The 144,179-nt window shown below is 41.9% G+C and overlaps 7 protein-coding genes and 1 long non-coding RNA gene across 10 annotated transcripts; 5 read left to right on the top strand and 3 right to left on the bottom strand.

Moving 5' to 3' along the window:
* The first annotated feature begins 2,432 nt into the window (after positions 1–2,432).
* On the top strand, positions 2,433–4,274 carry LOC311504079 (GTPase IMAP family member 4-like). The gene is given in 2 exon segments (XM_084567033.1): positions 2,433–3,506; positions 3,508–4,274. Coding segments are annotated over 2 exon segments (810 nt in total). The 5' UTR covers positions 2,433–3,254; the 3' UTR covers positions 4,066–4,274.
* A 16,825-nt stretch (positions 4,275–21,099) lies between these two features.
* LOC311504441 (GTPase IMAP family member 8-like) lies at positions 21,100–26,679 on the bottom strand. The gene is made up of 6 exons (XM_084567536.1): positions 26,192–26,679; positions 25,125–25,154; positions 24,356–25,033; positions 23,081–23,842; positions 22,425–22,640; positions 21,100–22,322 (listed from the first exon to the last, which is right to left on the bottom strand). The coding sequence occupies exons 1-6, from the start codon at positions 26,214–26,216 to the stop codon at positions 22,189–22,191; spliced, it is 1,845 nt and encodes a 614-aa protein (XP_084423662.1). The 5' UTR covers positions 26,217–26,679; the 3' UTR covers positions 21,100–22,188.
* A 5,503-nt stretch (positions 26,680–32,182) lies between these two features.
* On the bottom strand, positions 32,183–39,848 carry LOC311504443 (GTPase IMAP family member 8-like). 3 transcript variants are annotated; one of them, XM_084567541.1, is made up of 9 exons: positions 39,758–39,848; positions 37,234–37,263; positions 36,619–36,706; positions 36,279–36,317; positions 36,068–36,097; positions 35,288–35,971; positions 34,009–34,774; positions 33,385–33,587; positions 32,183–33,282 (listed from the first exon to the last, which is right to left on the bottom strand). In XM_084567541.1, the coding sequence occupies exons 5-9, from the start codon at positions 36,090–36,092 to the stop codon at positions 33,137–33,139; spliced, it is 1,824 nt and encodes a 607-aa protein (XP_084423667.1). In that variant the 5' UTR covers positions 36,093–36,097; positions 36,279–36,317; positions 36,619–36,706; positions 37,234–37,263; positions 39,758–39,848; the 3' UTR covers positions 32,183–33,136. The 3 variants fall into 3 exon arrangements, with proteins under 3 accessions (XP_084423667.1, XP_084423666.1, XP_084423665.1); XM_084567540.1 differs by lacking the exons at positions 32,183–33,282; positions 36,279–36,317 and having other exon boundaries at positions 33,460–34,774; XM_084567539.1 differs by lacking the exons at positions 32,183–33,282; positions 39,758–39,848 and having other exon boundaries at positions 33,460–34,774; positions 36,279–36,343; positions 37,234–37,395.
* A 5,444-nt stretch (positions 39,849–45,292) lies between these two features.
* Positions 45,293–74,169, top strand: opn4b (opsin 4b; the record flags this gene model as incomplete). Its single annotated transcript, XM_084566859.1, has 11 exons — positions 45,293–45,415; positions 51,894–52,030; positions 52,189–52,322; positions 56,702–56,905; positions 59,623–59,794; positions 60,102–60,263; positions 63,450–63,557; positions 65,364–65,535; positions 65,657–65,848; positions 71,392–71,463; positions 73,810–74,169. The coding sequence occupies 11 exons, from the start codon at positions 45,293–45,295 to the stop codon at positions 74,008–74,010; spliced, it is 1,677 nt and encodes a 558-aa protein (XP_084422985.1). The 3' UTR covers positions 74,011–74,169.
* Positions 74,170–83,886: 9,717 nt separating this feature from the next.
* Positions 83,887–97,950, top strand: ldb3b (LIM domain binding 3b). Its single transcript, XM_084566869.1, has 8 exons — positions 83,887–84,182; positions 87,372–87,523; positions 87,836–87,911; positions 91,844–91,866; positions 92,977–93,174; positions 94,938–95,107; positions 95,224–95,260; positions 96,498–97,950. The coding sequence occupies exons 1-8, from the start codon at positions 84,087–84,089 to the stop codon at positions 96,592–96,594; spliced, it is 849 nt and encodes a 282-aa protein (XP_084422995.1). The 5' UTR covers positions 83,887–84,086; the 3' UTR covers positions 96,595–97,950.
* A 2,564-nt stretch (positions 97,951–100,514) lies between these two features.
* sncgb (synuclein, gamma b (breast cancer-specific protein 1)) lies at positions 100,515–108,327 on the top strand (the record flags this gene model as incomplete). Its single annotated transcript, XM_084566867.1, has 5 exons — positions 100,515–100,639; positions 104,219–104,256; positions 105,401–105,528; positions 107,205–107,222; positions 108,013–108,327. 5 exons carry the CDS (start codon positions 100,515–100,517, stop codon positions 108,073–108,075), a joined length of 372 nt encoding a protein of 123 aa, XP_084422993.1. The 3' UTR covers positions 108,076–108,327.
* Positions 108,328–114,814: 6,487 nt separating this feature from the next.
* LOC311503936 (glutamate dehydrogenase, mitochondrial-like) lies at positions 114,815–129,762 on the bottom strand. Its single transcript, XM_084566864.1, has 5 exons — positions 129,454–129,762; positions 129,099–129,236; positions 128,521–128,994; positions 126,199–126,290; positions 114,815–114,830 (listed from the first exon to the last, which is right to left on the bottom strand). Exons 1-3 carry the CDS (start codon positions 129,562–129,564, stop codon positions 128,878–128,880), a joined length of 366 nt encoding a protein of 121 aa, XP_084422990.1. The 5' UTR covers positions 129,565–129,762; the 3' UTR covers positions 114,815–114,830; positions 126,199–126,290; positions 128,521–128,877.
* Positions 126,350–128,527, top strand: LOC311503942. The gene is made up of 3 exons (XR_014699610.1): positions 126,350–126,558; positions 126,721–126,893; positions 127,561–128,527. It is a non-coding gene; the product is annotated as an uncharacterized lncRNA (long non-coding RNA).
* Positions 129,763–144,179: the final 14,417 nt, after the last annotated feature.

The following is a 144,179-nucleotide window of genomic DNA, read 5'->3' as shown; positions in this document are numbered from 1 at the left end:
AGCTGACAGCAGCAACCAACATGGTAATTCCAGACATGATTCGCTGGTGCCAAAATCCACATGGTTAAACTGGAGACAATCATAGTCAGTTGATTGGGGAAGCAGGAGGGAGGGGAAAAGGTTGTAAATGAGTGAGGATTAGGATTACCAGTCAATTTTGCTGCTGTGCCATGACGTTTTGAGCGTCATAACGACTACTGATCACGAGACAATAACAACATAGACACCTCCGAGAAGAAAGGTGAGGAAATTTGTGGGTCGTTGTAACAAACGGCAGAGGTACATTAAGTGTGTGGATATACTTCAAATCCTCTCGATAACAACTTCACCAAACGTCCTGCGGTAACAGAGAGAAGGAGGCTGCAAATCAACAATTTATCAATTTCATTGTCAAAGTTGTTAGACCCTTAGCTGCAGTACACGGAATAGGCTTTGGAGAAATATCGCATTTTTTATTCTTTTATTTTTTATCCTGGCTATATTAGCCTATCTTACAACACACTGTGAAGAAGTATTAAACGCTATTGATTGTGACAATTTATGTAGGCTAAACATATCTGCAGCGCATAGTATTGTGTTTATTTTCAGTTTTGTTGTGTTCTATTGACATTGTTGCTTTGATTGGAGAGAGAGATTTTTTGTCCTTGATGTCAGTGAATGCACCATGCGAGAGACGGAAGTTATGATAGAGCTGAGAGTTTACTTAGTGAGAGCTGCATATTAGAAGTGTCAGACTGATGGTATTTATGGGGTTGACGTGGTGGGCTACGGCCGACAGTGGCCCGTGTTCAAGCTTAAATAAACTTGCAGAAGGAAGCTTCCATTGCATGAGTTGCTACAGTATGTATTCAGGTCAAGAATATAGATTTCATTGTTGTAAATCATTGCTTTCTACTGTGTTTTGTGATAAGTGATATCATCGCCAACTAGTCGACTTCAACTCGACTTTCACCACATAATAGCTGACTTTTAAAATTCTGAAGTCGTTGAGCTCTTGTGAGGATACAAACAACTCTTATATTATTGAGCGCCATGCTTGAAAGCTATGTTGCAACTTGCATTTTATAAGTCCCACTTTGAAAGCACATCCATCCACCCGTTGTTGCTGTGTTTCCTGTTTGGAAGACGTTACTGTCAACCACCAAATAAATGCTTGCTGGGCTCAGTTTAGGGGATTTAGGCAGTCAGATTCTGCACAGCAAACGTCAACACTGCTACATTTACTCAAGTGGGGGGATTGAGCGGAGTACATTTTCAGCAGTTTAGTTAAATGCTTAACTTTACATTTACAGAATAAAGATTAACGTCAACGATAATCACTTACTACACCGGGATTCTTCATCCCTTCAGTGTCATATTTCATTCATTTGCCCTTTGCACAGTCTGCTTGTCTGGCAGCATTTTGTCATGTCCTTTTGGAGGGATTGTTTTCTGGCTAAGGCTTTCTGCTGCCCTTCCGGCAGTTTGGTGCTCTCTCTCTCTAACTATATCCACGAGTATCCATCACTGTCGGCTCTTTTAGTCCAGCACTCAGGTTGCCATTTCCTATTCCTTGAGTTACACTTATCTCTCCTCCTTCCATCTTCCATTCATCTTTGCTGACCAGCTGAATTACTCCTGGCACATAGGTAGATGAACAGCACGGCACCATCCACATTGTGTGTGCAGCATGCAAGCCACATCTGCCATGATGCCAGCATGGCACAGTGTCAATCAGCTTTAAAAGGCTCATTGTGATATTGACATTTAATCCCGAGATGATCTCATTATAGATGTACTGTAATCTCTCCAATCTTCCCTTTCTCTCTTTTCCACTGTTTAGCTAAACCCCATCTTATCTCAGAAGTCTTTGGCCGACTTCTTGCTTTAAAACACATGATGTTAGAAGTCTGACAGGCCTGCACGGAGAAACTGTGCTATAATCCTGTAACAGCACAAAAGGCATGCCACACTCAGACACTCAAAGTGTTTGACATAGTCCTGAAACGATTACTTAAAAGAAAAGTCACCATTTTGTGAAACACTTCTCGGGATTCTTGCTGAGAAGACCGATTCCACATTTGGTGGTACCTTTAATGGTAGTTTATCATAAAGATTGGGAAGCTCACTAATAAACTCATATCTTGTTTCCTAACTTTGTAGGATACTGAATTGAATGTCTATGAGACAAGAGAAGAAAAACTAAAGAAAAGACACAGGGACAAGTATGTTTTCAACTCAAAGCAAGAAGTAACTTCCGATACCTGCAAATAAGAGATTACTGTGGTAAAAGACAGTGATAGATATTCTAGTCTATAAAAAGAAGAATAGAAAAATAATTTCTAAAATCTATCAGTGAGGATTGGGGTTCCATAAAGTTAACTACTCGTGTTACTGTGGTCATAACACGTTCCATCTTTAGGACTAGCCACACAGCGATTCTTGATGTATGATGCGGTGATAAACAGTTAGCTCACCTGCACAGTTCTCCTCTCGCATCTTCTCCCGAACCCTGCCCACCAGTCCACTTTATTGACAGTTACACATTTGTAAACCTCTTCAAAGATTTCATGCCCTGTGGTTGTTCCTCCGTAACACACAGATTTGAGTCCACTCCACGGATGAAGACTGAGAGCTGGGCAGTATCAGATGTGTCACTGCTCTCATCAGCTGGTCATATAGATTGGTGGCAAGATCACATGTACGATCAGCTACTGTGTTTCTGCTCAGGCTCACATTTAAAAATGCTTGCTTTTTCTCTAGGCACACAAACTTTCATCATGCCCTTTTGCACAAACTCTCCCTCACTGAAGTGCTGGGCTGATTTTGCGATCTCTGCTGCCACAATAAATCTACCCTTTACAGCTGCCTCACTTTGTGAAATGGATTTTTGTAACATAGTCTGTCATAATTTGTAGTGGTACAAATAAGACGACGTATTTGCTACGACAAACAATGGATATTATATTACTTTCATTGCTTTCAGTCCCATCCCACAGTCTGGTAAAAGCTATTTACAGACCTGTTAACCCTTTATGGGACGAGGAACCATATATGGTAACTTCACTGAAAATTAAAAATTTAAAAAAAATGTTACAAAAGTAAAAAAGTCTTCTTATGCCCAATAATAACACTCTAGGGTTGAAATTTAGAATTCCCAAGTATTTCAATGAGTGCCCTATTAAGAGTTTACCATAGTTTACTTTGTTAGAAACTAAAATGTGGACTCAAACAATACCCAAGTTGCACTATTCACAAATTGTCATTTGTAATACATGTCTTGTTTTGCAGAGCCAAAACACGACCTGAGAATCCTGATGGTGGGCTGGGTGTTTTCCGGGAAGAGCGCCTCAGGGAACAGTGTCCTGAGATCAGATGGGTTTCGTTCTGGGGAAAAGACGGTGAAAGCTTTAAAACAATGTTGTAAAGTGGCTGGAAGAGATGTTGTCATTGTGGGCACTCCCGCATGGTGGAAGTTTTTCTCACCCGTGTTTAATCATTCGCTTTTGAAGTCTGAGATTTTAGAGAGGAGTGTCTCTCTGCTCTCCATCACCAAATGTCATTTTGCTGGCAGTGCCACTTGACACATCATTCACTGAAGAACAAAGAAGAGTCACAGAGAGCAACATGAGGCTCCTTGGACAGAGAGTGTGGAGACATGTAATTGTGCTGTTTACATTTGGGGACACTTTGGGGGACAAAACTATCGAACAGCACATTGAAGGTGAAGGAAAGCCTCTCCGATGGCTTATTGGGAAATGTGGAAACAGGTATCATGTGTTTAACAACAGGAGAGAAGATGATGATCAAGTTACCAAGCTGCTGGAGAAGATGGAGGAAATGGTGGCAGGAAACTGCTCTTTGTACCTCAGTGCTTACCCTGAAACAGATGATCCACAGCCTGAAGAAGACAGAAGTGACGAATTAACTGAAATCAAAGATGAGAACACAACCAAGGAGCTCATAGAGCAGCTTAAGATCGAATGGGATTGTAGGAACTGGAAGACACACCACATCCTCAAAGGAAACGACAGCATGAGGACACCACCAAACAGTAAGTATCCAGAGATATTTATAGAGATATAATTGATATAAACATTTTACATAGATCAGAGGTTATGAAAATTCTTTCAGAGTGAATATTTCAAGATACAATTTAATCTCCACACACATATAATTAAAAACTGATGAAAGCCTTGTGATAAAAATAGTTTTCTGAAAGGACACCTCATTCAATCAAAGATAAATCAGGTGGTTCAGGAAAAAAACAGACTGAGTGGCACTAGTTACACATTATGTTTTTCCTTCAGTGACATATGAAAATGTGTGCAGCAAGTAAGGCGTATTAAAGAGAAATTAAATTGTTCATCAAGAGTCTATTAGCTACAAGTCTACAAGAGTAATTTACATGTCATTGCTGTTGCAGCTTGTACAAATACTGTTTTCTTAGAGAAGCCCTGTACCCCAGTATATTTAATAAACTAAAGTTGTTTTAGTTTGATTCATTGTATAACACACGGGTCTCGTATTTTCTAGTGAGCGACAATGACAATTCTGAGAATTCAGAAAGTGGTGAAGAAGAAATGGTTTACCAACACAAAGACGACCAATTCAAGATAAGAGCAAAAGAAGATGAAGTAGGAGCTTACAACGTGAACCCATATATGAGACAACTGGAGAGAGAATGGATCAGACGAGAAGCAGTGATGGAACAGGCAGGTTGGACATATTTCTCCAGTGCAGGTAAATAAATCAAGCTGGCTAACTTCTATAATATTTGTCATTTTTAAGTGAGTTTTATAATGTTTTAACGCTCCAATTTTTTCCCGTAACTTTCACAATTTCCATAGCAAAATCTGAGCCAGATGCTGATCAATTGCTGAAATCAAGAGAAAAGGTGTTAGCATGGTTGAGACAACATCCAGATTCAGGCTACGCAAGATGGGATCTCCGTGTTTTATCAGAATGAACATTAATCCAGAGCTTAAGCCCCCCTATAGCTTTGTATTCACAGAGAGACAAACACTGATATATATATATAAACGCACACACACTCACATGATGTATGATGTAGTGATGGACCCCACTCAGTTTGTTACCACTTATCAGGATGAATGTTTTGCATTTAACATATGAAAAAAAATCTGTCATTTTAAAATGACAGAAAAAAAGAAGCGTGAGGATGACAAACAAAAGAAGACAGAGACAATAAAGGCATCTCTATGTATTACGTCTGTTCCTTTTGTGTTGAGTTGAGTTGAGGCATCTGTGAAATATTGACATTAGCATCGGTTGTCATGGTTTTTACTAAAAAACACAAACTATAAGTGCTGCACAAAGTGGAAGAAAAATGCTGCACCCTCCTTTTTTACATTATAGTAGGGAGATGCAAATGCAAATTAGAACATTTTTCAGATTTTATGTCTTGGCCATTCGAAAACTGTGCATGCACTTAAAGCTTTTATTCATCATTTCAAGGTTAATGTTAATCGCACTGTGTAATGCCTATAGACATAGTCTGCATTTACTATACAAGTCTTTCTACCACCCTGGAATATAAAAGTGTGATTTACGGCACAAAGGAAATGTGTTCCTAGAAGCTGTCGGGAGCTTTTCCTAAGGGAATGGTGGAACACCAATTGTGCGAATGTACCCGAGAGGGAAAAACAAGAGTCCCATTGCTTGGAAAGGCAGAGTGAAAGGAACTGAGCAAAAACAAGAGTGAATGAACTTTGGATAGGCATCTACTCAGTAGAGAGAAACCTACATTACTTACTGGCCTTATTCCTAGCACTGAGATCAGGTTTCTAGTCCTAATGAGGATTTTCTCAGTTTCTGACTTTGGACAGTAGCGCCCTATAGTGGTAGCCATGTTGCTAATGCTGCGCTAGCAACGAGAAATCTCAACCAGGAGCCACATAGAAAGTGGTACAAGTCAGAAACACACATAGATGTTGGTGTGGTGCAGTGTAGTTTATACTGCTTACGGACAAAGTAGCTGGTGGTAGCTAGGCTGCATCTCACACTCTTGCCATCTCCTTCTTCTGGTCAAAGAAACACATGTCTCAACTTGGTTTACAGGCCCCTCAAAAACAATGACGCAGAGATTTAAAAAGACAAGCTCAGCATCTTCTACTCTACTGCTGTTTGGTTATGTAACCCACATTAAAATATGATAGGAATAAAATAGGAATAAATAATTCAATAAGATGCAACAGTTAAATAAGTTAAAATATTTTCATTTAATTCAGCAACAGTAATTTAATGCCAGCAATTATCCATGGGAAGCCAGTGGAGCTGGTCCAGGAGTTCAGATATCTGGGCACCATCTTTGACAACCTCCTGAAATTCTCCTCCAACACTGAAGAGACTCTCAGAAGGTGCCAGCAACGTCTCTACCTCCTGAGGAAACTCAGCTCCTTTGGAGTCAGCAGAGACATTCTGCAGACTTTTTATTACAGTTTTATTGAGAGCATCATCACCTTCTCAATAACCTGCTGGTTCCACTCCATCAGCCTCCACAACAGAAACCGACTGCAGAGCACTGTTTCGGTCTGCTCTAAGATCATCGGCCTGCCTGTAAGAACTCTTACTCATATATTCATGACCAACAGACACTGACCCTAGCGGTAAAAATCACCAAAGACCCCTCACATGTCCTCCACTCAGTGTTTCAGAGGCTCCCCTCTGGATGACGGCTCCGCTGCCCCGCCTGCAGAACTCAGAGGAGAAAAGCCACCTTCGTCCCTAAAGCCATCCTCCTCCTCAACTCCTCCTCTCTCTCTCTCTCTCTCTCTCTCTCTCTGACTCTTCTCCAACTCACACACAGCCATAGTACAGTCAACCTCCCCCTGCCCCACACCCCAATACTCACATACCAGAGACTCTTGGCTGTTTTTATTTATTACCCATTTTATTTATTACCCATTCTACCTCGGCTATAACTTGTAAATACATATTCCCTGTAACTACTGTTTACTGTTTACATTTGCACTTTAGTCACTTTACTTACACAGTCTGTTTACATTCTCCATGGATATTTTGGATAGTCATAACATTTATGGCATGGTAACTTGTATATACTTTGTACTTTGTATCTTCTTCTGTTTCTGTTTTTTTGCACCTTAAAATGTCTGTACTTGCACGTTAAGCTGCTCACTTGTGCCTTAAATTGCACCCCCGGGGACAAATAAAGTTTTCTGAATCTGAATCTGAATTAAAAGTATGCATTTACAGTTACTGCCTCTTTCAGACACTAGGGGCGGCACCGAAGTGATGCTGCAAAGAAAAAAGACGTAAAGAAGAAAGCAGGCGAGGAAAAAGCCGAGAAGCCAAAAAGTTGATCTCGGACCTTTCAAACAACACCTAACTGGTCGGGAATTGATGAAGAGCATACTAAAAATAAGCCACAGCGGTTTTGGTGAGTTTTACCTCATTTTATTGTGCTTTTGTTTCCATTTTGAGCGCTAGCGGAGAGCTAAAGTTAATGGACATAAACTGTTAGGTAGTTAATATTTTCCGGTTAAGGAATTATTGTTGTGAATGTATATTGTGTAAGTAGAAAAGTGTGTAAAAGACGGAGCTGTAAGTTCAAAGGCACCGCTCCGTCGCCATTTTATGCCTGAAAGAATAACGCAGAGGTAACTAGTGGTGGAAAAAGATTCGGGATCCAGCTCATTGAACCGGCCACCAAAGAAGACTCAAGAATCATGAATCTGGACGTCTATTGAAGTCCTACCCAGGGCCGGTTTTTGCTATGGGCAATGTGGGCGACCGCCCAGGGCGCAATCTATGTGAGGGCGCACGAGCGCCCTACAAAAAAAACAAAAAAAACAAACACTCGCCAGTTTTCTAGACTACCGCTCATTTCCATGTCAAGTTAGTGTAGTGGGCGCTGGGGCGCCCTCATTGTCACGTCAACTTGCTCCTGAGAGTCATACAGGTGTGTGTGTCAGAAGAGGCAAAGGGGAGAGGTGCAGGGGATCAACTTGCGACAGCAGAGGTTGGCAAGGAGGAGGGGGCCGAGGGATAGACTGATCCCAGGCCACACAACACAAACTGCTTCAAATAAATTGTATTTCATTCCTAAAATTAACATAGACCCATGTAATTAATTGGGTTATGTGAAAAATGACCAAAAAAAATAAATAAAAATAAAAAAATCTGTGCAGTCATCTACGTGACTCACGTAACTCCGGTTGATTGACGGGCGAACGGACGGTGTTGGCAAAAAGTAATGCAAAAGTTAATGATGTCGAGTCTTCTTCATCATGGATCAAAGTAAAAGACCAAAGAAGCATCAGGTGCCCAGTTCAGAAAAACAAGAAAAGAAGAAGAGGAGAAACGGGCAAAAGATAAAGGTATGCAGATTTCTGAGTGACGTGAGTGACAGTACTATAGCTATTTATTAGCCTCTTGCTAATATGTTGCTATTATAAGACGACTGTAGCTATTTGGTTTTTAGTTTTGCTGAACTAGCAACTATTAGAATTGAGGCAATTGCACTTCACACCAGTTGTTAATGTTAATGCCAGTTGTAAACAGGGTGAAAAACCCAGGTTGAAAAATCTGCTACAGTCTGAGCACTGAATTCAGATTATGTTAATTATCTGCGGTTTCTCTATGTACAAAACTGGTGTGTTATCATAACTGGAACTGTTCAGATGGTATTAGGATGATGCAAATCAAAACTTGTATGTAAAATACGAAATAGTTGTATTAGTGCAGGAACCTTTTTTTATGTAGTGATTTATTTATTTGGCTTTCTTCAGGGATTTTTCAAGCATGGTTATTAGATCCTGTGATGAAGGATTTGTGCAATTTACATTGGTGTTTATATACTGTATGTCTTGTTACCTTTTTGTATTTAAGATTATATATAATAAAATAATACCAATAATATAATATATTGTTGTGCTGGTGGCGTGGTTTTTTTTTGGGGGGGGGGGGGGGGGGGGGGGGGGGGCAAGGGATGGTTTGCCCAGGGCGTAAATCTAGCCAGGACCGGCTCTGGTCCTACCAGTTGAGTCCTCTCACTCGGCAGTGAAGCAAAATGTACTACCCGACTTGACCACTAGCAAGCACCCTAATTCATTGGTTTTGGTCATGCTTGAAACTGCAAATGTATTGGTCTAATGTGTTATCTGAAATAGAAAAGATATTGGGCTTAGAACTGGAGATGGACCCTGTGTCTCTCATACTGGGCCTCCCAAGCCGACGGTTATTATCCAAACAGAATAAGAGGTTGTATTGTATTCTTACTTATGCAGCGAGGAAGAATATTTTATTGCAGTGGATTAATGAAAAAGTACCAACTGTTAAAGGCTGGCAAAGAGTGGTACCATTAGAGTACCTTACATGTGTATTACATTAAAAAACAGACCAATTCTATAAAGTGTATCAAGTATTATATATTATGTGGATCTGAGCTGGTGTTCTGTTTTTGTTTTGTTTTGTTTTGTTTACTTTTTTGTCTGTTTTGCATTTTATTTCTGTGAATCATATTATGTAACCAGTGTTTTCCTACGAAAGTGAAAAATTAATAAAAAAAAATAGACCACTAGCAAGCAGCACAAACTGCGGATTCGCTACTCATGAGTCGTCAACAGCCATTCACTCGGTTGGCAGAGAAACGAACCAACTCTGTGATCATTCTCATCTCGGAGAAAACACAAATGCTCATAATCTGTTGCCGCCTATAGCCAATCTACAGCCGGAAAAAATGACCATATTTTAAAATTTACACCGTTAATCACAGACAATAATGCCTGTTTTCTTCTAGTAACGTTATGATACTGAATCTCACTGGAGCCTATGTGGTGAATGAATTAATAACCTATTCTGCATCCACTTCACATACATTTTAGACCATAAGAAAATAAAATATTCTTTGGTAGAAGTGACCCTGACACCTCAAGTGACACAAATGACTCGCGAAACCCGGCTCATATTGAGTGACTCAGACTGATCTGGATCCCTCAAAAGATCCGGGTTTTACACTACTCTAGCGGTAACGTTATGATTCACACAGTTTGTGAAACCTTGTTGATTTAAAGTCGAGTAGCTTTATTTTTTTTTTTGCTTCAGTTGGAAGCTCGGTCAAAATGAAGATTCATCTGTGGTGTGCGGGCAACACACACACACAGGTGGGACACAGGATGGCGAGCCAGACTCAGTGACCTTTGTTTTCTCATCATACTCATCGTCATCGTGCCAGTGAAGTGATCCACTGCATACGTTGGCCTGTCGGTAACTCACTGCCAGAGAAATAGGAGTATTGAGATTATTCTGAACTCATTTGGATTTCATAACAGAACTGAACTTGACCTGGACTGAAATGTTACACAACATGTTGTATTTTATTTTCATAATTATTGATATTGTGATTTGTGATGGTTGTGTTTCACTTTAATTTGGTTTTGAAAAGTGTTCTTTCACCTGTGAAAAAGGGGGAGCAAGAAAAAAGAGTTAACCCAAGAAAAATAGTGAAACCAAAAAGGCTCAACCTACTTATTTAAAATAGGTGGTTGACAGACCAGTCAGACTTAGTTCAGATTAGTCTAGATCAATAGACCGTCTAAACTAAACTACTTTGATAAGGTGGGAAAAAATAATTAATTCTACTTACCTTTGGTACCTGCAGGATATTTGGTTTTTCGTACTATATATATTGTGTTATATCTCGTTTACCTAAAGTAATGTGGCTTTTGCATTTAAAGTGAATGGTGTTGGTCTAATTTTATATTGCTTCCCCACTCCTTTGAGTTTAGAAATGGTCCAGTAGCTAGATAGTAGTGTTGGTTGACACAAGTGCTACAGTTAGGTACATTTTTGGATACTTATTACCCTCACATACCCAGCTTCCACCCCCAGCAGAATGCAGCCTGACACAGGCACACACACAAAAACGCTTTAGGAACAACAAAAAAACAAAAACAAAACATGAAGAACAGCACAAGGTGTTGACCTGGCCTCAACATTCACTAGATCCCAAACTGATCAAGTATCTGTGGGATGATCCACAGAGACCCCTCCCTCAACCCATGTCAAGCACTGTTGCCCACTGTCACTTGTAAGCTTGAGGAGAAAATCTACTTCCCGCAGTGACATCATGATTCATGAATGGTCAGGGATCCATTTGGTCAATAACATAGTGAGGTGACTACACACCAGTTGGAAAAAGTACAGTCTGGCTCCCGTTTCCTCTAAACCTAAGCTTTGGTTAGAAGAACATGTCAAAAAAATCGCTGGTCCCAATTTCTCTGGAAGAATAAACCCTCTCGAATCAGCTTGAAAACCTTACAGAAAACTAAAGACAGGGGTGGACTAGATTTACCTAACTTCAATCACTATTTCCTAGCAAATAAGTTACTGTATATCTCAAAATGGCTTAAACCCAGTACATTAGATGAAACATGGATGGACATAGAGCAAACACTTTGTGACAATCTGGAAATTTCTAACTTACCATTTTTTAGCTCAAATATTAGGTCTCATAAGTGCTTTAAGAGCATTAACATCAGCACTTGTTTGACAGCCTGGTGGGAATTTCTAAAAAAAACTAACTCTTCAATGACACCATGTCGGCTCACCCCTATATGGAACAATCCCGATATCTTACTAAACAAAAATATGATTAATTTTACCCAGTGGATAAATAAAGGAATTAAACACTTAGAGCATTTAATTCATAATAGCAACTTTTTACCTTTACAAGCACTCTCTTCACAGTACGGGATTAGCAGTAACAGATATTTAGAATATCAACAAATCAAATCCATAATAAGTACAAAATTTCCCCTCAATCAAACCAGCCTGGAACTTCCACAAAGTTTCACAGAATTCAGTAGTATTGGTGCTCCAAAGCTATTATCAAAAATATATAGATTAATTACCAAAATAGATGACTCAATTTCCCTACCAACAGGAAAATGGGAGTCAGATCTACACATTAATCCCAATAACCAGTTCTGGTCAGAAATACTCTTAATCAACTTTAATATGACCAACAGCCTAAATCTGCAACTTATACAATACAAAATCCTCCATAGAACTCATTATACAGGTCGAAGGATGTTCAAGATGGGTCTTAACCAATCAAATATCTGCACGCAGTGCACAAGTAACTCACCAGATAACTACATACATGCTCTGTGGCTCTGTGACCCTGTTAAAAAATTCTGGATCAAGGTTTGTGAGGACTTATCAACATGGCTTAAGTGTAACATACCCACTTGCCCCAAACTATGTATCCTAGGTGATCTAAGTGACATCGATATAGAGATTAACAAGGCCCACATGGTCCTCACCACATTATCCATAGCGAAGAAAACTATCCTCTTGAACTGGAAGACTAAAAACAATCTAAGTATCAACCACTTTAAAAATCTCCTGTCGGATCATATCAGTCTGGAGTCCATGTCCGCATCTAACAAATTCCAATCGGCTGACTTCTACTCTCTCTGGGCCCCGCTGATTAACTACGTCACCTAGCAGGAGGGGGGGATATGCGTTCTGCCCTGCTGGGGGCTGTGGGGGCCTGCGGTTGGGCCCCCCTGTTGGCTGTGGCGGGCACGCTGCTGGTGGGGCCGTGATCGGGACGGTCATCGGCCTTGACTGGGGGGCCGGGCTGACCTGGGCGGGGGGGGGCCTTGGGCCCCGTGGTTCGGGGGTGGCTCCCCTTCCCTCCCTGGGCGGGGGGCTTGGCCGGCGCTTGGGGGGCGGGGGGCTTGGCCGGCGCTTGGGGGGCGGGGCTGGCCCGGACTTGCGCCGTCCGGGGTGGGCCGGCGCACGCCCGTGTGTCCGGTCGCTGCCCCGGGGCCCAGACCGCACCCAGAAGGGTGGGGATTAGAGAAGGGTGGGGTTGGGGGGGAGGAAGGCGGGTGGGGGGGGGGGGGGGGGTACATGGGGATTGGTGTGCGAGAGTTGTGTGTACGGGTGTGTGTGTGTGTGTGTGTGTTTGGGGGGGGCGGGGGGTGTATGAGGTGCATGCGGATTGGTGTGCGAAAGCTATGTGTGCGTGTGGGTGCGTGTGTGTTTGGGGGGGCTGTATGAGGTGTATGCGGATAGGTGGGCGAGAGCAAGGTGTGTGTGGGCGGGTGTGTGGGTGTGTTTGGGTGGGGGCTGTGTGAGGCGCATGGGGGGAGCGTGTGTTTAGGGAGGTATGGTGTGTGTGCTTCGGGGGGGGGGGGGGGGCGCTGCCCTGTCCCGCTGGTGCCGGTCGGGTGGGCGACGGGGGCTCCTCTGGTCCTAGCGGGGCCCCGTGCCCCGATCCTCCTCCGGGTTGGGTCTCTCGGCCGATGTGCTGCTGCTATGGGGCTGACGGGGGCAGAGGCCCACTGGGGCGGTTCAGGGCCCTCTAGCTGCAGTCGGTGTGGGCTCTGGCCGTGGGGGTGGCCGCTCCTGTCCCGTGCCGGCCTCCGGGAACGGGGGAACCCTAATGCTGGTAGCGGCTCGTCTTCTGGGGGAGGTTCATCTGACCCCAGACACACATTCCCGGGACCCCTCCCATCCTCCAGCTTAACTCACTCACACATGTAGGGCTTTGGGGGCATGCACACCATGGGGGGCACAGCGAGGGGGGGCATCTAAGTGCCCTCGTTTGCTGCGCCCTGGGATGACATGCTTCTCAGTTTTAATCACACTTAGTCATTAAACATATGGAACACTGACAGCACACAATCACTCATGGGGGGTGGGCTATGCAGTGTCTGGTGGGCGGGGCCGTTCAGGAGGATAGGACCGCTTGTGTGGCCTCGCCTCCAGCGCAGTGTGGTCACTACCTCCCAATTTTAATCGCAAACAACTCACATCTCACAAATACCCATAGGTGGGGGTGGGGGGGTGACTGGGTCGTCTTGTTCCCCTGTTCCCTGGGTGCGCCGGGGTGGCAGTGGGGGGGGCTGGCAGCTCTCCCATGGGCCTGCGGTACCTGCCGGCTGTATCGCTGGGGATCTGCCGGGGTCCCTGGGCGCGTGGCTTGGGCGTGGGGGCGGGTGCTGGCCCGTCCCGGGCGGCCGTCTGGGGCGGCCGTCTGGGGCGGCCTGGTCCTTGTGGGCGTCGGCTGGGCTGCGTGTCTGGTGGGGGTGGGGGGTGCTGCCCTCGGGCTCGTGGGGCCGTGGACCCTGCTCCGTGCCTGTCCCGGGTGGCTGGTTGCCTGGGGAGGTTGGTGGCTGCCTATCTTGGGCCGCCGGGGCCTGCTCGCCGCAGCTGGGGGGGGGGGGTTCTGGCCGGGGGCCTCCTATGCCACCGGCTGGATGGAGGCATGTCCCTCTGTGGTGTGGTGGTGGGGACACGCACCCTGGGGTTGCTGCTGGTGGTTGGGGTCCTGGGACTTCCTGTCCATTGTCTGCTCTCCTTGGGGGAACGGTTGCACCATCACAGCCATCTTTAAACACTCTTCATCCTCATTCTGCATGGTGACACAGTCACTGCATCCTCTGGTGAACATTTAAACCGTGTATACAAACCGTGAACATTAAGGACTACTGTGGTTTAGTTATCTGCTGTGTTATACAAACTTGTATGTGTAGACTTAAACACGAGTGTATGAAACTTTTGTGCCATGGTTGTTGTCTACCCCAGCGTAATCTTTCTCTTTTGTGTGCCTTTTAGGATTGTCAGCTTGCTCTCCGGCCGAGACCGGGTGATGTTCTTTGTTGTGTTTCTCAACAGGTGTAGCAGTTGCTGCTTGGTGTATCCCTCTTTTTCTCTCCATCCCCCCCCCTTTTTCTCTCAACTCCTGTCCACTCTATCTTTCCTTCTCTTTCTCTCTCCGTGTCAGGTTCAGCAATATTATGTAAAGGTCCATCCACCAACATGTATAAAAAATAAAATAAAGTTTAACTGAGATTATCAAGAGGAGCCTTATCATTCATAAAGCTCCCCTTGGCAAATCAAAATCTGCTCAGCACAATATAAAGAACAGATCATTATTCTGCTTGCTTCGATGCTGGACAGGACAAAAAGGAGAAAAAAAAAAATAAAAAAAAATCGCTGGTCCCACAGTTCGGCTTTGATTGCGCACACTTTATCTGGCAACCTGAAGACATTTGTCCTTCTCCTCTGAAGTGACAGATTGAGTTCACAGAACAAGTTGAAGATGTCACACAGGTAAGTGTGTTTTGTTGTCTGCTGCTCATCACCGAAATGTGTTGTGACTATTTCTCTGAGAGAAATCTCAGAAGCGGTTAAAAAACCCTCGCCTGTGAGACCCTTCTTGTGAAGGGGGAAGGTGCAGCACACACAGGCAACATTATTGAGCCGTTTTTTTTTTTCCTGACTCAGTTTCTAAGCTTTGCGGACTTAGCCAGGTGCTTGCGATACTATTTGGTTGGGTATCTTTCCCTGACTATGTAAACACCTGCATGATGAAACCATATATCCTGCTGTAAGAGTGAACCAAAACAATAAAGCTCTGGACCGGAGAAAACAAAATGAAAGGAACTGAAAGGGGAAACGCATGGTACAGTAATCAGTTCATCACACAGCAACATATTTCACACGTAAGTGGTCACATGATTCCCTATTAATATAAAGTATTGATTATAACTACAACCGCATATAAAATGATTTGGTAGAGTTTGGGAGCAATCACCAAGGTAAGAAAAAAATAAAAGGAAAAGCAGAATTTATTTTTTTTTTTTTTACTGAAAGATAAAAAGATAATTTCAGAAAATAATCAATGCTGCCAATTTTTAGGCAGCATACTGAGCTGTTTAAAAAAAACAACAAAAAAAACGCACTCCTTTTCAGTGTCGACAGTCTCACACTGGGTGGGAAAACTGCAGTAAACAGAATTTATCTCCAACTATTTTCAGACCAGGGCTGTTTTTTTTGTTAAGGAAATACTTTTCTGATACGTATTATTGCGTTGGTAACATGAAATGCGGCAGAGCCAATTTTAGTTAAATGATGTGGTACATTTTAACCCTGAACGCTGATCAGGCTGTTCCTTAGATGTTTGCAGATTCAAAAGCCCCCAGGTGTGCAAAAAATACAGACAGAACAGGCTTATCTTTCATTTTATCTGTCAAAATTGTCTAAGATTTGCTTAATTTAAAGGAAATTGCTGCGGATCAAATCTCATGCTTTAGTAGATGACTTGTTTGCACTGCTGAATGTAGGATTTCACATGTGAAGGGAGTAATGTAGATTCTTACATTCTCAAGGATTTCAAACTCAGTGGGGGAAAAACCAGATCGACAGACCAGAATGGGAAGAGCAGAGAATAGCTGCCATAAGACAGGAAATGGAGGACATGGAGAGGAGATTTTAGGAAAATGGGTCTGTTGACGATTACCTGCTGATATCGTGGTCTTCTGCTCTAATAGACACAACTAGGTGAGTAGAAGATTGCACAGCATTATGTTTGTTGGATAATGTTTGCATCTTTGGCAGCACACAAAACAGACGCGACTCAGTCACAACACGGCGGCCGGCATGTCTTCGTTTGATGGAGTTACCACCAAAAAAAAAAAAAAAAAGTATATATATATGTGTATATATATATATGTGTATATTATGGCATGCCGTTCAGGAAATTAATCTTTGAATATATTGAATGAACCTTTGAATATATGGAATGAAACTCAATATATTCAAAGGTTCACTCCATATATTCAAAGTTCATTCAATATATTCAAAGATTCATTCCATATATTCAAAGTTCATTCAATATATTCAAAGTTTCATTCAATATATTCAAGATTCATTCCATATATTCAAGGTTCACTCCATATATTCAAAGATTAATTTCCTGAACGGCATGCCATAATATATATATGTACACTATATTACCAAAAGTATTCGCTCACCTGCCTTTACTCATTCTATGAACTGAAGTGCCATCCCATTCCTAACTCATAGAATTCAATATGATGTCGGTCCACCTTTTGCAGCTATTACAGCTTCAACTCTTCTGGGAAGACTGTCCACAAGGTTGAGGAGAGTGTTTATAGGAATTTTTGACCATTCTTCCAAAAGCGCATTGGTGAGGTCACACACTGATGTTGGTCGAGAAGGCCTGGCTCTCAGTCTCCGCTCTAATTCATCCCAAAGGTGTTCTATCGGGTTCAGGTCAGGACTCTGTGCAGGCCAGTCAAGTTCATCCACACCAGACTCTGTCATCCACGTCTTTATGGACCTTGCTTTGTGCACTGGTGCACAGTCATGTTGGAAGAGGAAGGGGCCCGCTCCAAACTGTTCCCACAAGGTTGGGAGCATGGAATTGTCCAAAATGTTTTGGTATCCTGAAGCATTCAATGTTCCTTTCACTGGAACTAAGGGGCCAAGCCCAGCTCCTGAAAAACAACCCCATACCATAATTCCTCCTCCACCAAATTTCACAGTTGGCACAATGCAATCTGAAATGTACCGTTCTCCTGGCAACCTCCAAACCCAGACTCGTCCATCAGATTGCCAGATGGAAAAGCGTGATTCATCACTCCAGAGAACGCGTCTCCACTGCTCTAGAGGCCAGTGGCGGCGTGCTTTACACCATTGCATCCGACGCCTTGCATTGCACTTGGTGATGTGTGGCTTGGCTGCAGCTGCTCGGCCATGGAAACCCATTCCATGAAGCTCTCTGCGTACTGTACTTGGGCTAATCTGAAGGTCACATGAAGTTTGTAGCTCTGTAGCAATTGACTGCGCAGAAAGTCGGCGACCTCTTTGCACTATGCGCTTCAGCATCCGCTGACCCCTCTCCGTCACTTTACGTGGCCTACCACTTCGTGGCTGAGTTGCTGTTTTTCCCAAACGCTTCCATTTTGTTATAATAGAGCTGACAGTTGACTGTGGAATATTTAGGAGCGAGGAAATTTCACGACTGGATTTGTTGCACAAGTGGCATCCTATGACAGTTCCACGCTGGAATTCACTGAGCTCCTGAGAGCGGCCCATTCTTTCACAAATGTCTTGTTTCACAGTCTGCATGCCTGAGTGCTTGAATTTATACACCTGGGGCCAGGCCAAGTGATTAGAACACCTGATTCTGATCATTTGAATGGGTGAGCGAATACTTTTGGTAATATAGTGTATATGTATATGTATATATATATATATATATATATATATATCCTCCTCGTGTACTGCACACACAAAAGGCAAACAGATTAGATTAAAAGGCCTTCCAGATTAGAATGGCACAGTGGGGGATGAAATGAAATGAGATGAAAGAGGGCATGTCAAAACTGACAAACAGCGAGTGGGACTCTTTCCCTGCATGTGTGTATGAGAAGAAAAGGTTAGGTGAAAGTGTAAGGAAAACTAATATCACAAGGTTTTAAGAAGGAAGGGTACAACTTTAAATGTCGGATACAACTGGAAAAAGTAAACTGACTTTCTGTGGCAAAAGTGATAAAACGAACAAGAAAGTATCAAAAGAGACTGTGCCAGATAAGCCTCTCTTCCCCCCAAGTGACCCTTAAACTGAAGCATCCTGGGGTAGAAAAGATTGCGTGGTGAAGCAGAATGTCAGGATATAGACTTGGATTTGTTGGTCTGTCTCAGATGTAATTCATTGTTCTTCCATGAGCTTCGATTTTGGACTTTTGTTCAGTTTGGGTGTTTTTGTGTCTAGTTTACTTATTGTTTTTTGGGTTTTTTTGATACTTTTTATGTAGTAATTTCAATTTAAGGGAAGACAAGTTGACAACAAGCTGTCAAAAAAAAAAAAAAAAGGAACCGACAAAATACATGGGGGCTCCTCTGTTGATAAACATTTCCTTTACTCTCCCCATCCATTGGTTAAGGCTTGGAAATCAGTTTTATACCAACACTTTGTTATAGCTTTTTTGTTTTATTTTACAAGTGATCAACAGTATTTTACATAGATACCACTCTTTTAATAATCACACTCTTTTAAGACACCAAAATAAAGGAGCATCACATTGATAAGAATTGTACATCCCAGAATCTTCATACACTGAATCAGTGTTGAAGCAAAACTTGTTTAGGTCCATATGAAAAGGTTCATTGCTATATCTGGAGGAAGATTTTTTTCAATAAATATCAATGTTGACCTGCGACTTTGTCCAGGTTTTAAATGTTGGCCCACTATGTATTTGAGTTTGACATCCCTGATCTATGGGATGTGCTGGACAAACAAGTCTGGTCCGTGGAGGCCCACTTCACAACAACAACTCACAGGACTTAAAGGTTTTTCTACACTGTGGAGTATTATTAAATGCTATTGATGGTGCTGAGTTGGAGCCTGTTTTATACACGTACAATCAGTGTTTGGAATAACGCCGTTTAAAAGAACGGCGTTAGGTAACGACGTCATTTTTTCAGTAACGGGGTAATCTAACTAATTACTTTTCCCGTCGTTACAACACCGTTAACGTTACTGGACGTTAAATGCGGTGCGTTACTATGCATTGATTGAATAAACTGTGTAATCCGAACGCACCCCTGGCTCACCGCTGGTGAGGAGGTGGGTTAATAACGAGGTAAGCGATTATGATTGGCTAAGGCAGAGTCATGTTTCATGGTAGCCAATCAGAGCCAGTGGTTTTACACACATGCCAGCACACGCGCCACACACACACACACACACACACACACACACACAACAGCTAAACAGAGATTCGACGAAGCAGCAGAGAGGGCGAGTCAGGAGCAATCCGATGAAAAGTTGGCATTTTCAAGGTGGAGATATAAGCACTACTTCAGTAAATAAAAAAATTCATTGTGGTCAAAGGGAGGAACGTGCATGTAATGTGTACATTATGTCCAGGAGCGTAGACTTTCTCGACATCCGTTGTAAGCAACTCTAATTTAATGAAGCATCTCACAACGACACACGCATTTACAAAGCTAGTGGCCAAAAACACCGATACCTCCACCACAGATGACAGCTCGCCGTCTAAACCCTACCGAAATATAAATATTATAAAAATAAATTTAATATAAATATAATCATAAAATATATATATATAAATATCGAAAGTTATGTACAAACACCTGTCTGTTCTAGTCATTTCAACTGACTTGTGAAAACTGCTCAAAAAAATCCAAATTCTTTGACATATAGCAACTTTTTTTTCTTTTTAACAGTAACGCAAATAGTTACTTTCCCTGGTAACGAGTTACTTTTATTGTAGAGTAATTCAGTTACTAACTCAGTTACTTTTTGGAACAAGTAGTGAGTAACTATAATTACTTTTTTAAAGTAACGTTCAATACATATCTGCAGCACACAGTACGAGGGCATGAGCTGTCTGTTCTCAGGTCAGTGTTCAGGCCAGGAATATAGATTTCATTGTTGCAAAGCATTATTTTATTCTGTGTTTTTATTATTGACGCCACCAGCGACTAGTTGCATCAACTTGACTTTCATCACATAACAGTTGACTGTAGAAAATCTTAAGTCGTACAGCCCCTAGGAGGACCAACACAATATGTTGCTCAGCTTCTTTGGTCACCAGACTAGTGCTCTCTGGAGGATTGGGGCTGCTTTTTGGGTAAAATGTGTGCCGCATGTTGTAGTTTTTGGTTTGTAATGTCGTTCTCTGAGACTGTTACAACACATTCTGCACAATATATGTACCTCAGCCAAGTGGAAAACTTTACACGTTGAAATGCTTTAACTTCCTGTTCGACCTGTTCCTGACTGCTCTGCTCTAGTGGCTTATCAGCTGCAAATGTGTGGCATCCAAACAAGGCTGCAGAAACAGTTTGTCCACAGTTGCCAGGTTTCTACCATTTCTAGCTTGTGATTTTTTGTGACGTTTATTTTTAATATCGGTTTATGTTGTGGGAACTCGCATCTTAGAGAGGAAATTTATCACCTTGCATCCCCTTAGCATTAATGATCACTCTTTTTTCTGTCACCACTGATGTAAAGTGGACATACTTTGTTTCTCGTGATTTGTATTTTTGAAGGCACTCAAAATCACATTCTGACTATTGAACAAAATAGTGGACAAAAATCTGGTTTAAGCAGATCGTAATTCAAACCAGAGCACTTCTGGTAAACAAACATATTTACAAGGGATCCTTTAAAACAATATATTTGTACTGTAGCTTGGTGCCCCTTTCTTCAGCCATAGCCTTATAGTCAGATAGTGTTGTATAATATCCCAGAAAAACTCAACTCAGGGAGAATTGTAAATTTAGAGCTTTATTGCAGCAAAACCAAAATTGTTTCGGTTACACAAACATTTATATCTCTTGTGACGTTACATGGATTTCAGAACAACTATTCCCACATTAGAGTCAAACATTTCCATAAATGGTGGTCATCATTAGGTCACAGAGACCCTTTTCTTGTCCTGGACATGATGCTTTGTCAGCAGGAATACATATGTTTATCTCCTATGGCTTTCCTCAAACTGATAATTAAATGTACTTGGTTAAAACCTCTACCAACAGCAGTCCATAGCTACATCACATATGCAGTATTTTTATGATATACCTAAGATGACAGCACTGCAAATATTTCTTCACTCATGGTCCTTTTGTAGGAAAATCATACTTAAAGTAAATCATCCTCAAGCTTGACAATGTTTTTGCCATATTTTCTAGCCTGACTCCATTAATTTATTACAGAAGAAGTAGCCTCTTTGGCACTTTGGCGCTGGAGTTGCAATCTTAACAAATTATGTTAAAGAATTATCTTAAAGAAGTTATCATTATGCAGGAATCCAGAAAAGGCAATTAGACACTACACCTGAAAAAAAACATTTCAAGGATAGATTTTATTTTTCATTGGAGATGTCTTTATCTATGTAAATGCAACAGTACACAGTAGTCCTCTGAGATCTCACTTCCTAGTATTCAACAATCGTGCACATCACATCGTCCACCATGTCAGCATGCTTCCGAGTACACAGACTCACGAGGAAAGATATAGAAAAAAATGATTATTTCATACGTTAAAAAACAAAAAGTACTCTAAGACAAGGTTATTATTACAGAACTTAATCAGAAACATAAATAAAACTTTACAATAAATTTTAAGTTTAAGTAAGTTTTCAAATAATTTTTTTTTTGTTTATTTTGGTTAAGACACCCAAAGAAAGTTCGCTTTTTAAAAATGATATAGAGTAGATTGGTACGATACGTATAGTAGGTTACTTTCATAATTCACAGTGTAAACTAAATAATGTTCCTCTTTACTGTGTTTAAGTATTTTTTTATTTTTTTAATTATAAATGGCCTGGACGTCCCGACCATGCTGAATGACTACTGTGCAAAAAGTCAGTGTTACTGAGCTGCTTCTTTCTCTGGTCCCCCACTGGAAATAGAAGCTCCGTAGCCTGAATCTGGAAGTCGTTTCAACCATGCTGACACGTTTTCTCTCAATTTCAGCAACTGATCAGCATCTGGCTCGGATCGTGCTATGGAAATTGTGAAAGTTACGGGAAAGAACTGGAATGTTAAAGCATTATAAAACTGAAAATGACAGATATTATAGAAGTTAGCCAGCTTGATTTATTTACCTGCACTGGAGAAATATGTCCAACCTGCCTGTTCCATCGCCGCTTCTCGTCTGCTCCATTCTCTCTCCATCTGTCTTATATATGAGTTCACATTGTTAGCTCCCACTTCATCTTCATCTGCTCTTGTCTTGAATTGGTCGTTTTTGTGTTGGTAATCCATTTCTTCTTCTTCTTCATCATCTCTTTCTGAATTCTCAGAATTGTCATTGTCACTCACTAGAAAATACAAAAATCGTGTGTTATACAATGAATCAAACTAAAAAATATACTACAGTACAGGGCTTCTCTGAGAAAACAGTATTTGTGTAAGCAGCAACAGCAATGGCATGTAAATGACTCAAGAAAAGACTTGATGAACAATTTAACTGCTGTTTCTCTTTGATATGCCTTACTTGCTGCACACATTTTAATATGTCGCTGAAGGAAAAACAATGTGTAACTAGTGCCACTAAGTCTGTTCTCCCTGAACTACCTGATTTATTTTGATTGAATGAGGTTTCCTTACAGAAAACTATTTTTTATCAGTTTTCAGTTATATATGTGTGGAGATGAAATAGTATCCTTAAATATTCACTAAAAAAGAATTTTCATAAATTTTGATCTATGTAAAATGTTTATATCAATAAATCTCTCTCTAAATATCTCTGGATACTTACTGTTCGGTGGTATTTCCATGCTGTCATTTCCTTTGAGGATGTGGTGTTTCTCACAGTTCCTACGATCCCATTCGATGATAAGTTGCTCTATGACCTCCTTAGCTGTGTTCTCATCTTTGGGTTCAGTTAATTCTTCACTTCCATCTTCTTCAGGCTGTGGATCTTCTGTTTCAGGGTAGGCACTGAGGTAAAAAGAGCTGTTTCCTGCCACCATCTCCTCCATCTTCTCCAGCAGCTTGGTAACCTGATCATCATCTTTTCTCGTATTGTTAATCACATGATACCTGTTTCCACATTTCCCAATAAGCCATCGGAGAGGCTTTCCTTCACCTTCAATGTGCTGCTCGATAGTTTTGTCCCCCAAAGTGTCCCCAAATGTAAACAGCACAATTACATGTCTCCATACTCTCTGTCCAAGTAGCCTCATGTTCCTCTCTGTAGCTCTTCTTTGTTCTTCAGTAAATGATGTGTCAAGTGGCACTGCCAGCAAAATGACATTTGGTGATGGAGAGCAGAGAGACACTCCTTCTAAAATCTCAGACCTCAAAAACGCAGGGTTAAATGTGGATGGGAAAATCTTCCACCACCCGGGAGTGTCTACAATGACAACATCTCTTCCAGCCACCTCACAACATTGTTTTAAAGCTTTCAATGTCTTTTTCCTAGAACAAAACCCATCTGATCTCAGGATACTGTTCCCTGAGGCGCTCTTCCCAGAAAACACCCAGCCTACCATCAGGATTCTCAGGTTGGGTTTTGGCTCTGCAAAACAAGACATGTATTACAAATGACAATTTGTAAATGTTGCAACTTGGGTATTGTTTGAGTCTACATTTTAGTTTCTAACAAAGTAAACTATGATAAACTCTTTATAGGGCACTCATTGAAATACTTGGGAATTCTAAATGTCAACCCTAGAGTGTTATTATAGGGGATAAGATGACTTTTTCACTTTTGTAATATTTTTTTAAATTTTTAATTTTCATGTTGAAAATCAAGATCAATGAAATTACCATATATGGTTCCTTGTCCCATAAAGGGTTAACAGGTCTGTAAATAGCTTTTACCAGACTGTGGGACGGGACTGAAAGCTCTGAAAGTAATGTAATATCTATTGTTTGTTGTATTCTTTTAAAACAGGAGTTGAAAAGGCGTTGGGGAGTCCTAAAATACGTCATCTTGTTTGTACCACTACAAATTATGGCCAAAATAGGACTCAAAACTCTATATATTTAACATACTACATAGTTATGAAAGCAAACAAACTTAGCTGACCTGTCAGGAGAGCTCTAAGTGTTTCTCTTTGTTGATGTGACTGCAGACGCAGGTCCTCTGCTTTTTTGTTCACGTCCTTCCTCCTTGCCTCGGCACTTTGGACCAGCGTGCTGTCCATTTCATAGTAGCTGTTTTCTGCCACCATGGCGTCAATCTTCTCAAACAGTTCTTTGACCCTCATGTCATTGCCTGTGCCTTCATCACAAAGACTGTGATATCTGTTTCCACATGCCTCCAGAACTGACTGGAGTGGTGCACCTTCCCCCTTGATGTAATTCTCAATAGTCTGGTCCAGATGGCGTCTGTGGACGAAGACCACTATGGTGTGATCCCACACTGACTCACCAAAAAAATGCTGCATGTGTTCCATTGTTGCCTTCTTTTCAGCATCTTTGAATCTCATTTCTGCATTTATCACCAGGATAAAACCATGCCGCTGCCGTGGACACAGGGTGACGCTGAGGATTGCTTCTGTCTTAAAAAGTTCTGATGTATCACAGAGGCAAAATCCTCGCAGCCACCCGGGCGCTTTGATCAACGAGACTCTTCTGTATATTTCTGCTTCTCCCTTCTCACAACAACATGTTTCTTCAGGATTAAATGTCTCTTTTCCCAGGATCAAGTTTCCAACATAATATTTCTGAGCACTTCTTGATCCCACAAGTACTGCATTCAGCTCTGACAGAAAGAAAGAGGTATAGCTAGTAGCACTCGAGAACAGAGACTGTAGTCTATCATTCACAGTGTGAGATTTGATTTAAAGACTCACCTCTGGAAGACGCAGCTTTCTTCATGTTTTCTGAAAAACAAATAACAGATATTTTCTAAAGGCTTCCAATGTGTTCTTCATGTTATACTTTTGACTACACTGACCTCTAAATACCAAGTCTTACTGTTTTTACTTTCTATTTGTAGCATTCTCAACAACGTATTTTAATGTGCGCCAAATCTCTTTTCACTATCAAACTAAAAAGAGAAGTAATGTCAATGAATTAAAAAAAATATATGACATAAAATAAGTGATTGCTTACAAATTCAATCTGTCTAGAGCAGACTGGACTGGACCTTTCCTACCCGGGTGTCTCCATTTGATTATGAGTCTTCTAGCACCAACTGGCTTAATCTGGACCCATGCAATTACTTATTTTACATAATTTTAATTGGTTGGCACTACTTTACAGAAATCAGTTTTCACTTTGAAAAGCCAGAATATATTGACTTCCATTTATAAAAGTAACAAAAAGGAAAATCCAAGGGGGTAAATACCTTTTATAGACACTGAACTAGTATATCATCGATAGGAGACTAAAGAAAAGGAAAACACTGAGACTCTAAGAACATTGTGATTAGACCATGGCCGTGGAAAACATTGTGGCTCAGAGTACTGACTGTCCAGAAAGTAAATCTCACCAAGAGATCTCTCAGACAGAAGGCTTTAGGCTTGTGTGCATACAGACGTTAATATAATTCTATTATTACTGGCTGTTGTGTCTTGGTATCACATAAACCTTATCTCCGGTATGTTGTTGAACTGGTTCTGGTGGGTGAGTTGACAGATGACGGCAGCTTACCAGTGCCAGCCTCTACCTGCTGCCTCTGCCAACTCCAATTTAATAAAACAAATTAATGATACAACAATAGGTAATGTCTCAGATCATAAGTATTTTGTTGCCCTCTGGAAGAGACTGAAAGCCCAGATTCAAGAACAAAATTCCTTTTGCTCCGTAAACTGCGTAGACGTGCAATAACTGAGAAATTCCTTCAAACTTCCTGGAAGCTTGAAGACAGAGACTGTAATCTGTCATTCACAGTGTGAGATTTGGTTTAAGGACTCACCTCTGGCAGACACAGCTTTCTTCATGATTTCTAAAAAACAAATTACAGATATTTTTTAATGGCTTCCAGTGTGTTCTTCATGTCATACTTTTGACTTCGTTGAGCTCTAAATACCAAGTCATACTCTTTTTGCTTTCTATTTGTAGCATTCTCCTCCCACTGTGAACCTGACCAACAACATATTTTCATTCAGATGAGCGCCAAGTCTCTTTTCACCATTAAAGTGATAGGTCGCTATCAGGCTTGCACATCAGGACACTGCAATTTTACTCCATTCGTCTTTGCAAAATTGCTCAGGCACTGTCAGGTTGTATGAGGATTGGGTGTGAATCTTCTCGAAAGTCGGACATGTCCCCTGCACTTTTTCAAAAGGCTGTTTTGGTCCCCTGCACTTTTTACCATCCAAAAACAATGTTATGCTATAGCAAACAGAGACACGTCAAGCACTAGGACCAAGCGGAAAACGGCCGCTCAAGCTGAAGCCTGTTTCCCTTAGTTTAGACCCACCCACAAGCTCCTCGATTGGCTCTGCCGTTTCTTGTGTGATTGGCCGTCCCTGCTGTCACTCCACCTTGCTTGCACACCGGTCTGCTAGTCTGCAGTCAGGAGTCCTTGTTAATCTGCTACTGTAAATTGGCCATTTGTTCTGCCTGGGTCACGTCAGCTAGAAGGGTTGTAATATCAGAGGTTTCATTTACATTAACGTTTGAATCATGTGCGTGCGTGTGTGTGTGTAAAATTGGTGGTACTGAGTTGGAGTGAAGTTGACTAACAAGGTGAAACACAGAATTGGGTGATAGTGTTTTGCTACATGCCTTACAACCAGTCAAACCAAAACAGGGAACATTAAACTTAAAAGTAGCAATGGAAAACTAGAAGAACTACTAGAAAACACAGTCAACTGAAAGATTAGAGTTTTATCAAAATTTTGTCCAAGCTTCAACCTGCCTTTTAACTCCTTTAGAGTGGCCATAGGTGTCTTGGTATCCTCGTGTTAGTCTCTTCCTTGCACAGTTGCTCAGTTTGTGAGGATGACCTGCTCTAGGCAGATTTAAACATGTTCCTTCTATTTCATAATGATGGACATGATTATACTCTGCTTCAGCAATATTTTCTCTGACTTGCAGTTTTCTTTTGTCTTCTTGGTGTAATTGTAGTCAGGAAAACTGATTAACCAGAGACTGGACCTTCCATACACAGGTGTCCTTATACAACGGCCACACAAGACACTCAGGTCATCTCCATTTGACTAATTATGAGTCTACTAGCACCACCTTGCTTGATCTGGACCCATGCAATCAGTTATTTTACATTACGTACTTTTAATTGATTGACATTACTTTACAGAAATCAATTTTCCCTTTGACATTGTCAAAAAAAAAAACACTTTAATTTATTGACATTGTGGCTCAGAGTACTGACTGTCCAGAAAGTAAATCTCACCAAGACATTTCTTAGACAGAAAGTTTTTGGCTTGTGTGCAGTGCCCTTTGTTTTTTCTCAAAATCACTTATTTCTATCTGGGATGCATCGAATATTCGGCCACCGAAAATTTTCGGCTGAAAATGGCCCAAAAGTGCATTTTTGACCGAAAGACTTTTATCCCCGAAACAACACAGCTGAAACAGGATGTTGTAATGATGCGAGCAAAAACTGTGGCCAGCACGGGCTTGCCTGGAAGGACCAATATGTCTGTGGTGTGGATGTATTCAGTATATCTGAGAAAGACCCATGGATAGCGATTTGCAAATTGGGTACTGCTGACATTCCAAGAGGGGGTGCATCTGCAAGAAATTTCTCCACGTTGGGTTTGTGGCGGACAATTTTGAAAGGGCAAGGAAGTTTCTCAGTGATGGTGCCAAGGCAAAGGGCATTACACAAAAGATTATGGAATTCATTGCTTCAGATCAACGGTTCACACACGTTTTTGGCTGCGCACCCCTTTTCTATTTTCAGCCGCGTTAAACAAAACTACAGCAACTTTAAATGACCGTGGAGCTAACACAACCCCGTCATCATAACACAGCGGTTATGGAAATAAAATTAGGACGCCAGTCATTTGAATTAAATTGCAATAAAGTTACACACGACACACAACATAAATTACAAAGAGCATAGGCTCTGGAACAGATACAAAAAAATAAGAAATCCATCTGAGTATTTTCAAGAGCAGCGCAGGTGGCTCAGCTAGGTGCGCATATACAGTACGTAGAGGAAGATAACTTCTTCTCCGCCATTACATTTTTCATCTCGCCCACCCTCTAGACAGGATGTGCTGGACAAACAAGTCTGATCCATGGCGACCCCACTTCACAACAACAACTCACAGGACTTAGAGGTTCTTCTGCAAACGTCTTGATGCCAGATACCACATCACACCTTCAGATGTTTAGAGGACAACAACGTGGACACCTCCAAGAAGACAAGTGAGGAGCACAGTGTGTCACTGCATCAAGCTAGCAGCAGTTCATCAAGTGTGTGGAAATAAGTCACTAATCATGAAGCCCATACTACCGTGACATGCTCAATATGTGAGTTGATACTGAAATGCACACTCATCTGAAAAGGCATCCGCTATACCAGGGGTCGGCAAGTAAGTTTGGCCTGGGGCCAATTTTTTTCCGAGCAACTGAATGGCGTGCCAAAACATCACATCAATCAGAAACATTGTGAAATGGATGACCCTTGAGCGGCTGGATGATGCCGAGAAAAGTAGCAGACTCCGGTTTCTCAGTTTCCGTTACATTTATTTAAACCCAAACGCAACATAGCAGCAACAAACAAGCATGGCATATATCCAGTGAGATCAGACCTGCAATCCGGACAGATTGTAAATGGCGCCTTATGTACTGTGTCTCCGGCTCTAATCATTGGACTCATCCATTCAGAGATAAGTTAAAATATTATCAATTTGCTGTCTTACCAATGACAAAATATTCCCCCTGTCAATAATCCATAATATTTACAATCAGTAATATTTGCTGCCATTCTGACCCAAATACACATATATAAATATAAATACAAAATATAGAAATAAACACCAAAATTAGAAATCCCCCACTTCCTGTCCTGCCGCTTGGTCTCTCCCGGAACGTATATGACCGTGCCTGTGCGCCCGGTGGAATCTTTTGGCCGCGCACCCTGGAGAGGACACGGACTGGACAGGTAAGTGTTAACACAAACAACTCGCTTATTTCGCTATTGCACCTGATTGCACCTGATTGCACCTTTACCACTTAACAATATGCACCACAAGTCTTTAAAATTACATCTGCACGCTTATCGTTTACTATTTCCAATAAATATATATATATGCACAATTTTGTCAGAGCTTAACTTCCCTCTCTTACAGGCGGAGCCGAGTGTGCCCCCCCGCACCCGCCCGACCGCACGTAACCACCCGTGGCCACGAGGTTACTTAAAAATTCTTTAAACATTCAATAAAGTAATTTACGTATCTGTACCAAAATGTGCAAATAAGCAATGTGCAAAATGTACTGTGCAAATTTAGCAAATAAAATGCTATCGTGACTAAAATGCAATGTGCAGTTATTTCAAAAACTCAAGTTATTGTTGTGCAAATTACCCATGTGCAATATTTACGGGTAGCGAACTGTGCTTCGTTACAAACATGCTGTTTTTTTTCTCCTTAACAAAACGTTTCCCCCCCCATCTATAGGCTATTATATCTTGAACAAAAAAGTAATTAAAGTCATTCGTTTAAAATAAAGTAACTTCAATTTGCTACAGACTGGTGTTACTGCTTTAGCTCCACTCTATGGCTGCGTTATGAAAAAGTTTATATTTATTCATTAATTTTTGTGTACATTTCGCATTTTGGCCTGTCCCGGCATATTTGTAAGTAAACAAATATACGCGCAAGAAAAATCCGAACGCGACTGGCTTGACTCGCTTTCTGTGAACGACCGCACTTGACCGCAGTTCGTGAGGCCGTATTTCAGCTGGAGCTTATTGATTTCAATCAGTGGATGACTTTTGGATGACATGCTCAGATGAATACAGATGGGTCAAGAAACTGGCCTTTTATGTGCTGACGATGTTTCCCTCCACCTACAAGTCACCTTTTCTACTATGAATGCCATAAAGACGCACGAGAGGGATCGCCTGACGCACAAAAATCTGGAATAACTGCTTTCGGGTGAAAGTCACATCCATATCGCCTGACATCCAAAAGATCGTGACTGAAGGGAGATGCCAGTTGTCCCATTAAGTGAGTAATCTTTTAAGCTTGTCATTACCGTTTTTATTAGTCATATTCATTGTTGCTTTATTTTATTTAAACAGTAATTTCTTTTTTCGCTTTTTCCTTTTTTGCTCTGTAATTTCAAGAGCGCATATGTCCCACGTTCCCACCACAAGCCGGTGTGCGTCCGGAATCAAGAAAATTCCGCTTTTATTTTATTTTTATCTTTTCTAAATAAAAGGTCTGAATTCTCTGTGGAACTGTCGTTTTTGTGATAGTAAATAATTTTAAAACTTTTTTCTTTCAAATCAGATTTTCAATGTCATCTGGCGGGCCAGATATTACTGGAAGCGGGCCAATTTTGGCCCGCGGGCCGCCAGTTGCCGACTACTGCGCTATACCTTTAGCTGCAGTACACGGAGAAGGCTTTGGAGGAATACGACTTGTTTTTTTTTTTTATTTTTTTTTTTTAAGCCAGCTATCCCATCTTACAACACACTTTGTGGAGTGTTATTAAATGCTATTGATGTTGTTGATACAGGCTATACATATCTGCAGCACACAGTATGAAGTGCGTTAGCTGTCTGTTCTCAGTTTAGTGTTCAGGCCAGGAATATAGATTTCATTGCTGCAAAGCATTACTTTATTCTGTGTTTTTATTATTGACACCACCAGCGACTAGTTGCGTCGACTTGACATTAATCACATAACAGTAGACTGTAGAAAATCTTAAGTCGTACAGCCCCTAGGAGGACCAACACAATATGTTGCTCACATTCTTTGGTCACCAGACTAGTGATCTCTGGAGGATTGGGGCTGCTTTTTCGGTAAAATGTGTGCCACATGTTGTAGTTTTTGGTTTGTATATGTTGTACTCTGAGATTGTTATGACACCACATTCTGCACAATATATGTACCTCAGCCAAGTAGACAATCTTACACGCTGAAATGCGATAACTTCCTGTTCGACCTGTTCCCGACTGCTCTGCTAGTGGCTTATCAGCTGCAAATGTGTGGCATCCAAACAATGCTGCAGAAACACAGTTTGTCCACATTTGCCAGGTTTCTACCATTTCTAGCTTGTGATTTTTTGTGACGTTTATTTTTAATATCGGTTTATGTTGGGGAACTCACATCTTAAAGAGGAAATTTATCACCTTGCATCCCCTTAGCATTAATGATCACTCTTTTTTCTGTCACCACTGATGTAAAATGGATATACTTTGTTTCTCGTAATTTGTATTTTTGAAGGTACTCAAAATCACATTCTGACCATTGAACAAAATAGTGGACAATAATCTGGTTTAAGCAGATCGTAATTCAAACCAGAGCACTTCTGGTAAACAAACATATTTACAAGGGATCCTTTAAAACAATATATTTGTACTGTAGCTTGGTGCCCCTTTCTTCAGCCATAGTCTTTTAGTCAGATAGTTCATTCATTCATCTTCTATACCCGTTTAGTCCTGTTAAGGGTCACAGGGGTCTGCTGGAGCCTATCCCAGCTGTCATCGGGCGAGAGGCAGGGGTACACCCTGGACAGGTCGCCAGTCCATCGCAGGGCCAACACAGAGACAGACAACCATTCACACTCACACGCACACCTACGGGAAATTTAGAATCACCAATTAACCTAATGAGCATGTCTTTGGATGGTGGGAGGAAGCCAGAGTACCCGGAGAGAACCCACGCAGACACAGGGAGAACATGCAAACTCCACACAGAGAGGCTAGTCAGATAGTGTTGTAGAATATCCCAGAAAAACTCAGCTCAGGGAGAATTGTGAATTTAGAGCTTTATTGCAACAAAAACAAAATGATTTCAGTTACACAAACATTTATATCTCTTGTGACGTTACATGGATTTCAAAAGAACTATTCCTACATTAACATTTCCATAAATGGTGGTCATCACTAGGTCAGAGAGATCATTTCTCCAGGACATGATGCTTTGTCAGCAGGAATGCTTAAGTTTATATGCTATGTCTTTTCTCAAACTGATAATTAAATGCACTTGGTTAAAACCTCTACCAACAACAGTCCATAGCTGAAAAACATATACAGTATTTTTATGATATGCTTAAGATGACAGCATTACAGATATTTCTTCACTCATGCTCCATTTGTAGGAAAATCGTACTTAAAGTGAATCATCCCCAAGCTTGAAAAGGTTTTTGGCATATTTTCTAGCCCGACTATTACAGAAAAAGTAGCCTCTTTGGCACTTTAGCACTGGAGTTGCAATCTTGACAAATGATTTTAAAGAATTATCTTAAAGAAGTTAACATTATGCATGAATCCAGGAAAGGCAATTAGACACTACACCTGAAAATTGTATAACAGCATTTTAAGGATAGACTTCATTATTCAGTGGAGATGTATTTATCTCTGTAAATGCAATATAAAAATGATTCTTTAATGTTTTAAAAAAAAATAAAAACTACTCTAAGACAGGGTTATTATTACAGCACTTAAATTGAAAAAAAAAAATAATTAAAACTTTACAAAAAATAACTTTTCAACTAAAAAGCAACTTTCTGTTAAGACACACAACGAAAGTTCAGATTTTTTTAAAATCATATATAGAGTAGATTGGTACGATAAGTATAGTAGGTTACTTTAATAATTCACAATGCAAACTAACTACTAAGAACTACTATATATATATATATATATATATATATATATATACACACACATATAAAAAATGGCCTGGATGTCCTGACCATGCTGAGTAAATTTTCATGTTTCACGCTTCTTCCTCTGGTCCCCCACTGGAAATAGAAGCTCCGTAGCCTCATCTGCATGTTGTTGTGGAAGTTGTTTCAACCATGCTGACACCTTTGCTCTTGATTTCAGCAACTGATCATCATCTGGCTCGGATTTTGCTATGGAAATTGTGAAAGTTACAAGATAAAATTGGAGCGTTAAAGCATTGTAAAACTAAAAATGACAAATATTATAGACATTAGCCAGCTTGATTTATTTACCTGCACTGGAGAAATATGTCCAACCTGCCTGTTCCATCACCACTTCTCGTCTGCTCCATTCTCTCTCCAGTTGTCTCATTAATAGTTTCACAATGTTAGCTCCCACTTCATCTTCATTTGCGCTTATCTTGAATTGGTCGTCTTTGTGTTGGTAATCCATGTCTTCTTCACCACTTTCCGAATTCTCAGACTTCACACTGTCACTCACTAGAAATACCACAATTGTGTGTTATACAAGGCATCAAACTAAAAAAATATATACAATATACTAGAGTATAGGGCTTCTCTGAGGAAACTATTTGTACAAGTAGCAACAACAATGGCATCGGCTCAAGAAAACACTCTTTATGAACAATTTAACCTGTTTCTCTTTAATACACATTTCCTGTGTAACTAGTGCCACTAAGTCTGTTTTTTTTTTCCTGAACCACCTGATTTATTTTGATTGAATGAGGTTTCCCTACAGATAACTACTTTTTATCACAAGGCTTTCATCAGTTTTTAATTATGTGTGTGTAGATTAAATAGTATCTTTAAATATTCACTGGGAAAGACTTTTCTTAACTTCTAATCTATGTAAAATGTTTATATCAATAATTTCTCTCTCTAAATATCTCTGGATACTTGCTGTATGGTGGTGTGTCCATGCTGAGGTTTCCTTTGAGGATGTGGTGTTTCTCCCAGTTCCTACGATCCCATTCAATGTTAAGTTGCTCTGCGACCTCCTTAGCTGTGTTCTCATCTTTGATTTCAGTTAATTCGTCACTTCTGTCTTCTTCAGGTTGTGGATCACCCGTTTCAGGGTAAGCACTGAGGTAAAAAGAGCTGTTTCCTGCCACCATCTCCTCCATCTTCTCCAGCAGCTTGGTAACCTGATCATCATCTTTTCTCGTATTGTTAATCACATGATACCTGTTTCCACATTTCCCAATAAGCCATCGGAGTGGCTTTCCTTCACCTTGAATGTGCTGTTCGATAGTTTTGTCCCCCAAAGTGTCCCCTAATGTAAACAGCACAATTACATGTCTCCACACTCTCTGTCCAAGTAGCCTCATGTTCCTCTCTGTAACTCTTCTTTGTTCTTCAGTAAATGATGTGTCAAGTGGCACTGCCAGCAAAATGACATTTGGTGATGGAGAGCAGAGAGACACTCCTTTTAAAATCTCAGACTTCAAAAACGAAGGATTAAACATGGGTGGGAAAAACTTCCACCATCCGGGAGTGTCCACAATGACAACATCTCTTCCAGCCACCTCACAACATTGTTTTAAAGCTTTCACCGTCCTTTCCCCACAACCAAACCCATCTGATCTCAGGATACTGTTCCCCGTGGCGCTCTTTCCAGAAAACACCCAGCCCACCATCAGGATTCTCAGGTTGGGTTTTGGCTCTGCAAAACAAAACATGTATTACAAATGACAATTTGGGAATATTGTAACTTGGGTATTGTTTGAGTCAACATTTTAGTTTCTAACAAAGTAAACTATGATAAACTCATTCTGGTGCACTCATCGATATAATTGTGAATTCTAAATTTCAACCCTGGAGTGTTACTACAGGGCACAAGAAGACTTTTTTTAAGTTTTGTAACATTTTTAAATTTCTAGTTTTCATGTTGAAAATCAAGATCAATAAAATTACCATATATGGTTCCTCGTCCTATAAAGGGTTAACAGGTCTGTATATATTTTTTTTTACCAGACTATGGGACGGGACTGAAAGCTCTGAAAGTAATATAATATCTATTGTTTGTCGTAGCATTGTTTTAAAACAGGAGCTGAAAAGGTTGAGTCCTCAAATATGTCGTCTTATTTGTACCACTACAAATTATGGACAAAATAGGACTCAACCTCTATATATTTAACACACTAAATACTTATAAAAGTAACCAAACTGAGCTGACCTGTCACGAGAGCTCTCAACGTTTCTTTTTGTTGACGTGACTGCAGACGCAGGTCCTCTGCTTTTTTTTCCACTTCAGTCTTCTTCGCTTCAGCACTTTGGACCAGCTTGCTGTTCATTTCATAGTAGCTGTTTGCTGCCACCATGGCGTCAATCTTCTTAAACAGCTCTTTGACCCTCATGTCACTGTCTGTGTCTTCATCACAAAGACTGTGATATCTGTTTCCACATGCCTCCAGAAGTGACTGGAGTGGTGCACCTTCATTCTTGATGTAATGCTCAATAGTCTGGTCCAGACGGCCTCTGTGACTGAAAACCACTATGGTGTGATCCCACACTGTCTCACCAAAAAAATGCTGCATGTGTTCCATTGTTGCCTTCTTTTCAGCATCTTTGAATTTCATTTCTGCATTTATCACCAGGATAAAACCATGCAGCTGCCGTGGACAAAGGGTGACACTGAGGATCGCTTCTGTCTTGAAAATTTCTGGTGTATCACAGAGGCTATATCCTCGCAACCACCCAGGAGCTTTGACCAACGATACTCTTCTCCTGTATACATCTGCCTCTCCCTTCTCACAACAAGATGTTTCTTCTCCAGGATTAAACGTCTCTTTCCCTAGGATCACATTTCCAGCATGATATTTCTGGGCACTTTTTGATCCCACAAGTACTGCATTCAGCTCTGACAGAAAGAAAGAGGTACAGTTAATAGCAGGAAGAAAAGGTACTTGTAAACAGAGACTGTAATCTATCATTCACATTTGATTTAAAGACTCACCTCTGGCAGACGTAGCTTTCTTCATGTTTTCTGAAAAACAAATAACATATTTGTTAATGGCTTCCAGTGTGTTCTTCTTGTCATGCTTTTGACTACACTGAGCTCTAAATACCAAGTCATACTGTTTAATCAGTTTTCATTTTGAAAAGCCAGAATATACTGACTTCCATTTATAAAAGTAACAAAAAGGAAAATCCAAGGGGGTAAATACCTTTTATAGACACTGAACTAGTATATCACCGACAGGAGACTAAAGAAAAGGAAAACATTGAGACTCTAAGAACATTGTGAGACCATGGCCACGGAAAACATTGTGGCTCAGAGTTCTGACTGCCCAGAAAGTAAATCTCACCAAGACAGAAGAAATATTTCAGACAGAAAGTTTTAGGCTTGTGTGTAGTGCCCTTTGTTTTCTCTCAAAATCACTTATTTCCACAAAGAAAACATATCTTAATTTGCACTTGAGAAATAAAATAGAAAGACTACGTAGAAAGTGTTAATATAGTTCTCTTACTACTGGCTGTTGTGTCTTTGTATCTCATAAACGTTACCTCTGTTGTTGAACTGGTTGGTCTGGTCGGTGAGTCAACAGATGAGAGCAGCTTACCAGTCCCAGCCTCTACCTGCTGCCTCTACCAACTGCAGTTATGTAAACACAGACACGTTAACCAAATACAGTTTAGTTTCGATGGAAACGCTCTAATTGTTTCAAAAGTGTGTGTGAACAGACCACACTGGATAGTCTTTTCTGATAGCTGCTACAACTAGACCAGCATGCTAGAAGCAGGCCTGTAAGGCTCTTTTAATCATGGATTTTAATCCAGCGGCCTCAGGTTAAACACATACTCTGGACATTCACAATCCAAACATTAAACACTTACAGCATATTCATCTGACTCAAATCAAAATTGTGCCCTAAATTAAACACTTCAGAAGTTCAGGAGACTTTGTGGTCTTCACTTATAGCTTCTTTGTGCAACTTCCATTTGTGTTAATTACTTGCAATTGCTCTACGTGTGTACAATTAAATGTCAAGACTGTTAATAAAACAAATTAATGATAAAACAATATGACAATATGTAATGTCTCAAAGTATTTTGTTGCCCCCTGGAAGAGACTGAAAGCCCAGTGTGATTTACAGTTTGAGATCTGATTTAAAGACTCACCTCTGGCCGCTGTAGCTTTCTTAATGTTTTCTGAAAAACAAATTACAGATATTTTCTAATGGCTTCTAGTGTGTTCTTCATGTCATGCCTTTGACTACACTGAGCTCTAAATACCAAGTAATACTGTTTTTACTTTCTATTTGTAGCATTCTCCTCCCACTGCTAACCTGACCAACAACATATTGTCATTCAGATGAGCGCCAAGTCTCTTTTCAACATCAAAGTGAATGTTGAAAAAGAAGTAATGTACATATTCAATCTGCCCAGTGCAGACTGGACTGGACCTTCGATACACAGGTGATTATGAGTCTTTTAGCACTAACTGGCTTGATCTGGACCCATGCAATCACTTATTTTACATTATATACTTTTAACTGATTGGCATTACTTTTCAGAAATCAATTTTTACTTTGAAAGTGTCAAGAAAAACCCTGAATATATTGACTTCCATTTATAAAAGTAATACAAAGGAAAACCCAAGGAGGTAAATGCCTTTTATAGACACTGAACAAGTATTTAGAAGACTAAAAGAAAAGGAAAATATCGAGACTTTAAGAACATTGTGAGACCATGGCCGTGGAAAACAGTGTGGCTCAGAGTACTGACTGTCTCGACAGCAAATCTCACCAAGACATATCTCAGACAGAAAGATTTAGGCTTGTGTGCATACAGATGTTAGTATAATTCTAACTGTACTGGCTGCTGTGTCTTTGTATCTCATAAACATTACCTCTGGTATGTTGTTGAACTGGTTCTGGTGGGGCAGCTTACCAGTGCCAGCCTCTATCTACTGCCTCTACCAACTCCAGTTATGTAAACACACACACACACACACACACACACACATTAACCAAATACAGTTTAGTTTCAGTGAAAACGCTCTTACGAATTCAAAAGTGTGTGTGAACAGACCACACAGGATACTCTTTATCTGTTGTAAAGCACCTTGGTTCACCTAACGGTCGATGTAAGGTGCTATATATAAGTACATTTACATTTACTCTTTTCTGATAGCTGGTACATCTCGACCAGCATGCTGGAAGTGGGGCTATAAGACTCTCATAATTACACATTTTAATCCAGCTCCCTCAGGTCAAACACAGCCTGGCATACTCTGGACATTCACAACCCACAATGGATGCTTTATGAAAATCCTCCCAAATGCTGGGTTGGAAATGAGCAGACTTACACATTAGCATAATTTGTACAATATTGAAATCAGATAAATAACAAGCCTCTCTGGAGGTCAAATATTGACAAATGCGGGATGTTTTGTGTAATCAGATCAGGCAGGGCGTTTGTAATTTCTTCTGACCTGGATGATGTCATCTCTGAGCACCGTGCGCACCTGCAATGGTTGGCTTGTTTACCTGTAATTTGCTATTGGTGAAATTAATGAGTTTTGCGGCAGATAATGCGTTATTTAGAGGCTGCGTTTTGGTGCCCCAGTCATTCCCACTATATGGATATATATATTTATAGCGAATATAAGCTTATCAGCATATTTATTTGACTCAAATCAAAATTTTACCCTAAATTAATTAAACACTTTGAGTTCAGAAGACATTGTGGTCTTCACTTACATCTTCTTTGTGCAACTACCGTTTGCATCAATCACTTGCAATTGAGCTGTCAAGACAGTTTATTAAACAGATTAACGATATAACAATATTTAATGTCTCAAATCACAAGTATTTTGTTGCCCTCTGGAAGAGACTGAAAGCTCAGATTTGACAACAAAATTCCTTTTGCTCCATAAAACTGTGTAGACGTGCAATAACTGAGAAATTACTTAAAACTTCCTGGAAGCTAAATAGGTAGTTTCCTCTGACACAGAAGCTGCTGTGTTTTCATTTTGTTTTGCTGTTGGGGAAACATTGCATATGTGGGTGTGCGTTCACATAGACTTCATGTGCCTTTATGTTAGTTTCAGATGCATATGGATCTATGAGTGTGTTTGTTTGTTCTGCGTGACACATTGAAAGTGTTCCAGCTAATACTGGAGCTTGTGACTGAGCACCAGTATGATGTTGGGATAATATGTTGACATATTTGCAATGAAATGCCAATTTAAAGCAAAAGCTAACAGCTTTTTGGCCAAGATTGGAAACCAGGGAATGAACTTTCAACTTTGTAAAGCTTTGTAAACCTGTAAAGGGTTACGGGGGGGGGGGGCTGAAGCTTATCCCAGCTGTCATTGGGTGAGAGGTGGGGTACACCCTGGACAGATCTATCTCAAGGCTAACGCAGACAACCATTCACACTCACACCTACTGCCAATCAATCAATAGAATCACCAGTTAACATATTGAGCTTGTCTTTGGATGGTGGGTGAAAGCCGGAGTACCCAGAGAGAACCAAAGTAGACAAAGGGAGAACATGCAAACTCCACATAGAAAGGCCCCACTCGGCCGATGAATTCAAACCCAGAACGATCTTGCTGTGAGGCATCAGCGCTAACCACCACACCACTAAAGATAAGAAACAGAGTGTATCAAATTAGTTAAATAGCTCAGCTACTTACATTAACCTGTAGCACCTCCGTTCAACTGCGCAGTGGATGTTAGCAGACAAAACCTCCCAGCCCTCTTACAGGTATATGTGTAAGGCGGAAGCGAAAGCAAAAGTGATGCAAAGAGAGATATGGAAATTAGCTTTGTACAAGCCCTGACATGACATCCACAATATCACGTGAACAGCACTGAAAGGATCAAGTGTTCACAAACCGGTCTGCCAGTGTGTGAGAATGAATTGAACTATTTTTGAGCTAGTTATTAATCACGTCTGTACTTTCCTTTCTAAGCCACACCAGTGTTTGATAGATGGGACAGTAGGAAAACTGAGGTGGTCGACACCTGCTTTCTTCTGTATGTTTTCCATTACTCTCTCAAGCCTCCTTGCTTTCTACCCTGACTGATGTATTTAAATCCAGTCATTTCAGTGATATTAAGACTGTACTGACCCCATGTGTTTTTTCTGGGAAATTTGTGATATTAGTTCCATAGTCTGAACTGATGTCAAAACACCCAGACAGATTTTCTAAATGTCAGTCATCTTATGGTCTCTTGTCGGAAGATACACTACCTTGGGGTCTTTCAACACGCCAGACTGAAGTCTTATATTAGTCTTCTTCTGAGTTTGAAAACAAGATAAGCAATTTCAGAGCTGTCTCCAGTTCACCGTTTTCCTTCTAATATAAGAACAGCATTCTGTTCTCGTGAGGACAAGATTGTTGCTCTATTCCTGTTATTTCCTGGAAAAAAAGGCATGGCTCCGAGTATTGCCTGTATGACCTTTTGCACTCAAAAAGCTGATGTCGCTAGGTGACTGGTCTACCATAGCTGATTTGAAGGACAAGGATTCAGTTTTTCATTTGAATTCTAGCATCTCTTAAGTGGACACAAGTGTATTGGTGAGAACCCAAATAGTCTGATTTTAAAACAGCAGTCAAAGGTTTAAGTGGGTTTTGCCAGCCAGATTTTGGTCCTGCTATATCTGACAGTGGCTCATTACCCTAAACAAAGTACTGGCTCCAACCTGGCAAGATGGTGTCGCCTGTATCCCTGAAATCCCTAGTCCGTTTTTTTTCCCCTAAAGTCTATGTTTCATACCAACATGGGGCAGTAGTATTAGCTGGAAGGCTAGGAAGCTAGGAAGAGCTACAAACCATTGTACAGAGCTAGCCTCTGATTCAACGGGTTACTTAGTCTACAGTTCAGATGATCACCTCTTTGTGTGGATATTAGTCAATGTTGCTGTGTTTACTTTCACCACTTCCATTTCTTGTGATTAACCAATGGATTCAATTCAGGCAATTTGACAAACTGCGGGCAACCTGAGATATTATTTGTGTTATTAGATGATGTTTTTCAATTCATCCACAGACCATTGCTCTCCACAGGAGTGAGTGGACACATACTGTAGACCAGGGGGTACCCAATACTTTCATCGCGATCGACCGGTAGATCACAAAGGTAGTGCAGGTAGATTGTGTGCCAAAATGTGAAAAAATATTTAAGATGTTAGTATATCATCTGTTGCACCCTCAGAACGAACAGCAAGACAAACTTTTACCTTTTTTGTTCTAGTTTTTATTGCAGTATGACCTCAACCGCAGCCATGCACAACATCAACAACAACAATTCAATAGTACCGTCTTTCTTAAAGGGACAGCGCTATTTTTCTAAAGGTGCTGTGCAACATTTTTTCTTCTCAGAAAAATTGTAAAAGTAGCCCACAAGCCAAAAACGTGTGGGTGCCCCTGTTGTAGACAGTTAGAGTAATGTGTCTGTGCTCACAGAACCAGGGTAACCATTAATAACCTTTAACATCCATAGTTACTATTGAATGAAACAACTCAGCAATCAACAGAGTCATTGCTTTGACTTACTGGTGTACCAGCATTAGTTGAAATATTTGTATACGTAAATGTTACTTAATAGGCTCGTTTATCTGTTTATGTTGAGTCCATGTTTATTGACACGTACAACAACAAGCAGACATGGTGTATCCTGGACGCAGTGACTTGCCTGACCTGAAACTGGGACATTGGATAATTATTATTATTCAACTCTGAGCTGCAGAGATGACGTGGGACCACAAGAGGAAAAATAACCTGAACAGGAATCAGGATTGGAAGGAGGAAGGAAGCACAAGGAAGGGGAGGGGGTTGGGGGTTGGGGGGGTCTTGCCGCACAGAGTGGCATTGTTTTGGTCTGTGTTAGCTGTGTTGTTTGTATAATGCTACTGTTGTGTAAGTCCAAACCCAGATTCTGATCCTCTTAATATCAGCCAGAACTCTGCATCACAGGACCAGTTATTTTGTGGGTCTTGCAAGTGCCAGAGGGTTAAGCTGGATACACACCCAGTGCGCATTAAAATCAAAATACACAACACTCCTGCAGGAAGGATGTTGTTTGAGAGTTCAATAACGAGGGAAGAGGATAGAAGTTAAATGTTTAAATATGTGTGTGCGGATATTTGGAGGCAGAAGAAACACTAAATGAATCATTTAGGTATTATGAGAGAGGCAGGCATGCATTAGGTAGAGCACAGGGGTCAAGCCCGGAAAGGTGGTAGATACTCTTTACACACAAGATCCCGTCAGTCACATTTTAGTTTTTACCAACCGCAAAAAAAAAAAAAAAAGGAAATTCCTATAGGGTTAAATTGGATCTGCTGTCTCCCAGACGTTTCTTATAGCAACACTTCCAGAGATGAAGTTACCTGACTGAGTTTAAGGGAGTTCAAGAGGGAGTTACGCTGTATTATGGGGCGTTAAACGGCATTAGAGAGCATTAGCAGCATATTATCGTTGAAAACAGAAGTTCTACAGAATAAGGTGTTATGTAAAGGGAAAAATAGGTTACAGAGCGTTAATGTGCAAGAACCCATGTACAAGCCCAGGGCAGAGTGAAGGAATAACGACAACAGAAGGAGGCCGAGGAAGTAAGGTTGTTATATCATCAGCAGGAGAGTCATCATAAGACCTCGCATGTCCATCCAGAATGAGCAAAATCTGGAAGAGGGTCATGCTCAAATTCTTCGACATCCCTCTTTCGCTGTCATCAATTGGCTATTATTCTCAGTATCTACCCTTTCTCCATCCACAGGGTAGAGTGCTCTCAGCTAAATGTCATCTGGGATCTGTAGAGATGAAAGGAATGCTTTATTGTTCACCCGAGAGCAGCTAGAGTCACACACGCGCACACAAAAACAACATATTTCTGGTAAGGGTCTCAATCTCCCTCTGCAGTAACTCAGCTGACCTGTTGTACCTTCACGGAATCATAAGACAGAGAAATCAGACACCCCTCTTCTGTCAGACTGTCCTCCCGCCGTTACGACCCACTGTTACAACAGGGTTTAAGCAAAGGATTTTTTTAATTTATGCTTCTGGGTTTCAGGCACACATACATAAAAAATGGATCGCACAACTGCTTTTCCACGAAAGCGATTACTCATGCTCTCAGTGAATTATCAAACCACAGTTACCGCAGATCTGCAGAGCTTCATGGTGTCTTTTAGCCTGTTGTCTTGCTTTTTCAACTAACACTGGCTCATTGTCACGGCTCTTCTTTCTTGTAGTGGGCTGATATTTTCAAAAAACATCTCATGCCCATCAACAAACTGTCAACAGACAAAATGTAGTGAATGAAGATGTACGTAAAAGACAAATATTACTCTGTTTAAAACAAAACCACAGCTAAAAGAAACTATACAGATGTTATTCAGGTGGACAGGAACTGCTGGGAAACTGTTGGACCTGTCATGTGGATGTTACTTAGACATGTAGCACCCACCTAGACCAGACCAGGCACCCCCACCCCATAGCAATGACACTCCTTGATGGCAGCAGCCATCCCCAGCAGGATGCAGCCTGACACAGACACATACACAAAAACGCTTTAGGAACAACTACAAAAAACATGAAGAACAGCACATGGTGTTGACCTGACCTCCAAATTCACTAGATCCCAAACTGATCAAGTATCTGAGGGATGATCCACAGAGACCCCTACCCTCAACCCATAGGACCCAGAGGCCCCCACTAACAACATCCTGTTGCCAGACACCACAGGACACCCTCAGAAGGCCCATGTCCATTCTCTGATGAGTCACAACTGTTTTGGAGGCACAAAAGAAACCTACACAATGGTCATAATGTTATGCCTGATCGGTGTAGTTCCCATACTAAAGGTGTGTCTCTGTTTGTCTCACGATGCCTCTCTTTTATTTTACTCATTATCCTCGTCCTGGGTTTCTCCAGACCTGAACATCATCTCCAGTATTTGCATTCTCGTCCCTCTGTCCCTTGTATCCCATCAGGTAATTAGCATCTTTGCATCAGCTAAACTGTTTTTTTTTTGGTTTTGTTTTTTTTGGTCAGGGAAATGGATGTCAGTGTTGCTCTGTATCTGATGGGTATGAAACCGTTTGGTTACAGGTTCATCTGATCAGGCAGCGCGTCAGGAAAAGCCCTCCTACTAAAATGAAAGAGCTGTTGTTTGCACGTCTAACATCATCATCATCTGCACATCTAGGTATGTTTTTAGCCATGTTTGCGTGTTCATTTGTTTGAGCAGTCACTGGTGCTGCATTCATGTACATCAATCAATCAAGCTTCCCCTTGGTTTAAGAAAGACATTGGGCCATTAGAAGACTTGAAAACTAACACAGTTTGACTTTTTATTCATGTTCCTGTTAATACCCACTTTCATTCTTTTGTCTTACTCTCCTGTTAGACTCACCTTCTGTCCATCCTTATCTGCTGTCAGGATTAAAACGTTGCACTCAATATCTGGCTAAAAACAAATACATGTTAATCCTTCCATTGTCTATCCATTCCTCCAGTCCCTCTTTAGTCTTAGCAGCAGCAGCAGCCTGCTCCACTCTGAATCTGACATGTCCACACACATGAATATCTGAAAATTGAACCTGAAAATCTTATCTCAGTTTTAATGGGTCTCATTTCAGCAACAGTAAAATTTTAGGTTTTATTTGGAAAATGCAAAAGATGTCATGAGGACGTCAGCAGCATCAGTCTGAACTGGGTTCTCTGCAAGAGGAAAAAAAATGAGTTAATGCAGGCGGCAAATAATCCGTGAATAACTCATTTGTTACCCCACATTAATCTGCTGGCACAAGACTGGGTGTAGAAAATCTGCACCAAGGGAAGGAAGGGGAGAACAAGACGTGTAGGCTGGTGTTGACAGAAGGAAAACCAGCTCAATTGACTCCTTGAAGTAAAACAAATAAACAGAACAAAGGCCATTTCTATCTATGGGCACAGGCGCAAACCTACTGACACACTCTGAGGCATCCCCGGAGCAGGGATTGGACGAGAAACACACACAGAGAGAGAGGGAGAGAGGGAGAAGTCTTTCCCACCCCTCCGTAGTTGCTCCAGTACCAGTGTCTCCGTCGTAGTGAGATACGAGAGCAGGGCTGCGATGATTACTGGCCACCTGGACTCTTAGACCCCCCCCATAGAATCAACATCTCCCAACTCCACTTCTGTCACGCACATCTTAGTTTCATTAACCACAGTGGACCTTGAATGGATTCTAGGCTACTGATTGGACCGGGGATCCCCACACCGGACCCGACCGCCCGTGCGCCCTGGAATATCAGCTCCATCAACCCTCACCGGCTCATGGAGCTGTCTCCGGTAGCTACAACTGTAAGTGACCTGTTCCAACTCTTGTTTTGTTTTTTTGGTTGCGTGAATGACTACCCATCAGTGTGACTGGAGCGTTTCTGTGCGCTGCAGCGATGCGTAACCGCTGCAAAATCGCATCCAGAGCGGCCAGACGCCAACTCACCAGAGCAGAGGGAAAACGGGAAAACAAACGCACATATTTCGGTTTGTGTCTTCTACGTTTTCATTCCTCCAGCAGATCATTCACAAGATCTGTGAAAAACACATAAGGGAGGTGTGAGTGTGTGAATCAAACCATCCTCCCCTGCGCATCTGCGCTCCGTTCATTCAGCGCTGGACCTCAATGAGGGCTGGAGCGCAAATCCCGCTCTCTCTGCTGGTTCTTCAGCTTGTTTGGTTGTGGTTATACAAAGCTGTGCATTCTTTTTATTTTTGAGTGCCACCATCTGAGTGCGTGAAATTTAGCTTTCCATCCTTGCAGTTTTCATCACGTTTGAAGCTTGTTGGACATAAGTCACTCAATTTATGGATTGCCTCGGTCATTAATTCAGTCAGCAATAATCCTGGAAATAAAAAATTCTCTTTTGTGTCCCTGTCTTCCACCAAAGCACTGATCTAAATCGATTTTGCCCCAGTCTGTGCCTTAACAACCTCAAATGAACCCAATTATAGTCTAATTTATGTCCTAATCTGAGTTTATCAGACAGGAGAGGACGTTCAATTTGCAAGAAGGCAGGATAAAAACTTGTTTGCTTGGAAATTTCCTTTTAAATTAAAGATGTAATCATGCCTGTCATTCACATCCTCCTGCCACCTAATTTACAAACGTTAACCCTTGAGTAGTCAAAGACATGTAGCTGCCGTTTTGTGTGGTTCTTATTTTCCCTCATGCATGAATCAGACTTCATTTCTCTCTGTCTCCCTCTCTGTCCAAGAGTAGGATTAGTTTACGCACCGCCTTCAGGGAAATGCTTTTATAAAGATGTGCAGTGATGCATTCGCCTCTGTACTGTACGTAGAATACAAAGCATGAAAAGAGAGCTTTAACTTTGCCCCGTGGGAGCCCAGACGGACACTGAGCGGGAGTGATATGAGAGAGAAACAGCTGTTTGGAAGACAAACTGAGAAACACATGGGCGCACCGCTACGGTAAATGTGGTTCAACAAGTGTGAACGTTTCAGTTTTGGGCTCTGACTTTGAAGCTCAGACCTGCAGGCTTCAGTCACTAGCCTTTGCGGTCTGGTGTTCATGGTGGGAGTGCTGCGAAAGCTGATACTGGAGCGGCGCCTTAGGGCAGCTTCTGCAGAGACAGATGGGATCTTCTACTCCACTAAGTGTGGCTTTCATTTAAAAACTCTCCAGATTCTCTGCGTTTCTCTCTAGAGCTTTCCTTTTCTTTTCAGCCCTTTCTCTAATCACCCATCTAATCTGTAATCTCTGCACAATTAATAAAATATGAAGGCAATTCTTGAGTGCTCGTGTGTGTGTCTGTGTATAAACATGCAAACACATATGTGAAGAGGTGGGGGAGCTTTTGGAACAGAAATGATGTGTCTGTTAGTGGTGATGTGATCGTGTGCATTTCGAGGAGACCGATTGTGTGTCAGTGATTGCTCTGCAGCTGATTAGAGCGTGTTGGCTCGTATACGCAAGAGTTTGCCCTCTGAAGTTGCAGACAACCTGATAGGCTGATTAAGGACTTGCTCGTGAGCAGTGGCGGATTCAGTGAGTGGAAAGAATCAGTGGTGCATTATTTAATGACGTTTAGTATCTGAACAACTGAACGAAACAGGCTTTGTTTGTCTACATTATACAGCGGACGCGAGAGTGGCGGAACATGATTAAAGTCTGTGAATATTGAAAGAATGAAGAACGTGAGGTTAATAAATATTCTAAAGTTTAGCAAATAAATTGATCTTGTCAAATATGCATCCTGTTAAAATTTACCACCTGTTGAAATGAGTTTGAGGGTGGACTAAATAAGCAGCGTTTGCCATAGCAAGGCATCCCCCATCGTGTTGTATATGGCTCCCCACTGCTCAGAGCGTGCTCACTACTTTTCGTTTCTCTGTACGAATGGATGGGTGCAGTGCAGAGAACATTTCCCACAGTATAGATCAATGTAGTATCTTTTTCTTTTTGCAGTGAATCCTCAATTTGTCCATGCTCAAAGTTGAGCTTCACAGAGCAATAGTGGAGCTCAACACTTGATGATTTTTGGCTGCGTTTCTGCACAAAGTTGCCTCGCTTTCTCCATCTGTAATCCTCCTTCGCGCAAGATAAAGGAATCCAATAAGATCCACAAACATCTGGCTTTGGTCTTCAGAGGGCCAGGGTACAAACAGAGTTCATGCCGTGGTCAAACGGCTCAGCGGTTTTGGCGGTTATTTAGCGGGTCTACCTCCAAACAGAAGTGATGTTAATATCAGGTCAACATTCATAATATTCACCTGCAGCCCGGATCAGAGGAGCGAGCACAGCCCCGACTGACTGAAGGCCGTCTCACACGGTGGTTCTGACACAGAAAAGGAATGCCAACCCTCACATGTGATTTGATCAGTTTACATAGGGCCTAGTATCTCACACCATAGACTGTATATAAATATGGACAATGTGCCCCTACTTCCTTGCATTCGCCAAACTGACGTTATTTTGCCTGGGATACGGGCCGTGGCATCTTGCAACTTTGGAGTCTGGAGTCAAAGAAATGTTGGATTATACACTGAAGTTATTTATTTAGTTTTTCCTACTCTCAAGGTCCTACAGGATCACTTCACAGAGTGGTTGGCATGGCAACTTGTAGTCATTATGTCACATTCTGTTTCTATAGCGTCAAATAACCGAAACTTCTCAAAGAAAAAATGGACACTTGAACATGCATTAGTATAATATTAACTACCTAAAATGACAGAAACCATCCTTGAAAAAAACTTATTTGGTGTGTATTCTAGTGTTTTAGTTTTACCCAAATCCCATCCACTAACATTGAGGAGGCGGAGCCTATGACCTATACTGCAGCCAGCCACCAGGGGGAGCTCTACTTGCTTTGGCTTCACTTTTGAGGAGCAGTTCCGCCGTCCATCTTTATTTACAGTCTATGTCTCACACTCATAGAAAGAGCAATAACTGCTCCAGATGTTGGAGTTTCAGTCCAACACAGAACTATGGTTCTATTGCGCTATGGCAGCGTGTTGTCAACATAACATTTGAACATGGGCTTTCCATTGATCGTTGTCTCCTTGCAATGGGAAAGGAGTCAATTGACATGTTTTTATTTTTACCTGCATGTAGTTCTTAATTTTAGTATAAAGGGGGTATTACACACACAACCCTCAACTGTTGAACCAAAACAAAGAAGAGCCACTTTGTTACTGGAGGAACATGTGAGGAAAACCCAAGATGGCTCCTACATATGTAGAAGGAACTTACAGTATGACACTACATCAGCCTACCTGTGTGGTTTTTCCGTTATACCGTATAGTTACCAGAAATTAACAAACGCCTTCCAGCCAATCAGGATGAAGACATTTTGTTACCTTATTTAGTCGCAATTATTTGCAAATGATGTGCAGACTCAGACAAAGACGTTTTTAATGAAAATACACAGCTATAAATGCAGAGCCTAACGTGAAACTCCCCAGAAATGTAACTACGCGTTGCGGCGACGCAGATTGCAAGAGCTGTGATTGGTCTGCTTGGTAGTAGCGTGTTTTCGCTTTAGTATTTACGACTGCTTCTCCGCCATTTTCAAATTGATTGTTTTGGATCAGTAAAGATGGAACACATCGAGGAAATGTTAACTGAGAGGTTTGGAGACACAAACCTTTTTCACGACTCGTCTGTGGCGAAATTCCAGCGAAAGTTTTAGTCGCCATTGTTGAAAGAGAAGCAGGAAGTATAAATGGCTCGCACCGGCATAGGTTACGGCGTCTGTGTCCCGCAGTACCCTAAATGATCCTTTAGCCTGTATAGAACAACCGTTCGTTCAAACATAGGTGGGAATAGCTGTTAAGTTTACATGCATGTATGCGTCCTCTTCATTTCTAATTTATACAGTATCTTTTATCGCCAGTCTTCATTTTCTCTCCATTTATTTGTCTTTGTCTGTTTTACAAAGCTGTGCGTTAGACTGCCTCCTGACCATTTTCATTTATATTACTCGCTCTCCACTGATGAGGAAAAAACCCATAAATGAGAAAGATATCAGCACCCTCTATTTCCATTTTTTTTTAACCCCACAAAACACGTAGCGGAGTCTTCCATGCCATGCTGCCCAGTGTGCCTTTGCTTCCTCCTTGCAGTGGGATTGGCAGTAATCTGGCGCTGAGCTGCTTGAGCAGGGAGAGAGGCAACATCGCAGGAAGCGGGAAGAAGGCAAAGAGTGATCGACAGATTTAGAGAACAGAACAGATGTGAGGAAGGTCATTATCAACTGTGATAATGGAGGAGAAAGAGATCCAGCAGGGAGAGCGGCAGGGACGTGGAAAGGAGGAGAAATTAAATTTTAAATTAAAATAAAATAAATCATTCTTATAGCACTCGCATTAGAATTAAAATGATACTAGCATATGGTAAATGGTAAATGGCTTTGTTTTTGTATAGAGCCTTTCTACCTATTGGTACTGCACTTTACAGTCACAGATGTTAGCACTTCTACTGTTAGCAACTGGAAAAAGAGCACATGCTTTTATAATAAAAAACACATTTCAAGCAGTAAAACTGTCCAGGAATGTATTGACTCAATGTGTGGCCATCGCTTGGCGTGCGCACTTTCAAGTGTTACGTGTAAATGTATCTTCTAGCATGAGTGAGAGAAGGTCAAGTTTTCCTGAAGCTCAGTCATGCACAAAACATTCGATGCCAAGAAATAATGATTTGATAGGATTTCAAACACCTTCCAAAGTCAGCAGTTGTATATACGGGTTTTTAAATCTGGTCTCTGTTGCGTCATTCCTGTGCTGGTGCAGTGTTCGAGCAACCATCGAGCAACTAACTAAACTTTTAGGCAAAGCGATTAGTGCAACGAGAGGCAAACCGCTGATTCCTTAAACATTTACCGCTTTGGTTTCTGCCACTAAACTCATCTTGCTGATGGCGGGCCGGAAGCATCAGGTGAACCCAGATGGAACTGCAAAGCCAGCTCTTGTATAGATATGGACAATGCATCCCCACTTCACTTGCATTGGCCAAACTGACGCTATTTTGCTATCGGGGATAGTTCTTGGCTATCAACAATTTAAAATTTCTGCTTTTTTTTCACTCTGGAACATTTGGGGTGGGAAATATATAAGGGTTACCAAGGCAACCAGAGCCCAGGATGTCCACCGTAGCAGCCAACCGTCAGCTACATTGCGATAAATTAACAAATCGGTTATTTGCGGCCTTAGATTCTGTGAATTCACCGTCTCACTGGTGCTCAGGAAGAACAAATTAACACCTAGATTACCTCCAAGTAATGTTTCTGATCCTGCAGTTAAAAAAAAAAAGAAACTCAGCGTTCAGGGGAAGAATGACAGTCTAAGCGACTGATGGAAAGCATAATGGCGTGAGAAGAAGAAAAAGAAGAAGAGAATTAGTAATTAATTGTAATGTATCTCACTGCAAGAAGAGGGGAGATAAAGGTACTACACTGCAGCTTTTAAATACTCCATTATTACAAGTAACAGCCTTCCATTGACAAAGGTGGGGCACGTTTTTACCCTTATCCGTTATCACGTTTTAAGATAATATGGTGACCAACAGTTTTAGTCTCTTTTTTTTGGTGTCCTCTGATCTCTCATGCGTTTATTGTTACACTTCAGTTATGTGCACCTAAGTTATACTGAACTGAGAAGAAGTTTTCTTTTCAAGAAAATAGCTTGGAAAGGACATAATGCTACCACATTCCTTCCACCATTTAAAAACAAGGTTCCTTCTTTTTGAAACTATAAAGACAGCATATTTTTGATTTTGAGTTTTCATGTGACAGAAACACATTTCTTCTGAAAATCTGCTCCACCTGAGAGCACACGGCTCTTCTTTAGAATTCACATATCAGAAATCCTTGCACACTCCCCCTGCGTGAACTTTCAGTCTGTCTCTCATGGCGATGCACACCCACCCACGGACTGATACGCACGACCATGGTCAGCTAAATCTTCCCCGGCCACCCCTGTGCTGCTAGAACACACACATCTCCTTTCATTAATCCTCGATGCCGCATTAAAGCGTGCCTGTGAGTTTTTTTTGTGTGTGTGTGTGTGTGTGTGTTTGCGTGACATCTGCTTCAGCAGTCTCGCATTCGTTGAGGACGTTTAAATGGCACAGTGGAAAGTGATGGAGTGGTTACGTAAGCAAATGAGAGAAAAGGTCATGAGGATGTGTTTCTGGAAGAGGGGATGTGCTGGTATGCACTCCACGTCTGACTCGATGATCATGAGGTCTGCTCTGTTTTTGAATTGCAATGATAGCCTGCGATGATAATACCATAAATTAACATGTTGGTGTTGCTGCTGCTAGGTTTCCATTGTCCCAGGCCACCCGTTTCCAACAGTAGACGTCCCAGACCATGCTCACTACACCATCGGTGTCGTCATCCTTGCCGTGGGAATCACTGGCCTTCTGGGAAACTTCCTGGTCATGTACGCTTTCTGCAGGTATATTGTTTTTCCTACTGAGGCTTCGATGTTTAAATAGAGTTCATTCAATAAACATGTTCAGTTTTTACATATCTGAAAATAAAACAGCTGATTTATTCAAAGTTCACTGTCAAAACAGCATTTCAACCCCTGTGTGTTTGTGTGTTTGTGTGCAGGAGCCGGAGCTTACGAACACCATCCAACATTTTCATTATTAATCTGGCGGTTACGGACTTCCTCATGTGTCTCACCCAGACGCCCACCTTCTTCATCAACAGCATGCACAAACACTGGATCTTTGGAAAGAAAGGTAACGTGTGCACGGCATTTTAAACTAAAATTCAGTGTAAGATGAGGTATGAATTAAGAGTATGCATATGCACCATTGACTGTTTATAAAGGTGAACAAACCCTTCATTACGTGTCCCATGGGTTTACTGAAGAATGGTTTTGAAGCTCAGTGTGGTGTCTGTGGCCGTCGCCATCTTGGGAGTGCCTTACTCCCCAGGGAAAGAGGTGGAGTTTGGGTGGAGCTGCAAGAAAACTGATGGCAAAAGAAGGCATGCCCATAATTATGCAGGAGTTTTATAAAAATGCACCCCTTTGAAATTGTTAGGGACGTAGAAATTAGCTGTAGGGACCAGAACCAGGTTGTAAACATTTATTTATTTCTGCTGTAAAGTTGGATACTTTAACATGGAGGTCAATGGGGAATTTTGCAGTTTGCCTCAAGTGGTCATTTGTGGAACTGCACTTTTTGGAATTTCATTTTTTATATATATATCCACGTGCAGGCATTATTAAAATTTATGCACCCTCACTTTGAAAACAACGTGGATCTGCCTTGACCTACCTTTTAGTGTGTGACATACTGTTCAATAAATATTCCGCACACATACTGTACACACCTTTTCTACCACAAAAGGAAAATAAGCACCAAAGGCTTTCTCTCCAGTATCAAATTCCATCGATCATAAAAAGTAAACAAGAATGGATTTTGATAGCGTGTCTTACATGAGTGAATTCAGGGAGGGGGGGGGGGGTTAAATCATACATCAGCATGCAACCCATTGGGAACAGAGTAAGAGACGTGGTACACCAAGCTCCACACTCCACTGATCAAACACTGATAGCTGGAGCGTTGCGTTTTCCTCCAGGAGTTGTCCTGACCTTGATGAAGACAGCTAATCGCTATCAGATCTAGAGCTCTAGTCCTCCCCCCTAACCAACTATCCGTTTGAAAAGAAAGAAGAAGGCATATAATAATAGAGGTCAAAAAATAGAACAGGTGGATGGAAATCACAAAGCCAAAACCAACTGAGCCTTCCTTTTTATTTTTGTTTACCCATCCCTTTTTACCAGAATTGAAAGAATGCAAAATCCCCCATGCACAGTTGAATGATGGAGCTTTTCAGTAACACTCTGGCTCTTGAGACAGCAGTGCGAGGAGGTAAGCTGGATGATCTCTCAGTGTGATCATTGACTACTTTGTTGTAGCAGGGACATTCATTGTCCCCAAAGGACTGACTCCAGTGACTTGTGGTAATTCTCCTATTTGTCCTATGGTGAAACCAACAAGCCTTTTTTTTTTTGTAATTGAACGTTTCATCACTTGTAGCCAGCAAAATGTCAGATAACTTTAATGTGACGTACCAGAGCACCAGAGCAATTTGCAGTACATGTGAACAAGTTAACCCCTGCTGATTTCCTAACACACAGGTCCAGCCCGTATCACACTAGACTGAATGGTCTGCAGGTCAATTAAAAACGTGATAATCTGACAATAAGACAAGGAAGGAAACAGAAAATATAATTGGTACAGAAAAGGCAGCGCTGAGGAGGGTTCAAGACGTAGCTGTAATAGCTCCACAGGGCTGGGTTATGATGTTTCCTCTTTAGTAATCCCCTACTACATCACATGGTTTATTGATGAGATACAACGACAATTACAGGGTGACAGAAAGGTGGTTTCATCCTAACCTGGCAGGTTTTGTCAAAGCACTTTAGGAACAACTCAATAAAACGTGAAGAACAGCACAAGGTGTTGACCTGGCCTCCAAATTGGTCCTGAACTGTTCAAGTATCTGTGGGATGATCCACAAAGACCCCTCCCCTCAACCCATAGGACCCAAAGGCCCCCCACTAACAACGTCCTGTTGCCAGACACCACAGGACACCCTCAGAAGGCCCATGTCCATTCTCTGATGAGTCACAACTGTTTTGGAAGCACAAGGGAGACCTACACAATATTAGCGAGGTGGTCATAATGTTATGTATAATAGATATTATATTATTATGCTACATTCATGCATCAATCTGAGCAGTTTTACAGTCACCACTGTAATTTTTTGCCTGTCTGGTAGCGTAGAAGATTAAATTTCAATGTTATTTCTGGTGAGTCCACTTACAGGAAAATACACATATTAATCAGTAAGTGCTTCTTTGGAGCAATCAGCTCAGGACCTCATTGAGATATTTATCATTATAGTAAATACCTTGACTTGACAGCCATCTGAACTTTACAGTTACGACAGAATGCTCCGGGAATTTAAAATATTCTGCAGGGAACGTCTGCTGGATTCCATTAACTCCACTAACAATAGCTGTCAGACACATGCCGACATACAGACGTTGCGACTCACGCCACGTTTAATTGCCTGAGCTGTATGTGTTTGAGTTTCCTCACAAAGGCGACACACATCAGATTTCGTCTCGTGCTTGGCTGTGATAACTAGAGTGCTGTGATTACATGATGTGTAACCAAGTCAGTGGTAATCACATACTCAGAGCCTGGAGGGACAGCAGTTGATAAAGTGATGACTGACTGTGCGTATTTTTGTGTGTGTATGCACTTAAGTGTGTTTCAGATTTCATCATACATTTAGCAGAATGATTGACTCCTTAGGGAACAGGGCATTACATTATGGAAAAAAATTAATCTTAGAAGTCATATCAACGCTGTGGCAGCCTCGTTATGAAACCATGCACAGTGTGTTGGCACGTAATAGTTTTATGCTCAGTATCTATCAAATATTTAAACACCAGTAAATGTATTTCATTTAACTAACCCTCCATTCTCCTGTTTCCTTCAAACCTTCTCTCATTTCTCAGTCATCCATCTTTTGCGTTCCTACTAGTTCAGCTTTCACGTCTGGCTTCTTGTTTCGTTTCTGTGCCTGAAAATATAGTTTTTGTCAAGCTGTCATTGAAACTCTGAGGCTTGTCAAGCTTGAGCCGTGGAGAAAATTGTTGAAACAAAGCATTACATGTCTTGCAAACCCGAAGAATTAAAGCGGCAGTCTCAAGGACCTCCATTTTGTTCATTTTGGTGGTGTCAAGTGGACTTTTTAATATCACTTCCCAGTGGGCCAACGGGGATCATCTTTGAGACATCCTTAGTAAGCTGAACCTTTTGCCAAGATAAGTAGTCACCGTAAAGGGGAACTACTGTTTTTTACAACCTGGACCTTTTTCTGGCATATAATACGATCTTTTACTCACCCATATAACTTTTGTGTCATTTGGAGTCATTCGGAAGATTTTTAGATCCAGCGCGTATATCCATATAATGGGAGTGAATGGGGCACCGAAACACAGCCTCTAAATAACGCATTATCTGCCGCAAAACTTGTTCATTTCACCAATATTTTGTTATGATACGCTAGTGCTATTCCCCGTTGAGGTCCAGGTTGTAAAAAACAGTACTTCCCCTTTAAACTTGTTAGATAGCTAGTTTTAATAATGCTCGCTCCTAGGGATGCGAGAACAAGAAAAAAAAATTGTTTCGGCCAGCTCATTTATACTTCACGAGAAACTGAAGTGGAGTGACAACTCCGGGGATGTCCTCATAGGGCCCTCCCACTGAGACAACTTTCTTAATATTTACGAATATCAGCCATTCGTTTTGACTGACACAGACAAAAACGGTGAAGGAACAACAAAAGAAAAAAACAGACGAAGAACAGCGCAAGGTGTTGACCTGGCCTCCAAATTCACTAGATCCCAAACTGATCAAGTATCTGTGGAATGATCCACAGAGGACCCTCCCCTCAAAGATCCCCCACTAACAACATTGTTTCCAGACACCACAGGACACCCTCAGAAGGTCCATGTCCATTCTCTGATGGGTCACAACTGTTTTGGAGACACAAGGGAGACCTATACAATATTAGGAAGGTGGTCATAATGTTATGCCTGATCAGTGTATATCTGTCTATCTTCATCCCAACTCCTCACCAGTCTTTTCTTGATGAAACATCTTGAAACTCCACATGTCCATTCACCCTTGTTTTCAGATTTTTCTTTTTGGATGTACTATAATCTGGACGACCTTCACAGACACACTGTAAACAATAATGTGTTATGTAATCGTTGTATTCCTACCATACTGGCCAGTTAAACTGAACAACATTTGTAACAGATGCTTTCAAGCTAACTTAATATTTAGAAAACATAAAACAGATTTGAGACAGAGAGAGACAGCACAGATCTTGCCCCCTGTCTGTCCTTAACCATGATATGAGTTATAAAACAACGCACAGTTGTAGCATTTACAGCTTTTGTGGAAGAGCTGCAGGGTGTGCTGCCAGAAAATGTGTTCCAGAAAGCAGTAACAACCTGAACAAACATATTTATCCTTCCTCTCCCATGCTTCTTTCTCCCTCTCCTCTCCTCTCCTCTCCTCCCCAGCTTGTGAGTTGTACGCTTTCTGTGGAGCGCTATTTGGAATCTGCAGCATGATGACACTGATGGTGATTGCTGTGGACCGGTACATGGTGATCACCAGGCCGTTGGCGTCCCTGGGGGTGATGTCTCGCAAGAAGGCTCTCAGCATTGTGGCTGCTGCCTGGGTCTACTCGATGGGCTGGAGCCTGCCTCCCTTCTTTGGCTGGAGTGAGTCTAGTCTTTATTTATCACCGTGAATCTTCATGGGGTTTAGATTGTTGAGCTCTGTCTTAGTGCTTCTCTCTCACGCTTTTCACTTGTCACCATGTCTGATTCCCGGTGAAAGGTGTACTACTATGACGGATCGATATAGATCTAGCTTTGCTGTTGGTCGACATGGAAGTACATTTTATATCGGATATCAGAAGGCAGCTGAGTTCATGCTCAACAATGTTTGATGAGGTTGTGGAGTCCTGTTCTCCTACAAGCGTTTGGTTATAGTTTACTGTACATGCTCCCAAATGGAATTGCAAGTTTGTGTTAAGGAATTACATATAATTGGAATAAAATTATGGGAAGGCCAACAAATCCCATTCAACAAATGAAAAAGAAAATCCCAAATATTTGCATGTTACTATAAAATTTACAGACTCATATGAGACATTGCATGTTGTTTTAGGTTGTTACAATCAAGGAAAATCCAAGGAAAATCCAATTCCAGTTTAAAACTAACCTTGTGATACCTCCACAGTCACACGTGAGTCCATATAGAACATCAGAAACAAGTAATACAACCAAACTCATTTTCTGCCACCATTCATCTTCCGTGGTCTGTTGGATTGGCTGTTTCCGTCTAAACTCTGTGTTTTGAGTCCTCACTGACACAACAACTTAACGCAACATGTAATAAAAGTGACTTATGGCTCCCTTCCATGTCCGGAGAAAACGTGAAATAGTGTTTTTTCAAAACCTGCGCCTATATGATAAATGGTTATGGGCGTATATGCGTGTGGGTAGTGGAGGGAAGACACTGCAGTGTTGCTATTTGTGTCTCCGTGGTGGACTTTGAGCGAAATGAGGAATGTCATCCCGTATAGAAAAAGCTTGCGGTGTGCATACCAAACACTACTGTTTCCTCTGGAGGACTTTGCACTTGGGTCACTATGGTCCAATTGTAATGTATTAAAGCCTGAGTTTGACATGTGGTGTTAGAGATAAGAGAACACTGCATACATTTGTATAATACACAAGTCAGAAAGAAACAAACATCTATAGTTTATGCTGTGTTAAGTGAACACTAAAAAGGGCTACGATTCATGGAAACCGGTCACAAACTGACAGACGACACGTATGATGATGCGCTTCAACTTTTTTCAGTGCTCCAATGACTCCAAGCCAACGAGCGCTTGCGCAACACTTTGACTCGTAGCTGGCTATGTTGTAAATTTTCTCGCTAGTAATGAGAATGTAACATGAGCGGAGCTGGGGATATGGACCCAGGATGATGGCGGTCTAGTTCAAAGTGGATACATGGTTGTAAAATAAGATGCAGACAGTAATAGGAGGCTGCGATTGGTTTTCATGTAGTGCCATGACCCAGGCAATATTTCGACATGTCCACAACTTCAGGACAAAAATGGAAAGATGGAAGTTAACAGTTCTCAGGCTGGGGGGCAGTGCCCCATTGGGAGTCATTGAAACCATAGATGGGCCGCAGAACAGCTCTTCAAAAGTGAAGCCAGTAGGACTTAAATAAAAAAATAAGTGCCGTGTATAATCCAACATTTCTTTGTATCTAGCGGAGGTAGAGTGAGTAAGTCTGGCGGGAAGTGTGAGCGGGGCATCAATATCGCTGCTTCACGTGGCAAAACTTTCAGACCATACGGCACAGACTCTGGCTCCAAAGTGCAAAAAGATGCCGCCACCTTTAACTCCATGGAAAATAGCGTCAATTTGGCCAATGAGAGGAAGTGGGGACTCGTTGTCCATATTTATACAGTCTATGATTTGAAACCACTGTTGGGTGTCTTTTTCTGATCGTAATAAAGCAAATGCTGCTGTATTACTCATCTGCAAAAGGTGTAATATTAATGGAGATCTGCGTAGGTCTATATGAGCAGAAGCAAACTGATTGCAACTTGTAAATGCAATGGAAAGCAGCGCTGCCATGCTAGCCGTTAGCATCCTTAGGGAGTCTTTGTTGAGTTCTTGTCCGGAAAACAGCAGATGATAGCATGAGTCCCAAGTACTGACAACCGACCAACTATTAAACCTCTAATGTTGCCGTTGTCGCCGGTGTTAGGTCAGAAAGCCGGTGGAGCTTCAATCTTGAGATGCTTGTGCACAGTATTATGTACATAGGATACTTTCTGTTGTTTGGGTGTATAAACCACCACAGATCTGAGATTCCCAATTCTGGTTGAGATCCTGTCCATCCCAGGAGCTAAACAAACATTAAAATCTTCCTCCATAATGAGTAACACAAGACGACGAAAGAACTGGACATCATCGAAGTAAGGAGCTTAAACATTAACCAATAGTAAGATGCTTATTTTTGCTGAGTGTGCATCTGTTGTCACACTTCGAGTTTGGGATCTTTCTCTCGTTTCCCAGCATGCTTTACTGCGGGAGCTGTCATAATCTGGGATGAAAATAAACACTGTGAGGCTTTGACGAAGTGAGCTGCAACTATTGGAAAGACCAGAAGCTACCATGAAACGTCTTTGTTAAGTTTTAGAACAGATTAAACCAACACTACGTACTGTCATAAGTTTTCTATGTGCTTGTACGCAATTACTTTTAAAACACGGACACTAAGTTTAAGGATTTTGAGAGAAGTGTCAAGTTGTAGGATGCCATGCAACACAGATGGCCACATAAAAATAGGAACTGTTAGGCTTCAAGGCGTGTGAAATGACCATTAAAGAGTGTTTGTTCTCCCGCAGGCGCTTATGTCCCAGAAGGTCTGATGACGTCCTGCTCTTGGGACTACATGACGTTCACCCCTTCTGTCCGCTCCTACACCATGCTGCTCTTTACCTTCGTCTTCTTTATCCCCCTCTCCGTCATCATCTTCTGCTACTGCTGCATCTTCAGAGCCATCCGACACACAACGCGGTTGGTACACAGTCCAGCACCACCACCCTCATGCACTGATAAAGGCGCAAGTGTCGGTGTCATGCTGATAAATGATGTGTCCGCGTCCTTTTATCGATTTCCGCTAACGTTAAGCTCCGCCTGACTGATAATACTGCCTGTTCAGTCAACCCCAACAATATAAGTGCTGAGGGTACTGTGAGCAGACACAAGTAGAATACGTATGTATGTCTAACTCAGTTTACTTAGCTCAGTGAGAATAAATGTCCTACAGTATTTTTTAAAAAAGGAGCTCTCACATTATGCTGGGTGTGTCTGTGTGTGACAGAGCGATAACAAAGATCAACTGTCAGGGGACCAGAGACTCCGCAAAGAGGTTCCATAAAATGAAGAGTGAATGGAAGATGGCCAAAATCGCGCTCATCGTCATCCTCCTGTTTGTCATCTCCTGGGCCCCTTACTCTTGTGCAGCCCTCACAGCATTTGCCGGGTAAGTATGTGCCTATGTGAGACACGTTTTACAGTCTCATAACATAGGCTATTATAACAGAGGTTAGTACTTAAAGGGGAAATACCGTCTCTTACAACCTGGACCTTATTTCTGGCATAAAATACGATCGTTTACTCACCCATATAACTTTGGTGTCATTTGGAGTTGTTTGGACAATATTTAGATCAACGTATATCCGTATAGTGGGAGTGACTGGGGCACCGAAACGCAGCCTCTAAATAATGTATTATCTGCCACGAAACTCGTTCATTTCACCAATATTTTGTTATGATATGCTAGTGCTATTCCCCGTTGAGTCCTGAGTTACCTGTTATCTATTTGTGGACGTGCAGCGGTTTGTTGTTCTTTGACCAGCTGTTCCTCTCTCTGCCTCCACATCCTCTTTTCAGCGAACTCCTCATCTGTATACTCTGGCTCAAAACCGTAAGGACGTCCATCATAAACAAAGTCGTCGTCCACAACCTCAGAATCGGAAAAATATTCAGCCATGTTGCAAAAAACTAGCAGTAGAAAATTACAGGTAAACAAGCTGCGTGGGGTGAGTGTGGCGCTCAGAGATGACATCATCCAGGTCAGAGGTTAGTAGGTCAATCTACAGACCCTGGAAGATGATAATAGGTAACTCCAGACTCAACGGCGAATAGCACTAGAGTATCATAACAAAATATTGGTGAAATGAACGAGTTTCGCAGCAGATAATGCGTTATTTAGAGGCTGCGTTTCGGTGCCCCAGTCACTCCCACTACATGGATATACACGGATCTAAATATCATCCGAACGACTCCAAAGGACACCCAAGTTATATGGGTGAGTAAACGATGGAATTTTATGCCAGAAATAAGGTCCAGGCTGTAAAAAAACATAATTCCCCTTTAAAGAAATGGAATTAATGGATTACTTGTAACATGTGTCAGATTATTATTTATATCCAGCAGCAATTAGAAATGAATCCTCTGTTACTCTATTCTCTGGGGAAGGTTTGGCAGCATTTTTTTTGAGGTTTTCAGTCACAAAAAAAAAAATAAAAAAAAAATTCATGGTATAAAGTGTAGTAAATAAGCTTAGTATGACCAGAGTTTGTTGTCTTTCCTATGAGTGGGAGTTTTGTTTTTGCTCCTGCTTTGCATGACTACTTGAAGTGTATATGAAAGGAGTCATTCACAATTACAGTTCACTGAAGTCCTGTCATCTGACTCCACCGTTCCGCCGTTGGTGATGACTTACCTCATTGTTTTGGATTTACTTTCTAGAAACCTTGTTGGTTTGCACCGCTCTCATTATGTTGTTTACAGCCACTGGCAATGGCTTTTAGCTAGAAAGAAACATCAAACATCAACATGGTCATGGAACATAAATCACATACTTCCATTTAGCACGGTGTGCTTTTTGAATTTTTGTAGGGCGTGTGTCTCAAGTCAAAGGAAAGTTGTACATTGACCAGAAATTACGAGGGCAACATTTGACCCGCTTATGGAGCAACTTCCAACTGAAACATTTTGTGGTATCAAGTCATTACAGGCTGTTCATTAACTCATTAAACTTAGTGATGGCTTTTAAATGACAAAAGCATACTGCTACCATTGTAGTAAATGGAAAATACTCTGTAAGTTTGAAAACTTGTTGGTGGTCTCTCCACTTCTGCTAATGAGCCAAGATGGCGCCCACTCAGAGTATCCATTTGTTTAGACAGAAGTTTTTGATCCAAGTGCTCGCGGCGTCAGGGTGGAGGTTAACCACCGAACCCAGAAGCAGAGCTCAACAAGCAGAGATTTGAGATTCAACTGGTGTTTATTCTTTTAAAGAGCGTTGAGCCCAGTGGAGAGTGCTTCTTGTCTGTTCTTGCCAGGGGGTCCCAAAACGAACAGGCACCAAGTACGGCCAAAACAAGCAGGTGGTGGCCAAAAACCAGGATCAGAAAAGCAGGGTTAGCCACAAAAACACAAGGAATACATTAGTATTTTAACTCAGGAGAAACATAAGAATTTACAGATGATTAAACATGAGACTACCATCTGGAAATGAGATTTAGTGGAAGAAGTGGTGTTAAGTGTGAATCACTGGCACCTGATAAGCCACTCCCCACACCTGAGTCCACTCTGGTAACTAAGGACAAGACAAAGAAGGGCTTTTAGTGACTGAAGATGTAGATATTTATCTCAAGAGCTGGTAGGGACCAAATACAGAGCTAAAAGGAGTCACTGTTCAGCCAGAATGAATTACAGTGTTGCTGCTTAATGTCTGAATGTGTAAGTTGCTTGTTTAATGTAAAACCAAACCAAAACTATCTTCTGATGAGACACCAGATGCAGACAAGTAAAACGCTGGCTTTCATGGGTTTATAATTCAAAATGTGGAAACAAAATGGATGCGACAAACAAGAAGTTTTATTTTCCTCTTGGTCCAAGCGTTTGAACAAAAGGCTAATAGTTCTTTCCAGGATTAACGTCCACAATGTTTTTGTCAGTAATATGGGAAAATGTCTGCCAAAATGTTCACAGAGTAAAGACTCTGTGAACATTTTGGCAGTTCCATTTTTGAGGGTGGCGTTCCCCAATTATTCCAGTATCACATGGACAGTTGTTTCATTCTTGACATGTTTCCTTGGACTGGCAGGGTCTGTAATTGTAATGTGAACTCATTCTTTCATTCATCTTCTGTAACCGCTTGTCCTGTGAAGGGTCGCAGGGGGGCTGGAGCCTATCCCAGCTGTCATCAGGCAAGAGGCGGGGTACACCCTGGACAGGTCGGCAGTCTATTGCAGGGCTAACACAGAGAGACAGACAACCATTCACACTCACATGCACATCTACAGCCAGTTTAGAATCACCAATTAACCTAACGAGCATGTCTTTGTACGATGGGAGGCCTGGATTTGAACCCAGAACCTTCTTGCCGCGAGGCATCAGTGCTGCCTGGGATTGTTGAACTGTTAACCCTTTTTTCACATCTTAAAGCACCATAATGTCACTGAAGATGCTTATTTTATGTGATCTTTAAACAAGAATCCAACACTGACTATGAGCTTGAGCGCGTGGCCCGCTCCTGTGTCTATATTAATCCAGGGGAAGACAGCCACGATCGCTCTTAAGTCTCAGATGTGTCTCATTTCCTTCTCTCATTTTTCTTCTTGCCGCCATCTGTGTCTCGTCTCTCTCTGTCTCTCAGGTATGCTGACCTGTTGACTCCCTATATGAACTCTGTTCCTGCTGTGATCGCCAAAGCGTCTGCTATCCACAACCCCATCATATACGCCATAACACATCCGAAATACAGGTAGGACGAACGTTGAGTTTCGTAAGTCAATCAAGTCTTTCTCACTGTTATGGGACAATAGAGTGAGGTGTGTAGGCAAGACGTGAGAGAATATATTTTTATGTGCACTAAAACTTTATGCTTTTATACAGCTTAATGAAAAAAAAATATGGAAGAATATAAAGGATTAGATGAAATACTCAATATACTGATGTTAAAATTAAGTTCTGAAGTACCTCAGTGAAGTTTCACGTGTTTTTCCCAGAGGCTCTGGCACACGCTTTGACAAAACTTGCTGCTTTCACGGCAATTTCAGCTATCTCGCCAAACAAATATTGAATTTTATTTTGGTCTGAAGGCGTGTCGAATCAACTTTTTCTCAGCTGACACTGGTACAGCTGCCAGGTTTGACTGTGTCCATCATATAAATACTTGTTTGTATTTTGGCCCCATCTGCCAGACGATCTGCCCCTCATTTTACTGCAGATGTTGTTCGGCAGTTAAAGCCATTGTCTACTCTGGCTTTATTTTTGTCGGTACAGACTGTGAGGGACGATCTCAGGTTGTGTCCCGTTCAGATTAATATATTCTTGACACATGGGATTGACGACAGGCTGCATGTACACACTTCCAAGTGTCAGCTTTGACTGAGTTAAGTGTCTGATCTCACTGATTTCAAGGTGTAATGTTTAAGAACAAGCAGTATAAATTCTTAAACTATTAATTCAATAAAGGATAAATATATAGAATTATATCTATAATACCCCAGCAGATTAGTATTCGTAAGAAGCATTCACAATCATAGTTCTGGTATGATTATATTTATGAGATTGTGATCACATCAGCTTTTACTTCAGTAAAAGCATCACTAACACAGTTTAAAAATGGTGAAATCCACAAAAATATCAAAAGTAAAAGTGTCCATAATGCAAAATGATGGTTAGTCAGTCTTATCCAATTATTATACTGTGGATAATGTGAGTACTTTGACATACTGCGCTGTAGTTTGTGAATTTGTGATACATCGATCTAAATCTGGATGATGCGCAAATCATCCACCCGCCTGAGTGATAAAAATTTACTAAAAGGGAAAAAGTTTTAGGTGAAAATTTACATTTTAGAGACTTTAATTAGCTAATTTTCTTCATTATTTATGCAGGGTGTTATTCCACCTGCCCACAGAACGTCTGGTATTATTCACAATGTTAATTTGGCAGCCCGTGCATGACTATTGTGACACTATCTTTAACTAATAAATAATCCCACTTCATTTGTTGGTTTTCTATAATTAACCTAATTCAGCAAACTGAGCTAGAAACTAAATGAAGTGGAGTAAAATGCGCAATATTAGCCTCTGAGCTGTGGCAAATATTAGATTAGCGCAACCACGCTCGATTCCTATCACAGTTCGTGTCTGGTGGCACGCCATTACGGATTCCGTTATGGGGAGCGTTTCAACCGATGCAGAGAAAAAAATACCTCTGCACATCATTGGAAAGGCCTATAACCAATCAGAGCAACACATTATATGTCAAATTCTGCAAAAAGTGTTGTTGCAAACAAAATCAACTTCCAGAGTAACTCAAAATGGTACAGTATTTGTAGAAATAGTACTCTGCGTGTACAGCATCAACATGTGGAGGCTTAGCGGTTAATCCTCATTATATATCCAATTTTAGAGGAGGTGAGCCTCACAACAAACAGGCTAATGGGACTTTCCAGAATCTGTACGCTCTATTTTTGCATCCTAATTAACAGTGGACACTGACGACGGGTGCCGGGCAGCCTCACACTTCACTGCCATTCACTGTCGTCCCTTTCTCTCAGGTCAGCACTCAGCAGATACATCCCCTACCTCGGCGTGTTGCTGTGCGTCCCCCGCAGAGACCGGTTCAGCAGCAGCAGCTTCCAGTCCACCCGCCGATCAACCCTCACCAGCCAGTCAGAGTGCAAAGGCCCCAGCAAGCCCCGCAACTCCTCCCTGTCTGAGAGCGAATCAGTGAGTGTAGCTCATATCTAATATGGTATGTCTCTGTCTTACGGTTCGTTCGGTAAAAAGGCTCTGCAGTACGAGTGGTTTGATTTTGTGTCCGGGATTTCTTCTGTGCGTGTTCTCTCAGGCCCGCTTCTCAGACACAGAGGAGGACTGCTCATCCCGGACACCTGTTAGTCATCATTTGTCCGGCGATGTTAAACAAGTACGCCGTGTCAGCCAGAGGTCAAAGGTGAGATGTCACACCGCGGGAGAGTTTGAGAGAACGGTCGCCCTCAGCCCCACTGACCCGGCCTTATGTCACCTTTCGCAGATCACTGTGAGTACAAAGGCCAGACCCCTGCCAACCTACGCTTACTTCCAGACTTTAATATGCCCTCGTATTTATTAAACACAAGATTCATGTCGTTTGAAAAGCGTGCAATTCTTACTTATTTACATTAAGTGTCATAGAAATGTTATCAGACCGAGATGAAGGGTGAGTTTGAGCTCATTTCAGCATTTCTCACAATAGTTTTATGACATTTCTGAGAGGACGGCTTTGGTTCTGTTTTGTCATTGTGTCAAAGCTGATCTGGGTCTTCTCCTCCTTATTTTGAGGGTTGAGGTCATGTTGTTCTGCAGCCTGTTAAAATAAATAAATGTCATGTTTATGTTCGGCATTTTTATGGCACGCAGCTCCATGACGTCATGTCGGTTGAAGCCCTCTTAAAGTCCAGGATCCACACGGTTATGAGCTAGATTGCTCGGCGTGTAATTTAATCAGGTCGTCTTACTGTGGTAAAAATGGTTTGATTTTTGTGAGTCCAGTGTTTCTGTATCACTTGCGGAGTCTGGTTACCACTCTGAGCTCCACATTTATGTCTCTGATGTGTACTTTGTACAATTTTAAGAAATAAGGGTTCAAGAAAGACGTGACTTTCTAAATATGAGATTTGTAAACCCCTACCATCTACAACGTCAAACCTTTATGTGTGGACCTTAAATAAGATCAGAGGAACGACAAATTCATCCTGATGGCAAAAGAATATAGAACATGCCATTATAAATTTAGTAAAATAAGTAGAAATGACATAATCCCTGTAAAAAAAAATATGTGTTTCAGTGGCTATGATTACATAGACACTAGTATTCCTCAAATAATCTGAATAATAGTCAGAACAAACGTGCCTCACTCCAAACAGATTGCTCCAGACACAAGGTATTTTCAATCATTTTCAATTTTTTTCAATCATAAGTCGTGAGGGGGTGTTATAAACCTTTGATAATCTGTTCAATGGGAAAATATTAGCGGCTTCAAACCACATGAAGCTCGATCCACTCATTTCTCTGCGGCTGGAACAAATCCATTTTTTCTGCGGACATTTGACCCACGTGGGGTAAACATCAAGGGACAGACACATGGAGAAGAAAACGACCTTTTGTTCAAACAAGTGTTTGAACAAAAGGTGAACAAAGACGGAACTGATGCGGGCAGCAGTGTTGAGAACCTGGGTCTGTCTTGGTCATCATCTCTAGGTTGTTTGATATACCTGATGCTCTACAGTGGGCAGTAAACCATCTATGGGGATTGATGTTTTGGGGCATATCAAATAATCTAGTCAGGTTGATGAAATATTGTTCATTTAAAAAACACGGCCTCGGGTCTGGATCGTTTTAAGTCCCGACTAAGACAGGAGAACATGGTGTCACTGGTCATCAGGTTTTTGTTTGACTCGTAGACAGTGTAAAGACGGACAGCGGAACTGCTCCTCTAAAGTGAATCCAAAGTGAGTAGAGCTCCCCCTGGTGTCTGGCTGCAGCATAGGCCATAAGCTCCACCCCCTCCATGTTGGACTCAAAAGATGGCGCTTGCCCATGTCCTCGGGAAAATAGCGTCAGTTTGGCCAAAGCAAGGTAGTGGGGACGCATTGTCCATATTTATATACAGCCTATGGTTTGACTACAAAACGTTCAGAGCTCAACAAGATAGCTGCAAATAGATATTTACTGAAGTCACACAGGTCATGGTACATCAAAAAGTCATACGTCAAAGTCAGCTGTCTTCTTCGGCTTATCCTCTGTAAGCTTGTTTACACCTTGAGAAGGGTTCAGGTCACATGTGGATTAATCCGCCTGGTTATGCAAGGAGAGTCTCTATATTGGAGTCACACATGTCTCACTGTGTGAATGCATCTCAAAGTGCCAAGCTGGGATATCATGCAATGCAGCGAAACAAGCCCAAAAAACCCCAATACACCCCATCACCTACAGATGAAGGGGGGCATCTTCGTCAAAGTAGGACCAATGATGTCCTTTCAACATTAGATAAAGGAGATCTGTGCCAATGCATCTCTTTAAACTTCACACATGTTGAACATCTCAGATCATTGCACAGGTCAGATATTGGTGCCAAGGTGCGACAGGCCGGAAGGGCGAAGCAGGAACCAATATCTGATTATTTATTTTCTTGCACTCAAATGTGAGTGAAACACAATGACCGGCGTCTTGAGTGCTTTCATAGAGCTTTCTATCACAGGGAGCTTTTCTCTCCTTTGAATGAGGCCATACGTAACGATTTTTATTTCTAAAGCAGTCCATGCAGTGCTTTTCAGACTTCCCTTCACAGGCAACTGAAGACCCATGGTTTAAGAATAATTTATAGTAACCTCCATATGACCTCCACACTAAATGCCTGGGCCTCTCCGCTTGTCAGTCTGAGCCTTATTCCTCTCAGAGAACAGTGTGCAGTGGCAGCTTCTCATTCTTACCGTGTGTTGAGCGACACTTTCACCAGAAAATGGCAGCAAGATGAGCACCTTGAGGACAACATTCATTCATTTTCTGTAACCACTTGTCCTCTGGAGGGTCGCGGGGGAGCTGGAGCCTATCCCAGCTGTCATTAATGGAGGGGCGGGGTACACCCTGGACAGGTCTCCAATCTATCTCAGGGCTAAGACAGAGAGACAGACAGCCATTCACTCACACCTATGGCCAATTTAGAATCAAGAATTAACCTAACAAGCATGTCTTTGGACTGTGGGAGGAAGTACCCAGAGAGAACCCGCGCAGATACAGGGAGAACATGCAAACTCCACACAGAAAGGACCCTCTCCAGGTTTGGACTGGGGCCCAGCGGTTTTGGATCAAGACATTCGCATGTGTGCTACAATTTTTCTGTGCACATAAATATCAAATCTGTGTTGGTATCAGCCGAAACCTCGGTATTAAAAGATTAAGACCAAAAAAACATTATGTTTTGGGCTTAGTGCTTTGAGAAATAACAATGGAGCAAAGCATTAGTTCATGTCGAGCTCAAGTTGACTTGTCTTTTTTTTTTTTTTTTGCTTCAGCTGACAGGTATCAGCTGTTTCATTCATGCTTTACCGTTGGCCTGTGACACAACAGATGGTTGACATGAATCATCACCTCTGAACTTCCTAAAAATATTTAACACACAAATAAACCTCAGAAATACATCATTACCTCAACAAAAGAAAATCATTAAATGTATTGGAGATAAGAGTAAAGCTTAAAATATTAGTAAAAGGCTTGTGCTCATGAAAATTGGAGCTGGGATTCGAGAATAATAAGTCCAAAACCCACGGTGGATGAATCCAGGAAAATGTTTGTTGTTCTACCTTTTTCAGAATTCAGTAGGGTTTTATAACTAGCTAGGTTAGCAATCACGGGTTTATAACAGTCAATTACGCAGTATTTTGCTCATATGAATACCATAGCAATATGTCCGTACAGAATGTACAGCACTGATTTCATGAGTCACAAACAAACAGAAGTGCGAAGAAACTACATATGACTTTTACTATGGTTGTCATGGCTATGTTGATTTGGAGTTTTTTCCCCAACTTTCTGACTTTCTGGAAATCCGACTTGTGGAGACGTTACAGTTGAATTTTCCAGCTTGGAACTTTGACTCCACAGTTCAAATTGAATGGATCATTAGAAACAGCCAGAGAGCTCCCGCCTGGGCATTTGAAGTTGCACTTTGAGTCGTGAAGCAGCTGCATATTTCAGTAACACTGTTCAGAGCCGAGTCATGAAGTTCTTTGTTGGCTCAAAAATTTGTCTTTGGTCCAGTCTTACATGAAGTGATCATCATAACGTCACCATCCTATAAAACCGACAGATACAGGCCCTACTCATTTAGGATTTCATCAATCACCACCTCCTCACTTGTTCAACTGTATCTCCTGACATATTACTGATGTATTGTAAAGTACCCAGGCGGTGCGTTGTGTAAAAAGCAGCCTGTTGTCATGCCATGGAAAGTGTCAGGCATTCTATGTAGGACAACCAATATATGGAGCATTTCCGTCTTCCAGTAATCATCTTAGTTCAGGAAATAAAAAAAAAAATAAAGTAACCCACATGCATGCACATATACAAACACACAAGCGTCCTGCCATGCAGGTCAGGTTCACAGAGGACTCCATCACAGAGGGTCCAAACACTAATCCAGTAATCTGGGTCTTTCAGAATTAATCCTTCTCTTGCATGATGCCACCCCGTGTTTTAACATACTGATAGGCAAAGACGGCTGATTCTTTATTAACCCTTTGGCCTCCATCTGCTTCCATCAGACGATACACATATATATATATATAGATATATGGTGTTACTCATCATCCAAAAATACTGAAAGAAGCCCTTGTTTCTGCGTTTTTGGATATACCAAAACAAACCTTCACAGACAATATTTCGCTTAATTTGGAACTTTTATTGTTTTTTGTTAAACCGGTCTCCAGTTTAAACGGTCAAAATATTTTTGATTATTTTTTTCACTTCTAGGGTATCCCGGATAGTTTGACAAAATATGCAAATTAGCTTCCTTGCTGATGAGAATATCATTATGCCAATACCACTCTTAGATCTACATGGTATATATAAATTGTGAGCCAGAAGCTATTTAGCATAGCATAGCATAGCATAGCATTAAAACTAGAAACAAGGAGATATAGCCAGCATCGTCCTGTGTAAATATAATAAAGTCTACAATGTAACCTATTAGCTTATTGATAAATACAGTACATCCATTTAAAATGTGTTATGCTAAGCTAAGCTAACCACTGCCTGAAGCGTGCATTTAACTTTCAGTAACACAGCAAATACATGCATATCCAAAAATGCTTCTTGTTGCTGTTAGTGATTATTACGCCGGCTACTTGCATCTTATGGCAGGTTCTGTGTAGATCCATGTTGATGATTAGCTCACTGGTTTCAGACAACCAACATATTTATAAAAACAAGAAGCTGAAACTAAAAAAAAAAAGAAAATTAGAAAAACAGCTCATACCAACACACTGCAGCACACACACTGCAAAAGTTTTAACAAAGAATCGTCGCGTTAGATTACAGCCCACACTCAACACTATAATAAGTGCAAATATAGAGTGTTTTTATGCTAATGGTGTACTTACATTACATGCCAGTGCATAATAGAAATAAGGGTGGTAAACCTACTACTTTCATCCTGCACTTAACCTATAATTGCAGAGAAAAATGCGGGAACATGTTATAGTTATAGTAAAAAAATTTTTTTAAAAATGCTCTTTTTCCATTGTGGTGCATCTTGAGTGACGGTGTCTGCAGATTACAGGCAGAGCTGGATAAGCGCAAACATTATAAGAAGTAATAGACCCAAATTAATCGACTGATCTTCCCCTAGACTTCCAGCTGGGAACTTCATGAGTAAATGTCATGACATACTTTTGAATAGCGGCGCTTTTCTTCCCGAAAGTTCCGCGTTCACATTTTTAATGTGCCCTGTATTTCATAAAAGTGACGTAGGAGTAAAAATAGTACAAAGGGTTCTTTTGAGTGTAACTAACAGTAAATGTCTGTGTTTATGTGCGCACCGTTCAGACTCTGACGGAGCCTGAAGACATCTCCATGTCGGACATCGGCCTGCAGCCCACCAGCCATCTCCCTGCCAATGTAAGGCTCCACCCATCTTCCACATCTTGCTCTGTGCAGTAAATGTGACGTCTGCTTTTTTTAAAAATCTTGTTATTTGTAGAAAACCTCCTAGCCTCATCACATGTTTCTGCTCAGATTACTACAATCACATTGCTGCACTAAAGCTTTTTAATGTGGGTACACATCTTTGTTATGGTGTAGTCCACTCATCATCTAATGTCATTATCATCATGTCATATCATTATCAAAATGAAAACAGCTGAAAGAAAATACATAGTTTTATCTTATTACACCTCCTTGTTATTGCACAAATCCTATTTCATTAAAACAAATTCTCTTGTGATGAGCTGTTGTTATAACAAGGACAAGATCCACTCAGGATGTTTTCATGTGCTATGGCTTTGGGCTGCTTTTGTACTCTTATGTGCGCCCGAGCGTGATTATGTATTTAGATTAGATCAGTGACTGTCAACAAATGGAACTGCTTTCATTAGATAAGTCTGCGTGGTGTCATGACGAGGACTGCTTAAAGTTTTAGTAGAATTTGTGCGACAGGAAGAAAGGCGATGCTCTAAATTATGCCATTTCATAATTTATTAACAGCGGAGTTCAGCAGAGTGGGAATCAAAAGCTACACGGGGTCTGGGTACGTAGACAGTAAAAGACCGTGTTCACAGCAGATGTTTATGTCATCAGGAAAAAGCGCAGCTATAATTAATAACATTAATGACTGTACTCCATTTAGGTCTGCTGGGTCCGTCGCTTGTTCATAATGGCTCACTGGGGGGGAATTCAGGGGCTAGTTAATGGGACGGAGCGTCCATTAAAATTAGCAGTTCCTCTTGTTGTACCTGCTGCAAAGGGTTTGTTGTGACTGGGATGAATTTCGGACTTTCCAATGCAGTGTATTTACAAAACTATGCATCATTTCCTGTGTACTAAAAGTACATATGGACGGCGCCCTCTTGTGGTCGTCTCAATTTCGGGGAGGTCATCGCTCACAAGTTGTGAGTACATTCATTCGTTATCTATAACTGCATGTCTCACAGAGAGACAACCATTCACCCTCACACCTACGGCCAATTAAGAATCACCAATTAACCTAACCAGCATGTCTTTGGACGGTGGGGGAAAGCCGGTGTACCTGGAGAGAACCCACGCAGACATGGGGAGAACATGCAAACTCCACACAGAAAGGCCCCAGTCGGCCCATGGATTTGAACCCAGAACTTTATTGTTGTGAGGCGCCAACCACCACACCATCGCACCAACGTGATGAGAGTTGTATCATTTATTATTTATTATTATTTATTATTTTGTTATTTTTTTTACAATAGGCCAGAGGAAAATGTTTTTATTCCCAACAGCCTCAACCGGTCGCTATCTCGCTAAACTGTTATCCTTGATAGCTATTATGCTAACAGTTGCCTAGCAGCTGTATTCTCAGGATTTATGACTGATGTTACTATTTGTGTACATGACTTCCTATGAAGTTCCATTTAAAGGCAGCAATTCTCCATGTTTTTTTACTCATTTGTCGCTTTAGGGCTATTTAAAGGGATGTGCCACCCATTCTACGTCAATGCTCAATGATTATACATTTAAAAACAGCTCTGAATTCCAACAGTTTAGCTGAACAAGAGAAATCGCGGAGTAATGCAAAATGACTGACGTATCCCTAAAGTCCTTTTGTTTCTCCTGCCTGTTCTAGCTGATCCAATCAGCCGTGCTTCCCATCAAGTCCCTTTCATTTGCTCTAACATCAATATCAATCAAACCTTGGGGGAAACCAAAGGCTTAGAAGCTTTTATTTGTCGTCCTCTGCTCATACTTTCGCACCCAAACCCGGTGATTGTATTGAGTGTTTTGGACGGTTGTCAATATGGAGGTGTGAAAGTGTGATTGGCTTGACGACATCTTCTGTTCCACAAAGATTGTTACTAAATTATTGAGTCACCTGAGCCCCTTTTCAAAAACAGAGAGCTTTACTGCCACTGAACAACTGTGAAGCCTAGTTATAAAATAGCTTTTAGTCCAAATTCACCAAATTTCAAATAAAGTTAAAGCTAGTTTCGCCTCTCCAGTGCAAAGAGGTCAGAAGAGGTCAGACAGGTTATACAGTCCCACTCCATCAATGGATCTGTGAGAAAGCCATGCATCAATCCAACCAATCAATGCCTTTGATCACCTGTGACTGCTTCATGTCTCGCGCCGACAAGTTAAGTGGGAGGAAAGCTGTATTGATCCGAGTCACAGTACCTTACTTCTGTCCCTTTTTAACCTCGACCCCTCTGCATTTTTTTTTCTTCCACTCAAACCTCAGTTACAACACCTGAACTCCTCTCATTGTCTCTGCCCACACAGCTGGATAGCGTGACAAGGGAGTCGGGGCAAAGGAATGCGTGCAAGACCAAGCCCTCCGTCATCGTCACCTCCATATCCAGCCCGTCCATATTGCATAGTCCCCCGGGTTACCACGGCAACCTCAAAATGACCAAAATTTACAACGCGGTTGCCAAGGATCCCCTCGACATAGCCATGCTGGAGACGACGGCATTGCCGTGAACCGCTGGACAAAAGTGCAACAACAGTGTGTAACCGTGTGTGTGTGTGTGAGAGTGCTGCAGTATTTCCCTCCAGGGGACTTTTCTTTACCAGCATGCTGTTTCTAGTTATGGTAACTCAAAACCATAGCACTGTTTTCTTTGCATGCGGTGTACAGTATGTATGAGTATGTGAGCGTGAATGCCCAGTAAATTTAACTATGTGTGTGTGTGTGTGTGTGTTTGCAGGCATACATGTAGAAGTTTTTACCTCTTCTGACATATCACGATGGCTGGAGATGGTTTACCTCAGATGCTGAAAGCAACAAATTAGCCTTAAACACACAATGTGTAGGGTTGTGTCTCTGTTAGTTCATTTGAAAATGAAGGAACCAAAAAATGTTTTGCCATAAACAGCAATCCATTTTTCTGATCATTATTTTTAGTTTTAAAGTCAAATGCTGCTGTTGGCTGATTCTGAGGTGTTACGACCATAGACTGTATAAAGCTGATCGCCAAAACTAGTAGAGCTCCCCCTGGTGGCTGGCTGCAGTATAAATCATAAGCTCCACCCCCTCCATGTTAGTGGATGGGACTTGGGACAAACTAAAACACTAAAGTATGCGTCAAATAATTTTTTTTCAAGGATGATTTCTGTTATTTTATGTAGTTAATATAATGTTGATACATGTTCAAGCATCAAATTTTTGGATAAGTTTCATTTTAGTTATTTGACGCTATAGAAACAGGAAGTGACCTCCTGGCAACTACCAGTTGCCACACCGAGCGTTCCCGCAGGACCGTGAGAGTTGTAAAAGAAATTTAATAAATAAGTACAGTGTATAATCCAACATTTCCTTGTAACTGTGGAGGTAGAGCAGAGCGCAGTATTAATTAAATGAAAACGTGAGTGAGTCTGGCGGCAGTGTTGTCAGGTCGTCAATATCGCGGCTCCACGTGGCTTCACTCTCGGACCGTACTGCGCAAACTTTGGCTCCAAAATCGCAAGATTACCCGGGAAACTAGCGTCAGTTTGGCCAATGCGAGGAAGTGGGGACGTATTGTCCATATTTATATACAGTCTATGGTTTTGACAATGACTGGAGAGAATAAGTTTACACAATGTTTATGAGCCACGTGTGTTAATGCATATTTTAAAAGTGATGTAGACAGAAATGCGGCAGGACCATACATACTTACTTTTTTTTTTAACCATGTGTGAGTATATACTATGAATAAATTAAATATGGATTAATCAATTAATCAAATGACTCCGATATTATGTATAAAATCTGGTAACACTGCCGAACCCACTGACATCAACACACATAGCTATATGTATAGTTAAACCACTTTAAGCTTGTTGTGTTGGTTTTCAAAACTAAAACATAAATGATGCTGCATGTTACAAAACTGTGAACACCTTACAGCGCAAGGTTTAGCTCAAGCTAAAGAAGACTAACGCTGCTAATGGAAACCTACTGAACATTCATTACCAAGATAATTTTACTGCTCATCCAAATCTTTCTTGCATTAGTGGGGGGGGGGGGGGGGGGGGGGGGGGGTGAAGCTTTAAAGGTGCAGTAGGCAACTTTTATAAAACTAACTTTCTGTCATATTTGCTGAAACTGACCCTATGTTCAAGTATAATTGCATAAAGCAGGTCATTTAAAAAAAAATCGGCTCCTCTGGCCCCTCCTAGAGCCTGTAGCGCGATTTGCAAGACATCCACCGCTCCACATCCAGATGCACCAATCACGTCCAGGGGTGTATCTAACAGAGTGTCAATCACTGCTCATGGACACGCATTTCATAGCGCCCTCCCCTCCCTCCACCACCTCGCGCCACTTGGCCGCGGGCGTGTAGAAGGAGCCGGGACGTAATCCTCCTCCAAGCCCTGTGCCTCAGCTTCACTCTCAAACGTCTAACCACATCAACAGGTAGCGGTCATATATCTACCACATAGCAAATTGATAAGTCTAAACTGTGGAATAAAACGCCACAATGAATGCTTCTAACTGTTACTGATAGCAAACATCACCGATGTAGGCTACTTTCAGAAACATCCTAACCTTGGTTTTGTCCTAAAGTTGACTATTGCTAAATATTTTGACCTAAAATTATTTAGCATTAACGAAGGGTATTATAAAAACTATTTTGTTGTTGTTACGTCGGTGTGTTCCATGCTAGTTTGTTTACTCGCTCTCTCTCGGTTCTCTGCTCGTGCACAGTATTCCAGGGCCAATATGCACGCGCTCTATCGTGCACAGCTCTCCCTTGTGGGGGGAGGGGCTTGCGAGACCTTTTTGGGCTTTAGCGGAAAGTGGGGAGGGACTGAGAAGTTGTCGATGTTCAAATTTTTTGGCTAAGTCCTGGATCTTCGGAATCCTGCCTACTGCACCTTTAATACAAGGTGTTTATTTCTAAACTGGGCAATCAGGCGCACATACACATTTGATGGAGTGACGCAGTCCTGTCTTTTTTGGTCCCGCTGACGTTGCTGATTTCTCCATTACTGGTGACATTATGTACCACATATCAGACTCATCAGGACAGAAATATTTCACAACACCACAGTACACCTCTGTGCTAGTGAGTGACAGTGTCTGAGTAAAAGAATCGGACTCTGTACTGCATTTTGCATTCCTCTCGATGTCATACCTTTCTTTTAACTTACTGTAGATAACCGAGTTTAATAAATGACTTTTTTTTGTTTGTTTTTTAATCATGATCAGATTTCCAAAGCTCCTTATCTCTACTTCTGGACTTCGCAGATCCCTTTCAGACTCCCGTCAGTGCTGCGCTGTGCTGGCTAAGATTGTAAAAACAGTCTTCTTCATGCCTAAAAACTAAATCTGTTGTCGTTTTAATCGGATCTTGGTTAACGCGGCAACAGGTCCTTCTCATTGTTGCACATTTTTCCTGCAGTACTCATCAATGAATGTATAAAAATGACACATATTAAGGTTATGATTATGGCTAGATTTTTTTCATTATGACAAAACGTAAATATATATATATATTATAAATATATTAAATTAAAATTCTGCTTTAATGAGGTGTTGTTTTAATGAAGTGATGGTTCCATGTTGATTTTGTTTTCTTTGTACAAAAATGTTTTGTGTTGTTTTTATTTATTTTTCTAAATAAAAATGCTGCTAAATCATGCAGTGCCGGTGGACGTGCTCATGGTCTTCTTCCTAGGCGTGTGCTGTATTTAACTACAAACCTTTAATCAGTTGATTTGGTTTATTATTTTTATAATTGTTCTGCCTATTATTTTCTCATTTGGTCAATAAGATTCCACAAAATCATCTTAAATCCCTCTTATAGTTTCTCAAAATGAATATACTTATATTGTAAATCTAACAGTCATAACCATTATTGTCATTTTGTCATGTGTGAAAAACATAATTATCAATTCTTACATTTATTACAGCTCCTGCTGCCAATTAAGTCTTTGTTGATGGAGTAATCAGTTAAACTACTTCACCACTTTCACCACCCACTCACGCGTTATGACATACCTAGACATCTTTTTCACATGCAGTAACACGCTGATGTGCAACTCTAAATGCACAGATGTCCATCAGCGTTATATACGTCCAAACTGCCAGAGAACATGTGTGACGGACACTTCCTGTTCCTTCCTGCAGATGAGAGAGTTGGCGTGACTTGCGTAGGTAAAGCATGTAAGCGTCACCCCCATCGATCATTGTCAGAATTATGTTATTCTCAAATTAAGTTTTGTCTTACTGATACATATTGTCGTTTGGCTTATTCAGAATAGAGGTTCACTAACAAGACCACACCTCAGCATGTACAAAGAAGTTTATTTTGACCAGGTTAAGGGGAGGGAAAGGTAGGGGATGGGATGAAGGGATCAAGGGAATGGGATGAAGGGAGTTGCAGAAACCAATGGTGGTCCTCCGATGTTTGGATGAAGAACCCTGGGAGTGTGATTGAAAAGGAGAAGAAAGAACAGAGAGAGTTGTGGGGGGAGGGGTTTGAGAACTGAACCAAGCGGGGGAGGAGAGGTTAGATGCGCATATAGGCAGGTGCGGGTAATTGGATGTTTGAGGCGTGGACTTGCTCCTGAACCTAAGTTATATAACTTCATGTAATAAGGTATTCAGATGCTTTGTCAAGTAAAAGTACAACATTTCAACCACAGGCAAAGATTCTGCTGTTAAATATAGTATAAGCAGCATTTGCGGAAAGTATCAAACGCAGATCTCTGGAGATTTCTGCAGGAAATTGGACACGTACAATTATGTCGTTTCACTACAATGAGGCTCAGTCTGGGTTCAATCAGGAAGACTATCTTTATGCTTGTCATTCACAACTCTCTCTCTCTTTCTCTCTCTCCCTCTTCCCATGTCTTCCCATGATTTTGTCACAATCTCAATGACCCAAACATGTCACTGCTGTCAAAACGTAATGACGTTCTTCTTTGCTGCTGTCAGTTGTCGTTTCAGTTCAAATTTGCTAAAACGCTCCTCATTCCGCTCACTTCCAGTCTTCACGTCGGGGGCCCAGGTCGAGCTCATCAGAAGTCCGCTCCTGATCCCGCCTTCCTCTCATCATCCCCCACCGTCGAGATCCGGGGCTTTTCTATGCTTAGCACAGGCTTAACCTCCCCTCATCAAGCATGACCACGTCACCATTGGTCCTAATCTCCAAAGACTTTCACATTTTTCTTTCACACAATAACGCTATTGTCCTTGTTGTTAAATGTGATTCTTTATTTTTTCACTCAGAAGGAAGTCTCAGCTGTGACTCAGTGTGTGGGCAGCCGGTTGTCCATGAACCAGAGGGTCAGTGCAGATCGATCGTGCTAACATGGACCACACGTGTCCTTGAGCAAGACAATAAACCCTGAGTTGCTCCCAGCGCTTGATGTGAATGTGGGAACGAATGGGTTTTATGTGTCATTGTGCCTGTAAAGAGCTTTGAATACGAAACAGGGCTCGTCATATTTCTGTATCTAAAATTGCAAAGTAGGAAATCGATGACACGTTTCCATTATTTTGACTACCGCACTTTAGTCAGGCTGAATAATAGAAACACTTCTATGTGTTAAAGTTGGAATCATTTTGTTTTCAGACACATTCCCTTTTTCCATTCCTATTTATATAAATCATAGTGTCACAATTGTTTCATGAGAAGAGGTAAAAAATATTTTATTACAACTTTATGGGCAATGGTGTACATCCTCCAGAATGATCACACAGTTGAATTACTACCTTACGGACACCGTTTCAACATAAAAAAACATAGTTCTCTCCGGGTACTCCAGCTTCCTCCCACCGTCCAAAGACATGCTCGTTAGGTTAATTGGTGATTCTAAATTGGCCGTAGGTGTGAGTGTGAATGGTTGTCTGTCTCTCTGTGTTAGCCCTGTGATAGACTGGAGACCTGTCCATCCAGGGTGTTCCCTGCTGGACAGCTGGGCTTGCCCCCCTGCGACGCTCCAGAGGACAGAAAATGAATGAATGGACTCTTAAAAAGAAGATATTCATTCATCTTGTGTAACCGATTGTCCTGTAAAGGGTCGCATTGGGGGCTGGAGCCTATCCCAGCTGTCATTGGGAGGGACCATAGACTGTATAAAGATGGCAGGTGAAGCCAAAGCAAGTAGAGCTCCCCCTGGTGGCTGCTGGCAGTATAGGTCATAAGCTCCACCTCCTCCATGTTAGTGGGCGGGACTTGGGCCAAACTAAAACACTAAAATATATGTCAAATATGTTTTTTTCAAGGAGGTTTATGTCATTTAATGTAATTAATATAATGTTGAAGCATGTTCAAGTGTCATTTCTTTGTTTAAGTTTTTTTATTCTTAGTTATTTGACGCTATAGAAACAGGATGAGACCTCATGGCGACTATCATGATCCCTGGGTGAAGGAAGTGGAGACACTGTGTCCATATTTATACATATTTATTCTTACTCTATGGAAATGACCCATCTGGCCTTAAGAGTAAGAAGATAAACATACATCTGTCGTAGATACACACGTCTGACTAAAGCGTACATGTAGAATCAGGTGGTGATACAAATACAACATACAGCTGATGATGTTAGAAGAGCTTCAGTGAAATCCGTGGCATATAATCAAGGAAAGTAATTGTGTCTCCAACTGCTTCACCCCGTGTCGACCTGTAGAGAGGATAAACAACTGTGATTATGTTAGAGGGATGTTTTAATTCTGATGACTGTATTGTCCCTGTGTAGACTCGTGCATGACCCTCATCACTTTGTGTCAGCTCCAGCACAATGTCCATAGCAACCTATGCAAAAGATACGCTAAGTGCATGCACTTAGCGAGCTCATTCAGTTCGCACTCTTCCCAAACACATTCTCTGGTGTCGTTCAGTGCACGCAGCACGGCCAGCGCCACACTATTTCTCCTTTTACCTGAAAAACCCATCACCAGAAAAGTCAGCAAACGTTCAGATTTTTTTATTTCGCTTTCTTATCTTAATGAAACTTTAATGCTTAAAGGCGCACTTTTGCATTTTGAGAAATATTTTTACATTTCTTACTGGCCAATTCAAACAGGAGGGAATGCGTAGAAATAACAATCATTTCTATACACAGTAATTCCAGGGCTCACATGTAACTGGAAAAAATCAACATAATCAAGGCACCAAAACATCAGGATGAAGCACTTCTGCCTGCTGTGGAGTGTAGGACCTGACAGAAACATACGAGAAGGAGAAGTTTTTATTTACAGCATTGCACAGAATTCAGGGGGTTGCTGTGGATTATTTATCCTACAAATATAATGGGTTTAATTTTAACACAAAAGTCATGATCATAGAGTTTAGGGCTCTGTCCAGTGTCACTTCTTAGACGACCATCTGGAATATGATCGTTGACATTTTTCTTCTGTTGTTAAAACAGCATGGGATTGTTTGTCAGAAAATACACCGATCAGGCATAACATTATGACCTAATATTGTGTAGGTCTCCCTTGTGCCTCCAGAACAGTTGTGACTCATCAGAGAATGGACATGAGCCTTCTGAGGGTGTCCTGTGGTGTCTGGCAACAGGATGTTGTTGGGGAAGGGCCTCTGTGGATCATCCCACAGATACTTGATCAGTTTGGGATCTAGTGAATTTGGAGGCCAGGTCAACACCTTGTGCTGTTCTTGTTTTTTTGAGTTGTTCCTAAAGCGTTTTTGTGTGTGTGCCTGTGTCAGGCTGCATCCTGCTGGGGATGGCTGCTGCCATCAAGGAGTGTCATTGGTGGGGGTGCCTGGTCTGGTCTAGGTGGGTGCTACATGTCTAAGTAACATCATCACGAATGCCAGGTCCAGAAGTTTCCAAGCAGAACATTGAATTGTTACAAGATGGTCAATGTTATTTACTTCTCCTGTCATGGTCAGGGATAATGTTATGGCTGATCAGTGTAGTTATGTCAGTGTTTATAGGATCTCCGTCATGTTTTGGTTGCCATGGTGTTAGTGCAAACAGGATGTCAAGGGTTCTACTAGTTTATCTCATTCGAATCAACATCTTTCTGGCATCACCACAAGATTCTGAGAACAGAGTCACAAGTATCGGGAGTACAGTATAGTACAGTAGCTTAAGTATGTGGAAATGATTTACTTTGCTAGCAGAACATTAGGAGATACCCCTCAGAGGACTCAGAAACACTGCATGTACTGAGATTTTATTGCATAGCTTTAAGGTACATGCTGAACTTTGAGCACGCTCCGCTCCCAGCTGTTAAGCTTTTCTCCTGCTGATCCTTGATGCGTTGAGTTTTATTGTTACAAGTCTAGACATTGCTGTATTATATTTTACCAGGAGCTGTGCTTTATGTCATTTTAAAATGGTAACTGAGTCCAACCGTTTTTTATCTAATTTTGATTTCTATATTTCTAATGTCATGTTGCATCACTTCATTTTCTAACAAACGTAGACAGCAGTGCAGACAGAAAAAACAGACATTTAATATTTGTAGCTGTACTTTAAACACACCTCCATTTTGAATACTGCATAATTTATTGCGAATATACACTCACCGATATTAGGAACGTCTGTATACAAGCTTGTTACGCAATTATCCAGTCAGCATATCAGAGGGTAACACTGCAATGCATGCAGATGATCGAACATCCAAATCCCATGCAGATGAGAGGGTCAGGATTTGGCATCGACAGCTTGAATCCATGAGCCTGAATGTGCAGCTGACAAATCTGCAGAAATTATGTGACACTGTCATGTCTGCATAAAATATATTCTACTTAATAGTAATAGTTTTACATTTTGCATTACTTTTTTTCCCCGATTAATATCATTGCAACTTAAAGCGGCGTCCACATATAAAGTGATTTGCTCATTACCCGTCACTTTGCAGCTGACACTTGGTAGCTAGCAGACATTTAAGGCCCTGGTTGCCTTGGCAACTCTGTAGAACCGATCCATCCTTTTTCCTTTGTCACACGATGCTTCTAGTCTGCTATTAGCATGGTGAAGTAATGGAACGGTGTTTCTTTGCATTAAGCATTTGGTGTGGAACTGCATCAACCCCATGGAAAAGCTCCACATGGTCATTGGCTCTAAGTTAAATTAGTTGAACTCTGTGCCCCGCCCACTTTGGATCAATTTCTTCTACTTTTGAAAGAAGATGACCTTATCAGTTCTTCTGGTTTGAACAACGGGCGACACAGTGGTGTGGTGGTTAGCACTGATGACTCACACCAAGATGGTTCTGGGTTCTAATTCATCGGCTGACTGAGACCTTTCTGTGTGGCGGTTGCATGTTCTCCCTCCCCGTCTGCGTGGGTTCTCTCCGGGTACTCCGTCTTCATCCCACTGTCCAAAAACATCCTCGATAGGTTAACTGCTGATTCTAAATTGGCCTTAGGTGTGATGGTGATTGGTTGTCTGTCTCTCTGTGTTAGCCCTAAGATAGATTAGCGACCTCGCCTCTCGCCCGATGACAGCTGGGATAGGCTCCAGCCCCCCCGTGACCCTCCAAGAGGACAAGCATTGACTCTCCAAACAACAGTACTGTTTTGCTACCACCATGTTTCTATGAAATTGTCACGTCAACCTATTAGGTATTAATAGTTTCACATAGTTGAAGATTCTTGAAGGTATACGTTTGACCGGGTCACAAAAATGCCAGGATGCTATATAAGAAATAAATAATACAGCGTGTCCACCAACCTATTAGACAATGTACGCGGTTTGTGCAGTTGGTTGCTAATTTAACGGCTACACGTGCAGACGGAGGACCGCTAGCCCAATCAGCTCGGTGGGTGTGTTTCCCTGGAGGTAATTTGTTGTTTCCTTTCTTGAGCAGAGTGAAATAGTGCGAGACAGAAAAGCGAATGACATCAGCGCACAAAGACTGATTAGAGATAACGGAGTGCTAGCAGCGTACTGATAGCACTAGGAGAGAGAGAGAGAGAGGCAGAGAGAGAGAGAGAGAGAATGTGTTGCAGTAAGAGGGGTCTATATTGGCGATATGAATCGGCAGTGAAGCATTCTGGGGCTTCGTGTTTCAGGCCTTATACGGGCCAGGGCCCCTGTGTCTCTGCTGGTCTCTGCTATTCTTAGGCTGTCTGTCCCTCACCCTCAGCAACCCTGCAGGCAAGAAACACCTCTCCACCTTAATATTGAGTTTAATGTTGACTTTTGCGCTTTTGCACTTTCACAGACTTGAGGTTTGTTGAGCGGGTTTTGTGATTTCAGGGTGAGACAATTTACTGAGGCTCAGCTTGTCTCTTTCTGTGTGTCCGTGCGCATGAATGCATGCTTCTGTCTCTCTGTGTGTGTGTTTGTGTGTGTGTGTGTTCATTTGTGTGTCTCAGAGGTTCCACAGCACCTGACCCACCCACCCACTAGCAACACCACCACCACCACCTCCACCACCCCAGGGTGTTTGTCCTGAGAGCTGGGAGCAGACAAGGAGACACGGCTGTGAAGCCAGGGCTGACGGAGGAAGAGCGACCACCGAGGTGCCGGCCGGGACAAAAGGATAGCAGGGGAGGACGGAAGGACAAGGGCACAGCGAACAGGAGGAGAAACCACACGGCCAGCAGGAGTTGTTAGCAGGAGGAGTGTTGACATTCAACCGAAGATGACTACGTACACAGTGACTCTGAATGGCCCCGCTCCATGGGGCTTCAGACTACAAGGAGGAAAAGACTTCAATATGCCGCTCACCATCTCAAGGGTAAGGACAGAGTCACCCTCACAGGATTTGTTGTGCCCAAAGCAGCCGAAAGAAATACACAGAAACTAACAACTAACCTGACAAGAAAGATCTCAATCGATAGTGAACTGAGAATCCGAAAAAAAGTGCACTCAAACTGAAATCGCCACAGTTCAGACGGCACGGTGCACACTCAATATTGACTTATTTAGGCTGAAAGAGCTGCTCAGAAATAACACTTACGCACAGTGCATGACCACGTAAACACAGAACAGCCTTTTAAATTCACAAAGCTTCGCCTTTATCACCGTTTCCTGCTCAAATATCTGGTTCGCATCATTTTAATGACTGAAAACTTTCATAATTGGCTGCAAATCTTACAAGTAGTTGTGTTTTTCAGTGACTGTAGGTGCTGAAACTCAGTCCTTTAAACCTAAATGTGTGGAAACCTTTACTTTATCCCCCCCGAGCTGAGTCCTCGAGTCCTCCTCCCTGTAGGGTCGTGTCTATGCATGTGCATCACTATATCCTGCACGCGGGAAGTGTGATTTGTGTATACGCGAGAAGCGGCTGAGCGGCGGTTATGTAATGTTGCTGTACACGGTGATGACAGAGAGGGCCCCCGACGCAAACTCCAGAGAGGTTTCTAGAATAGAGCAGCCGTGGAGAGACAGGAATAGTTCCACGGGAGCAGCGAAGCGGCTGCACGAGTTTACTGTACATTTTCAGGAAAATGAGAAACCGAGCGAAACGTGCCCTTCGAATCTCTGAATCACACCACATGCACACTCAAAATGTCTAGTCCACCCTCGTAGTTGGACTGATTAATCATTCAGCGCCATCAAGTTTGCAGATTATTCGATTCAAGAGTCAAATTTGTATTTGAATTCCAAATATATTTACTTGACTTCATGTGAAAGCTTTACTGTTTCAATAACAAACAGATGTAGGCACTTTTAACGACAATAATCACTCGTTTATCGTATTTAAAAACTCTCAGTCATCAGTTCAGACGACGATGGCGGCTAAAATGATTCATACTTAAGAGAAAAAGTGGAAAATTATGTTCTATTTTCCAAATTCCAGCAACAGATTAATCAGCGCTGAGCAGAGATATGGGGCGCCTCTCTCCCTCTCTCCTGCTTTCTCTCTCTCTCTGGCAGGACCTCTGGTGTATTTACAGCATTTCCTTTAAATAGAAGTGGAAGAGAGGTGGACGGACGGAGGGAGAGGGATGGGAATGGGAAGAAGCGAGAGGGGACACTAATGGCTTGTGTTACCTTTAGTAAGCTTCATTCCTCCCTTGCAATCCACTTCAGTGGCAGCTTTTGGAGCTGCTCGTGTGGAGGAACTGATGAATGGAGGGTTGATTCAGGAAACGAGAGGAAGGAAAGGTCATGACGCTTACCTGAGCGGAACAATGTGGACATTAGTTCCCTGCAATGTCCAGCTCCTCATCCCTCAGTCCTGATTGATGCCCAGCTGGCGATCAGGGCTGCGTTATATTGATTCCCAGCTGCAGACGTGTGTTAGTTTATTGTCTTCTGAGCCCGGCCTCAGGCAGCCAGAGGGGAGCGCTGATATGTGCATGCTGTATAACAATGCATCATTGGATTTGAGTTCATCCTGTGGTCGTGTCGGGCCCTGACAGGTTAACATAAAGCATTGCAGGTTGACGGGACAGCTCGGGGTGACATTACAGTTTGACGTAACGCTCCTGCAGTTTGGATTTCAGCCTAGAACTAAGAAAGGACAGAGGAATGAAGGCAGTGGATTCCTTACATCTTGTTAGCCTAATCAAGGAACTGGAAATTAAACATGTGTCTCAAGTCTTAAGCAATTATTAAAATAAAACTCTTTAAGTACAGTAGCACCCCTAATCTTAACTTTAACTCCAGTCTATTTACACGCCCTCTTCTGGATAAGAAGAAATCTGAATGAATGACTTGATGGTCTGGAGTTTGGCTGGTTGCTTTATAAAAACCCCTCCTTAATGAAGACCTTCATACATTTTCAACATTCATATCCAATTTTCAGGGAGTCATTCTTCATCCCAGTCTCCCATGCGTCATCTGTAATATCTGGGTGCGTGCAAAAAAAAAAAAAAAACACGCTCCACAGATTGTTTGTTTGATTAAAACCGAAAAGCGCCCATGCAAAAATCATTTTTATCCCCGCCTGCTATCGAACTCTCCGCCTACTGGCTCTATTTTGATGACGGCAATTCAGGCACTGAAGTAAGACGTGCAAAAAGAAAAAAAAAAAGAGAGAGAGGAAGGTTGAGAGGAGGAGCATGCATGACAGTCTAAGAAAAAGCAACAAGAAAAAAATAAAAGAAAATCTGTCAGGGAAGACTTGCATGAATGTCAGTAGCAGGTGTGTGTATGTGTGTGTGTTTTGGGCATTGAGGGGGGCTCGGAGGGGTCAATCACAGAGAACTCGCAGGCATCAACAGCATTGCTTATTTTTAACTCCTTAACGAGTTGACTGTAAGCCTAGACTCAATACTGTATGCCCCGGGCTTCTGAGCTCTCCTAAGCCTCCTCGCTGTGTAGTCCGGCTTTGTGGCGGAGCTGAAGAGGCTGAATATTGAGCTGATCGTCGCCATTATGAATACTAGTATAAAGAACTGTAAGAAAAACGTTCATGTCTTCAGTTTAACCCTTTCGTTCAGTCTGCAGGGACTCGTCTCTAAAGCTCCAGTCTTGTTTTATTCCAACGGCACAGCATGAAGATGTGAAACGTTGTTCTGCTCGCCACACTTTCTGGCTCGTTTGTTTCACTGTCAGACCCAATATCTGCTGCTTTGGAGACTCATTAAACTCTCACACAAAACGCGGTTCTGCTCCGTCGGATAACATAACACACAAATTTTTATCCTTCATCTGCCGAGCTGAAGGATGCGTTTATTTTGCTTCATCGGCTTTTCTCTTCTCCACCTTTAAGGCTTATTTACTGAGCTGCTACGCGCACGGCATCAGTTATTGTGCGGAGTGAAGTCTGCTGCAGTCAGCTGAGCTGGACTGACCTGGGGTTTAAACTGTGCTAATGAAGAAATTAATTGTCCTGATATGCATCGAAGCTCTTTGCTCCTAATTAATCTGACACGCCTGAATTTTAGCCCTGCGTGTAACTGCATATGTTTTTCGGTTTCCCGAGGAATCTGTGTAACTGGTCCTGGTGTGACCTGCTCTGTTGACCCCTCCATAGATAACTCCGGGCAGCAAGGCGTCGGGCGGCAGCCTGACCCAGGGCGACATCATCTCGGCCATCGACGGGGTCAGCACCGACGGGATGTCACACCTGGAGGCCCAGAACAAGATCAAGTCTGCCACCAACAAACTGTCGCTCACAATGCAGAAGTAAACAACCGGCACATTTGTCATTTATGACTAAACACAAACTAAAGTAGATGATGCAGAAGAGACTTTTTTAAAGTAGTGGAGTTTTATCTTTATTAAGAAGATATCTACATTGCCAAGCTAGTCCTTCAAGCTAGTTGTGGTCCTGTTAAATAAAAATCTTATTCCAGGTGAACACAGAGGAACGGCAACAGTCTTATTCTGCAGCTCAGCCATCCAAAATTCACAAAAGGCAAAACATATTTCTGATTATGAGAGAGTTCCTGAAGACAGTTGTTAAATATCTAAAATACTTTGTTGTGTAATCTACAGATCAAGACGTCCCGCTCCAGTTCCCACAGCAACTCCAAGAATGGACTCACCCATGCCAGTCATCCCCCACCAGAAGGTAAAAACCCAGTCTGTCATCAAGTAAACAAATAGATGAACACAAAAAAATACCACATCATATGTGATTGAAGTCTATATGTCTGTATATATATGTGTCTGTCATATGTGTTTTGTATTCTTGTCTGGTATCATCTTATCTGAGTGTCACCAGCTGTGTCCTGCTGCCCTCTAGTGTAAAATATTCACAGTGCAACTGCAGGGAGGTCAAGGGCCAGCCAACTCTGAACTGACTGGGAAATGACAAGCTAATTTAAGAGCTTATTTTCTATCTATATGTTGTGACATTCTCCCATTTTTTAAGGAGTTACAAGAGGAACATTTTGGAATCATCCAGGATAAAAAGCCCTGCAAGAGAAATCTCTTTCCAGCCGCAGGATCTCCGCAAGGCCAGTCGGGGCAGTACAATTCCCCAATTGGCCTTTACTCCCCTGAAACTCTCAGCGAAATGATGCAAATGCAGGGCAACTTAGGCGAGGGGTCGGCAGCTGCCCGGAGAGTTTCATCACTTGGGTAGGTTAGCGCGCTTCTACCTGAAGTTAAGAAGCACTGAGAGGATGAGATCTAACTCCGTCAGGGATCACCCAGCACACCCACCAATAAAAAAACACTGCTTGTCACTCTAGAGGACTGAAGTCCCACCTCTCACGTTTAACCACATATGATGATATGCGATGCACTCAGAACTTTCCATTGCAATCCCAACAATCGTACCTCTCACACGTGGTGCTATTTCAGGAGCGTACACACAAACATACCTGGCCGGCTTCCAGGTTGCCGAATAGCAGGAGATCGGGCTAAGGGGTTGTTCGGGGATCTTCGTTACAGACCGAAGAGCGACACTTTGCTAAAGGTCGAGCGGCCTCAAATGTCTCAGATGGAGGTGAATTTTTAACCCGGACAGTCGTTACAAGAGGCTATGAGTGAGTTTTTGGGATGACACAGAGAATTAATTAATAATAATTATGAAAGCAGTGAGATGATGGTGCATTTTTCTTTTTGTATGGAACATTTTTTGCTCTGTAATTTCCCCTATTGAGATTTTTAGCTTCTGGAAAATATATTTCCCCCTGGATGTTTTCTTGTTACGTTTTTCTTGTTCAATGATTTTATTTTGCCCAGCTCAGGTTTAAACTACTTTTAGACAAAAGAAGCAAGAAAATATTCATATTTTGTGACATTTACACTGACGCTGGCGGATATATGTGGACATTTTACCAACTTTAGGTGTTACTCTTTGCAAATCCTGTAATTTTGAATATAGTAGAGTAGAGTGACTTAGCAATGTCTTCATGTTTCGAAAAATACATATATACAGTGTTATATTTTTTTAATTGCTCATTAATTTCCTAAAACCGCTGGGTACTTTCTTTAGATTAATGTGACAAGAATAAGAGTGGATTTGTGAGTGACAGTTTTCAACCCTGCAGATTTTGTGAGTATTTTTGGCTGGAGGATCGAGTGGGATTGCGGTACATATTTCCACATCCTGCACCTTCCTTAAAAGGTTTGAGCTGGCTTCGTCTTTTGCCCAATACCTGAGTTGTATGTTGCAATATCTGCATTTCGGTCGGCATTGTGGTTGTGGCCACGGTTGAGGTGACTCTTCTCAGCTCAAGTCTCAGCTATGGAATACGTACAGAAGTTAATTAAGGGTGTAATCCGCTTGGCCTCTGACATATCACATCCAGGTATCAGTCTCCACTAATGTGTTTCCAATCTGGAGCTGAGCTTCTTTACAGTAATGGCCAATGGTAAGTCAGGTGTCGGGAAACGTGCTCCGGGCAGAGCACAGGGCGATGACTTCAGTGTCATGCCAGCACCCCTGCCTCTTTGAGCGCACGGAGACGCACACCCACAGAACAGAGCAGCTGTTGTACGCGGTTAGGGAATGTTCCGCTCTGGTTACACACCGTCATCCCCTGAATGCCAAACCTGAGATAAGACCCCTCCACCATCCACAGGGAGATGTCCCATGTGTGAGATGTTTCACTTTACGTACTGTACCCTGAGCACATCCATGTATTATATTCACGTGCTCACCGGCTGATTCATGTGTTCCACTGTTGCGGCAGAGTGGAAGACACTCACGATGACGATAGAAGATGTTTAGGATGTTCACAAGTGACAGTCATCCCCTGAGGAAGGTGAAGGAAGCTGGTGTGAAAGTGGAAATTATTCAGTGTCAGAACATGTTTTTATGTTGTAGGCATGCTCTGTGCCCTAGGACATAGCCTGACGTCTCCCTGAACAGAAAGAAGGCACTGAAATGCATTTCCTTGTCCACATCTACACACCTCAGACATCTTAATTTTTTTTTTCTGTGTTGTAGTGACTTTGGTAAAAGTGACTTTTGTTCAGCATGTATTAGCTCCAACAGAGAAACTCAACACAGGTGACTAGCTGCCGACCAAAGCACAAGTATAAATGTTTACAACAATCAGCGTAGGCCCACTGTGAGAGTATAAACCAAGATTTAGTCTAATGTTGGTTATGTTGCAGCCTGCACAGTTATACCGTGTACTCAAATAGCTAATGAAACTTAGCAAGAAGTTCTCGCTAGCTTGCGATATGAAGCAACAGTCTCCTCTTTCGTTTCCCCCTTCTGGCAGTGGGAGTGATCTGTTTTTGTCCTTCTTTTATGTTCAAGCTGTAAACCGTCCTCTGAGTGCAGTTTCATTTTATCTCGAGCCTCTGAAACTTTTCTTGGACTCATTTTCATTCTTCCTGACGAGCGACGCTGCTGCTCATATAACCATAGTTACATTAGTAACCCTCATTTCTCCGACATAGGCTCCGTCATACTCTTAGTTGCTTATTAGTTGATGTATTCTCTGTGTTTCCATGGCTGTGGTTGTATGCAGATGTAAAATGTCAACAGATTTGAAACTATATTGCAAAATACAGAGGTTTAAATTTATTTATATTTAACAGTCCCACGCTATAGCTTTGAATTGAAGGAGAATACCAAGCTTGTTTCTTATAGTAGCCCACTGAAGGCCTGTTGTTGGTGGTACATGAAGTAGCATCATAAAGTTGGACAGTATAAAGGAAGGACAGTAGGTGTGGTATGGATTTTAACCATCCTCGGTGGTGTAGATGGAAGAAGTTGGAAGAAGCTTTTCTCCAAAGTGGCACTTGACTACAGAAAAAAACCTGTTAGGAAAACGGGAGAGCTCATTCTGGTTGTTTGGAAACAAGGAAATTGTTCAAAACGAAGAAGAAGAGGCCTGCATTATACTGACATGGTTTAAAAAGTCAGTCAAACAGCTAGGATATAATGAGATTAATAAATGTATAACGTAGATATCATATATTTATACATCGTAAAATAAACGATATAACTAAAGCCCATACTTTAAGGTACAAATTAATGAATAAAGTTGCTGTAATGAATGTTTCTAGAAAGAAATTTGACTTCTAAGCAGAACATCCCAGAATAGTCTCCTTAATTTCATGGACGGATTTGTTTTTGCAGATGCAGACTTTATTTTTTTTTACGGGGATCTCCTCGACACATTCTTGGTAAAAGTGTTTAAATGGTGCGACCTCTTGTATCTATCGCACCTGGACTCATCCAATGGCAAGGTGGAATCAGCTGGTTTGTGTTGTGTTTGTGTAGCTGTGTACGTTTCTGTCTGTTCTGTGCTAAATGTGTCTTTGTAACCCCCCCCCCCCCCCCCCCCATCCTGCGTCATGTGACTGAAGCGCTTCTGCTCCCGTCAGTCACTCCTGGGGAGCAGGGAAATGTCCCAGCGATGACAAACGGCTGCTATTCTGACCTGTACATGGGATTACAGACAAGCACCATAGTTGGATAGTTTCCTACAACACACACACGAGGCTATTGTTGTCACCAAAATACCTCTAGCGCTTGCTTACATGTTCTCTCTGTATCTTTTTCTGTCTGTCCGATCCTCTGGTGTGTTTCAGGTTATCGCAAACACAGCTGCAAAGTCAGTACCATTACATGTCTCGGCATGAAGTAAACCTCAGTAGAGATAGTTTTAATGTTTTGTGGTGCAATTCTGGTGTGGAGTGAAACTGTGTCGGGCATAAATGTGTGTACATACACTAAAGATTTATGCCTTCTTGTAGCTGTAACAGAGTTTGTTAGTTAATGCTTCAAATGCCTCAAAAGCTGAAAATTCAAGTCGTGTTATTAACAGCAAAAGTGGAAAGTTTCCCACTTTCTACTTCTCTCTGTAAAAAAATAGATTATAATGATAATACTTCATTATATTCGCCTGTGTTTTCCACCTCTGCCGCTCCTCGTTATCCATTTACAGTATATAATTGTATTTAAATGCATGAGTAGTGGCATTCGGCAGTGGTGTGCATCCTCTGAAATGTGTGTGTTTCAGTGTGTGCAGCTTGCTTGGCCTGCTTGTTTAAACAGTAGTATGTTTGGTTTTCTTTGGACTGGTGTGTCAGCTTGTTTACTTCAATTAAAAGCTTGTCATTTGTTTCGTTATTGAGCTCTAATTGGTGAAGAAACCTTTTGATTCTTAGCAGACCTTTTGCAAAACTCATTATTTATGTATTTCCTAGTATTCTGTTAGTATGCCAGATGTAAGCATGCAAGAAATTGAAAAACAAAAGTGTTTCTTGACATAGGAGTACATCTTTTATTTCAGTCTTTACAAAGGCAAACGTATTTTTGCCATTCTAATATTGCTTTTGTTAATCGTTATTTTTTTAATAATATATTTAAGACTCTACATTCTGCAGAAATGTTTAAAATCAGTATTTAGTGCAGAGCTTGACATAGATACAGTAAAGTGTGATGTGTATTTGTCCTGATGAGTAGCTGCGTCCCCATAATGTAGGTGATGTCCCTGTAAAACGTAATACTGAGCAGAACAATCGCCCCCTTTCTGTCAGTGGTGTTACTACACATTGACCCGGTTTCCCTCCTTCACTTTAGTGCTTTTTATGTATTTTCTCTCCTCTCAAATTCCTTTCTCCGTCTTAACGTCTCATGTTTAAACCCTTCACCTCTGCACCTGAAACCTACCTCTTTGACCCGCTAACCTTTGACCCCTCCTGCCCCACCGCCTTGACAGTGTGGAGTACACTCCCAGCTTCAACCCAATAGCTCTGAAAGACTCAGCCCTGTCCACCCACAAGCCCATTGAGGTGAGGGGTCCGGGAGGAAAGGCCACTATCGTTCACGCTCAGTACAACACACCTATCAGCATGTACTCACAGGACGCCATCATGGATGCCATCGCAGGGCAGTCACAGGCCAAGGGACACGACAGGTGAGGTCACCCAACCTGACTAATCCCCCCTCCACTTTTATGACCGCTCTCCACTCACACTGATCCAACCGGCCCATGAGTTGGAGAAATTAAAGGGTTGGTTCACCCAAACTACAAAAAACATACTTTACTTCTCTTTATGGCAATGGTTTGTAAAGTTCTGCCTCCAAAGACAGAACTTAAAATTCAGTTTTAATATGCGTTCAAGATAAAATAAAGGCACATATTTTCCTTTGTAGAGATCAGAGGATGCACATAGTTGAATCAGTTCACTCTTACATAATACTATGATCACATGTTTAGTTCCAAACTAAACTAGCTGAATTAGCTAACTATGTTCCCCCAAAGCTACACTGGCTACATGGTCTTATGGTGACATAGTATTTACAGGCATTTGGCAATCCAAACTGATTGAATAATATAAAAATGTTAATAAACGAAGGAATTAAAACTAAGTCAAATCATAACCCTGCAATATTGTTGTGTTATATAGGTGGCAGAATTGTTTCTGTGATGAGAGACACTGCATGACTAGATCTTATTTGTTGGAAGATTGCTATTTGAGAAAGTATTTTCTTTTTGTAATTTGGGTGAACAGGTCTTTTAACATACTTTGAGCTGACAAGCTCAAACAAAATGGAGGTTCGGAGCATACGTCAAGCCCACGCTGCTACAAATAGCTGTCTGTAGTAGTGTACGTCCGGGCTTTTCCTTGTTGTCTGTGTCTGGGCCTCGTACTCCTCTGTGCCTTCACCCACTTTCCTCTGCTCATTCCATCCAACCAACCAACCACACCTGTGCTGTCCTCCACCCATCACTCCCCATCCTTCCTTCTTGGTTGTGACCTCAGTGAGGAGGCGGGCTCCCCCTTGGCGTAAGTACAGCAGCGCTCCTTTTCCGTCCCGCCTCTCCTCGTACTCGTGCCTCCTCTGTCTCATGACTTCATAACAGCTTGTGCATTGCTCCATGTGTCTCCCTGAAAGTCCTACAACATCGCCTTGTTTGTGTTTCTGACAAGTGTTTAATGGACCAACTCACCAAGTATGAGGCGATCATGGACTCATTTATTTGTGTGAAAGTACTTACATGTACTTTGGTCAAAGTGTGAGAGTGCAAATCGTGTTTAAAATCGCTTTTTCTTTTTTTGGGTGGTGTCCTCTGGAAACACAGCCCAGGGAATCAGATCAGATTTAATTTGATGGGATTTCATGGCATGGGAATGTTCTGAGTATCCAGCTGCAGGTTTTCAAATGACAACTGCTCGACTGGTATTAACTCACTTTCTAATTCCTTTATGAATGCTGGAAGAACGTTGTGCGGTCAAGTTGCCCTGTAAACTCACTCCAGTATTTACTGGACTCTACACTACAGGCATCCCCAGAGTGAAAGTAAAGGACGAGAGAAAGATATTGAACATAAAGGATTGACACATACTGTACTTTGTGTAACGGAACATGGAATGGAATAATTGACCAAGATTTAATAAATGCTCATAATTCAACAACAAATACAATACAATTACATATAAACAGTACAAGTTGAGTTTTTAGTACATTTTTCCTTCTTACAGTAAACATTTTGCTATCGTCTATTTAATACATTTTACACTTGATGTACAACACCAAAAAAAAATGTAATTTAATTTCTGTTAATGCATCGAGGGCATTTAATACATGACACAAGATGATATTTTTGCATTTCCGGCCGTTACGTACAATAAATGCTACACTCTCAGAGGTCTAATTGTTCGTCCTGCCCCGCAGTGGAGCTCTGCCCATCAAGGACCCCGTGGTAGACTGTGCATCTCCAGTGTACCAGGCAGTGATCAGGCCTGGAGAGACAGCCCAGGACATGTCAGAATGGGCTCGCCGTGCTGCCAACCTGCAGTCTAAGAGCTTCAGGATCCTGGCCCACATCACTGGCACTGAATACAGTCAGTACACTGACTCCTTTATTTATTTTGTTCCTATCGTCTCTCTTGGATGCTCGATGCTCATCTCTCACCTCTTGTTCAGTTACTCATTCATTTTCTCTTCTATCTCCCTACAGTGCAAGACCCAGATGAGGAAGCCCTGCAAAGGTCGAGGTAAGAGTAGTCTTTCAAGGAGCAGGTATCACTCCCCTTACTTTTGTGGCATTCCATCATAAGAGACTTAAAAACGATTTTAAATACAAGAAGGGACGTAGCCTACTGTGAATGTCCATGTTCGTAGACATTTGGGAAATGCACTTATCTGCTTTCTTGCGAGGAGTTACATGAGAGGACTGATGTTAGGTGCTCTTGCCTCAGCTTGAAGCAAGTAGCATCGTTCTTTCCAAAGTCAACAAAACCTACAACCAGATATATGTATCTTATTTATTTAGTTTGAAAACAAAGCATAAAGCGACCAGTGGAGATTCTGGGAAGTAAATGGTTGAAGCCCAGAAATGCTCCAGCACACAACCCCACCCAAGGAGTTGCACAAGACTACAGCCAATGAAAATAACTTTTCCCAGATACCATAAAAATGACTGTTAGCTGGGAGGCTAGGAAGCTAGGAAGAGCTCAAACCGTTGAAGATGTAAAATGAGAACAGCGTTGCGTTCCGCATGCTGGAAAATTAACGGTCAGGGAAACTAACCAACTGCCCGATACGGGAAAATGGGAAACTGTCAACTTAGTGTGGCTCTTCAACAGTCAACCCAAAGCAAGTAGAGCTCCTCCTGCTGACTGGCTGCAGTATAGGTCATAAGCTCCACCTCCTCCATGTTAGTGGACGGGACTTGAGCCAAACTAAAACACTAAAATACACATCAAATATTTTTTTAAAGATAGTTTTGGTGATTTTAGGTAGTTAATATATAATGATGATATATGTCCATGTGTATTATTTTGTTCTGAGAAGTTTCATTTAAGTTTAAGGATGTGACATCATGGTGATTGATTGCTATGAAGACGGCTCTACGAAGCGGTCCCATAGGATGGTGAGAGTAGGAAAAAAATAATAAGTACAGTGTGTAATCCAACATTTCAGCCGTAGAGCAGAGCGCAGTATTAATCAAACACAAACCAGTGAGTCTAGAAGAAGCGTGGGTGGGTCATTGAAAACTTGACTCCACTCTGGGACCATATTGCTCAGACTCCGGCTCCAAACCCCCATCCTGCAACTCGTATCCCTGTAATTCTAACCTCAGTTTGACCAGCGGGAACAAGTGGAGACGCGTCGTCCATTTTTTCTAAAGTCTATGGTACACACACAAGAGTGGCATCAGTCTTCTCATCGCTCATTGTCAAGCTGTTTCCTTAAAATGTTCATGTGTACACCTGTCCTCTTCACCATCAGAGAGAAGTTTGAGTCGGAGGTCAAAGGGCCCCGCTTTGCCAAGCTGAAGAACTGGCACCACGGACTGTCTGCACAGATCCTCAACATCCAGGAATAAAGAGGAGAAGGAGAGAAAGCAAGAGAGGAGGAGGAGGACATGGACAAAAAACACAGGAGTTAACAGGAAGAGGGGATAGAATATGGAGGGAGTAAAAGGAGCAGGAAGAGGAGGAGGAAACTCCTCAGGAATGTGAGATAAACTTGTAGCCTTGATTAGTAGAATGTGAGAAACTTAATGTCAGTGTGAGAATGCTATGTGTTCATAAGGTCAAATGTCAAACGCCTGCTGCCAAGATCTGATCTCGCATTTGGATTTTTCTTTTTTTCTTCGTTATCTGTGTGTTTGGGTTCTGCCTCTCTTAAGCGAAAAAGGGAGATTGTACAAAAAAAAATAATTTTTGTGAAATATAGTGAAAATGCAGAAATGAGGACGTTTCTTTTACGGCCCAGTACACGAACCGCATGCACAAACCAACATATGAGTTTTGACACCATGAGCATTTTTGTGAGGCAACACACAAAGAGAAATACACACATTTATCTACATGCACAAATACAGTATGTAAAAAAAATGCACTCAAAACCTGTAACAATATCAATGTGAATAAATGTTTTCTTAAAACTATGCGGCTGTTGTAATTGTAAATGTTCTAAACAACAACTGAAATGAGACGCTGGAGGGATTGTTAGAGACGAATCACATGCCCTGACATTTCTAGTGCTGTTGGGAAGGAGGGAGTGTTTTGACTTTGCAAACCAGTCACTCAAAGAGAATCTAATAGCTTTTTACAGAATACTATGACTCTTTCACAGTGACAGAACTGTTGGGTTGGCAAAACCTCAAATACCCTGCATGAGGAGCTGAATGTCCTTGATACAGCTGTTTGTTTAATGAATTATCTTGGACTAGCTTCTAGGGAGATTTATTTATGTCTGTGTGGGTGGTATTATTTAGTTTCCACGAATAATAACTGGACATATGGAGGACAAGTGATCTGAATTATACCTCAGAATTGGAAAAATATTCAGCCATGTTGCAATAAACTAGCAGTAGCAAATTACAAGTAAACAAGCCGACCGTCGCGGGTGCGCGTAACGCTCAGAGATGACATCATCCAGGTCAGAAGACAGGTAACTCTTACATACGTAACTCAACAGGGAATAGCACTAGCGTACAATAACAAAATATTGGTGAAATGAACGAGTTTCACGGCAGATAATGCGTTATTTAGAGGCTGCGTTTCGGTGCCCCAGTCACTCCCACTATATGGATATACGCGGATCTAAATATAATCCGAACGACTCCAAATGACACCAAAGTTGTATGGGTGAGAGAACAATCGTATTTTATGCCAGAAATAAGGTCCAGGTTGTAAAAAAACAGTAGTTCCCCTTTAAAGCATCCATTCAGAGCCAGTGGCCACCTCAGGCTCTAAAAAAATAAAATAAAAAGTGACCAACTGCAGTTCCTGGCCACTTGGGCTGACTACAAAAGTGAGTGAGTCAATCCCCATAGACTTCCATGTTGAAATGTCGGCAGAATAGCAGAAATATTCATGTTTACTGCTTGGTAATGAAACAATTTTGTTCTCTATAGCTAGTTTCTACATATATGACAACAGCATGTGTTGATTATGGGTGATATTTATACAAGGTGTAGGTTATGCATAATTAATAGTGTGGCTACTAGGGGTTGCATAAGCTCAGATTTTCTAAAGTCGACCTCACTGATAAAAACACAGTACAAAGTAATGCTTTGCAGCAATTAAATCTATATTCTTGACATGAATACATATGGTGAGAACAGGCAGCTCGTGCACTATGTACTGTGCACTGCAGATATGTATAGCCTGTATAAAAACAGGCTCCAACTCAGCACCATCAATAGTATTTAATAATACTCCACATTGTGTTGTAAGATGGTGTAGCTCTAAAGCCTTCTTCGTGTATAGCAGCTCAGGGTCTAATATCTGTGACAATGAAATTCAACAGGTAACTGTTGATGTGCAGCCTCCTTCTCTCTGTTACCGCAGGACGTTTGGTGAAGTTGTTAACTGACTGCTGTTGAGAGGATTTGGATAGCTCCTCTGCTAGCATTAGCGGATGCCTTTTCAGATGAGTGTGCACTGCAATAGCACTTTTGTTGTATTTTAAGACAGACTGACATGTCACGTAGTTTCGGCATCATCTTAAGTGAATTATTTCCACACACTTGATGAAGCGCTGCACCTGTCTTCTCGGAAGCGTCCATGTTGTTATTGTCACGTGACCAATGGCTAACGTTGAGAAACAGATTAGTCATCTCCACGCATATCTCTGCCAATTTTTGAGTTAGCTCAGAGGCAGGTACTGCCAAGACGTCAACAGTTACACTCTGCTTCACTGCGTCACGGAGGGGTCATCCATCTTTATATACAGTCTTGTGGGCACAAGACAAATGTCCAGTGTTAGCACTCCTAGCAATTTTGTTTGTTCACCAACACCTCTGGATGTTCAAATGCTAGTTGCTCCGCTAGACTACCCAGGATGTCTTCAGAATAAAAATAGTGCAGCTATAAGTCACAAAAATGAGGATTTATGACTGCTATATTTTACCTCCTTGATATTTACCTCCATGAAAACTTGAAAGTTGTAAATTATGTAAAAAAACAAAAAACAAAACAAGAAATGTCATCAAGTGTTATCTTAACAGTCCACACCAGGAAACTGTAAGTCTGTGGTTTTTGAATTTACGGCTTATAAAGTCTGATTAATCTTTTACACAGTCCTACAATAATGCTGCGTCATGATGCCATATGTGCTATGGGCACCAGAGGGCAGTCTAACCACACACACTTGAAGCCCAACAAGATATGGTACCTACCTAACTCTTTGTAAAAAAAAAAAAGCCTTGTTCTAAATACATCACTCGCCTGTTGTCACTTCTGTTTTCTATGAATTGTACACTAACTGATAAGGATACGATGACTCAGCAGCAGGTTTTATTTTGGTCCCCAATTATTTATTTTCACTCGCCACCATTTTTATTACGTTTAAAACAAAAACCATGTCAGTGTCATCACAAAATCCCTGGGCTGCTGAGTCAGCATGTCTGGCAGAAATAGGAAAAAGAGAAGGAGGAGGAGGAGGAGGAGGAGGAGGAAGGTTGTGACTCATTCAGGTGGAGATGACGAAGCCTTTTCTCTCCTCTCACAGCAATAAAAATGGCTGCAGGTACTCTCCTTGTCTCTCTTAATTTAATATGGCTTCTAGGTCAATGAGCATCATCAATACTGTACAAATAATAATAAAAAAAACATATGTAATGTGATATGCAACATAAAAGTCCTGTTATTACTACAAAAGGGGGGAAGGAATTACATCTCTGGGATGAGCTGTGGCGTGACGTGATTGCAGATTAAATGACACATGATGTGCAAAAGAAATCCTCTTCGCCTGCAGCGCCGTAGCTCTGCCGCTTATGTAAGAGCGCTGACAAGCTCAGCATCTAGAAAGGTGTGCTCGGAGCAACGTGCCAATCAAGATATGCAAACGGAAAGCCGGAGGCTGAGCTGAGCGTGTGGAGTGAGAGGAAGGATGGATGAGAGTGGAGGGATGGTTGAGGGGCGGGGTTGCTGCATGACATGAAAATGCTGCAGCATCCGGGCCGTCTCTCTCTTCCTCCTCCACCTCCCCCTCCTCCTCCTCTTCCCTCCATCTCGTGCATACCGGCTGTTTGCTCCCCCTCTTTGCCTCTCAGTCTGCGTGCTGTAGTCCTGCTGTGCGTTTCTCTCAGCCTTGTGTTGTAGCACCGAAGAGAGGAGGAGCCACCAGCACACACACACACTCACACACACCCAGACACACACACAAACACACACATATACTGATATCTCGCAGCATCTCTTCTGCACACTCACTGTAAGCACCAGCCAGTCAGCCAGTCAGCCAGCCAGGCCCGTTTGGAGCAGGAGGAGCCCAGCAGTATCGTCGCCCAAGATGGATGTACTGATGAAAGGGTTCTCCATGGCCAAGGAGGGGGTTGTGGCCGCCGCAGAGAAGACCAAAGCCGGCATGGAGGAGGCAGCAGCCAAGACCAAGGAAGGGGTGATGTATGTAGGTGCGTAACACGTCCGGTCTGCGGATCTGCAGAAAAAAAAAATGTTTTGGGGGGGAATATGCACAAATCTTTTTGGATGTGCAATTGCCTTGTGTGGTTTTGCATCGCTTTATTTAGGGTCCCATGGGTGTCTGGGACTTGTGAGAGGAGCAGGAGGAGGAGGAGGAAGAGGGGGAAGAAATGGAGGAGGAGATGAAGTGAGCACCGGCGAGATACTGCTGCAGGACTGGTGCAAGGCAGCGGGTGGGAGGGGGGTCTGAAAGGGTGAGGCGCTGATAGAGTCGGGACTCAGATTGGAAAAGTTGTAACTGGGTGGCGGGACAGTTACTGGTTTGTGATGAGGGGAAAAAAGAATTTTAGAAAAAAGAAAGAGAAGAGAGAAAGGGGGACACTGCAGAGTGTCGTGACGGTGCTGCTTCAGGCTTTCGTCACCTGTCCGGCATTAGTAACAGCCAATGGCTTGTGAAGTGGTTTGCAGAGGGACGTCCCGTGATGGAGCAAAGTCCCCAGAGCGTCTGCCTTTCTGCATTTTTGATCACAGAATGGAGCTGACCTAGATTTAATAGAATACATTCCTCCTTATACTTCAGTATGGTGCACATTTGAGAAGCGCAAATGATAAAAAAAATATCTTAAAATCAACAAACCAACAGTAGGGAATTAAGTATATGAGCAAAGAGTATTGTGAAATTAACGTGGAGGGTAATTCAGATGTGTTCTCGCTGTCGTTTCCGGTGCTTCTATTTTAGCTTGAGCAGCAACTGCGTCACATCTCAAGGTTACCCCAAGTACCAGGCTTTTAGGCCACCTGAGAGTGTGGGGGGGGAGGGGGGGATAGAGAGAGGAGGGGCTGCAAAAGTAGGAGGGTGGGAGAGGAGTTGGCGGAGTGGAGGCCGTCGTCTGCAGTCCGTCCCTTCAGAGCTCCGACTGAGTCACACGGCAGCTTTGAAATCTTCACGGTGATGATGATGAAAGAGAAAAAGTAGTATGCGAGAGCTGAAGGAGTGAGGAGGGAGGGGTGAGGAAGACAGGGCAAGGATCACTTGAGCACTGCAGCAATTTGCTCTCCCGCCACCACCCCACCACCCCCAAACCCCACCCTCCCCCTCACTCCATCCTTGTGTTGATCCAAGTGTGAGTTGGTGGCGTTGCAGCAGCAGCAGCAGGAACTGCCTGCAAGTGAGCGTTGCTTTAATGACTAACCACCCTCCTCACCCCGCCCCAGGGAAAGATGGAAGAATGATGGAAGGCAGAGAGAAAGACAGAAAGAGAGAGAAAAGAGGGGGAGAGAGATGGTGGTGTTTGAATCCATGGGCGGACAGGACGAGGCAGACACTTGACGGAGGGGTGACGGAGGTGGAGGGATGAGACTAGTGACAAGCTCAAGTAAAGGAGAGAAGGAGGTGGATGGAGTAAAGGTGAACTGAGAGAGAGAGAGGGAGGGGGGAGGAGAAAGTGTAGATGAAAATCACAGGAGCAGAAACAGGACAGGGAGAGAGGGGACGTGATCGGTGAGGCGAGGAGGGTCGATGGCGCCGATAAACCACTGTATCTGCCTGCAGCAGAGTGCATACGTCAGCATGTGGATGTGGGTACACAGTGTCAAGGTTTGGACGCATGTGTTTGCACACGGGACAGATCTGGACAGGCAGCTGGACGGGTCACTGGCCACAAAACATCGGTGTTATATGTTGAGTTTTATCTGCTTTTATTTCATCTGCGCTTATTTCCTGCGTTTTGGGGAATCAGAGATGGTTGATTAAAGATTCAAAGGTTTTCTTCTTCTATTTAAGTCAAAAAATCCATCAGCAGTGATTTTATTTAATATCACAGAAAGGCCTTAGGCTTATCGTCTCTCTTCCATAGCCTTATTTTTAATTTTTTGTGCATTTTTATGTAAGCATATGATTTAGCATATCATTTTTATACATTTTTTCTGCTGCAACACGATGATAAACATCCCTATTTATAGATTTTCTTCTAGAAACAGAACATTTCAGAGCTTTCATCTCATCGGGACAGCTAAAGCACAAATCCTCAGCTGGAGTAAAATGGCTAAATCCATAGTTCTGCGCCTTTAATACATTATTTCAGCACCGGAAAAGGCGTTCAAACGCTCTATAATCCATGCAGTCTTCATTTATTCGTGCACGCTTTCGATCGGGATTAGCACTCATTATCGGGATTATTTCAGCATCTTGATCAGCGGTGTCCTGTGGGTCACCTTCGCCTGGCACTAATTCCAATTCTTGATTTAATTTACACATTAAAATTAATCCTGAAATGTTTCTAGAAGTTAAAACACACTATGTATGATGGAGGCTTAAATATAGATCCAGTCGCTGAGGAGGGGAGGAGGGGGGGCTTCCACAGTCGACTGAGAGAAAGAAGCTGTGTCATTGCAGCGAGTGTGTGTTGGGCTGTGCTGCAGTACCGCTCAGTACTCAGGCACGTGTCTCGTGTACCGCGGGGAGCGTGCAGAGAGATGGAGGGAAGCAGGAGGCAGAGAGGACGGGCGGATGCAGGATGCTGTAAATGACAGCATCTGTGTGACCGCACGCAGGGAGCAGTGTCTCACCGCTTCTTTCCCCTCACCTCACCCTCTGCCTCCCTCACTACTATTTCCTTTCCATCTTTCCCTCCCTGCATCCCCTCGTCCTGGCAGATTATATAACCACAATTTAATCTGCTTGGGATCATATAGTAATGAGCACGGGGCTGGCCGACGGAGCAGGGAGGGAAACGTAGAGAGAGAGGTGCTGCTGTGCTCGGGAATGTTTTCTAATAATTCCACAGAACACAAAGTCATTTTATAGCACTTACTGTAAACAATGAAATGGGAAAATAACCCGGCACGCGGAAAGGACTGAAAGTAGGTCTCAAAATGTATTTTTAGAAACAGCGGTGGAAGCTGCTGACCTGACACTCCCGGGAATGTTATGTCAGTGAACAGCAGGGGCGTCAGCACATGACAACTATCAGAAAACGCACAAGAAAATTTTATCTGACGTAACATCATATTCACTAACAAGACCACACCTCAGAATGTACAAGTTTATTTGGACCAGGTTTACGGGAGGAAAAGGTAGGGGATGAAGGGGTAAGGGATGAAGGAGTGAAGGTGTCGAAGGGATGGGATGAAGAATGGTATAGAGACTGATGTTGGTCCTCTGAAGTCTGGATGTAGGAACCTGGGGAGTGAGATTCAGGGTGGAGGCATATCTCCGGAGGCATCGGTTCCTTGTCCCCTGGTTCTTGCAATGAGATTGTAAAGGAGAAGAAAGAACAGAGGGAGTAGGGGGGTGGACGTGCCTATATAGGCGACTAACTGAGGCGTGGACTTGTTCCTGAACCTATGTTATATAACTTCATCTGTTATATTAATAACTGCAGTGAAACCCATTCATATATTGATTGATTTTTTTCATTATTATTATTAAAATGCATTGCTTCACCATTTAGGAGTAAGAGTTCCATGCACGGATGAATGAAATTGTAAAAAATGTAACGCTCACGTTAGAAGATAGATGGGTCAACAGGGGAAACATAATCTTTCTAATTGTTTCCTTCACTCTGCAGGTAGTAAGACAAAGGAGGGAGTTGTGTCATCAGTAAACACAGGTAAGAAAAGCTTTATTTTCATTTTTTTTTTGTTGAGTTATGGCTTGTTGCGAAGAGAGACAGCAAAGGATGGAGGATGACGACCACTGAGCTACTGGTGCACACCTAAAAAAAAGGCTGCATGTTTTAGCCCCAAAAAATGAAATGAAATCTCCTCTTCTGGATGAGAACAGGGGAGAATCAGGAACAAAACCAGCATCTAAATTCTGAGTTTTTAGAGACTCCGCTCTGGTTTTCAGAAACATTGTGTGGAGATGCTCGATTTAGATGTCAGTAAGACTCCAAGTAAAGATGTTCCCCAGTTCCAGACGCCTCCACAGGGAAGAAGGGTTCAAGGTGTCTCACTTAACCAAGCAGCTATTCTTCATCCAATCATCAAGTCTTTTCTCTTTCTGATGAAGCAGAAATCTTATCTTGGTGCTACTAAATTACATCTCAGTGGGAAATGTTTTACTTTGTACTCTGCTGCTGTATTTACCTGACAGTTAAAAGTCATTTTACAATTTAAGCTTTTGTCATAAAGAGGTAAGACTCAAGATTCAAGAGAACTTTGTTGTTGATTGAAGTATAGTTTTATTTTTTTAGTTTGTTAACAGCTACAAAGACAAAGGATATTAAAAGGCTCTCCCTGAGTTCTCCTTAACTTTCAAAGCAAGATGTGAAACTGAATGCTAAATGAACATGGCAGATGTCCGATTATAAGTCAGTGGTACGTAAATGTGGTCAGAAATCAGGCGTGCTCAGCCCAGACCACGTGGTCTGGGCATGTGCGTGTTCTCACCTGTACTTTGGATCAGATCTCTGAGGACTCATGTTTATAGCTGGTCTGAACAGGGCCTTACTGGGTCTTTTGTGGCGTCTTTGGGTTCAGTTTGCAAGTATGAGTCCATTACAGTTTGGCAATGATGGCACCAGACATATGGAGATTTTATGCTTTTTTTTCTGAAGTGGTTCCAAACACGATTCTTTTAGTCGTTCCGAGAGAAAAATACTTCAAGGGCAAAAGCCGCTCTGTCGGTTTTGGCAAATGTACGTCTGCTTAGCTCCACATCTCAGTTTAAGAGCATCAAGATCACAAACCAACCCGTGTGCAGTGTCGTGTTTCAGTTCAACCACTAACCGTCCTCCGCTCTCGTCGTCTCAGTGGCCAACAGGACCGTGGATCAGGCCAACATCGTTGGAGACACAGCGGCTGCCGGGGCCAACGAAGTGTCACAGGCGACAGTGGAGGGAGTCGAGAACGTCGCCGCGTCGACCGGGATGGTCAACCAGGTCAGTTGCCGTGGTAACTTTGGGCTGCACCAACACCTTCCACAGGTTTCGCCAGGTTTCATTCATTAATACTGACTGAGTTATACATAGTGCAATGCACAGTGAAATGTATTTTTGTACCTGCAGCCAGTAGTAAAAGTAATACAGTAAAATAGTAGTAGTAATTGCACGTAGCACACAAGGTAAACAATGTAAGTGTACGTTAGGTCTAGACTCTAGAAGACACAGAGGCTAACAGCACAACAACCTAAAGACTTGATTTAGGAAACACAAATACATAATGAAAAGAGAAACTATTGGAATTCTTTCCAATTTCTATATGACTAAATTACAATATATTTACTCAGCGTCCATCATCATCATCACTGTGAATACCACAAAAGAAGGCTCCTCGTGTGGACTCTAGTCATCAACAGTGTATAAAAGACACAATTCAAATGCGGCACATATCTAGACAAGAACACACAGCTGAGAGGGAAAAACATTTTCATCGCCAAAAAAATTAAAAGATTTACCAGAAGAAACGCAGATTAAAGTAGTTTTAGTTCTGGCTGAAGGTGATATGGAGTGATCTTTAACAGCTAGTCTGATATCAGCCACTAGATGAAGCCATTTCCTGCTTGAAAACATGCGAAGGAGCTGCAGCATACTGAAGACACTGGATTTGTGATCGATCAATCTTTATTTATAAAGCACTTTAAAAAACAACACAGCTGGACATGAGAATAGATAAAATACTTTTAAAAAAAATTAGAAACAAGATTAAAAATCGTAAAACCAATCAAACAATAAGAACCAACATCTCATGCTGAGTTAAAAGCCAAAGAGAAAAAAATGTGTTTTAAGAGAGGATCTAAAATGAGGAAGACAGTCGGCCTGCCTGATGTTTAAAGGCAAGTTGTTCCAAAGTTCGGGGGCCAGCAACTGCAAAGGCTCGGGCACCTCTCATCTTTCTGTTTGTCTTTGGGACAACCAACATGTGCAATGCAGTACCTGGAATTACTGTAAAATGAAGACAGAACTTTTTTTTGCTTTTTAAAATTGCTTAAAACCGATTTCTCGATTCTGAACAAACGGGATTCGGCAACTGATGACTGCCATCCACTGACGATGGATGATATTTGTTTCAGTGTTTCAGCTGTCAATGCTGCTCAAGCTAAAATAGAAGCAAAATAATAATCCAAGCCCCCCCCCCCCCCCCCCCCCCCCCCAAAAAAAAAAAAAAAGTTAAGTATTCAAAGTACAATAACATAAAAACAAGGCGAAATCTGCACATTAGAGGAGCTGGAAGCTGAGAAAGAATTCTTGCTTTTTTAATAATTATTTATCCTGCTTGTTTTTTGAACTAATTAAACAGCCATTCATAATGTCATTAAAAACTGATGAAATCCATTTGTTTATTTTATCTTATGAGTATGACCATGAGTATTTGAGTCATAAAAGTTGTATTATTCTAATTATTCTCCTTCTCTCTGCTGGATGTTAGATGGTCTTAAATGTAACATTTGTGTCTTTTGTGCATGTCTCTTTCATAGTGTGTTGGCTCTTCTGTTATAATACCGTCGCAGTGCTTCTGTGTTGTGTACTGTCGCCGTGTTGTGTGCATTTTTTTTTTTTTTTTTGTCGTTGTTGTTGTTGTTTACGTTGTTTGTGTCTGATTTGTGTTTCCCTGATAGGAGGAGCCCGTATACGAGGTGCCTGTGGGACAGAGCAGTGTGGGGGTCATAGGTCATCCAGGGGTGGGCTGGGGTGAAGGAAAGACACAGAGGGGGATTATACTGCATGCTGATTTGTTAGCACAGTCGCGGCGTGCAATAAGTGTGCTGAATTTACTGCATTGGCGTTTATTAGCTATTAACACAAGAGTGAGCATCAGGAGGAGAAAACGAGAAACAGAAGCTGATTTGTAAATTAAATGTTCAGCTCATGGGACCATCGGATGAGAGCTAGCATCACATAACAAGACTTTATTCTGCATAAAAATAATATAGTTCTTAGTCTGAATGTTGCAGACTGCATTTTCCTCTTAGATGCTCACTATCGTATGTGGTTTAGGCAACAATGATACTAATAATATCCATTTCTAACCATGCAGCTCCTCTGTGTAGGGTTAAGTGACATATCATAGAAGCCCTCAGTGTAAATAAATTCATGGCATGCGCCAAAATAGCTTCTAGCACTGCTCACGGCCTGCGCAACAAAAGCCTGGCAGGCGAAGGTTTTCCACTCTGTAAAGCTGTAATGAACAAACCAACCCTTCAGGAAGGCTTACGCATGATAATCAGACTTGATCAACCGCATAGCATGTTTGTCTTTATTCGCTTTATTACATCAGAGCTGGAGAAAAACAAAGGCTAGATAGCCACTGGCACTCGAGGCCCTCCACCCTGCCGTCACCTCATCCTTTCATCCCTTGCCCAGAAAAAACACTGCAGCTGTCCTTGGTATGTACTTCATTGTCTTTGTGGTTTTCTCTTTCCGCAGGGAGAGTACGGAGGAATGGAGCAGGGCGGGGAAGGAGGAGAGGTAAGTAAACAGGTTAAGTAGAGTAGATTATTTATGATCCGCAACTCATTCAGATGAAATAATGGGTGACACTGACACGCCAGGCATTTAAATTCATTGTTCTCAGAAGTGAAACCTGATAATTTAATAACTGATATATTTATTTAAACACTGTGCTTTGTGGCGTGGTATCTGCATCATGAATTATTTATTCCGCTACGTAAATGAAAGATACGATTTACTACATTCGCTTTATGTGACAGCTGATTACAGATGAACGTGATCAAACTTTATATGAAGAGTATATTTCTAAATCACAATAGACAGATTATTTAAAAAATCAAAGTATTACCAGGTCGTGCAAAAGTTATTTTCTCTTACTGTAAGTTTTGTTTTGTCCATGTCCCTTCCTCTGCACCGTAGAAAGTAAAAAAAATTTCATTTCATTTTTTTTTTGTCTCAGGATCTGACAAAACTTTCTGTCTTATTTCTCAAAATCTTGGAAAAGTACAGCATTTTATTGTTACCATAGTTTTTTCCTCCCTCTCCATGTCTTTTCCTTGGTTCTGTTGGAATTTCCTGACATTTTTCTGAATGAAAAACCCAAGATCTTGGAAAAATAATAATTCAACCGACTTTACTTTTCTCTCTTTGTTTCCTCCGGAGCTTTGTAAAAATCAAATATCCACACAAAACAATTTTTGAGCCGTCATTGTGACGCAAACTTGAGTGCATTTGTACCAAGTAAAATTCAATCAAGCCAAAATTCAATAGACAGAGTCTTGCAAAACCAAGACGGGGCAGTATTTCAATTAAATCTGGTCAAAAATAAGTGTAACTCATGAACACCTGAGATGGTGCTCTGTCTGAAAAGTTGCTGTCAGATAAATGTGGTGTCACAAAAACTACAAAATTATCTGTGGAGTGCGTCTTCAATGGCAATTTCTATTTTCATTCCTTCTCTCAATCAAGTATTCCACTACTAATCTGGGTTTCTATCTTTTCCTCCTTTCTATCCAGGGGTATTAGTCATCTTCAGGACCTTCTCGTCCTCTCCAGCAGCCCCTCGCCTTTCCTCTCGCCTCGCTGTACCAGACCCCAGATGTTCAACATATTTTTTTGTGACTTTACGGAACCAAAATCAACTAAAACAGACTCTTCCGGATGCTGCACCTCAGCCCCTCTCTCTCTTTCTCTCGCACCTCTTTGCCCCGTCGCTACCTGACGCCTCCCGCTGTCTAAATCACAGCCCCCTGCCACCTGCCCTCGCCCCCTTTTCCTCCCCTCCAATTTCTTGCAGCCTGTAGCTTCCCCTCCACTGCCCGCCCTTCCCCTGCCTCACCCGCGTGTTAGTGTCGTCCTGATATGAACCTCCCGATGTTGTTGTCACCCTGCCCCGATCTCACACACAAACGCACACATTCACACAAACAAAAAAGAACAAAAAAAGAGTCACACCTTGCACATGCATGAGTAACTCACATACAGTACATTCAGTAAATGCACCACACAATGGGCAAATGAGTGACTGTTCGAAAATGGAGTTTTAGGTGTGTTCATACGGTTAAGCCTCTACATTCCTCATGAGTAACAATAGCATCACTGTGTGACTGAAGCAGGGCATGTGAAGGTGCGTGAGCTGCAGTCAGTGTCTCCATGTTAGCTCGTAATATGTGTGTGCATGATGCGTAGCTGCCGTCGTGTGAAACAAATCTCCAGAGGCTTGCGCGGGGGGGGTCGTCCGCCGAAGACAGATGCGACTCTGTGGCGTGTGCCGTAGTTAGTTCCAGTAGACTGCATGAAACAGATGTGTAGAATGACTTGTCACGTGTTGTTAACCATAGTAGCAGTAGCAACTGCCCGGTGTAGCTTGGTATGGCTTAGTGTGTGTGTGTGTCCGCCTCAGCATTTAGAAACAAGGTCATTACACTGGAAGCAATACACAGTGCGTATTTAGCTCAGCTGTTAGCGGCTTGAATTGTGTCAATGTGATGCATGAGAACGGAAGAGATGTTTCAAAATCAGTGAGATCATATTGACTATGAATGAATTAACAGAGACTAACAATCAATTCAATTCAATTCAATTTTATTTATATAGCGTCAATAACAATACAAATCGTCTCAAGACGCTTTATAAAACTCGGCCTGAAACCCCCAGAGCAAGCCTGAAGGCTGACCGTCAAACTCAGATTCTGATTCACTAAATAGTTAAATTCAACAAATGAGAAGAAAGACAACTCCCCATCTTGGTGGACGATAATGTGTGTGGACAACTTTTAGGTACTGATTGTCATCTTTACCTCAAAAACACAAACATAAATTTTAAATTCTGATAGAAATCTTTAGTGTAAACTTTTATTAACCATGATGGACAAGCTGATACAGTAAATATATCAAATTAACAGGGACCTTGAAATGAAAAACTGGGGATAAGGGGTTAAAAATGTTCAAGGAGGAACAATGATCACCTCTTGTCCTTTTGTAGTTGCGTAGTAGTCTATGTGGAACTAGTTGGCATTGCAAGTTCACAAGAGTGTACCAGTCATATTGTCAACGCACAGACTCTAATGATATATTTAAAATGAAAAACATTAGGGGATCAAAATGTTCATTCAAGGGTGAAATGTTCATTCAAGGAGCCAATCTGTTGCTCTTTAGTCTTTGTGAAACTGGTTTTCATGCGAACATGCAGTTGCGACATTAGCTTTTTGAGACGTCCGTGATTCAATAGAACAAAAGTTAATTCCAGGAAACATGATCGCCTTTTGTGGAACTGGTTTGCATCTCAAGATCACATTATCCAAGAGTTTAACAGTCAGTCCGTCAACGCACAGATTCTGATCATCAAACTGTTAAATTCAGTTTCATGGAAACAACTCAGCCCTCTTCAACCATCAAAAAAGAAGAAATAAAGTTTTGGAGGACAGTAATATGTACGGACAGCTTTTAGAAATAAAGAAGCTGATTCACATCCTAAGCTCCAACACACAGAAACCTGTGTTTCAATCTGACGTTCCAAATGAAGAGTGAGGGCAAGCTGATACGGAAAATACATATAGGGATCAAAATGTTAATTCAAGGAGCCAATCTGTTGCTCTTTAGTCTTTGTAAAACTGGTTTTCATGCCAACAAGCAGTTGGTACATTAGCTATTTGAGACATCCGTGATTCAATAGAACATTTATTAAAAGATAGAAGTTAGTTCTTGTGTGGTCGCTTTTGTGAAACCGGTCTGCATGGCAAGATCATATCCACGTAGAGTGTAGACGGAAGCTGATTGACATCTTCAGGTGCAACAAACTTTTATTCCACATTCTACCGGTATGGATCCTAAAGTTTCCAAATAATCCAAATGCTGTTTAAAATGGTGCACAAGAAAACAAGAATATTTTTGAAAGGAAGGTTCGAACTCATTAAAAGAACGAATCTCAGTGTCGATGTCTGAAAGCCAGCCAAAGTTAGAACAAGATGATGCAGAAAATATGGCAAAATAAAAGGGACATTAAAATGAAAAACTGGATTTAAGGAGTTAAAATGTTCATTCAAGGAACATCTTGGTTGCTATTGAGTCTTTGTGGAACTGGTTTGGACATTAGTCAGTCACTTATTTAACACATTTATTCAAAGAAAGAATCAGTGTCAAGGATCAAAATGAATGTAGATCAGCTTTGTGTGTAATTCTGTGTCTAGCTTGAATTCTGGGATTTGTAGTTGTTGTGTTTGTTTTTGTTAGGACACTTTTTATTTCACACTAACCACTGCGACTCTGGCTGCTCTGAAGCTCCCACCATCACCTGTCTGAATCAGATGATTCCTCAGTGTCATGCCACCTCTCTCTTCTTGTCTGCTCAGCATCAGTGTGCGTGTGTGTGTGTCTGTGTGTACTGTACGTGTGTGCATATGCGTGTGTATTGACATAGGACAGGTTCAGCCAGCAAAGTGTGTGTGTTTGTGTTTGTGTCTAGAGCAAGTTTGTGTGTTTTTACTTTGAGGCCAATGGAAACTGATGACTGCATGTTGCCTTATCAACCAATCTCTCTCTCTCACGCACACACACACAGACAGACAACACTTGTACAAACACACACGCACAGCACACTCTATACACACAGTCCCACCATGGATACACAAACACAAATCACCATGTTTAAGTTGGCATCAAAGCAGACTCGCTGATTTTATAAACTGTACCGGTGAAATTAAAAAGGTTTTGTTGAAATCCAGCAACGGTGTCAAGGAGTTTACTTAAAGAGTGATTGAAAATTAAAGCTTGATCTCACACTATTGAGGCCCTGATTTATTGTGCATTCTTACGCACAGTTACACATAGAAAATGTTTTAATCATGGCTCTGTCCAAAGCTCAGATATATAACATATGTTAAAATGAAATGTTAAAGGGGAACTACTGTTTTTTACAATCTGGACCTTATTTCTGGCATAAGATACTATCATTTACTCACCCATATAACTTTTGTGTAATTTGCAGTCGTTTGGGAGATAAGCGACTCAGCGTATACCCATATAGTGGGAGTGACTGGGGCACCGAAATGCAGCCCCTAAATAACGCATTATCTGCCACGAAACTCGTTCATTTCATCAATATTTTGTTATCGTACGCTAGTGCTATTCCCTGTTGAGTCTGGAGTTACCTGTTATCATCATCCGGGGCTTGTAGATTGACCTGCAAGTTTTGCGGCAGATAATGCGTTATGTAGAGGCTGCGTTTCGGTGCTTCAGTCACTCCCACTGTATGGATATACGTGGATCTAAATATCTCCCGACTGACTACAAATTACACAAAAATTATATGGGTGAGTAAGCGATCATATTTCATGCCAGAAATAAGGTCCAGGTTGTAAAAAAACAGCAGTTCCCCTTTAAGGTTGCCTTTCATTATTATTATTCTATTTTAAGTTTGATTTGAGAACTCTGAACAGGACCTGTCACCAGTTTTATTGCTACGCTCATCAAACAAAACCAACAAAAGACGACAATATTCTAATGTTACTCTAAGCATGAAAGAAAATAAATGCCAAACTGTTCCCAAGTATCCACTGGGGCCAGTACACACAGCATCATTACATTTAACCATACATTAATTCATCTGAATTTGAGCGCCTCTGGAACAATGGGCGAAAATGAATAAGGGTAAAGGTTTGCTAACCATTGGCCGTAAAGCTGGCATTAGCAGTCAAGCCGGTTCACGCAAACCTTAGACCCAAACAACAGAAACTCTATCAAAGCTAAGACTCCTGTACAACCTGTATACTCAAAAGTCACTGAACAAGCAGCCAGTGACAAAGTGTTCCCAGAAATTAGGTTTGAGTTTATGACACAACTTCCTATACAACTGTGGATTTATGGCTATACTATAGTATGTATAGTATAGTATGTTACTGATTCTCAAGTGTTTGCCTTTCTTCACAGGCACCCCAGAGGAGTTTATTTTAGATGGGATGATTAAATCTGGTGATATGAAAGTTAAATTAACTTGACTTTATTGCTTGGTGCCTGAGAAATCGCAGCTAACAGATTGCCCCCCCGCCCCCCCCCCCCGCCCCCAAATGTGCCAAAACAGCCAACACTGTAGAGCTCCCCTACACATGACTCTAACAAAACCGCTCTGCTTCCCTTTATTAGCATCAGTTTAGTTTTGGTTCAGGTAATGGTAAGACGTTGTGCTATGGTTTCCCAGAGGATTAGGGCTGAGTTGGTGGAAATGAATCTTAAATATATGCTGTGTGTCCCATCTTCATTTTCTCTAACTCAGTCAATACAAAAGTCAGTCTTTCAGGGAAAGCTGCATCCTGGCATTTATGTGGATGTACCACCATCTGGACAGAACAAGCACTAACCTTAAATAAATCTTCCATTTCTCTGTGGTCTGACATTCACATGCCCGTCATAGTGGCTTTCAACAATGGACAGGGGTCAGCACATACACACTGGCTGGTCTGCAGCTATGCAGCCCCATATAAAACAGTCTGGCCAGCCTTTGCATCAATAATCCTTGACCACCCTGTTGCCAGTTCACTTCTCTTCTTTCCTTGGACTACTTTTAATAGGCACGAGCCACCGCAGAGCCGGAACACCCCACAAGAGATGCAGTTTTGGAGAGCCTCTGACCCTTGCTCAAATCCTTCCACTAGCCCATTTTTCCTGCCTTCGCTTGACCTGCGAGTGTTATTGCAAAGTCTGAAAAAGAGACCCACCATTTAAGACAAAGGTTGGAGACGTTTAAGGATCATGAAACAAACACATTGGCACGTTTTAGTGTCTCTTTCTGAACATTTTATTGGTTTCCAAAAAAAAAAAAAAAAAACATGAATAAAATAAAAATAGAAAGTAATGTCCTCCTTAATAATTTCAATGCTGAGGAACTGGACGGTTTAAACTGAGGGAAATAATTCAACCAGGGACTGGGCGCTCACAGTGACACCTCGCCCCATCCCTGCTCCACTTTCTTGGCCATCGGAGGAGTCGGGGAGAAGCTGCGTTTAAGATGAAGCCAGTAGTAATAGAGGAAAAATGAAGGGGACGAGGAGCAGGAGAGCATCTACTGAATCCTAACCAACCTTCACACCTTAAGAGTGAGAAGACAAACGTGTGCAATAAAATGACTATTAATACTCACAAGAAGTTAAATCTAAATCCCTTTTATTTAACATTAGACTGAAACGGCCATCTCCCTTTGAGAGCAGACCTCTTTCTGTGTCCTGTGTGATCACTTACCCGGGCAGATCTCTCCATGGTGTAGGCCAAACCAGAGTGAACAATGTCCTTCTCAGAGGCACCCTGCAAATGAAGATGGTATTTTAACCACACAACAGAACTCAGAGGAACACTTCTGACTGTGGTTGTAATTTGGTTAAGCCTCCAGGACCCAAGAGGTTTCAGCTTGTGACCCTGCCTGATGTGGAACTCCACCGTGTGATACACGTCAAATTTGCTAGAGATCAATTGTTTCTTCTAACCAGCACTAGTCTGACCATGGATATGTGTATGACGGTGATTGTTACTCACAGCAACTCTGGCCTGGAAGTCAGCAGTACATGCGTTTATGGATGGGTTGTTTGGTTTCAGAAATCACCGTATTCCAGTTTACTTCAAACCAGGAAACACACTTAGGCAAAGACTGGTCCACCCAAAAGACAAAACACCCAGGCAAAAACAGAGTAATGTGGTGTACGCTGTGCAGTGAGGAGTGTACAGATTTGTACACTGGGGAAACCAAACAACCCATCCATAAATGCATGTACCAACACAGGAGAGCCAGCTCATCAGGAAACGATTCAGCGGTCCACCTACGCCTGAAGGACAAAGGGCACTCCTTTGAAGATAACAACGTCCAAATCTTAGCCAGAGAAGACCGGTGGTTTGAAAGAGGAGTAAAGGAAGCCATCTATGTCAGGCTGGAAAAACCTTCACTGAACAGAGGAGGTGGACTGAGATTTAATCTGCCATTCATTTACAATACAGTTTTAACTTCTGTCCCCAAGAAGTTTCAGTCTCATTCACACCTTGACACTGGAGACTCTGACGGACAAGAGTCGTTAGAGAACCATTCATAGGGAAGAGGACAGGGACAAAACAGTCCCCCCTCAGTACAGGTAAGTACCCAGTCGTTAAGGGAAATTAGCTGCACCAGTTTCTGGTTATTAGCATAACAAGCAAGTTTTTTCAGGAGGAGTTCCTATTTAAACCTCAGACTTCCCACCAGTCCACCAGAACTGAAGAAGCTACTCGGATGAGTGGTGAAACGTCTTGTGAAAAAAACTCTACAAGTCCAGTTGCCTTTTTTGAACCTTTTTTGAAAAATAGACAAGTCTTGCAAAACCAGTGAAGAGCAAGAATATAAGGCTGTATTTTCTAATCTGGTCAAAACTGACTGTAACTCATAAACACCTGAGATGGTGCTCTGTCTGAAAAGTTACTGCAGCTGTCAGATAAATGTGGTGTCTTTTCCCTCTGAAATGCAAAACTCTTTAGTTATTAATATCCACTCTTGCAAAAACTACAAAACTATCTGTGGAGTGTGTCTTCAATGGCAGTTTTTATTTTCATTCTTTCTCTCAGTGTCGATGTCTGAAAGCCACAAGTTAGAACAAGACGATGCAGAAAATATGTCAAAATAAAAGAGACACTAAAATGAAAAATTGGATTTAAGGAGTTAAAATGTTCACTAAAGAAACATCTTGGTTGTTTTTTAGTATTTGTGAAATTGGTTTGGGCGGCACAGTGGCGAGGTGGTTAGCAATGATGCCTCACAGCAAGAAGGTCACCGGTTTGAATCCATGGGCCGGCTGGCCTTTCTGTGTGGAGTTTGCATGTTCTCCCTGTGTCTGCGTGGGTTCTCTCCGGGTACTCCGGCTTCCTCCGACCATCCAAAGACATGCTCATTAGGTTAATTGGTGATTCTAAATTGGCCGTAGGTGTGCTGTGAGTGTGAATGGTTGTCTGTCTCTGTGTTAGCCCTGCGATGGACTGGCGACCTGTCCAGGGTGTACCCCTGCCTCTCGCCCGATGACAGCTGGGATAGGCTCCAGCAGACCCCCGTGACCCTTAACAGGACTAAACGGGTATAGAAGATGAATGAATGAATGAAATTGGTTTGAACATTAGTCAGTCACCTATTTAACACATTTATTCAAAGAAAGAATCACAAAGCCTAAAAAAAGTCAGTCAAATGAGTCAGATCAAAATAGTAACTGAACAACCCTACTACAGTAGTCACATATGAAGTATGAAAATATATGAAACTATATACACTGCCTGGCCACAAAAAAAAGTCGCCACCTGGATTTGACTAAGCAAATAGGCGCGTGCCTCCTATTGGATAATTACTGTATGGGTGATTATCTTTCCCCTGAAAACAAGTTATTTGACCCCAACTGATGCAATGAGTAGCTTCTCATTTCTTCAACAACCATGTCTAAAGACACATCCTGTGATTGTGGAAAAGATGTTAGTCTGTGTGAGCAGAGAAAACAAGTAGATTGTAGAAACTACTAAAACTGTGTTAAGAACTGTCCAACGCATTATTAAAAACTGGAAGGATACCGGAGAACCATTGTCTTCATGGAAGAAATGTGGTCGAAAAATAATCCTGATTGATCGTGATCAGCGATCACTTAAATGTTTGGTGAAATCAAATGGAAGAAAAACAACGGTAGAACTCAGGGCTATGTTTAATAGTGAAAGTAAGACATTTCCACATGTACAATGTGAAGAGAACTCAAGGGATTGGGACCGAACAGCTATGTAGTCTTAAGAAAACCACTAATCAGTGAGGCTAACTGGGGAAAAAAGGCTTCAATTTGCTAGGGAGCATAAAGATTGGACTCTGGAGCAATGGAAGAAGGTCATGTGGTCTGATGAGTCCAGATTTACCCTGTTCCAGAGTGATGGGGGCATCAGGGTAAGAAGAGAGGCAGATGAAGTGATGCACCCATCATGCCTAGTGTCTACTGTACAAGCCTGTGGGGGCAGTGCTATAATCTGGGGTTGCTGCAGTTGCTCAGGTCTAGGTTCAGCAACATTATGTTGCCCAAAGAATGAGGTCAGCTGACTACCTGAATATACTGAATGACCAGGTTATTCCATCAATGGATTTTTTTCTTTCCTGATGTTTACGGGCATATTCCAAGATGACAATGTCAGGATTCATGGGGCTCAGATTGTGTCCTGTGCTTCTGTTTTCCATGCAGCTCCACACTGAATTCCATAGGATCACCAATCAAAATCTACCATTTTCTTTCTTTGCTGCACTTGACAAATATACTCCTCAGCTGTTAAAACTCTACAATAAGAGGAAGACTGGAAGTTTTGATGAGAAGATGGAAGAAGTTTTGATGGCATATGAGGAATAGGTAGCAATATTTTTAGTGCATTACATTGATGGTGAATGTGAACAGCAGACCCTAACACCCCCCTATGCATATCTTGTGTTTGTTTATTCGACAAGAACGACATCACTGCAGCTAGACCATCAGAGGTCTTCAAAACTTTTTTTCTGAAAACTTCATTAATAGGTTTAATAAAAACTAAGCAGAGAGGAGTAAACTCTTTTTAGAGCTGTGAACATTGAAATGTTGTGTATTCAATGATTAGTGTTCAGAATTCAACTAAATAAACTGTTTAAGTTGTCTTAAAATGTGGATTTTTTACTTTGTGTTAATACGACTTGAAAGGTTTAAGGCAATCGGTTTCCTCAAATTAATTGAGTAGCCACAACAGAGTTTGAAGTTGCCACAGCTAGAATGTAATAATTTGCTTAAATAGAAAAAACTGAGTCAGTTCAACTTAAGTGGTAACATTTGTATGAAGAAGATAATCCAATGAGTTTATTGGACATTAGCTAACCTGCTGTTGCCCCCGTCCAATTCAAATGATGTACGGCAGTTTGGATATGCAAAGGTTTTCGCACCTCTCTTGAGTGACCTAAAAACTCTGGAAGACTCCGGTGTCTACATCGAAACAAACACAAGGTTTTCAAGTAATGCATAACTACAAAAATGTACTGAAAACATTGGCAGAGAGACACCAAAACATGATGCCATTCTATTTGTCATCTCCAAGATTTCTCAAGCCACCACTACAGACTTCAAAAGTGGAGTCTGTCTAAGAAAAACCTTAATTCGTCCCACAATGGGGACCCCACAATGGGGTTGCAGTTTGCAACAGCATGCAGAAATGACAGAGATTCATTCATCTTCTATACCCGTTTAGTCCTGTTAAGGGTCACGGGGGTCTGCTGGAGCCTATCCCAGCTGTCATCGGGCAAGAGGCAGGGGTACACCCTGGACAGGTCGCCAGTCCATCGCAGGGCCACACACAGAGAGACAGACAACCATTCACACTCACATGCACACCTACGGCCAATTTAGAATCACCAATTAACCTAATGAGCATGTCTTTGGACGGTGGGAGGAAGCCGGAGTACCCGGAGAGAACCCACGCAGACACAGGGAGAACATGCAAACTCCACACAGAGAGGCCAGCCGGCCCATGGATTCGAACCGGTGACCTTCTTGCTGTCAGGCATCAGTGCTAACCACCTCGCCACTGTGCCGCCCAAATGACAGAGATATAATAAATTATAGATATATTGCACATATTAGGAGTGCTTGTTGTAGAGCCTAACAGCAACAGGAAGGAAAGACCTTCTGTATCTTTCCTTACTGTAAACAGTGAAATGGGAAAATAACCCAGCGCGCGGAAAGGACTGAAAGTAGGTCTCAAAATGTATTTTTAGAAACAGCGGTGGAAGCTGCTGACCTGACACTCCCGGGAATGTTATGTCAGTGAACAGCAAGGGCGTCAGCAAATGACAACTATCAGAAAACGCACAAGAAAACGTTTATCTGACTTAACATCACATTCACTAGCGAGACCACATCTCAGAATGTACAAAGAAGTTTATTTGAACCTGTAGGGGTAAGGGATGAAGGGATGAAGGGATGAGGGTGTTGAGGGGATGGAATGAAGAATGGTATAGAGACTGATGTCGGTCCTCTAAAGTCTGGATGTAGGAACCTGGGGAGTGAGATTCAGGGTGGGGGCATATCTCCGGAGGCGTCTTGCAATGAGATTGTAAAGGAGAAGAAAGAACAGAGGGAGTAGGGGGGTGGACGTGCCTATATAGGCGACTAACTGAGGCGTGGACTTGTTCCTGAACCTATGTTATATAACTTCATCTGTTATATTAATAACTGCAGTGAAACCCATTCATATATTGATTGTTTTTTTTTTTCATTAATATTATTAAAATGCATTGCTTCATCATTTAGGAGTAAGAGTTTCACGCACGGATGAATGCAAATCGTAAAAAGTCGTAATGCGCACGTTAGAAGATAGATGGGTCAACAGGGGAAACATAATCTTTCTAATTGTTCCCTTCACTCTGCAGGTAGTAAGACAAAGGAGCGAGTTGTGTCATCAGTAAACACAGGTAAGAAAAGCTTTATTTTCATTTATTTTTTTGTTGAGTTATGGGTTGTTGCGAAGAGAGACAGCAAAGGATGGTGGGTGACGACCACTGAGCTACAGGTGCACACCTAAAAAAAAGCTGCATGTTTTAGCCCCAAAACATGAAATAAAATCTCCTCTTCTGGATGAGAACAGGGGAGAATCAGGAACAAAACCAGCATCTAAATTCTGAATTTTTAGAGACTCCGCTCTGGTTTTCAGAAACATTGTGTGGAGATGCTCGATTTAGGTGTCAGTAAGACTCCAAGTAAAGATGTTCCCCAGTTCCAGACGGCTCCACAGGGAAGAAGGGTTCAAGGTGTCTCACTTAACCAAGCAGCTATTCTTCATCCAATCATCAAGTCTTTTCTCTTGTAAAACTGGTTGAAAACATTTCTGATGAAGCAGAAATCTTATCTTGGTGCTACTAAATTACATCTCAGTGGGAAATGTTTTACTTTGTACTCTGCTGCTGTATTTACCTGACAGTTAAAAGTCATTTTACAATTTAAGGTTTTGTCATAAAGAGGTAAGACTCAAGATTTGGCTTAAACTTCCCAGTGGATACAGGTAGAACTAAACATAAGTCGATAAGTCAGTTAAAGGCACCTGAACGCATCGTCTGTGATGTGTTTTTCAAGATCAGACACAATGGCCTAAATGATCAGGCCTAAATAGCCTAAATCAGTCAACGATGTTTTATAGTCACACACAACAGTCACACGAAACAGCTTCACTTACTGTAAGTAATGCAGGACTTTTACTAATGCAGTGTTTTTATATTATGGTATTAGTACATGAACGATCTGAATACTTCCTCCATCACTTTTAGCAAATTGATCACATTCACATGTGATTATTTTTATGACAAAATTACAAATAACTTTGTTGTTGAATGAAGTATAGTTTTATTTTTTAGTTTGTTAACAGCTACAAAGACAAAGGATATTAAAAGGCTCTCCCTGAGTTCTCCTTAACTTTCAAAGCAAGATGTGAAACTGAATGCTAAATGAACATGGCAGATGTCCGATCATAAGTCAGTGGTACGTAAATGTGGTCAGAAATCAGGTGTGCTCAGCCCAGACCACGTGGTCGGGGCATGTGTGTGTTCTCACCTGTACTTGGGATCAGATCTCTGAGGACTCATGTTTATAGCTGGTCTGAACAGGGCCTTACTGGGTCTTTTGTGGCATCTTTGGGTTCAGTTTGCAAGTATGAGTCCATTACAGTTTGGCAATGATGGCACCAGACATATGGAGATTTTATGCTTTTTTTCTGAAGTGGTTCCAAACACGATTCTTTTAGTCGTTACAAGAGAAAATTACTTCAAGGGCAAAAGCCACTCTGTCTGTTTTGGCAAATGCACGTCTGTTTAGCTCCACATCTCAGTTTAAGAGCATCAAGATCACAAACCAACCCGTGTGCAGTGTCGTGTTTCAGTCCAGCTACTAACCGTCCTCCGCTCTCGTCGTCTCAGTGGCCAACAGGACCGTGGATCAGGCCAACATCGTTGGAGACACAGCGGTTGCCGGGGCCAACGAAGTGTCACAGGCGACAGTGGAGGGAGTCGAGAATGTCGCCGCGTCGACCGGGATGGTCAACCAGGTCAGTTGCCGTGGTAACTTTGGGCTGCACCAACACCTTCCACAGGTTTCGCCAGGTTTCATTCATTAATACTGAAGCCTTCAAGTAGAAGCTGTGAAGTCGAACAGCACAAAAACCTAAAGACTGGAAAACTTGATTTAGGAAACGCAAATACATTATGAAAAGAGAAGCTGCCGGAATTCTTTCCATTTTCTATATGACTAAATTACAATATATTTACTCAGCATCCATCATCGTCGTCATTATGAATACCACAAAAGGAGGCTGCTCATGTGGACTCTCGCCGTCAACAGTGTATACAAGACACAATTCAAATGCGGCACATATCTAGACAAGAACACACAGCTGAGAGGGAAAAACATTTTCATCGCCAAAAAAATTAAAAGATTTACCAGAAGAAACGCAGATTAAAGTAGTTTTAGTTCTGGCTGAAGGTGATATGGAGTGATCTTTAACAGCTAGTCTGATATCAGCCACTAGATGAAGGCATTTCCTGCTTGAAAACATGCGAAGGAGCTGCAGCATACTGAAGACACTGGATTTGTGATCGATCAATCTTTATTTATAAAGCACTTTAAAAAACAACACAGCAGGCCAAAGTGCTGTACACAGACATGAGAATAGATAAAATACTTAAAAAAAAAAAATTGAAACAAGATTAAAATCGTAAAAACCAATCAAACAATAAGAACCAACATTTCATGCTGAGTTAAAAGCCAAAGAGAAAAAATGTGTTTTAAGAGAGAATCTAAAATGAGGAAGACCGTCGGCCTGCCTGATGTTTAAAGGCAAGTTGTTCCACAATTTGGGGGCCAGCAACTGCAAAGGCTCGGGCACCTCTCATCTTTCTGTTTGTCTTTGGGACAACCAACATGTGCAATACAGCACCTTGAATTACTGTAAAATTAATTTTAAAATTTTAAAATTGCTTAAAACTGATTTCTCGATTCTGAACAAACGGGATTCGGCAACTAATGGCTGCCATCCACTGACGATGGATGCTCAAGCTAAAATAGAAGCAAAATAATCCAAGCCCCCCCCCCCCCCCCCCCCCCCCCCCAAAAAAAAAGTTAAGTATTCAAAGTTTAATAACATAAAAACAAGGCGAAATCTGCACTGGAAGCTGAGAAAGAATTCTCGTTTTTTTAATAATTATTCATCCTGCTTGTTTTTTGAACTAATTAAACAGCCATTCATAATGTCATTAAAAACTGATAAAATCCATTTGTTTATTTTATCTTATTAGTAATTTTTTACTTTGAACCATGAGTATTTGAGTCATAAAAGTTGTATTATTCTAATTATTCTCCTTCTCTCTGCTGGATGTTAGATGTTCTTACATGTAACATTTGTGTCTTTTGTGCATGTCTCTTTAATAGTGTGTTGGCTCTTCTGTCATAATACCGTCGCAGTGCTTCTGTGTTGTGTACTGTCGCCGTGTTGTGTGCATTATTTTATTTTATTTTATTTTTTTGTCGTTGTTGTTTACGTTGTTTGTGTCTGATTTGTGTTTCCCTGATAGGAGGAGCCCGTATACGAGGTGCCTGTTGGACAGAGCAGTGTGGGGGTCATAGGTCATCCAGGGGTGGGCTGGGGTGAAGGAAAAAAAAACAGAGGGGGATTATACTGCATGCTGATTTGTTAGCACAGTCGCGGCGTGCAATAAGTGTGCTGAATTTATTGCATTGGCGTTTATTAGCTATTAACACAAGAGTGAGCATCAGGAGGAGAAAACGAGAAACAGAAGCTGATTTGTAAATTAAATGTTGAGCTCGTGGGATCATCGGATGAGAGCTAGCATCACATAGCAAGACTTTATTCCGCCATAAAAATAATATAGTTCTTAGTCTGAATGTTGCAGACTGCATTTTCCTCTTAGATGCTCACTATCGTATGTGGTTTAGGCAACAATGATACTAATAATATCCATTTCTAACCATGCAGCTCCTCTGTGTAGGGTTAAGTGACATATCATAGAAGCCCTCAGTATAAATAAATTCATAGCATGCGCCAAAATAGCTTCTAGCACTGCTCACGGCCCGTGCAACAGAAACCTGGCAGGTGAAGGTTTTCCACTCTGTAAAGCTGTAATGAACAAACCAACCCTTCAGGAAGGCTTACGCATGATAGTCAGACTTGATCAACTGCATAGCATGTTTGTCTTTATTCGCTTTATTACATCAGAGCTGGAGAAAAACAAAGGCTAGATAGCCACTGGCACTCGAGGCCCTCCACTCTGCCGTCACCTCATCCTTTCATCCCTTGCAGAGAAAAAACACTGCAGCTGTCTTTGGTATGTACTTTATTGTCTTTGTGGTTTTCTCTTTCCGCAGGGAGAGTACGGAGGAATGGAGCAGGGCGGGGAAGGAGGAGAGGTAAGTAAACAGGTTAAGTAGAAATAATGGATGACACGTCAGGCTATGGCGGCATTAAAGTTCATTGTTCTCAGAAGTGAAACCTGATAATTTAATAACTAACATGTTTATTTAAACACTGTGCTTTGTGGTGTGGTATCTGCATTATGAATTATTTATTCCGCTATGTAAATGAAAGATACGATTTACTACATTAGCTTTATGTGACAGCTGATTACAGATGAAAATGATCCAGCTTTATATAAAGAGTATATTTCTAAATCACAATAGACAGATGATTTAAAGAAATCAAAGTTTCTCCAGGTCGTGCAAAAGTTTTTTTTCTTACTGTCATTTTTGTTCTGTCCATGTCTGTTCTCTGCACCGTAGAAAGTAAAAAAAAAAAATTCATTTAATTTTTTTTTGTCTCAGGATCTGGCAAAACTTTCTCTCATGTTTCTCAAAATCTTGGAAAAGTACAGCATTTTATTGTTACCATAGTTTTTTCCTCAGTCTCCAAGTCTTTTCCTTGGTTCTGTTGGAATTCCCTGACATTTGTCTGAATGAAAAACTCAGAGATCTTGGAAAAATAATAATTCAACCGACTTTATTTTTCTCTTTGTTTCCTCTTTTTGTTTCCTGTTGTAAAAATCAAATATCCACACAAAACAATTTTTGAGCCGTCATTTGTGACACAAACTTGAGTGCATTTGTACCAAGTAAAATTCAATCAAGCCAAAATTCAATAGACAGAGTCTTGCAAAACCAAGACGGGGCAGTATTTCAATTAAATCTGGTCAAAAATAAGTGTAACTCATAAACACCTGAGATGGTGCTCTGTCTGAAAAGTTGCTGTCAGATAAATGTGGTGTCACGAAAACTACAAAATTATCTGTGGAGTGCGTCTTCAATGGCACTTTTTATTTTCATTCCTTCTTTCATTCAAGTATTCCACTACTAATCTGGGTTTCCATCTATTCCCCCTTTCCAGGGGTATTAGTCATCTTCAGGACCTTCTCGTCCTCTCCAGCAGCCCCTCGCCTTTCCTCTCGCCTCGCTGTACCAGACTCCAGATGTTCAACATATTTTTTTGTGACTTTACGGAACCAAAATCAACTAAAACAGACTCTTCCGGATGCTGCACCTCAGCCCCTCTCTCTCTTTCTCTCGCACCTCTTTGCCCCGTCGCTACCTGACGCCTCCCGCTGTAACAGCCCCCTGCCACCTGCCCTCGCCCCCTTTTCCTCCCCTCCAATTTCTTGCAGCCTGTAGCTTCTCCTCCACTGCCCGCCCTTCCCCTGCCTCACCCGCGTGTTAGTGTCGTCCTGATATGAACCCCCCGATGTTGTTGTCACCCCGCCCCGATCTCACACACAAACGCACACATTCACACAAACAAAAAAGAACAAAAAAAAGAGTCACACCTTGCACATGCATGAGTAACTCACATACAGTACATTCAGTAAATGCACCACACAATGGGCAAATGAGTGACTGTTCGAAAATGGAGTTCTAGGTGTGTTCATACAGTTAAGCCTCTACATTCCTCATGAGTAACAATAGCATCACTGTGTGACTGAAGCAGGGCATGTGAAGGTGCGCGAGCTGCAGTCAGTGTCTCCATGTTAGCTCGTAATATGTGTGTGCATGATGCGTAGCTGCCGTCGTGTGAAACAAATCTCCAGAGGCTTGCGCGGGGGGAATCGTCCGCCGAAGACAGATGCGACTCTGTGGCGTTTGCCGTAGTTAGTTCCATTAGACTGCATGAAACAGATGTGTAGAATGACTTGTCACGTGTTGTTAACCATAGTAGCAGTAGCAGCTGCCCGGTGGAGCTTGGTATGGCTTAGTGTGTGTGTGTGTGTTCGCCTCAGCATTTAGAAACAAGGTTATTACACTGGAAGCAATACACAGTGCGCATTTAGCTCAGCTGTTAGCGGCTTGAATTGTGTCAATGTGATGCATGAGAACGGAAGAGACGTTTCAAAATCAGTGAGATCATATTGACTATGAATTAATTAACAGAGACTAAGGAACACTTCTGACTGTGGTTGTAATTTGGTTAAGCCTCCAGGACCCAAGAGGTTTCATATGTATTCTCTGGCACACAACTTGTGACCCTGTCTGATGTGGGACTCTACAGTGTGATACATGTCAAATTTGCTAGAGATTACTTGTTTCTTCTAACCAGCACTAGTCTGACCATGGATATGTGTATGACAGTGATTGTTACTCACAGCAACTCTGGCCTGGAAGTCAGCAGTAGGTACGATGGGGATGGGTCCTCCCTGCTTGCCAAACTTCCTCTCTAAACTTTCCTGTACAGACACTGGACAGGATAACAATGGAAAAGGAGAAATAAGGTCAGCTATAAATACCAGAGATAACTCGCGTGATAGCTCGATTAGTTAAACTGGTTTTACAACGTGGCACCGATTATTTACCGTATATGGTGAATAATTATTCTGCCACTCTATGATTGGCTGTGTGAGAACAACACAAATAGTATAAATGAAAAGAGAGAGATGCTGTCAATACTCTTGGACAGAACTCCTTACTGAGCATCATCACCAACACTGCCTGAACTACTAAACTGAGTAAGATTGCATCTATTTAACTTTCCTACAAATTCTCATTAACTGAACTTTTTGTACTTAACAAACACGTTATCTGGGACATAAAACAGTAGGGAAACTGGAACTAAGCAAGGTTTGAAAGATGTGTCTGGTTCTGATCCGAGTTTTGTTTTATTCCTTCAGGAAGCAGCTGTGGGATCATACACCTTGACATGGCGCAACGTGCAGCACCAGGGGAACGCGAAACACTAGAGGAAGGCGCAGCACCAGAGGAACGTGCAGCACCAGAGGAAGGCGCAGCACCAGAGGAAGGCCCAGCACCAGAGGAAGGCCCAGCACCAGCGCAACCCGCCCCTGTAAGTAGTGAGACCATTTACCTAAAAAAGGACATATTCTAATGTGTTCTGTAGAAAGTAGCTCATTAAGGGAGTCAGATCCTGAACTGGCATCCTGGGAGTGAAGAGTCTATAGGCTTTTGTTAACTTTCGTTAATGACCACAGTTCAACATAAATGTATATAATTTTACATCCTTTAAGACTAGTTATAGAATTACACTATAATCACTGTCAATGCAGAAGCTACAACTGACTTTCTTTGATAAAATATCACATGCCTGTATTTATTCATAAATTGTTCTTTTGTTTCTTCGCAAGGTCAGATTAGCAGTAGCTATCATGAGTTATTTTTGGTTAAATGATTAACTGCATATTATTGAAGGTTTCAGATATGAGACCATTCCCATATTTGACCAAATTAAACCATTATTTCTCCTACATTTACTTTCCTTGTGATACAAGCATGTCTCATTTTCATAACTAACCTTAGTACATCAAACATTTATTAAAATGATTTACAAACTGCCACTCCAGCCTGGTGTGCTAGTTTGATAGATAGACTGGATGTGTGTGAGGAAGATGACATCACATTTAGATGTGAACAAGGGCTTCAGAAAACTAACCCTATATGTTTTTGTCAACTAAAGGTAGGATGCCAATTTATGTGTTTCTTTTGTTTCCTTGTAGGTGCCTAAACAGGCTAACAGGAACAAAGGTGATTGCAAAGCAAAAAAAACCCCAAACAAAGCAACAAGAACCAAGACAATAAGGGAGTGTCCAGAAACTCTCTTTGAAGTTTCACAAGGACGAGGTACTAAATATGTGTTTTACACACCAAGGGCAGACCAATGGAACGAAGAACTTTCCAATGATAAGTCTACTAAAGTTACAAAGATCTACAAAATCATCAGGCCAGAGTGCAACTTTAGGGTGGCTCATAATGGGGACTGTGAGATAAGTGAGATAAAAGATGCAGCAAAAAATAAGGACGAGGTTCAAATGCTCTTTGAAAAAATTAAGGACAGTCTCTCAAATAGACGTGTCCCAGAGACTCCAGACTTAGACAACAGTCATTCAGTGATGCAGGAAATGGGAGCTGCAACACTGAATGACAACAGTCATGACAACAGTCATTCAGTGACACAGAAAATGGAAGCTGCGTTGCAGGAAATGAGCGCGTCCCTAACCCTAACCCTGACCCTAACCCAACCTGGTCAGTCGAAGGAGTAGCTCCGAGATTAACTCTTCTCAGTTCTTGCCAGAACCCCTCATGTCAGGCCCCACCCCCACTTCAATTCCTGTCACTTTCATGAGGCAAAATACCTTTAGGTAGATTGAAAAATGGAGCAAGAATTACTGGATTTAGATCTATAAAAACTTTATGGATCAATACAGAGGGTATATTATTTTTTCTGTTTGATGGATAAACTGGGTTGTAAAAATGCCTAATGTCTGGTTCATGTCTGTTGAGCTGTCATTGGGTGAAAGGTGGACTATCATGGGGCAAGAGACAGTATAATATCTGGTTGTGGTTTGAGGTTTTTCTTTACACTTCAAAAAAAAATCTACTTCAGGTGTTTCTGGTTTGTTGTGATTATGTCATAAGAGTACTGGCACTGGGGAATCACAGAGCAGTCTTGTACTCACTGAGCAGGTGGTAGTTTGAGTCTCTCTCGTATTTGAAGGTCAGTCTTCTATAACTGACATGGTTGAGATTCTTCAGCCACTCGAAATAAGATACCGTCACACCACCAGCATTCAGGTATCGGCCTGTTTGTAACGATCTTCACTGCTCTGTTTGTAGAAATGTCTTGTTAAATGTACTGCAACAATGATTTGATTAAAACATTACAATAACACTCTTGATGTGTGCTTGTCATATTTAAAAATATCACAAAACTGGTTGAGCTCATTACCTTAAACTGAGCTGAAGGATAAACTCTAAATAATGTTGAATAAAGTTTAAATTCCACTTCATATCTGAATGCAAAACGTGCATCCATCCTAATAGTAAAAAGGAACGTTGTAGCCGTGTGTGTGCTTAATAACCATGACGTTGTTCTCCAGGAAAATCTTGTCAGCATCTGGAGTGGTGGGACCGTTGGCACCTTCTGCAATGATCTGGAGAAAATGAAAGAAATAAAAAGACACTTCATGACAGCGACCCAGCTGCCTTGAATCCAAAAGACAACCTCAATCACAGCACTTTTTGTGAGTCAAAGTACCCTGGCCTTGATCCTGGGGGCGTTGTGACGTGTGAGCTGCTTTTCTCCGGCCGCAGGGATCAGGATGTGGCAGTCTGCTTCCAAAATGTTCCCTTCATAGGGCTTTGCTCCTGGGAAGCCCACAATGGTGCCGTGTTGCTGCAGAAAGTGCAGAGAAAATATCAGAATGTTTCAGAGGGAGTAAAATATAGAAGCATCTATATTCACTGAATATTAGTGAGTGACATGAGCCTGAATCTGGACAGCAAAAAGAAGAACGATCACAGAGGGATAAAGAGATAAGAAGAAAACTTTAAATGAAGAAAGATTAAAAGGATAAAAGAAAAGAGACAGGAGAAGACAGATGTGCTGGTACCAGTTTGTAGTCCTCCAGCTGTTTGGGGTCAATGCCCTCTGGATTGTAGATGGCTCCATCAATCTCACTGATGCCCACACACTTGGCCCTGAACCTGTGCAGGTACCTCATGGAGTGGAGACCCACATTACCAAAGCTCTGAGAAAAGTCACAGCAAGATTAGAACTACCACAGTCCAACAACTAACCCAACCAAGAAGTACAGTGTGTTCAGCTTCATGCAATCACATCCTCTGGTGCCATCATGTGGCCAGTTTACGTTATAACATTATCCTCATAAAACTGATGTGTGTCCTGAAAAGAGACTGTGAAAGAGATGCTATTTATTCTCTTTGCTCTAAACTGCAACTCCATGTTAGTCAATGGGCAACACTAAATAAATAACTCTGATTAATTTAAATCAGTCTAACAGCACCACAAACTACATTCTCCACAATGATCATACAGTTGATTTACCACCTTTCTGCATAAACTGGACCTTAGAACAGTCATGAAACTTTAGTGCAGGATTGTTATGGCAATACATATGTTTTCACCAGTGTACCCAATGAACTTGTCATGTTTTATGTGAACTTGTCTGTATTTGTAATGCCTTTGCTCCCCCTACTGGTGTTTAAGAGTAACTCATTATTTACTTATTTAGTTCCAGCCTTTGTTCTGATAGGTAGATTTAGTCACATGACACTATGCAGAGAGTCTGATCAGAAAGCATTAGCTTTACGTGCCATGCGGTCGGCCTGTAGCTCCAGCTATCATCTCCTTTCCTCCCGCTGTTCGTGCCAAGGAAAATTATCGCTTGTAAGTTGTGTTCACATTTTTAGAGAATTCTGTTGTTACACAGATATTCGTGTAGTAAGTGTAATGTTTAGTTTATTTACATGTAAATGTTGCTTTGACAGTAGACTATAACTACAGTTAACTGCATTATCGTATCTGTGAATATATTATATTATTTAAGGAACCAGTCAGTAATTAGTGCTATATTTTTGTATCATTTCAGTTTTACAAAATTGTTTCATGAGAACGAAGACATCAGTAAAGACCATTCAACTTTACTCCAGCCTCTGAGTTTATCTTGAAGCTTGTTCGCTATCTGTCGATGTGTACACAGACACACACACTGAGGACAGAATAGTAAAAAAGCGTCTTCACGGCAGGCACTACAGCATCAAGGAAAGTGAGGTATTGTGCTAGCTCAACGCCACACACGCAAGGTCTCTACATCCAACTCTTCTCATACCTCGTTAGAGGAGCTCAGTCTATGATGTCACATGCTAGTGAAGCTAGACAGGAACGATCATCTGACAAAGGTCATGATGTTACAGAAAAGGATGCCGCACCCAAGGCAAAATCGCAGTGCTCTGTCTCATCATCTAATTCTTCCTCAGCTAGCAGGGCAGCAGCCAGAGCCCGTGCTAGAGCCGAAGCTGTACGTGCAAGCGCACCTTTCGTTCAGCGGGAAGCTGAATTAAAATTAGCAGAGGCTCGTTTAGCTGCTGAGTTGAGGGTGGAAGAGGCCCGTCTAACTGCAGACGTGAAAGTAAAAGAGGCACGCATAATGGCTGAATTATCAACGTTAAGACATGAGAAAGAGGTAGCTGTAGCCTTGGCAGAAGCTGAAGTCCTTGAAGCAGCAGCAGAGGCAGAAGACAGGGAGGGCAGCAGGAGTCACCACGATTCAGTTCGCATCGCCATGCCAACGCACCACGACGGACAACAGCGACCACAAGGCACAGCAACCCAAAGGGCTAACGCCAGCAGTTCATCACCAGCCCTCTGCTAACCCTCCCTTCGTACCGCAAGACACTTCCTCTTTCAACAGGATCTCATTACAGCCGCATCCTGATGATAGGACTGGTATGAGTGATATCACAAGGTACTTAGTGCGTCGTGAGCTTGTAAACTCTGGCCTAATCAAGTTCAATGATCGCCCAGAAAGCTACTGGGCGTGGAAGTCCTCATTTCACAATGCCATAGGAGGACTTAAATTAAGCGCAAGTGAAGAACTCGACCTCTTAACAAAGTGGTTAGGAAATCAGTCTTCAGAGCATGTCAGGAGGATTCGTTCCGTGCATGTCGCTAACCCTGCCATAGGCTTAAGGATGGCCTGGGGTCGCTTAGAGGAGTGTTATGGTTCCCCCGAAGTAATTGAGAGAGCTCTTTTTGAAAGGATAGAGAACTTTCCTAGAATCAGTCCCAAGGATGCTTTAAAGCTCAGGGAACTGGGAGACCTGCTAAGGGAGTTAGAGTCTGCCAAGTCTGAGGGCTACTTACCTGGTCTCTCATACCTGGATACCGCCAGGGGAGTCAACCCTATCGTTGGGAAGTTGCCATACAGTCTGCAAGAGAAGTGGTTAGCTCACGGTTCTCAGTACAAGGAGCAGTACAATGTATCTTTTCCTCCATTCGCTTTCTTCACAGACTTCATATGTAATGAAGCACGCAGAAGAAACGACCCCAGCTTCACACTCTCGACCCTCCCTTCGGTTCCATCGAATACTTCCCACAGATTCTCCACAGATCCATCGAAGCCTGAACGTATGGAAAGGAGGTCAGGATACATCAAAGGTCATGTGTCTGCTCACAAAACTGAAGTGGCATCACAACACTCAGCTTCTCAGTCAGACAGTGCAAGCAGCAAGTTGGGTGACATTGATAAACAATGCCCCATCCATAAAAAACCCCATCCTCTAAAAAAGTGTAGAGATTTTCGAAGCAAGCCACTCGAAGAGCGCAAGGCTTATCTTAAAGAGAACGGCATCTGCTTTAAGTGTTGCTCTTCTACTGCTCACTTTGCAAAGAATTGTGAAATGGCCTTGAAGTGCAAAGAATGTGAGAGTGATGGCCACATTGCTGCACTACACCCTGGACCTGCTCCATGGGACATTAGAGACCCCTCCTTAGAGCATGGCGGGGAGGGCGAAGGAGAAGCTCCTCAGTCAGCAGTCACATCCAGGTGCACAGAAGTTTGCGATAGTGGCAAGGAACCTAGATCTTGTTCTAAGATCTGCCTAGTGAGAGTCTATCCCAAGGCACACCAAGACAAAGCCATTAAGGTTTATGCTATTTTGGACGAACAAAGTAACAAGTCATTAGCTAGGTCCGAATTCTTCAACCTCTTCCAAATTACAGGATTAGACTCTCCATATACACTGCGTACGTGTGCAGGTACTACAGAAACATCTGGAAGAAGAGCTACAGGGTTTATGGTGGAGTCGTTGGATGGAACAACAAGGGTGATGCTTCCCACGCTCATCGAGTGTAATCACATGCCAGATGATCGGTCGGAGATCCCAACACCTGCAGCTGCGCAACACCATGCTCACCTGAAGTCCATAGCCTATAAGATTCCACATCTAGATCCAGAAGCTCAGATACTACTCCTTCTAGGACGCGACATCCTGCAGGTTCATAAGGTCAGAGAGCATCGCAATGGTCCTCCCAACGCCCCCTACGCACAGAGACTAGACCTTGGCTGGGTTGTCGTTGGTAATGTCTGCTTAGGCTCGGCCCACAAACCAGAGGCTGTCACTTCCTTCCGGACCAACGTGCTTGAAAATGGACGTCCGTCTCTCCTCACTCCATGCCCCAAGCACCTTAAAGTGAAGGAAAGGTTTAGCACCACAGTCTTTAATGACTGCAGCCTCGGCAGCTCAATCTTTGAAAGAACCAAGGATGATGATAAAGTGGGTCTCTCCATCGAAGACAAGCTCTTCCTGGAGCTTATGGATAAAGAGATGTGCATGGACAACACCAATAGTTGGGTGGCACCCCTTCCATTTCGGTCCCCTCGGCAACAGCTCCCAAACAACCGAGAGCAGGCTCTCAGTCGCCTTACTTCTCTTCGACGCACTCTAGAAAGAAAGCCTGAGATGAAAACTCACTTTCTGAGCTTCATGCAAAAGATCTTTGATAACGACCAGGCAGAGTTAGCTCCGCCATTGTCAGAAGGAGAAGAGCGATGGTATCTACCCATCTTTGGAGTATACCACCCTCGTAAGCCAACTCAAATCAGAGTTGTCTTTGACTCCAGTGCCCAGCACCGTGGCGTCTCATTGAATGACGTGCTGCTTACTGGCCCGGATTTGAACAACAGCTTACTCGGAATCTTGCTGCGTTTCCGAAGAGAGCCAGTGGCCGTGATAGCGGACATTGAGCAGATGTTTCATAGCTTCGTCGTCAGAGAAGATCATCGAGACTTTCTTCGGTTCCTCTGGTTCAAGGACAACAAACCCAGCAATGAGATTGTTGAGTACAGGATGAAAGTCCATGTATTCGGCAATAGCCCGTCACCGGCGGTAGCCATCTACGGTCTTCATCGTGCGGCACAACATGGAGCAAGGGAATACGGCACGGATGCCAAACACTTTGTAGAGCGAGACTTCTATGTCGACGACGGCCTCAAGTCCTTCTCATCAGCAGCCAAGGCCATCGACCTACTCAAAAGAACACAAGAGATGCTTGCTGCCTCAAACTTGCGGCTCCATAAGATAGCGTCAAACGACTCTGAAGTCTTGGATGCGTTCCTTCCAGAAGACCATGCGAAGGGTCTTCAGAATCTGGATTTCGATGACAGCTCAGACCTCATCCAACGTAGCTTAGGGCTCAGCTGGGATCTCAAACATGACCTCTTTACCTTTAGAGTGGCAACTACAGAGAAACCCTTTACCCGTAGAGGTGTTCTAGCCACTGTGAACAGTCTTTTCGACCCTCTCGGACTCATCGCTCCGATCACCATTCAAGGGAAGTTCCTACTGCGCAAACTCACCAGCGGCGAGGCCCTCGACTGGGATAGTCCTCTTCCAGATGAAAAGGAAGCGGAATGGAGAATATGGAAAAACTCCTTACAAAGTCTGAGTGACTTCAGGATTCCAAGAGCTTACACTCCTACTACCCTTACCACAGCCTGCAGGAAAGAACTCCACATCTTCTCAGATGCCTCGGTGAAAGCCATCGCTGCTGTAGCCTACCTGAAGGTGATCGACAGTGATGGAAAGTGCCACGTAGGGTTTGTCCTAGGGAAAGCGAAACTAGCTCCTACAGCTGCTCACACTATCCCAAGGCTGGAACTGGGCGCAGCTGTATTAGCAGTAGAAATGGCAGAGTTAGTGGAGAGTGAGTTAGACATCAGTGTAGACACAGTGCAGTTCTACACAGACAGCAAAGTTGTCTTAGGATACATATATAACCAGACCAGACGTTTTTATGTGTACGTTTCCAACAGAGTACAGCGAATCAGGAAGTCCACCAAACCTGAGCAGTGGCACTATGTCTGCACCACTCATAATCCGGCAGATCACGCCACTCGATCTGTATCTGCAGTTGAGCTTGCTAACACGACTTGGCTCACTGGGCCTCCTTTCCTGTCCCTGCCTGAAGAAGTGCCCACTTCAGAAGAGGAGTCATACGAGCTGGTTGCTCCAGATTTCGACACCGAGGTGCGTTCTCATGCTACCACGCTCTCAGTTCCTCCAGCTAACCTGGGATGTCATCGTTTTGAACGGTTCTCATCTTGGAAGTCTTTGGTGCGAGCCATAGCATTTCTGACGCATATCATTCAGTCTCAAAGGAGTTCCGCAATGGCCAAGCATAAGGACTGTAATGGCTGGCATCAATGCAAAAGGCCTCACACAGCAGAAGAGCTGCTCAAAGCAGAAACTCTCATCATCAAGTGTGTGCAAAGACAGACCTATAGCAAAGAGTTCTCTTGTCTGGCTGCCGGGAAGAACATCTCAAAAGACAGTCCTCTGAGAAAACTCGACCCCCATGTAGACAAAGATGGCCTTCTAAGAATAGGAGGCAGGCTTAACCAGTCTGCGCTCGACACAGGAGAAAAAATGCCTCTCGTCATCCCAGGCCGTAGTCATATTGCAACGCTACTCGTGAGGTATTACCACGAAAAGGTCAAACACCAAGGACGTATATTTACTGAAGGGTCTGTCCGCACAGCAGGGTTCTGGATCGTTGGTGCCAGGAAATGTATCAACGGTATCCTTCGCAAATGCGTTATATGTAACAAGCTTCGTGGAAGAACTGCTGAGCAGAAGATGGCAGATCTGCCCCCCGATCGCCTGAGCACAGAACCACCCTTCACCTACGTGGGACTTGATGTGTTCGGCCCTTGGATTATTACCACAAGACGAACTCGAGGAGGTCAAGCCAACAGCAAAAGGTGGGCAGTGCTTTTCACGTGCATGAGCACGCGCGCCGTGCACATAGAGTTAATCGAAGCAATGGACACATCTAGTTTCATTAACGCCTTGCGTCGGTTCTTTGCTCTGCGAGGACCCGCTAAACAAATTCGTTCCGACTGCGGAACCAACTTTACAGGTGCCTGCAAGGAACTGCATGTACTCCTCACTGATCCTGAAGAGCCCAGTGTTAGGAAGTACTTGAGTGAAGAAGGCTGCACCTGGGTTTTCAATCCTCCCCATTCCTCCCACATGGGAGGAGTTTGGGAACGAATGATTGGCATCTCCAGGCGGATACTGAACTCCATGCTCATGCAAACCAGTCCTTCACGCCTCACTCATGAGGTGTTGTCAACTTTCATGGCAGAGGTCACGGCGATTATTAATGCCAGGCCACTTGTGCCAATCTCTTCAGACCCAGACTCACCTTTTCTTTTGACCCCTGCTTCACTCCTGACACAGAAAGTGTGTACTTACCCTCCTCCTCCGGGAACTTTCGACAGCAAAGATCTCTACCGCCAGCAGTGGAGACAGGTTCAGCATCTGGCCAACACCTTTTGGAACAGATGGAGACGCGAATACTTACCAACGCTTCAAAGCCGCAGCAAATGGCAGGAAGTACGTCCTAATCTGAAGAAAGGTGACTTGGTCCTGCTTAAAGATAACCAGGTAAAGAGGAATGAGTGGCCGATGGCTCTGGTTATGAAAACATTCCCTGACCAAGATGGAAAGGTCAGGAAGATTGAACTCAAGGTCACAAGATCTGGGTCAGCTAAGACTTTCTTGAGACCCATCTCTGAGACGATTCTTCTCAAGAGTGCGGAAGACACAGAGTGAATTTAGTTTTCTCTGTCATTTAGACATGTTCAATTTATTCAGATAGTGGTATTTGTATAATACCAGGCGGGGAGTGTCATGTTTTATGTGAACTTGTCTGTATTTGTAATGCCTTTGCTCCCCCTACTGGTGTTTAAGAGTAACTCATTATTTACTTATTTAGTTCCAGCCTTTGTTCTGATAGGTAGATTTAGTCACATGACACTATGCAGAGAGTCTGATCAGAAAGCATTAGCTTTATGTGCCATGCGGTCGGCCTGTAGCTCCAGCTATCATCTCCTTTCCTCCCGCTGTTCGTGCCAAGGAAAATTATCGCTTGTAAGTTGTGTTCACATTTTTAGAGAATTCTGTTGTTACACAGATATTCGTGTAGTAAGTGTAATGTTTAGTTTATTTACATGTAAATGTTGCTTTGACAGTAGACTATAACTACAGTTAACTGCATTATCGTATCTGTGAATATATTATATTATTTAAGGAACCAGTCAGTAATTAGTGCTATATTTTTGTATCATTTCAGTTTTACAAAATTGTTTCATGAGAACGAAGACATCAGTAAAGACCATTCAACTTTACTCCAGCCTCTGAGTTTATCTTGAAGCTTGTTCGCTATCTGTCGATGTGTACACAGACACACACACTGAGGACAGAATAGAACTGTTTACTGAGTGTGTGTCCATCATTTAGATATGAATGAAATACATGTAAAAACAAGAAAGGAAGAAATTTTCTGACGTTTTTCTGAATGTAAATCTGTACCCAAATCACACAAAAGTATCTTGAGACCTTTGAAAAATACTTCAACCGACTTTGTTTCTCTCTCTTTGTTTCTTCCGGAGCGTTGTAAAATATCCACACAAGCGAGTCTCTCAGTATCGATGTCTGAAAGCCACAAGTTAGAACAAGATGATGCAGAAAATATTCCAAAATAAAAGGGACATTAAAATGAAAAACTGGATTTAAGGAGTTAAAATGTTCATTCAAGGAACACCTTGGTTGTTTTTTAGTCTTTGTGAAACTGGTTTGAACTTTAGTCAGTCACCTATTTAACACGTTTATTCAAAGAAAGAATCACAAAGCCTAAAAAAAGTGAGTCAAATCAAAATAGTAACTGAACAACCCTACTACAGTAGTCACATATGAAGTATGAAAATATATGAAATATATACACTGCCTGGAAAGAAAAAAAAAAGTCGCCACCTGGATTTAACTAAGCAAATAGATACAAGCCTCTTATTGGATAATTACTGCATGGGTGATTGTCTTTCAGCTGACAATTTATTTTATTTTACCCCAACTGATGCAATGAGTAGCATCTCATTTCTTAAACAACCATGTTTAAAGACACATCCTGTGGTCGTGGAAAAGATGTTAGTCTGTTTGAGAAGGGTCAAATCACTGGCATGCATCAAGCAGAGAAAACATCTAAGGAGATTGAAGAAACTACTAAAATTGGGTTAAGACCTGTCCAACGCATTATTATTTTTTATGACTTACATTTTTTATTTACAAATCAGTAGCATCACCAACAGTACAGAATGCCTTTTAGTCCAACCCCAAACATTTTCTCCCACCCACCCACCAACCCAAAACAAAGAGGGGTCATCTAACAATTCAGTGCAGTGGCCATGTATAACTCAAACAAACTCATAGCTGTAATCACAGAGACAGAATAATCATGTCATACAAAGTAATTAATAATAATAATAATCCCGAGCAGTAGTCAAGAAGTAATAATCCCATAATCATCACGTCTCTATCCTATAACTAACACTTCCTGAGCAGCCTGTTATTTCCTACCGTGGAACAAATATAGTGTCAAGGTACATGCCCCACTTCTTGTTCTGTCCTGCATCCTATATGACATCCTTTCATATGCAGCTACTTTGCCTAATTCAGTCACCCAGTCCTGGAAAGGAGGTTCTCCATGTTTCTTCCAATTCCTAAGAATAATCTGTCGTCCAATCATGATAACAGTTTGTGTCCAGGATTTCAGTGGTTGAGGAAAGGAGGACAATACTTTACAGTCTCCTAATATATACAGCTTAGGGCAAAGTACATAATGTCTTTTTAGGACTCTGACAATGTAGTTGTGAATCTTCATCCAGTATTGGTTAATCTTGGGACATGACCACATCACATGTATCATTGTCCCTTCTTCCACACCACACTTCCAACAAGTATCTGAGTCCTTCAACCCAAGTCTGAAGAGCCTACTTGGGGTCCAATAGAATCGATGCAGAATCTTAAACTGAATAAGGCTAACCCTCAGGTCCCTTGACATTGTTCGGGAATTGCCACAAACTGTAGCCTATTCCTCTTTAACATATGATATCCCCAAGTCTCTTTCCCAGGAAAGTCTCAGGGCTGAGATCCCTATCTCCCCTTCACACTCCATCAGCATCCTATAATACTTCGCTGCTTCATGCCCTTTACCCAGTACCTGAAGGATTTTATCCACCTTTCCGCTGATTTTGGGGGGTGTAAACGTGACCTAAGAATCCCCTGTAGTGCATGGCGCAATTGAAGATGTCTCCAGAATTGAGTTTTGTTTAAGGTCATCAAATGTTTTAAATATATCAGCATTAAATAGATTTTCTAATACAAGGATGCCTCTTTCTACCCAGTCCTTCCAGATAAATGTTTTTTTTATTAATTTTTAACTTGGGATTTAGCCTGTCCAACGCATTATTAAAAACTGGAAAGATAGTGGGGAACCATCATCTTCATGGAAGAAATGTGGTCAGAAAATAATCCTGATTGATCGTGGTCGGCGATCACTTAAACGCTTGGTGAAAACAAATGGAAGAAAAACAACAGTAGAACTCAGGGCTATGTTTAATAGTGAAAGTAATAACACGTACAATGTGAAGGAAACTCAAGGGATTGGGACTGAACAGCTGTGTAGCCTTAAGAAAACCACTAATCAGTGAGGCTAACTGGAAAAAAAGGCTTCAATTTGCTAGGGAGCATAAAGATTGGACTCTGGAGCAATGGAAGAAGGTCATGTGGTCTGATGAGTCCAGATTTACCCTGTTCCAGAGTGATGGGGGCATCAGGGTAAGAAGAGAGGCAGATGAAGTGATGCACCCATCATGCCTAGTGTCTACTGTACAAGCCTGTGGGGGCAGTGCTATGATCTGGGGTTGCTGCAGTTGCTCAGGTCTAGGTTCAGCAACATTATGTGTCCAAAGAATGAGGTCAGCTGACTACCTGAATATACTGAATGACCAGGTTATTCCATCAATGGATTTTTCTTCCCTGATGTTCAAGGGCATATTCCAAAATGACAATGCCAGGATTCATGGGGCTCAGATTGTGAAAGAGTGGTTCAGGGAGCATGAGACATCGTTTCCACACATGGATTGGCGACTACTACGACATTAGCTTACCTGCTGGTAAAGTACTGCTCAGCCCTCCACTCTGCTCAACTGGCTCTTCTGTGCAATTCAAATGATGTACGGCAGTTTGGATATGCAAAGGTTTTCGCACCTCTCTTGATTGACCTAAAAACTCTGGAAGACTCCGGTGTCTACATCGAAACCAACACAGGGTTTTCAAGAAAATTGTTCATGACACTCATAACTACAAAAATGTACTGAAAACATTGGCAGAGAGACACCAAAACATGATGGCATTCTATTTGTCATCCCCAAGATTTCCCAAGCCACCAGTACAGACTTCAAAAATGGAGTCTATCTACGTTGAGTCATTGCCTACTGATACACATGCATTAATATCGGGCAAAACAGACAGCAGCAGTGTATACGCCACAAAACAAGTAACCACTGAAGGCACAACTTTTGTGGCTGGCATGTTTGTTTGCACTGGTGCACATGCACCAGCTAATGTCTAATAAACAGTGAGTTTATTGGACATTAGCTGGTGCATTAGCTAACCTGCCGGTAAAGTACTGCTCAGCCCTCCACTCTGCTCAACAGGCTCTTCTGTGCAATTCAAATGATGTACGGCAGTTTGGATGTGCAAAGGTTTGGACACCTCTCTCGAGTGACCTAAAAACTCTGGAAGACTCTGGTGTCTACATCGAAACATTTGGCGACTGTCTCAAAGACACAGTCTACTCTGTTGTGCCTGATAACCTTGCTGCCCATGGGCTAGCTGGTTTCAATTAAAGTTTCAGGTCTACATATTTCTGCAGATTTTGTCTTGCCACCCAGACAGAAATGCAAACGTCAGATGCAGTCACTGGCAGTTTTGAGATGAGAGCAAAAGATGTGCATGATAATCTTGTTCAAGAAATACAGAACAATGACAGTGAAGAGAAGTATGGTGTAAACACAGTTGTGTTCTCTCTGACCATCTCTCTTATTTCCATCCTATCACAGGATTTCCACCCAACATCCTACATGACCTGTTTGAGGACGTGGTTCCCGTGGAGTTGGCACATTGAAAGGTTTGATTGCAAAGAAATATTTGACTTTGGAAGAACTAAATAGGGCAATAGTCCTTTTCTTTCTAACATACGGATAAGGTTGAACGCCCTCACCCAATTCCTCAACATTTTGCCAGTCGAGGACAATTGGTGGGAATGGGCACGAGAACCACACTCTGCTTAAACTGCTCCCTGCTCTCATTGGCTCCAGAGTCCTAGAAGGGGACACATTGTGGGAGGTGTTAATGGACTTAAAAGACATAGTTGAGCTTTCCATGTCTCATACTTTCACTGATGATACCATTCAGTACATGGCCTGTAGATTTCAGATCACAGCCAGCTGCTTCAAGAAGTCTTACCCAGCTTACGATTACGACCAAAGCATCATTACATTGAGCATTATCCTCATCTCATAAAGTGCTTTGGTCCTCTGGTGCATCTCTGCACAATGAGATTTGAGGGGAAGCACAAGGTTTTCAAGAAAATTGTTCATGACACTCATAACTACAAAAATGTACTGAAAACACTGGCAGTGACACCAAAACATGATGCCATTCTATTTGTCATCTCCAAGATTTCTCAAGCCACCAGTACAGACTTCAAAAGTGGAGACTGTCTATGTTGAGTCATTGCCTACTGATACACATGCATTAATACCGGGCATCACAGACAGCAGCAGTGTATATGCCACAAAACAAGTAACCATTGAAGGAACAACATTTGTGGCTGGCATGTTTGTTTGCACTGGTGCACATGCACCAGCTAATGTCCAATAAACAATGAGCTTATTGGACATTAGCTAACCTGCCGGTAAAGTACTGCTCAGCCCTCCACTCTGCTCAACTGACTCTTCTGTGAAATTCAAATGATGTACGGCAGTTTGGATATGCAAAGGTTTCATACTTCTCTTGAGTGAGAGTTGAGAATTATGAGCGGTTATGAGTCGGTTAAGTGAGGGGTAGCAGCTCGACTCTGATTAGCTGTTTATGTGAAGGTGAGCCCTGTCTCATTGTTTGAAGACTTGAAGACTTTCTCAATGGTGTTGACATAGGCAGCTGTGCGCAGGTCCAGGTCCAGGCCCAGGTTGTACTTGCTTGCCTCCAGGACAGAAATATCTGTGTAAGTAGAGTTTTTCTTTATTCATCTTGCCAAGTGGAGTCTATTCCATCAGTAGACAGCACTTTATCATTTGTCCTTGTAGCTGTTAATCAACTAAACTGATAAATAATTATAGGAAGAATAAATGAACAACAGAAATTACAAATGAGTAGTTCATATGCAATTTGGTTATAAAAACAATATTCACATGTGGTTAATTAGCCATGAGAAAATGTTAGTCACTGTATTTCTGTGTTATACTATCGTCGGCTGCGGTTAATAAAAGTCTGATATAAGCAACATATTGTGTAAATAATACTATCAGCACAAATATGTATTATATTATATTATATTATATTATATAAATGAATAGTTTGTGTGTTTTATTTGAATAGCAGGGAGCAGGGAGCTGATATCTGATCACAAGAGGTCAGGAAAGACTCAAGTGAAGACACATTCTATTGTGAAGAGGACCAAAGAAACGTAAAAATCCATTCATCTGTCTATTCATCTTCAAATTTTTGATGACTGTCAATTTTTTTTAAACTTATTTTAGCAGCTTTGATAGTCATGTTACATTCAGATAACCTGTACTTGTACAAGGATTAAAACTTGATGAAGTACCTTTTAAATCTAAGGTACTATATTTATTTAAACCTTTTACTATTTTGTAAAAGCTTTGTCCAGAGAATGGACTGAAAGAACCTGAAAGACTTTCTTTAGGAAACAGCTGAATATAAAATATACAAAATATATCACCACATCACATTTATGTATCACATGTATTTTATGATTGTTTATAGATGCCTGCTCGTCCTTTTGATTACCCTGAGGGAGCGACAACAGAGGAGAAGAGCGAGTTCAGAAATACAACTCTGCGGGACAACCGGGATATTCTCTATTTCGACACTAGAAGAAATAACTCCAGATGCAATCTGATTTTCTTTATTGTATTTGCAGATGACTGGAAAGCTGTAATACTGGAGGCCTTCCCTGATACCAATACAGTTCAACTGACTGACAAAGTCAATCTTGAGCTTTCCAATGACAGAGGCCATGTATGCATATAGCAACCTTGACATGTTTGAGGAACGCTTTGACGAACTGAGACAACAAATGGTGATGGGAAGGATATGAGGAACACAAACAATCAATCTGAATAGTCATAAATTCAATGATGATCCTGAAACAGAGGAACAGCCCAGCAGTGACAGGAGGAGTGATGGGAGCAAGATCCCTCCCCACGAATAAAATGCAACAAAAACAGAAATGCCAGGGAAAGATAGACATTGATTGTCTAGTGAATGTGTTCAAAAAGACACAAAAAAAAAGAGAGAAAAAACACAACAGGGTTTTTAGAATGTTAATTACAGCTTGTTAAAGCTTTTTAGATTCTTCAGCCACTCAAAATAAGATACCGTCACACCACCAGCATTCAGGTACATGTCCTGCAAGATGAAACGTGACATCCTCAGACATCGGCCTGTTTGTAATGGTCTTCACTGCTCTGTTTGTAGAAATGTCTTGTTAAATGTACTGCAACAACGATTTGATTAAAATTCTACTATAACACTCTTGATGTGTGCTTGTCATATTAAAAATATTACAAAACTGGTTGAAGAGCAAGAATCTGAAACGTGTAAAAAGGAAGCCAACAGACTAAAAATCTGTCTACATAATGTTATCATATTGTCATTGTTTGGGTTTCAACAGCAAGGTTTACAAATGCATGTGTTCATTATGTTCATTCCCAGTTCATTCTCTTAAACTGAGCTGAAGGATAAACTCTAAATAAAGTTGAATAAAGTTTAAATTCTACTTCATATCTGAATGAAAAACGTGGATCCACCCCAATAGTGAAAAGGAACGTTGTAGCCGTGTGTGTGCTTACAGGAATAACCATGACGTTGTTCTCCAGGAAGACCTTGTCAGCATCTGGAGTGGTGGGACCGTTGGCACCTTCTGCAATGACCTGGAGAAAATTAAAGAAATAAAAAGACACTTCACGACTTCACCCAGCTGCTTTGAATCCAAAAGACAACCTAAATCACAGCACTTTTTGCGAGTCAAAGTATGTGGTACCTTGGCCTTGATCCTGGGGGCGTTGTGATGTGTGAGCTGCTGTTCTACAGCTGCAGGGATCAGGATGTGGCAGTCTGCTTCCAAAATGTTCCCTTCATAGGGCTTTGTTCCAGGGAAGCCCACAAT

This window comes from Chelon labrosus (assembly GCF_963514085.1).
Source record: "Chelon labrosus genome assembly, chromosome: 19".
In the NCBI taxonomy this organism is placed as follows: domain Eukaryota; kingdom Metazoa; phylum Chordata; class Actinopteri; order Mugiliformes; family Mugilidae; genus Chelon; species Chelon labrosus.
The sequence above is the reverse complement of the archived record's forward strand: the minus strand, read 5'-3'. Positions and strand labels throughout refer to the sequence as shown.

Bases quoted from the DNA above. Each gene is read 5' to 3' on its own strand.
- LOC311503936 (XM_084566864.1), bottom strand. From the start codon at position 129,564: ATGAGGTACCTGCACAGGTTCAGGGCCAAGTGTGTGGGCATCAGTGAG. The intron at 129,237-129,453 runs GTACCAGCACAT...CACTTTCTGCAG, and splicing joins AGCTGGAGGACTACAAACTG to CAACACGGCACCATTGTGGG. The intron at 128,995-129,098 runs GTACTTTGACTC...CATTTTCTCCAG, and splicing joins CCCCCAGGATCAAGGCCAGG to ATCATTGCAGAAGGTGCCAA.
- ldb3b (XM_084566869.1), top strand. From the start codon at position 84,087: ATGACTACGTACACAGTGACTCTGAATGGCCCCGCTCCATGGGGCTTC. The intron at 87,524-87,835 runs GTAAACAACCGG...TGTAATCTACAG, and splicing joins CTGTCGCTCACAATGCAGAA to ATCAAGACGTCCCGCTCCAG. The intron at 95,261-96,497 runs GTAAGAGTAGTC...CTTCACCATCAG, and splicing joins GAAGCCCTGCAAAGGTCGAG to AGAGAAGTTTGAGTCGGAGG.
- LOC311504443 (XM_084567541.1), bottom strand. From the start codon at position 36,092: ATGAAGAAAGCTACGTCTGCCAGAG. The intron at 34,775-35,287 runs GTCAGCTCAGTT...TTTGTTTTGCAG, and splicing joins GTTGAGAGCTCTCGTGACAG to AGCCAAAACCCAACCTGAGA. The intron at 33,588-34,008 runs GTATCCAGAGAT...ATTTCTAGTGAG, and splicing joins GACACACCACCATACAGCAA to TGACAGTGTGAAGTCTGAGA.
- LOC311504441 (XM_084567536.1), bottom strand. From the start codon at position 26,216: ATGAAGAAAGCTGTGTCTGCCAGAG. The intron at 25,034-25,124 runs GTGAGTCTTTAA...TCTTTCTGTCAG, and splicing joins GAAAGCTGCGTCTTCCAGAG to AGCTGAATGCAGTACTTGTG. The intron at 22,641-23,080 runs GTAAGTATCCAG...TGTATTTTCTAG, and splicing joins CATGGAAATACCACCGAACA to TGAGTGACAATGACAATTCT.